The following is a 144,179-nucleotide window of genomic DNA, read 5'->3' as shown; positions in this document are numbered from 1 at the left end:
AAATGAAGCCAGCACGTAAAAGTTTTTCAACTTCTACTTTAATGGCATTGGCTTTCTTCGGATGGACAGGTTGAAGTCGTTGTCGTACTGGTTTGACATCTGGATACATCTTGATTTCGTGTTCAACAATTCTCGAGTCAATGAATGGCACTTCTTCATATGACCAGGCAAAGACATCTCTGAATTCGTGAAAGAGAGCGCAGTAAACCTCTAGCTCTGATGGAGAACAAGATTTGCCAACGTGAATATTTTCTACAACATTAGGTTTGGTCAAAATATTAATGGTGATAGTTTCTTCAATGTTGGATAGATTTCGCTCGGAATCTACTGTATTTATAGTATTTAATAAAAAATCAAAAACTAAAGGATGATTGAGGTCACTTGAATAATCTTCATTGTCATCTCGAAGGTGGGAACGATGGTGGTAATCTTCCCGCGGAGTCTCTCCTATCATCACTGATTGGATGATTCCTTCGTCTGTAGAATGTATACGAGCCCAAGGATCGAAAGAGGTACCATATTCTAGAGACCTATCTATCCAAACATTCGTTGAGTGTTGATTCAGGTTTTCCATCCAAGCCCAGAAAATTGATTGCTATAGAGATTCGATGGGGCTTGGCGGCAACGCCTCGCGATGATCCTCACTATCAAAATGGTCGGAATTCTTCTTAAGTTCAGATGATGTAGAAGAGATCATATGACAGGTTTCCACTGTGGCCACTTCCGCAAGACCATATGGAGGCAAGAGGGAAAAAGTACCCATTAAGGAAGGGTATTTTAGGAGACCTACACTGAAACTTTGAAGCAATTGTGAACTTCCATGGATCAATGGAATGCTACCAGTAGCTTGTGAACTGTTAGGAAAAAAGGCTAGTTGGTTAATGATTGTAATTCCACCTTGGAAGGGAAATGCAATCTTTTTTAATTATGTAGGCACAACGGCAGCCATAACATAAATCCAGGGTCTTCCCAGTAAGATATTGTAATCAAGATTTCCATCAATGACCTCGACTTCAATCTCTACTGTCTTGCCCCCCAGTTCGACTTGCAAGTTAATTAAAATCCCATATGGAGTGTATGTTCTTCCAGCGAACGCTTTTAATGTTGTCGATGATCGTGACAAGGGTGGTGAACCAAGAGTTTTCCAGCAACTCATTGACATAATATAGGTAGATGCCCCCTCATCGATGATGGTTCAATGAACATTTTTATTGAGGGATTTTACTTATATAAGGAAAGCGAGTTGGGCTGGTAACTAAGGTGTATATCCTTTATGATTAAAGGCCACCAAATAGGAATCTGCTAGATCAATCCCACCTATTGCTGATAACAAAGCCTGTTTTTGGGAGGGACAATTTTTCAATGCCTCAAGTGTCGACATAGCAGATGGCGATTGATCCAAATCCTCTACTATATTATAATTCTGAGTAGCTCAAGCATGAGGATTAAATGTTGATTTATGTACGACTCCCTTTGGCAGCTTTATAGTTAATTAAAGAATAATGGGTGGAACAACTTCTGGCGAAGTCGTTGTCAAACCACTAGGTTGATCAGTGGCCTAGTTGTTTGACGATGGTGGATTCTCATAATCTTTATTCCTTGTCGATATTAAAGCATCATTTTTCTTGTTTGAGATGGATAGCATAAGCACTTGGGATGTGGAAGCATGATCAATAGCAACCAAATTAGTTTAAGGGTTTGGAAATGGATCAGTCAACACCGCTGAGGTATTCAAAGCCTTCAAAAGTTTTGAAATCTCAGATCGATGTGGACAATCTCTCATATAATGTTCCTCATTACATATCAAACATGGAAAACGAGGAGGAGCTTTCTTTTGCCCAGTACGGTTCTCAGATGATTTTTTAGGAGTTGAATTTTCCTGTTTCTTCTTATTATTTTTCCCTTTCTTCTTGCCCCTGGCTGCTTTGGATTCTTGCCCTTGTCAGATGACACAACATTAATCTCCGAGGTAAGAGATTTGTCATTTGCATTCTGACTAGAAACCGCAAGAGCTTTACCAGATGGAGCCCTTGCATTTTGCGTGCTTGAGGCACCAATCATGCCGTCACTAGCATGAGAGTCCCTATTCGATTTAGGAGGAGGTGGAATGGAAAATTCTGGTCTAGGAGTGTCAGGAATTTTGTCGTAGAGTGTGCCAGACTGAGTATAAATCAAGTCTAAATATTGGGCACGAGTAATGATTTGCTCTTCAGTGACAACTCCTCCTTTCGCCACATCCTTAGTGATAGATGGAAATAAGGACTTAATAAACCACTCAGCTAAAAGCTGATCAGGAACATACATCTTTACCATTCAACGATGGCACTGCCACTCATGAATATGATCAGATATGTGAGTGGCTGTGGTCTGTTTACAGTTGGTAAGGAGTTCTATTCCTGTTTCGTACTTGATGGGTAACTGAAAGTGGGTTAGAAATGTAATGGCAAGGATGCTGAAGTTATCAAACGAAGCTCTAGGCAATTCAATATACCATTTCGCTGCTGGACCAGTGAGCGTTCTCTGAAAAAGGCGAAGCCTAATCAAATCATCATTCAGGGTGTTAGATGAGCACCACAAATGAAAAGTCATTACATGATTTGATGGATCTTCTCCTAGATTTCCATTGAATTTAGGAATATCAGAGGGAAGTTTATGAGGAATCGTTGGCCACCAAGGGGTGTATGCAATTGGATCATTCGTCAACCGGTTCAAGTCTGTTAATTCTAGAGTTGCTACAAAAGGCAATTGTTGCTTCAGGTTAGGTGAAGCATAACCAGGATAAGATGGAATTGCCTAAGTAGTGGGTCTTTGCATACCAACATAATGTATCTGATGCTGGTAACTTTGATAAGGTTTTTGGACATAACCAGTATAGTGTGGTTGTTGATAACCGTTTTGAAAATGCAGCTATCCATTACCTACAAAGCCTTGTTGTTATAGACATTTTTGGGCACTGCAACCCCAAGCATGAAATGTCCATAAACCAAGGGCTCCTAAGTCCCTAAAGGTGTTGTTCTAACCCCTAAAGGAACAAGGTCAACTAATTACAGCTTCTCCCAGAAGTTCTCCATGAAAAACTGCTCAGAACTAGTCAAAACAGGATCATTTCAGCTGCTCCATAGGAAAAGTGCGTTGCATCTCACCTAAACACACTATGTGGGTGCGTTGCATTTCAAAAAGCCCTTCTATGGGGTGCAATGGGCGAGAAGTGACAAATGGCAGTGTCATTCCGCGAGGTGGAGAGGCATGGAAACTTCCAGAAACTTCTCCTGTGACACTTGCCTCTCTGAATTCGACCAAGGATGAGTAAGAGATCATCAATCTCCAAGTGGAAGCAAGAACTATCAGAGGGAAAACACTAATCAAATCACAAGCTGACTCATCTCCCTTACAGATATCTATATATGGATCCCTCATCACAGAGATCCAGAGGCTAGAATTTTGCATCTTGTAAGGAATTGTTGTTGGTTTCTTGAGACAACATCATAGTGTTGGGTGATCTAAGCTTTGTATGAGGTGAATAAGGGCTTACTTGTTGAGAGGATGATGTTGGGTCAGAACAACTGGTTGTAACTCCCTTGGCTCTTTCTTGTTTATCAATAAAAGATATTCAAGTTTTCCTCCATACTCTTGTGTCATTTATGTTTGCTGGATTTGTCTGGTCAATTTACATCTGATCCTAGATTGTTTATGATTATAGATCCATGTTCTTGCATAGTGCTATGCTACTATGATCTTACAGGTACTCTGTGAAGTTGGGCGTGCAAGGGAACAAGTAGCGAAAGACTATCAAGAGAGATAGGAATTGAACCAGGAGATTAGCGCAAGACAGAGGTTGGTCTTCTTTGTTCTTCTCTCATCTATACTTCATAAAGGAAAAATGAAAGTAGCTTCACTTTGTTTGTTTCTAAGGTAGCTATCACACCTTAGTGGGATAAGTAGTTCTGTGTAGAAACTTTTCCCTGTAACAAAATGGTGACTCCACTAGGGACGAATTAGTTTGTTTGTTTATCTTCCTTGTTGTCTATTTTATAAACTTATAGACAGAGCCTGAAGTTGAGCCAGGTAGCTTTTGAACTGCATTTGCTATGCAAATGCAAAGTAGATAAATGTCGCTTCATTCAATCTCTGGGATTTGTTTATAAATTAAACAATTGATTTACAAACTCTCTGATTGCCCTTTGTGATAGCTCTTAGATCCTCCTTAGATCTACCCCTGATTGTTGCATTACTGATTACCATTTTCTCGGCCAAAACCCATGAAATGAACTACAAACCGTGACCCGGAACCCAAGCAAAGTCTCGTCTCTGGCCCAGTGTAGGTACTGTTCTGTGAATCTGAAATTCAGCACACTTCCCGAGTGTAGCAGGTGCGCTGCATTTCAAATTCCCTGTGTTACAGGTGCGCTGATCAGACTAGGCATTGTTCAGTTTTGGTTTCCGTGATTCATTCTTTCCAGTTCTATTCATCAATTTTGCTGCCTGTGATCAGTATATCTCTGTTTGAAACCCCTTTTTCTTGCTGTTATTCCGCCTCCTTTGTACAAAAGGACTCTAAATGTTTTTGTGTGTTTGTTGAGTCATTTTCAGTTCTCCTTTGCAAAAGTAACATAATCGTACTATTGTCCTTTGATTTGAAAGCGTCGCAAGTGTCGTCTTCAGGCATAGGAAAGAGTTTGAAGGCTGTAGATAGTCGATTATCCTGTTACTATTGTATTTGGTCTGAATTTGTAATTTTTCTAGTGTCGAAAGCAAGTATTCATTTCCAAATCATAAAGTGTTGTGATTGCCTCCATTTTTTGATTTCGAAAATAAACTTGTTGATAATTGTCGCTTGAAAAGTAATTCAGATTTGTGCATTAGCTTTCTTTTCTCCATTCACATACTAAGAAAGCTGAAAACAAATACATACATGTGCATTTGCATTTAGACTGTTTGATTGGTTTGATTTAGGAAGTGCATTTAGAGTGTGCTCTTTGCTCTTTGTGAAAGAATACTGTCTCTCTTTCCTTAGTAGCTAGGATTTTCATTGCACAAAGAAGATAAAAGGCTATTTATCATCTTAGATTGCATTTTAGGAATTACACATCTACATCTCACAGTGAACCTAAAAGGAAAACTTCATAAACAAGATCAACTATAAAATAAATTCAATGAATCTAACAACGCTTTGGAACCTAACGCACAACATTTAGAAGTCTAGGCTAGAGATGTATTCCGGCGTCGTAAAGCCTGGTAACTGTTGTTCTCACTGATGGTTGGGTGATTCCTCCACTTTGAGACGATAAGTGCTAGTACGGACTTGTGCTCCCACGTACCGTCGAGTATATTTTGGGAGACCACAATAGGCTTAATCCTTTATCCATAGGAATCCGTGTCTGCCGCCCTATCGGTTGCAATGCACTGAACACAGCATTCGGGAAGATTGAATGCCGCACCGTAAAAATTATTCTACAATTTTGCGATTGGTTTGGTAATCCCTCTACATAGATTTCCAGAGTAGTCCCTTTTGTTCCTTTTTAGACTCCTTAATGGAAAAGGTCCATCTGAGCACTTGTCACTTCAGGCTCATTAAAAATTGAAGGCGACTAGAGTCATCTCTTGTTTTTTCTCGACTCTTAAAAAATGAAAAAACAAGTTGTGTCAAAGCGTCTAAAATTCATCTAATTCGGAAACATACATCCCCTTTATTTTTAGTTGATCGAGTAACCCGCAATCGTGGAAGAAAGTCAATTGAAACCCCGTCGTTCGCAGAGGCTTACGAGTCAATCGTCTTTGTCTCTGGAATCGAAGCTAGTACGGACAAAGCGAACTCGTTTAACCGGTTCCAAATCTCTTGTTAAAGTTAGAACAAGTTTTCCAACAACATCAGAGATTCCGGTTACTCCAAACATTTCTGGTATCCTTGCCTTTACAGAAGAAGTCCAGCAACCATAGAAGGACAGTAGTATTGATCCTAGTTTGAGGGTAAACACTTGTATCATTGAACCAGTTCCATCTACAACCGGTTCAGAGAGTGTTGCTCCCCAAACATCTGTCGCTGCAAATTCCATACCTTCTTCGGCACCAGAAATATTCTACGGACCTGACGGTCTACCCCTTCCACCTAGTCTCATTGCTATAGAAGAGATTGTGGAAGATCCTCCATCTAGTACTCCATCACAATTTGGAGTCAGGATCACTCTGTGTCCTTCTTCATCAAAAGTTAGTCTACTGCCAGCGGAAGGTCCTGTAGAATCGCTAGGTAATCTTTTGGATAGACTAGAAATGTCTGAACAACCGTCAACATCTAGGACTGTGTCGTCTGACACAGCGACGAAAGAACTTCCTGCTATCACTCCAACAATGTTTGCCGGTATACCATCTATCCCAACTAGCTCTCAATCGATAGAAGGAGCCCACTCAGGGGTCATTTTGACGGTATGGTATGTTCCTGTTTGTTCATCTGGGATAATATCCGGAAACTCTTATGTTGAGTCTCAACAAATTGATCCATTTGGAGGTCAATTTGGGCAGTCTAGCCCTCAAGGGCAAACCATTCCCTTAAGTACCGGATTACCACCGTATGGGGGGTAGTATGCCCTTTCATTTTCCCCTCCGGGAGGACAGCCATACGAGAGTTCACAACAAAATTCAGGTTATGATGGAATTACTTCAAGCGGTTGGGTATCGATACTACCTCAACAACCAAGAGTTGTATATTCAATGCAACAATGCTTACCTATGTCAAGTATACCAACTATGCCAGCTATTGTGATGGTGTCGCAAGTTCAAGCGCTGCCTGTTGTATGCCAACCTCAGGTTTCTCAGGTTGTAATGCAACAGCCCCTTGACCCTGCAACTCAACCACAACCGCCGACTGGTGGAATGACACAGGTTCAAACGGGTACAATCACCCCTCATCTTGGTCAAACAGTTAGTATCGAGCAACAGCACATGGCTTCACAACCATGGCTAGTGCAATACCAACAACCGCAGTTCCAACAAGTATACTAAGGTTCTGAACAACAAATCTTTGCGAATAGTGGGCAACCGTATATTCAAAACGGTCAAAATCAACCATTTTACAATGGTCATGCCCACCAACCTTACCAAAGTTACCAGCATCAAATGTATTATGCTGGTATGCAAAGACCAACTGCTCAGGCAATACCATCTTATCCTGGGTATGCTTCACCTAACCTGAATCAACAGTTACCCTTCGTGGCAACTTTAGAGTTACCTGATTTAAATCGGTTAACAAACGATCCAATCGCTTACGCCCCTTGGTGGCCACCGATTCCACATAAACTTCCATCAAATATTCCTAAATTTAATGGAAATCCGGGTGAAGATCCGTCGAATCATGTGATGACCTTTCATCTGTGGTGTTCATCAAACACTTTAAACGATGATTCGATCAGGCTTCGCCTTTTTCAGAGGACGTTAACTGGTCCAACAGCAAAATGGTATATGAAATTGCCTAGAGCTTCATTCGACAACTTCAGTACCCTAGCCACAACCTTTTTATCCCATTTTCAGTTACCGATAAGGTACGAAACGGGAACAAAACTTCTTACCAACTTCAAACAAATGACGGCCACTCACATATCTGATCATATACATGAGTGGCGACGTCATCGTAGAATGGTGAAAACATATGTTCCCGATCAGCTCTTAGCTGAATGGTTTATCAAGTCATTACTGCCTTCCATCACGGAAGATGTGGCAAAAGGGGGGGTCGTCACCGAAGAGCAGGTTATCGCTCGTGCATAATATTTGGATTTGATTTACACTCAGTCCGACACGCTCTACGATAAAATACCTGACGCTCCTAGACTAGAATTCTCAGTTCCTCCTCCTCCTAAATCAAACAATGACTCTCATGCCGGCGATGGCGTGATTGGTGCAATAGACGTGAAATCGACAAAGGCTACATCTAAAAAGGCCCGTAAGATTTCCGGTCAAAATGCAAATGAGGAACTTCTTGCCTCGGAAATAAATTCCGTATCGACAGATAAAGGCAAAGAAACCAAGCAACCAAGGGGCAAGAAGAAAGGCAAAGGGAAGAAGAAGAAACAGGGAGAATCGTCACCTGAAAAATCTTCTGCAAACCCTCCTGGAAATAGGAAACCAAAAAATCCATGCTTTATATGCGATGAGGATCATTGGACCGCAGATTGTCCACAGCTGAGCTTAAGAAATTCTTCAAGAATTCAAAAACCTCGGCAGTATTAACTGATCCGTTTCCAAATCCAGGGACAAATCTGGTTGACAGTGGAAATGCTTCCCCGTCTCAAGTGCTAATGTTGTCGGTTTCCAAACAGCAAAATGATGCTTTGATATCAACAAGAAACAAAGATTATGGGAATCCACAGCTGTCGAACAACAAGGATAAAGATCAACCTAGTAGTTCGACAACAACTTCGACAGAAGTTGCGCCACCCATCATTCCCGAGTTGACAATAAAACCGCCAAAGGGAGTAGTACACAAGTCGACGTTTAATCCCCGCGCTAGAGCGGCACAACATTATAATATAGTGGAAGATTTGGCCCAATCGCCATCCGCTATGTCGACTCTTGAGGTACTACAAAATTGCCCATCCCAAAAGTAGGCTTTATTATCAGCCATTGGTGGGATAGACCCAAAGGATTCCAATCTTGTATCCTTCGATCATAAAGGATACGATCCTCAGTTACCAACTCAACTAGCTTTCCTCGTTCAAGTGAAAGCCCTCAACAAAACTGTTCATCGAACAATTATTGATGAGGGGGCATCTACATGTATTATGTCGATGAGTTGCTAGAAAACTTTAGGATCTCCAACCTTGTCGCGATCTTCGACGACATTAAAAGCATTTGACGGATGAACATATACCCCATATGGTATTCTAAGTAACTTGAAGGTTGAACTAGGAGGGAAAACAGTAGAAATAGATGTTGAGGTAATCGACGAAAATCTCGATTACAACATCCTACTGGGAAGACCATGGATATATGCCATGGCTGCTGTTGTGTCGACCTATTTTAGGAAGACTGCATTTCCCTTTCAAGGAGGGATTACAATCGTCGATCAACAAAACTTCCTCCCCAATGGTTCTCAAGTTACGGGAAGAATTCCAATGATCCATGGAAGCCCCCATTCGCTTCAAAATATCGGAGTAGGCCTACTAAAAGATCCTATATTAATGGGAAATTTCGCTGTTCCACCTACAATATGATATCTTCTAAAAAGATCTCAGAAAATGATATCGACATGGATCATGCGCAGGTTTTGCCTCCAAGCCCAAAAGAAATATTGTAGCAATCAATGTTCCTAGCATGGGAGGCAAACCCAAATCAACGCTCATCAAGAGTTTGTATAGATAGGTCTAAGGAATATGGTACCCCTTCAGACCCTTGGTCACGAGTGCATGTCACCGACGAAGGAATTGTTCAATCAATGGTAATTGAAGGGGAACCATGGGATGATTACCACCATCGTTCCCTTCTTCTGGATTGTGAAGAAAATACTCCTGATGACCTTTATCATCCTTCAGTTTTTGATTTCCTATCAAATACTGTAAACACGGTGGATTCCGAGCGAAACTTGTCCAACATTGAAAAGACTATCGCCATAAATATCTCGACCAAAACAGATGTTGTAGAGAATATTTATGTTGGCAAATGTTGTTCTCCTTCAGAACTGGAAATATATAACGCTCTTTTTCACGAATTCAGAGATGTCTTTGCTTGGTCATACAGCGAAATGCCAGGCATTGACTCGAGTATCGTTGAACACGAAATCAAGATGTATCCAGATGTCAAACCAGTACGAAAATGGCTATGGCAGGTGCACCCCGAGAAAGCCGTTGCCATTAAGGCAGAAGTTGAAAACTTCTCCATGCTGGTTTCATTTACCTGGTTCCTCTAACCGATTGGGTATCGAATATTGTCCCTGTTATGAAAAAACAAGGAACAATTAGAGTGTGTGTCGATTATAGGGATGTAAATCAAGCTTGTCCAAAAGACAACTACCCTACACCCTTCATCGACCAGATAATTGATGAATGCGCCGGATGTGAAATCTTTTCATTTATGGATGGATTCTCTGGGTATAATCAAATAAATATCCGCCCACAGGACCAGTCAAAGACTGCATTTATTTGTCCGTGGGGCACATTCGCATATCGAAAATTACCCTTTGGTTTAAAGAACGCAGGGGCAACATTTCAAAGGGCAATGAATTATGCCTTCCATGACATCAAAAACATCATTCAACCATACCTCGACGACCTTCTGGCTCATTCGCGAAAGCAGACTGATCATCCGCAGCATTTAAGAGCGATATTTCTACGTTGCCGACACTACAAGATACGACTCAACCCACACAAATGTGTATTTTGTGTTAGTTCTGGTTGTTCACTTGGCTTTGTAGTCTCGAAAGACGGGATTCATCTCAACCCATGTAAGGTTCAGGCAATCATAAATTTGCCTCCACCTTTAAATTTTCTTTAGATTCGGAAACTCCAAGGGAAAGCAAACTTTCTGAGGAGATTCATTCCAAATTACGCCGAACTTGCTAAAGGTTATACGCGTCTTTTGAAAAAAGAAGTACCCGTTGTCTGGGATCAGGTTGCACAAGCTTCCTTTGATGCTTTAAAAGAATCCCTAATGAAAGCATCATTAATGTATGCTCCTGATTATCAAAAATACTTTAACCTGTATCTGTAGCGGATACAACCATCGCAATGGTTATAGTTCAAGAAGACAACGGAATTGAACATCCTATATATTATTTAAGTAAGAACTTAAATGATACAGAAAGCAAATATTCTTATGTTGAAAAGCTAGCGCTCGCAGCTGTTCAAGCGATACAGAGATTTCGACACTATGTCCTCTTTCGAAAAACTACCATCCTGTCAGATTGCAACCCCATGACTTATATATTGTCATGACAGTTGCTAGGGGGCAAATATTCAAAATGGATAGCAATTCTACAAGAGTTTGATCTGGAATTTGTAAAATCCAAGTCAAAGAAAGCTCTGGTTTTCGCGGAATTATTATACGATCTCCCATCGTCGTCCAACGATGAAACATCCGAAGAAACAATCGTGGACGAAAATTTGTTTCTGATGTCTTCAAGCAATCTGTGGTATGGGGATATAATCATTTATCTCCAAACCCAAAAATATAGGCCAAATAATTCTCGCTCCGAACAAAAACATATTCGATACCAAGCAAAAGACTACATGATCGTCGGTGATACACTTTACCGTCGTGGTATCAGTACAGTTATGAGAAGATGCCTCACTCATGAGGAGGCCGAAAAAGTCCTGAATGATTGCCATTCAGGCGCGTGTGGGGGGCATCAATCCGGTTATGCTACAGCAAATTTTTTTTTACGAGCAGGATACTTCTAGCCAACAATGTTCAAAGATTGCATAACTGCAGTCAGAAGTTGCCATGCTTGTCAACGTTTCGATAGCAAAACCAGAAGACCACCCACACCTCTGCAGCCAATAGTTGCTGTCGGTCCATTCACCAAATGGGGCATCGATTTCATGACATGTAACCCCACCTCGACTGGGGGGCATGGGTATATCATAGTCGCAGTTGACTATTTTACCAAATGGGCCGAGGCGATGCCTACATTAGATAATACTGGTGAAACAGTTGCCCTCTTCTTTTTCAATCATGTAGTCGCCAGATTCGGCGTCCCACAAGCTATAGTCACAGATGATGGATCACATTTTTGCAATCACATGATGGTCGAATTAGCTCCCAAACTAGGGTTGTCTCACGACAGCTCTACTCCATATTACCCGCAAGCCAACGGACAAGTTGAAGCAATCAACAAAGTCTTGAAGCACATGCTGCAAAGGATGATTGGAGTTCACAAAAGAAGTTGGCACCTAATCCTGTACTTAGCCTTGTGGGCTTACCAAACATCGGTAAGGAATGCGACCGGGTTTACACCTTTCCAACTGGTATATGGCCTGGAGGCAGTCTTACCAATATAGTGTGAAATCTCGTCCCTCAAACTCGCAATTGACCTTCTCCCCGGAACTTCAGAAGAGGAGGCTCATTTCTTGGAACTAATCCAATTGGATGAAACCCGTTGTGATGCCGCTTTGGCTAACGAAGCCCATAAGAAACGAGTCAAGGCGCAGTTTGACAAGAATGTCAAACCCCGTGTCTTCTCAGAAGGTGACTTGGTCTTGCTTTATGACCAAGAATCCGATAAATTGGTGGCAGGTAAATTCAAGTCTTTATGGATGGGCCCCTATATTGTTAAGCGAGTGTTAGCAAAAGGAGCCTACGAGTTAATGGATTATGACGGGATTCCACTGGCACAACCTCGTAATGGGTTGTACCTCAAGCGTTACTATGCGTGATTCAATATAGTAACCTTTATGCTTTTGTTATGTTTTTGTTTTCGCTAAAGTATTTTTTTTGGTCAAGTAATCCACTTTTTACATTTATTGCAGAAGTCGAACCTATTGGAGTCATGTGTTGGATATGCCGACGGAGCGAGTCGTAGTTCACGGAACCTATCTTCCGCGGCCAGGGCCATTTTTGATCCAAGCGGCGAGTTAGTAAGTTTCAGAGGGGTATGTATTGGTCGATCAACGAATAACATCGCTAAATATAGTGCGTTGATAGAACTTCTCTTTGATGCCATCACACATGGTATACGCTGACTGATTGTCAGGCTAGACTCACAACTCGTCATACTACAACTCATTGGTATCTACTCTGTCCGAAATCCAGCTATTTATCGCATGTTCCTAAGGGTTAAGATTTTGGAAAGACAATTTGATTTTATTCAATATCAACATATTTCCAGAAACTTAAACATATTAACTGATTCATTGGCAAATTATGTGTTAGACAGACATTTGCAACATTTATAAAAAGAATCATTCTATCAATATTTGCGTTTGGATCATGTAACTTAACCAAAATAAAACTTCGAAAATAAAAAATATATATATAACTATTTGTGGTTTACACATAATGTTCTGTAACCAAGACAAAATTGGTCAAATGACCAAAAAATAAAAACGCTAGGGGGCACCCTAGTCTAATGATGCTCGTGATAGCAAGTCACAGCCTGTGCGATCATGCGTAAGAGCCGAGTCCATCGTCTCGGCACACCAGTAGTATGCCACTGCAACCTCAAAGGCAGCTCGTCAGTCCTCACATCTGGAATACTGAGAGTGAGGCCCTCGACCTGGTCCTGTAATGCTGCGAGAGTCTCGGCCACATTGAGGTCGCAAAGGATAGCCCTTCCAACAACCTCTCCTGCTGGGGCGGCAGCTGGCACTCTCAGGCATACTACTGGCCGAACAGGACCAACATCTGCATGAACACATGAGTTTGATTAAGTCTTGACAAAATAAAGCACAAGGACATTATAAAAGAAAAACGATAAACAGGAATATGGTCAAAGAATTTACTAATAGCACCCCACTGTTCGCCATCCGCAATATTAAATCTGGGTCACCCCGGAAGTCCATACCAGCATATGGATACTCGGAATAAACCATCTCCTGACGATCGAACCACCTGAAGAAGGTATCAGAAAAGGAAATCTGATATTGACCAGCATGCCTAGACATATGGTCGACCCATCTCTGCATACGTGGTTCAGTCGGTGAAGGTAAATCGAGTGCAATATACTGCGGCTGCATCAGTGGTATCCTTTCCAAGGCAAAGGCGGTCAAAATAGAACCATACCCAAAGTTCTTCAACCTACCACTCTTCACCTTGGTCAACTGTTCTTTCATCACAAGAAGTACTGCGTCGCACCAGTTGAACACCTTCGGTTGGAGACATTCCAAGGCATAGTGCATATAAGATCGGTTGGCTACATGAAGAGCCGCACCACTAGCCATCCTACCAAAAGTGAACAGAATAGTCCTAAGGGACCTGTCAGTGACATCACGGATGATGATCTTGCCATCTTTACTCGGCTGAGATCCCTCTCTGCAATATCGGCGAACATAATCTCTCACAGATTCACCTCCTGAGGCCGAACCTAATAAAGAGATGGGGGCACCCTGCCTCGACAAGCCAGTCAAGAAATAGATGTCCACTACAGTCAAGGGGATGGATTTGCCTCTAATCTGGAACACCTGGTTGGTAGGATCCCAAGCATCGAGCAAATACTGCAGCAAGTTGATCTGTTGTCTCATGCTAGAAATGCGGAAAAACTTCAGCAAGCCACAGTTCCGCAGTGCGTTTACTGTAACCGGATCATGTAAAGCAAGCATGTCCTCTTCTTCATGCTCACGTTCTCACCATGTAATAGTCATCTTGCTCCAAATATCTCTGAAAACAAACAAGAGAAGAGTTAGATCCTGATTTTGGTAAGAAACAGGAAAAATTTCCATCAAAAACTGTGCATAAAATTCCTTCTTTGTGCCCATCACACCTACAGTAGTGCTCTGGGTGCATTGCATGTCAAATGGCCAATAGACAGGCCAACATTCAACGCACCTTTCAATACACAAAGGGTGCGCTGAAGACAGGGCGAGTTTTTCAAACCCCAGAGGCTCAGAAAAACTAGGAATCAAGCTCAGAATGCAAAATGGAAAGCATGAAATGAAAGAGCTCAAGTTTAGCTCCTACCTGGTCCAGACGGCACCGAGAATCGTCCACAGAATCTCCCGAAATCAGCTGATGAAAATCAAGGGGGGAAAGCACCTCCAAAGCTCCAACAAACCAAAGTTCAAATGAAATGGTAGAATGAGAGGTAAAAGCACTTTTACATTACTTTTTACGTAGTTCCAAGTAAAATATTAGTGTTCTAACTCATTTTCAAACATATATTGTTCATTTCTGACTAGTTTGATGATGCAATTGAAAATACAGTACAATCTTTGAAAGAACAAAGCTATTTATGGTAAAGTCAAGAAGTGACCATTGTATCGAGAAGTTTTAGTGCATAGTTCAAGCTCGTTAAAAAATAAAAATAAGCCATGAGCAAATGTTTCCCCCCGCGTTTAAGCTCATTAAAAAATGAACTATTTCCCGGTAAATAACCATCGTGAATGTAGTACTTCAGCCTTTAAAAGCCTTGGTCATGTTCTCATCATCACCTCCACTCTGTATTGGTCGATCATTCACCTCCATTTGATTGTTTACCCCTTTTGAGGAACAGCTACGAAGAGTGATCTCACTAGCCATCCTTGTAACACTGTCGTGATTGGAACATTCCAAACCTTACCTGGAATCAGCTGCTACCCAATTCTATCACTCGTTCCTCAAAAGACGAGTCTCCTTTAAGCTCTTTTCAACTGACTCGTAAAATATGAAAAGACTGCCGAGCCATTGGCCTCTCCAGCTCGTTAAAGGGACTGGAAGTGCTACCCCTCCTCTAAATTTTAATCTTTTTGGACCCGAGGGATTATTACACAAAAAGATCGAGCGCTTGTTTTGTTCGGCTCGTTAAAAATATCGAAAATTCATCCCTTCTGTATTGTTTTATACCTTTTTGGAATTAAGGGATTAGATGACGAAAAAGTAATTTTGGAGTTTCCTTTACGTTCCTTTTCAGACTCTGTAAAATTGAAAAGGACCGAGTTATCTTTGTCGTTAAACTCGTTAAAACTTAATAGCGACAAACTTGTCCATAGCAGACAAGAACGAGTTTCACTATCGCTAGGCTCGTTAAAACATAGCGATGGGTTTGCCCGAAGGGCAAATTATAGAACAAGCATATGTTATCCTCCTCAAGCTTGACAAAAATAAAGAGGTACTGGTCAGCAATGACTGGGGAAAATTGGGAAGAAAACTTGAAGAAACTTTGTTGGTAGAAAGTCGCTCTTGAACATGACACTTTCACTCCACATCCAAGTCGGGTTGGGTTGTTTCATTCACCAGTCACATCGCCATGGTCCCATCACACCATCCACATTTGGGGTAATGCTACCAATCCATCATGTCAGTGTCGCCAATATGTTCAAGAGAAGTCATTCAGAGAATTCACCTGTGTCTCACCCGCTAAAATACATTCATACTCCATTCTTTCATGACCGCCACCCTGAACTGTATGTCATCAGATCGTTTTCACCTCCATTAAAATCATTTGCTCCATTCCGTGTCATTGATGTGGGATTCATTAAGGCCCTCCTGTGACAGATCGCTTCTTGTCTACATCAGCTCATTATCCAAGAAGTCGATCTAGGAACACCCCGTTCAGTACTTTGAAGCTTGCATGCCTCAATGGCAAGTTTCTCACTTCCGGCGACAAGTTTACATCAATGGCCTTCGACCGAAAGATTTTGCATGGTGTTCGACGCCAAGTCCTTTATTCACACCACGTGAATTGTACTGCAGTACCTTGAGGGTCATTATCATTATCGGTGATTCCTCTCGCGCCTGTTAACAACTTACATCATTGGCTGGTAATCAGGCGATGTCTTTCCATGTTCGACTCCAGAACATCTCTCACATGGATAGACATGTACTTCGAGTGAAGATCGAACGAGATTGAAGACCCCGGATCTAGTTTCATCCATCCAGGCTGCGATATATATTCAGGGAAATAAAGACATTGAATGTACATCATTGCTGCATAGATAAGCATCCAATCAAAGGGATGATGGCTCTACCAAAATCATCAATCTACACTTAGACGATTGTCTGTCCTATGTACATGAAATTGAATTTATAAAGCTGAGCATGGGAATGCCTGCCTCGGCTAGATCATGAAAATATTATGAAGATAATGTATTTTATTGTATCTTATTATAGGCCTCCTCCCAGCTTGAAAGAACTTCGGATCCTCATAATAAAGCATTTCACCCGACATCAAAAGATTAACAACCTCATGCTTTAGGGGGCAACTGTTATAGACATTTTTGGGCACTACAACCCCAAGCATAAAATTTCCATAAACCAAGGGCTCCTAAGTCCCTAAAGGTGTTTTTCTAACCCCTAAAGGAACAAGGTCAACTGATTACAGCTTCTCCCATAAGTTCTCCATGAAAAACTGCTCAGAACTGGTCAAAACAAGATCATTTCAGCTGCTCCGTAGGCAAAGTGCTTTGCATCTCACCTAAACACACTGTGTGGGTGTGTTGTATTTCAAAAATCCCTTCTATGGGGTGCGATGGCCGAGAAGTGACAAATGGCAGTGTCATTCCGCGAGGTGGAGAGGCATGGAAACTTCCAGAAACTTATCCTGTGACACTTGCCTCTCTGAATTCGACCAAGGATGAGTAAGAGATCATCAATCTCCAAGTGGAAGCAAGAACTATTAGAGGGAAGAAACTAACCAAATCACAAGCTGACTTATCTCCCTTACAGATATCTATATATGGATCCGTCATCCCAGAGATACAGAGGCTGGAATTTTGCATATTGTAAGGAATTGTTGTTAGTTTCTTGAGACAACATTAGATTGTTGGGTGATCTAAGCTTTTTCTGAGGTGAAGAGGGGCTTCCTTGCTGAGGGGATGATGCTAGGTCAGAACAACTGGTTGTAACTCCCTTGGCTCTTTCTTGTTTATCAATAAAAGCTATTCAAGTTTTCCTCCATACTCTTGTGTCATTTATGTTTGCTGCATTTGTATGGTCAATTTACATCTGATCCTAGATTGTTTATGATTATAGATCCATGTTCTTGTATAGTTCTATGCTACTATGATCTTATAGGTACTATGTGAAGCTGGGCGTGCAAGCGAACAAGTAGCGAAAGACTATCAAGAGAGAGAGGAATCGAACCAGGAGATTAGCGCAAGACAGAGGTTGGTCTTCTTTGTTCTTCTCTCATCTATACTTCATAAAGGAAAAACAAAAGTAGCTTTACTTTGTTTGTTTCTAAGGTAGCTTTCACACCTTAGTGGGATAAGCAGTTCTGTGTAGACACTTTTCCTTGTAACACTTGTTGCTTAGGTCCTCAGTAGGCTTCATATTGACCAAATCCAGTTTGAGCTTGTAAACCAAGCCCAAACTAAGGTTGGGTTTGTTGGAATTGTGGTTGTTGGTATTGTACCAGCCATGGTTGTTGGACCATTTGTTGTTGCCCAATACTAGAAGATTGACCAAGATGCGAATTGAAAATACCCATTTGTGCCTGAGTCGTTCCAGATAAGGAAGCACTAACTTGAGGTTGCGATTGAGCTATAAGTGGTTGTTGTATCACAACCTAAGAGACTTGAGGTTGAGACACAACAGGTAGTGCTTGTACTTGCGACACAACCATAATAGTAGGTGTAGTGGGAATATTCGACATAGGTTGGATCGGTTGCATTAAATATACAACCCTTGGTTGTTGTGGTAGTATTGGTATCCAACCACTAGATGTAATTCCAATTTGACCTGAATTTTGTTGGAAACTCTCATATGGTTGTTCCCAGTAGGAAACAGTGAAAAGGCATACTGCCCTCCATATGGCGGAAATCCAGTGTTTAAAGGATATACCGGTCTTTGAAAACTGGTCTACCCAAATTGATACTGGCATGTAGGATCAAATTGCTGAGTTTCAACATAAGAAATACTAGATGGGAATTTGAATGAATAAATAGGAGCAGACCATGTTGCCAAAGCAGCCTCTGAGTGGACTCCAGCTAGTGATTGATAACTAGCCGGAACAGATGGTATACCAACAAACATTGTAGGAATGGCAGCAGGAAGTTCTGTTGTAGCTATATCAGATGACACACTCCTAGATGTTGATGGTTGCTTAGACATGTTTAGTCTATCCAAAATATTTCCTAGCGATTCGACAGGAACTTGCGATGAAGGATGATTAAAAGAACCAAACTCAGGAGTAGAAGGATACAAATGAATCCTAGTTCCAAAATGTAACAGGGTACTAGATGGAGGATCCTTTGCTATCTCCTCTATAGCAATCAGACCAGGTGGAAGAGGTAGACCGTCAGGTCCATAAAATATTTTTGGAGCTGAAGAAGGTATAGCTTCTACGGTGATAGATACTAGAGGGGTGATGCCTTCTGAATTCTAAAACTCAACTTCCAGATGTTCAGGTAAGTGAAATTCAGTCTCAAAGGGAGGTTCTTGAACAACTACTGGTTCAAATGTAGCCTTGGTTTGAACTGAGATGGGTTTTGGATCAACTCTAGATGGAGTTGTTTCAGGTATAGAAGTGTCTACTGTTACACTAGGATCAATTCTAATGTCTTCTTGTAACTGTGGAACTTCTTCTCTAAAGGCATATGTACCAGAAATGGTCGGAGTAACTGTAGTCTCTGACAATGTTGAAACAAAAGTTTCAAATAAACCAAATGAATTGGACTCATTTAAACGAGACCGCTTTGTCTGTACTGGCTTTGTTTCCAAAGTCAAAGATGGTTGAATCGCTAGTCTCCGCAAATGACGGGGTTTTGATTGACTTTATTCCACGATTGCGGATCACTTGATCGACTCAAAATTAAGGGGAAAAATGATGTTATTCTGAATTCAATTAATTTTATTGACGCTTTGACACAACTTTGCTTTTTCAATTTTTAAGAGTCTAGAAAAAGCTAAAGATGACTCTAGTCTCCTTCGATTTTTAATGAGCTTGAAGTGACAAGTGCTCAGATGGACCTTTTCTTTTAAAGAGTCGAAAAGGAATGAAAGTGACTACTCTAGAGAATCTAGACAGAGGGATTACCGAACCAATCGCAAAACTACAATATACACCTTGGTGATAAATTAAAGAGAAATTACCAAGGACTTATGTACGACAATCAACCTTCCCGAGTGCTGTGTTCAATGCATTGCGATCAATAAGGCAGTAGACTCAACTTCCTATGGATAAAGGATATAAGCCTATTGTGGTCTCCCAATATATACGCGACGGTACGGGGAGCACAAGTCCATGCTAGCACTTGTCATATCAAGGAGGAGGAATCACCCAACCTTCAATGAAAATGATAGTTACTAATTTTAACGACGTTGGAACACGTCTCTAGCCTAGACCTCTAGATTTGCTGTGTTAGGTTCCAAAGCGTTGTTAGGTTCATTGAAATTTATTTTAAATTTGATCTTGTTTAAAGTTTGCCTTTCAATGGTTCACCGCGTGATGTTGATTTTGAAATTCCTAAAATGCAATCTACAATGATAAACAATCTTTGTTTATTTTGAGCAATGAAAATCCTAGCTACTAGGGAAAGAAGATCACAATTCTTTCAAACAAAGAGCAAAGAGCACACACTAGTGCATTTTCCTAAATCGTTTTTCGCACACAAACTAAATGAAAATGCAAATGCATGTATTTTTTTTCGTTCTCCTTAATGTAAAAATGCCAAAAAGGAAAACTAAATGTAGCAAAGATTTGAAATAGTTTACTGAAAGCGACATTTTCGACAATTTATGTTTCAAAAGAGAAAGGATGACTAAACGACACTTTTCAATTTTGAATAAAAAATGCTTTTGACACTTCGAATAACAACAAATCAAACCAAATACATAACAAAAAGTAAAACCAACTATCTAGGGAAGGAAGAATCCACGACACTTCTCTTTTCGACACAAAACGACAATTACGACACTTTTGTATCAAAGCGACAGATCGATTTAAAAAAAAAATTCGACAAAGGATTGTAAATGATGAACAAATACAAAAAACATTCACTAATCCTAATATAATGGAGGATGATCTATGTGATGCGAGTAGGCTTCAGTATTGAGGCACTGGTCATAAGTAGCAAAACACCTAAACAAAACTGAAAACAAGGTCAAAAACCCCTAATTTCTAGAACGGAAATAGGTTCAATCAGTCATCGCACCTGGGCTTCACAGTAGCAGGGATGCATCAAAATTTACACACTTAAGAGGTGTGATGCATACTGGGTTACAATGAAAGATAGTGCGATGGGCCAGGGAGGGTAACTGAAGTCGGTTTTGGCTCAGATGTGTAGTTGTTTTCAATGAGTTAGGCTGAGCTATGATGAATAGTAAAGAGCAAAGTATAGAGGAATGAATTGAGAGGTTACTGAGCTACCAAAAGGGCATCTAGAATGCTTGTAAGTCCAATGTTTAATCCATAAAATAAACCAAAGATTGACTAAAGAAGCATTCATCTACTATGCAATTGCAGAGCAAAAGTAGTTCGAAGGCTACCTGGCTGAATTCAGGCTCTGCCTATAGTTTATAAAACAAACAATAAAAACATACAAACATCTATTCGTTCCCCAACAGAGTCACCATGTTCTTTCTGGGAAAACTAGTGTCTTTTCAAACGACTAGCCCTCTAGGTTTGGGAGCTACCCTAGAAACAATAGTTTAAAGCAATTCAACGATTTCTTCTATGTATAATAGATAAGAGAAAGATAATGGAACCAACCTGGGACTTCCACTTAATCCTTTGCTTGATCTCTCTCCCCCTTGACAGAGCTTGCAACTCCTCCCCGTACTTAACCTGCTTGGAGAGTACCTATAGAAACACAGTAACAAAGAACCATCAAAGCATCTTGATCTATTATAACATAAACATTACAGAATCAGATATATAATGAACATACAATAGCATTCACAAATGATAACATTCATAATTGCACAATCATATGGAAGAAAACTTGAAGAACTTTATTAAATAGAAGGGAGAATTACAACCCAGTTGTCTGATCCAGCATCATCCTCCCAACATCAATCCCTCTTCACCTCATGAAATAGCAAGATCACACCAACAATACAATGCTCCTTCCTCAATTACAAACTATCAACACTTCCTTGCAATTCACAATATTCCAACCTCTGGATCTCTTAGATGAGGGATCCATTTATAGATGTGTGCAAGGGTGTGAGTCATCTCTAGGTTTTTGATTAGTGTCATTCCACTTGTTACAATTGGTTCCACTTGGAGATTTCTTGGATCTCTTACTCATCCCTGGGTGAATTCAGAGAGGCAAGTGTCATAGGAAAAGTTTCTAGAAGATTCTATGAGAAACCACCTAGCAAACTATTTTGGACATTTGTCCATCCTCGCCCATCGCACCCTATAGAAGGCCTAATCAGTATGCATCGCACCTGCGCAGTGTAACACTCAGTATGCATCACACCTTGCTAGTGGAGCAGTTAGTATGGTTCAGTTTGGGCCATTTCTGGATGGTTTCTTAGGTGGAACTTTTGGTGAATGATGTAATCAGATGACCATGTTCTTTTAGGGTATGAAACAACTCTTTTAGGGGTTGATGAGCCCTAGTTTATCAACATATAGGTTTGGGGTTGAAGTGCCAAAATATGTCTATAACAGAGAGCCACCATTTGTGCATCTTCGTGAGCGGAATCATAGGCCTATTGTAGAGCGCTCGCCTCATCTTCTATGCGCTGTATGGCAGGGTCCTCCTGGAGGGATGTAAGTATACCAATAGACTGATCGAAGAGCCCCGAATACTCATGGATAACGCACCTTATTGCTTCCATCCCTGCTTGAATTTCTGTGCAGCATTGTTCACGATCCACCAATGGTTGTTGTGCCTAGAGTTTGAGCTCTGCTATTTGTCGAGTAAGCTCCCCTTGGGCTTTCGCGGCCACTTCTTGGGCCGTGCGAGCTCCTGCAGCCATGTGTTGAACCTTGGTAATAGTTGGAAGGTCCATGGGGATAGCTGATGCCAGAACCATGCTGCAGGCTTCTGTTACGGCTTGTTTGACGTCCCGATAACGTTCGACCAAGGTAGCATGCTGAAGATTTACCTGCTCTAACTCATCTTTCTGCTTCATTAAAGTGTGAAGGGTGTGAATTTCCCTAGCCTGGAGTTCATTAGTGAGTTCGTCCTGCAGTTGGTAGAGTAACCCACCGTGTAGGGCAGCCAGATTTAACTCCCAACTACAGTCGTCACCGGTGCCTTTTGGTGTGGCCGCATGCACCATCTGCTCAGCTGCGGTTGTATTGTCAACAAGGTGGACTCTGCTCAGAGAGCTCACCTGTATTGCTTCCAATTGCATCCTGATCTCCCCCAACACAATTGTTTGTTCTGCAATGAGAGCGGGCAAGTCATTGGTAGTGGTAGGACTCGCTGTGAATTCTTTCTCCAAAGCCTTCGCTATTTTGGACTTTTTCCGGGCAGTTGGTGAGTCTTGTGTGCATGATCGCTTGACCTGGGCCACATGGTCCTGCGTCTCTATTTCCTAGTCTGACTCCAATACCTGCTCTGCCATGATCTCTTCTATTGGCCGGTACTTAGATGCTTCTTTCTATGAGGCCAGCTGTTGTTCCCGTCATGCCTTTTCTACCAGGTGCATGAGCCACTATTGTCGATCCTTCTTTCGCTGATGCACGGCAAGTTGGTCGAGGATGACCTTATCTGGGGCATGCCATTCGAGTGGCCATGCTACCAAAACTGCGTAGATCACCTCATCTGTTGCCATGAATGGGAGTGTGACCCAGGATTGTTCTGGATCCTTCCACGCTCGGATGTACAAGTGATGCATGTCATCTTTAAACTCGGCAGTGCTCTAGAAATTATTCTAGATTGTGGGAGACATTCGTAGTCGTCGAGCAATATTTGTCCTTATCTTTCCTTCCATAGAAGTCCAAAATGCTTGAATTGCAGAAACCCTTGTCGCATCTCTTGTACCACATAGCGCCATATACCGCACTGCCTCATGGAGGTCATCTGTGATGCTGGGGAACTGTTTGTCCTGCGATAGTTCACCTGTAACCAAGAGAATTGATAAAAGAAACATGCATAGTGAAATGTCTTACCTTTGTCCTATGCTTCTTCATAGTTGGTCAGGAACTCATTGCACAAGAACTATGCCCAATTGAACTGAACCCCCTGGGCACACTGTCTAACCAGCACAATGACATAAGCAGGTACTTCATCTGTGCGACATTTCCTCATGAGTTTACAAGTGAGGAGCTGGGTAGCCACTCAGATGGCTTGGTTGTTGATTTTGGCTACGGCATATCCGCACTTACCTTTCTCCAGCTGATATCATGGTTTTGTTGTTTCAGCGAGTCCTACCTCACTCTCGGTTCCTATGATGCCAGCGGGATCATTTCCTTTCAATGGTAGGTGCGTTATTCGGTGAATTGGTTCAGCTATGATCGGGATCGACTCTTCCAACCATAGGAATCCATCATGTACCAAATAGAGGAGTTGCCGAATTACAAATGTTGTAATCGTCACACGGTGGTAGTGAGGCAACCATTTGAGGTTGAGGATGCCTGCCTTCTCCACACCTAGGAGCCATACCCATGGCAATAACATGTCTTCTACTAGTTCAGGGAACTTATCATGGTCAGCCAGATCCCAATCTTCAAACTTAAGGCTCGGGACACGCCCCAATGGCAAACCTTCGAACCTTATATCATCAGGAAGAAGCAGGGCCTAAAGCTCAGCCTTCACGACATCCAAGTCCTTGGGTACCTTGGTTGACCCTTGCCATGGAGAAAGATATGGAGGTAACGATGGGAGTTGGAATGCATCTACCTCTTCCTCAGCCTGTGCGTCTATCTGGTCAAGCAACTCTTGGAGAGCATCGTCATCCTCGTCGGTTTCGGTGGAAATGACTTTGCCCTTGTCGACTGCGGATTGCTTGGTGAACCGTGGTGAGGCTCGAACTGCTCCCGTCTTTTTCTTAGTCTTTTTCTTTCGCGGTGTTCATGGGGATTTTAGAACCCCTAGTGCTCAACCCCTGCCCTCTGGCTCCTCCGGATTCAGCTGCATTTCTTCCATGAATCATGCTCATGTTCTGGCCATGGGATTCATGGGTCATGTCGGAGCTGACTGCTTGCTACTTTGCTCTGATGTATAGTGCCAATACGTCCATGCCATGCCCCAATCATAAAATAAAGTCAAGATTTTGAATGACTTTCTTCCCTCCTTTTCTAGCGTAGGGCTACCGTCTCGTCGGTAGATCTTAGCGGATCCGATTTGGAACCTTTGCCTTAAAGGTCCACCGCCCACTCCTTTCTGCCATACCGTAACGTCCTGGTCATGAATAGTGGTGCTAACAGTCATCTATTGACTGGTCCGTGTGGTAGCACAATTTCGAGGATGTGGCTGCAATCGGGAGGGAAGTGTTTCACCAGACTGGCTTCATGTAGACTTGTTTATAGTCCCACGCCTTCTTTCAATTGCTCGGGGCACTGAGACTGTAGTGTTGACCACTAGTTAGGTTTTTGCACTGCGGATGCATTGCCATAACATCCCTGCCAACCTGGGCTGTGAGTACCATTCGGCCACATGAGGGGCCATTTTTCTGCTGAGGATGTGTGCGCAACCCTGATAGCAGGGTCACAGCTCGATCATTCTTAGCAATATGCCTAAGTGGTCCGACTCACCTTATGTGACTGTCATGGTGTGGCATTCTGCTGAATCTGTTTCCGCATATCGTTCTTTGGTCTGTCAATTGTTCCCAAAGTGTGTTGTCAATGTGGGGCCTGCAACTACCCAGCTTCTGCTGAGATCTTTTCCATTGCTTACTCTAGAATCATTGAGTCCAAGGTATTTGTAACTTCCAAGAAGTTTGTGACATTGGATGGCTGCGATGTGCTTCCCCTTAAGTCCCTGTGGACGTTGTCATTGGCTACTGGTGACCAAAGTCACTTCAGACTGCTTCCCTTAGTTTTTTTGACCACTTGTGTCGGTGCCTGTCCGCAACCCCCACGCTTTTTCCTTTACTTAGTTATGACTACCGTTTTTGCTGAAACCAAGGTCGTTTGGGATGCTATCGTAGATATTACCAGCACACCTAGTTTTGATTTCACTGAGGCAACCGATTCTTCAGCTTTCTCCACAAACATCTCTACGGATCCTGTCACAACTATCCTGTTGCAATTTAATGTGGTTACTTCATGCAAGCAGTTTTGCCGTTGTTCAAACTCTTCATCTGAATCCAACGTGCACGAGCTATCATGATCCCATGAGAGTCGACCGTCCACTGTTGAATTCACCCTGTCTCGATCTCGTGCTGTGAGCTGATAGATATATTCTAATTCCCATCATTTTCGTTGTCGCACATAGGTTCAGTGTAACATTTTCCTCCAGCTGGATCCAATGCAATTACTACTCGAAGAGAGTTCTTTTCAGAGATTATTTTTCGTTTCTTAAGATTGATGATTCCATTCATGTTTGTTGCCAAATCTATCCCCAGTAATGCTGGATATGGGTTACTGTCATCCACGATTTCAATGACTTCAAAATCTATTTGCGTGCAAGTGTCGTCGATGTCCACGGTAACCCCTTGCAACCTTCCCATAGGTAGAATCTTTTGCTAGCTGTCCATTCGTAATTGGATCAGGGACCATTACAGCGTAGGCTTGTCCATGCATTCCCATGTTTGTTTTGGTAGGACATTTGTGTTAGACCCCAAATCTAACATGACTTGGTCCATCTCATAGTCGCTAATCTAGACAGTTAGTTGCATCTCCCAACCAGTAAGTAAAACATGTTTGCCAAATTTGCTGATCAGGAGCGGTTCGTCTGCCCCATCACATTTATTTATTAATTCTTGTAACCCTCTCACCACATTAGCATCCCTTAGAAGCTTCATACAGGTTTTTAAGAAGGTAGTTATCAAAGACCTGTCCTATTCCAGTTTCGATTGCCCTTCACTACCCGAAGTCGATGCTTCTGCAAAATTTTTCTTAGCCTGCAAAAATATTTCCTTTTCTTGCATCGAATCAAATTCTGGTTGTTTTGTGGGAGCCTTACGAACCCACGTATCCTCTTCTGGCTTCTTCCCCTATAGTTGTGCCACTTTTGAGCATCATGTTTATGTTGGGGTCTTCATTGCGTGGTTCAGCCTTCATCATTTGGACATTCTAGGTGGGGCTGGCTGGGAGCACTCCCTTTCTTCATAGCTGACCGATCAGCATAAGGCAATCGACTGCATCGTGATCAAATTGGTAGCATGACAGACAACAATATTTAGTTGGATTCGTACAATCCTGAGCATAATGTCCTTGACCACCACAATTATAAAAGATCAACTGTCTGCGGCCCCATCTAGGCCCCCATTCTCCACGCCCCTATCCACATATCATGAATCCCCTGCATGCGAATGGTGCAGCCGGTTCCTGCCCATGTGTCTCTCTCTACATCCTATATGTAGGTGGTTGATCCATCAACATGCGGCAATCCCTTTCCTCATGACCCATCATTCTGCAGAAGTTGTAAAATAAGTGTTGAGGAGGTTGTCGTAAGCTCAGAAATAGGTGGCAACTGTTTGTGGCATGATTTCCTCCTACCTGGAAAATTGTGCACCAGAGCCCAAGTGGAGCACTTGACCCTACTTGTACCTCCACTTTTAATGGCATTGGGACTCCTTCCGCCAGATGGTTCGAGAAAACCGGACAATGGTCTTTGTCGTGTGCTTGGCTCTTAATACAGCCTACCTCTAGTTGTACCTTTGGTCGAGACGCTCTTCCTTGCTTTAAGCTTTGCACTTCCAGACTCAAGTTTTGAATTTGCACGTGGATTTGTTGAACTCCGAACCCTGGATCTAGTCTTGGGGTCGCGTGTAACCTCATTTCTATTTCTGGTGCCTCGGCTTGGGTTGAGATCTTATGTTGTGACAAAGCCATCCTCAGGTGGGGTGTTAATGATGCCACAAACCACACCTAAGCCTGCCCATCTGTCAAAATCATGTTAGCTTCACGAATAGTACTCTTTAACCTTTGGTTCATATCCCACAAAGTTTCACCAGGCAACATTGCTATCTCCTTGAACCCAATGACTGACTGGGCTTTAGACTTTGGTTGGCCAAACTCTTTATTAAGCGTGTCCTGGATTGCCACTATTCCCTCATTCGGGTGGTTGGTTGAGTATTTTATGTACCATGTCAGCGCATGGTCCTGTAGTGCACTAACCAGCGTGGCGTTTTTAATGTTTTCATCTGTTATGCCTTGCGCATCCCATACGAATTTTATCACAAACCAAAACCAACTTGGCTCTTTATTCCCTACACCCTAAAATGTCAGTAACTTGACTGCGGTCGCCATCCCAACATTTAGTGGTGGAGATGGTGGAGGTGGTGTTGGTGTGTATGGACTCGATGTGGGTGAAGTGGGTGGCACTGTAGATGGAGGTGGTATCAGTGGGAAACATTCTTTAATCAACTGAATTGCACTTCCTGTTGAGAACCTGGCGAGATCCTCCTTGTCTTCCTACGAGATAGAAATCAGAGGGTTGTTCTCTACTTCTCCTGCTCTTCAATAACCCTTTCCGCTCCACATTACCCCAAACATCAATATAAGCATAGGATCTATTTTTTGCACAACAACATATTAATCCAAGTTTTCACTAATTTGATGCACCTACCCTGTGGTCCTTGGAGAAATTACCTTTCTGCCCCGCTATAACTTACGATTGTATCTATCAAGAATTTAGTGATAAACCCCCCTATGATCCGATCTACCCAGTGATCCACCGCGTGTGCAAGTCTATCTTTGGTGGCTTTCAGCCTGCGCACCAGTTCTGGAGTCCACACTATCAGCTGGTCTAATCTGCACCTCCCCACGCTATCAACTAACTTCGCGATCCACTCGTACAATTCTATTGGAAATGTTACGAAGAAGATCTCATGTATATTCGTGAATATATAGCGATCCAACCACTATCCCTCCAATACTCGTGAGTTTCTGTTTTCCTAAACCACGAACTCGTGAAGCTTCAAATCCCACCAATATTCAAGCTATTTCTTTGCAGGATTCCAGTGTTCCCACATTAGACACTCCTTAGGCAAATCCCAGTCCCGGAAATGGAACCATTTGTTGGCTTATATGGGCCTAACCCAGGTTTGGAAGAGTTATTTAGCCAAACAAATCCTGCAACTACCGGCCCTTTCGGAAACAGCCCGCAGAGCATGGACTGAGGTCTCACCCAAGGTAGCAGGGGAGGGTGTTGGAACTAGGTTTCTGCACCCTAGGGATGTCTTGGTGTGGTCTAGGAGGTTCACGCACTGGTTTACAGCTCCGCGCTATTCAGTACTCGCACCGATCCAGAGTGATTATATTTTTCTTATTACTGCATTGTTCTACTTTTATGATTCAGAGCTATTCAACAGGGTCTTTAAGCAAACATTTAACCAACATAATCAATTCATGCACAAAATGAACCCAAATTCGCATATACTTATCACATTTGCATTAACCAGATATAGAAAGGTAAACCATAAAGACAGATGAGCGATAACACATAATTTCCAGAAGCAAACTTATCTTTATTATTATTCTCCACCAATACATCTAGATCTACCTTGCGCACTCAGCAACAGGGGTCCGTACACACAACTGCAGTCTTTCTAGGCCTCTGCGCACACAGCTGCAAAGCCTATACCTACTACCCAACCCTCGAATCGGACTTACAGACGCTTTCAGACTATTTTTTTCTTCAAGAACCCATTATATTTCATCCTTCAAAATAACTACTATTCCCTCATAGAGCCACGCTCTATTTATACCCTTCCCTGGCCCGCAATCCTTGCACGGGCTGACTCTATTTATCTTTCTTTACATTTTTTTTGGGTGGACTACCCTTTGACTCGACCTATTATAATTCGCGCTCCACACTTTCAGCAGAGTCTTTTCCCTAACTTTACCAAAAATGTCTAGCTTCGCGCCCTCTAACCGTTGCATGGGGCTTTCACTACCCAACAACAGGACTTCCCAAAGGTAAAATTGAGCAAGTTGACACATGCAAAGGTTGTACCTTGGGAAAGTACACCAAGTCTTCCTTTCATGATTGAGACAGTTGAGCAGTGGCTATCATAGAGCGAGTTCATACTAATTTGTGTGGACCATTCTCGACAACATCCACAGTGAAACAAAGGTATTATGTGATTTTCATTGATGACTATTCTTGTAAATGCTGGATTTATTTCATGTAGAAGAAGGACCAAACTTTCACAAAGTTTTATAAGTTCAAAACTTTGGTCGAGAAAGAGTTAGGGAAGGAGATCAAGGCCTTGAGAAGTGATAATGGTGGAGAATATGTCTCTCAAGAGTTTAAGGACTTTTGTGCAGTGGAAGGAATTAAACGAGAGTTGACAGCACCTCATAACCCACAGCAGAATGGGGTGGCTGAGAGGAAGAATAGAAATATTGTAGGGGTAGCACAGGCAATGCTGCATGACCAAGGCCTACCACTTCACTTGTGGGTTGAGGCATGCAACACAACGGTCTATTTGCATAATAGAAGCCTGCATCGCATACTTGGGATGAAGACACTAGAGGAAGCTTTCTCCGGTAAGAGACCAGATGTGGGTCACTTCAGGATCTTTGGCTCATCGGTATATTGCCATGTGACAAAGGATGCATTAAAGAAGCTTGAGCCGACATCAGAGTTGGGCATATTTGTGGGGTACACTGATACACCTCACAATTATCGGGTGTACTTGCCTACCAGCTGGAGGACAGTGGTTCACAAATATCTCAAGTTTGATGAGTAGAAGGCCATGTGAGTTTCCCTTGAGAGGGAGCTCCAACTACAAGTTGTGGAGGAGCCGTTGGTTCCTAAGGAGGAGGAGCCTCGGACTAATGCGGAGCAACCGCATGCAGAGGTTCCAGGAGTGGAGACATCCACTCAAGCAGAGTCTTTCAGAGATGGATGGAAGCACACAAAAGAAACTGACAGATTGTAGGAGGATGCGAGAGAGAATGTGGGAGCACCATCTTCTCAGCGCAGACAGAGGAGGTCACCTGAGAGGTACACTGGATACATGGCCCTTGCTGGGGAATGTGTTGAGACCGAGCCATCTTCCTCTGAGGAAGCAATGCAACAGCCAATCTTGGTTGATGCTATGGTGGAGGAGTATGACTCCATAGTTCATAACAGTGTTTGGGACATGGTTCTGAGACTAGATAACAAGTCAATTGTGAGTTCCCATTAGCTTTACAAGGTAAAGCAAGCTGCTGATGGTAGTGTGGAGAAGCATAAGGAAAGATTTTTTACCCGTGGCTTTTCACGGGTTGAGGGGATTGACTATGATGAGACTTTTGCTCCTATCACAAGGTACTCATCTATCATATCTATGTTGGCACTATCATCAAAGATGGGTTGGAAGATCCATCAGATGGATGTGAACACTGCATTCCTCAATGGCTAGATTGAGGAAGATGTGTACATAGAGCAGTCGAAGGTTTTGAGACCTTCGATCATGAGTCGCATGTGTGCCTACTCAAGAGAGCATTGTATGTGATGAAGCAAGCACCTCATACTTGGTACACTAGGATAGAAAACTACTTCACTGGGTTAGGCTTCACAAAGAGTGAAGCGGATGTGAACTTGTACCACATTGTGGTAAAATGTAAGTTGTTGATCATCATACTTTATGTTGATGATCTCATATTGACTGGTGATGATCAGTTGATCGTGTCTTGCAAGGAGGACCTTGAAAGAGAATTCAAGATGAAAGACATGGATCTCATGCATTACTTCCTTGGCATGTAAGTGTGGCAGAAGGATGGGGAGTTGTTTGTGTCTCAGGGCAAGTATGCCAACGAGATACTCAGGAGATTCCACATGGAGAAATGCAAGCCCATGTAGACTCCTTTAGTAGGTAACTGGAGGAAGGAGGTTGCTACTTCAAGACAAGTGTAGAGGCTATTGTGTATAGGCAGCTTGTGGGTTCACTGATGTACTTAATGAACACATGACCAGATTTATGCTATGCGGTGAACCAACTGAGTCAAGTGATGGTTCATCCTACCAAGATTTTTTGGAAGGCAGCAAAGCATGTATTGAGATACCTCAAGGGCACATCTCAATATGGATTATGGTACAGATGGACAGAGGGAGTGAAGCTATAGGGCTTCACTGATGCAGATTGGAAAGGGAGTCCATCAGATCGGAAGAGCACATCAAGAGGGATTTTCAACCTTGGTCAGCGCCAGTTTCTTGGTACAACAGGAAACATAGGTTGGTTACACTCAGCTTGACAGAGGCAGAATACATGGTTGCAAGTTAGGTAGCATGTGAGGCCATCTGGATGTGGAAAATCCTAGTTGGTTTATTTGATCAGAGGATGGATCCAATGGTGATCTATTGTGATAATCAGAGTTGTATCAAACTCTCTGAGAATCTAGTATTTCATGATAGGTTCAAGCACATCGACATCCGATATCATCATCTTAGAGACTGTGTAGTGAGGAGGATCATGTTGCTACAGTATATTTTGATAGAGGAGAAAGATGCTGACATTTTGACAAGGGCATTGTCAAAGTGTAAATTCGAGTTCCATAAAGACAGGATCGGGGTGGCAGATAATCCCTTTCTTGTTGAAAGGGAGTGTTGAAATATGGCAACAAGAATATTCCAATTTAATTTTTCCTTGAATTAAATTGTGAATTAAAATCGAATATAGTCTTAACAACTACTTGGAAATAATTAATTAATTAATTTTAAATTAATTAGTTGGAGAAATTCAAGTTAGAAGTCTTTCTGAAGTCATGAAAGAGTTATCCCATAAATTAAGGAGATAAGATTGAGTTATATTTGAGTTGTAATTAGTTAACTCAGTTTACTAAGTTAAGTCCAGTTAAATTAGTTCTGAACTATTTGAGGAACAAATAGTGAGTTAATAGTCAGTTGATGCATTAATGCACTCAGCTAGTGCTACTCCAGTTAACTGAAGATTCTCTCATCAGAAACTCATGCATGTTTATTCTGAGAAAGAACTAGTTGAGATTAATGTTCAAGGATAGTGTACTATTAGTTACATGTGTTTTCTCATGGAGAAAACTCATGCATGCAATCAAGGATTCATCCTTGAGGATTGCACAGTTTTGAAGGCTTATTTTTCGACTTGGTAATAGGCTAATCATCCACAAGGAAAAACGCAAGGAAATAGGAGGGAGGGTAGAGAGGAAGGCTAGAGAGAAGCCAAGATTGCTTGTGAGCATCTGTGAGGATTGTACTGAGATCTGGCTAGCTGTGAGAGCTAAGGCTTTGTATAATTCCTATGTATTTCCACCATGTGATAATACAATAGTGTGGGGTTTTTATCTGAGACTTTCACCAAAGTATTTTCATGTGTATTGTGTCGTTGATTCTTCTTCTTCTGGTTATAATGTTCAGCTCGATCTTTAAGCTTCTGTAAATTGATAGTAGAAGTAGGTTATAGTATTCTACTTTGATAGATATTGCATTATCGGGTTAACCTATCACAGATTTTCTACAATAGGATGATTTCAATCAAATCCTAAGGAAACTCATCTCCAAATAGTTAAGAGAATATGCAAATATTTGCAAGGAACTCAAGACTTTGGTCTATGGTATCCCAAAAACGTGGAATTCGCACTCCATGCTTACATAGATGCAGATTGGGCAGGTAATGTTGATGATCGTAAAAGTACTAATGGAGGAGCATTTTATTTGGGACCTAGCTTAGTTCTTAGTTAAGAAACAAATTTCTATCAATTTATCTAATGTTGAGGCAGAATATGTATATGTTGCATCTTGTTGTACTCAACTTCTATGGATGATCCAAATGTTGCAATATATTCAAGTCATTTTTCCTCAACTTGTACCTATTCTCTATGACAACACCAGTGCCATAAGTATCTCTAAAAATATTGTCATGAACTCAAAAATAAAACACATTCAAATCAAATATAGTTTTCTAAGAGAATAGGTGCTTGAACAAAACGTAAAATTGGAATATGTCCCTTCAAAGGAACAGTTGCAAACTTATTTACAAAGCCACTTCCTCTCGATTCCTCTTAATATGTGAGACAAAAATTAGGAATTATTTCTGCTTCTTCACTCTACTAATTGTCCTAATAGTCATGTCATGTGCAGGGGGAGTTATGGCTATGTTGAAGCCTCTGAATGTCTTTGCCTCAACATCGGGGAAACCACCTGGTAAGGAACTTGAATATCGTTCCTTTTCCGTTTGGGATAGCGGTTCTGACTGGGGATATAGGGACCAATTTCTCGTTCAAATATATAATGGATTTTTGGGTGTGATTTAGATGGGGTGAAAATTATTTGATAGAATAAATATGAATGAAAATAAATAAATCTATATCTATCTATCTGATTCCCAGGATATAACTAACTTTGCATATGTGATTTCATAAATATTTCTTTAAAAATGAAATACAATATAGATAATCAAACATTTAAAAGAATTAAAACAAATTAAAGATAATTAAATTGATTAAATAGTTAATCAATTTACTTATTAAGCACATATCACATAAAAATTATACCATTTTATACATACAACTAAAGATAACAATACCATTCTGCAGTAGTTAAATAATGCTTAATCGAGTTGTGTTATTTCATATAATAAAACAGTGATAAAATTTAACTGATTTTCAAAAATAGAACATATAATTAATGAAAGATAATAGTACCACATATATCAATCCTCTTTTTATGAAAGAAGACAATCTTTGGCCCAACATTTCTATTAAAATTATTAAAGAAATACAGTAGTGCAAGTTCCTTGAGTCTTCTTACAAATATTCTGAACCCCTTCTTTAAAAACATGAGAAGGCATTTATAAATAAAAGTCATACTATGAAAACATAAAATGCAAATTTTGTTGAGGAGGTTGAAACAAACACTCCTCGAAAAAAGGAACAAAAAGATAAAAATAACTTTCATTTTAACAAGACACTAAAGATGAAAAGTTGATTGTTCTCCCATTTGTTCTCACAACCTATCAAAAGCTTCCATCAGCTTCAATTATGGGGGATGAGCTGGCTTCATCCACATCTGTCCAACAAACAAGGCATCTGAAAGAGGTGGGAGCATGTACTCAATTGCATTAACAAGGCTGTGAAGAACTAACCATTGTCCATAGGGTTTTACCAAAAACTGTTGATGATATTCAAGATTTAACTTAGATAATTTCTTGATGTTATCTTCTTTTTCTTTTGATTTTTTATGCCAATACTCTATGAGTTATTGAGTATCTAGCAAGCATTATCCTAGGCACCCAATAATAAGATTAACATGTGTAAGAGTTTCTTTAGCAATTTTGGTAATCTGGCCTGCTAGGTCTCTTGATATGTAAATTGCTTCCTTAGTCTGCTTCATTCTAATATCCAAATCCATACAAACAAGATCTTTGTGGGAGATTTTCTTTTACTCCATCTAAACTGTCCTGCCAAGTGATGAAATCAAAGATCTTGTTGTTTATATCTTCATAGTATGTTCTTAATTCAAACATTTGATCAGTCAATGAGTCATTTTTTTGTAGAGGTCAACGATGATCTTTAACTTCTTACAGAAGTTCACTTGTTGTTGTGCTAGGAGAGCATTGATCTCTCCAGCTTCTTTTTTGAATCCTTCAATATCTGTGTCCTTCTGAATCTAACTTATTCTAAGTTGAAGATGGTCAATCTATGCATTTTGGCTTTTAATGTTAGCTTCATTTTGAAATTTTAATTGATCAAACTCAGTTTGTAATTTTCACAACTTGCATTACCATTCTTGCTCCATATCATGTCTTGAATTCAGTATTGTTTGTTCTAATTAGAACATTTTTTCATCCTTTTGTTTAACTAGTTGTTGAACTTTAGTGGCTCTGAAGATGGTGGTCATAGCATAGACTCCTACATATTGTGAAAGCTTAGCTAAATCAACAGATGATTTAGCTTGATAATTTTTCCATACTACATCTAATGGAAATCTTCCAGGAAGAAGTTCCTGCAAATGTTCCATTCCTCTTTTCTTCTTTTACCGACTCACAAAAACATGGAGTTCAGGACTGTAAAATATTTAAAGAGACAGAATCTCTTCTACTTTGAGGACAATTTCGGAGGTGGGGATTCGGATAACTTCTTTATCCATTTTTTTACTTAATGACTCCGTTACAGGAGGCTTTTCCTTACTGTTCTCAGGAGTCTTTTTTATCTCCATTGTGACTAAATCCTAGACTTCTTTCTCCCGTGCATTATCTAGTTCTTTATTGAACTAATCCTAGACTTTATCGAGCTCACTAATCTTCTATTTGTTTCTTTGTGAGTGCAGTAGTGGGTGTCTTTTTCGTTTCTTTTGAAGATGATGGTAAAGACTTTCCTGTAGGCAATTTTGACTATAAAGCAATTAGGCATTTAGAAGGTAGTTTCTGTAGATTTTTATTTCTATACACTTGAAATAAGACAAAATCATCAGGACCCAGCCAAATTTGTGCTAAATGTTCCACCTGTCTATATGACTCACTTGTTTCAAATAAATCATCAAAATCGTCAGGTTCATGAACAAATGGCCTTATTTTTAACCTAAGTAGTGAAATTATGAATGACCTTTTTGGGGTCATACTGTCTGGGAGGAATAGTCGGGAGATGCATGCTTTTGATTTGCTTGATTTCTAGGATAGCATGATTGTAGTTATCAAGAGAATATACTCCACATTGAATAGGAAATGGTGTCCAAATAAATTTTTTGGAGTCCTTCAAATCTTTAGTTATACCATGACCTATGGTATGATAGGAAACTTCCTGGGCCAAAATCTTATTGGGAACATAAATAGGAAGAACATGTGGGGCCCGTAGGAGTCCAAAAAATCTAACATAAGTGAAATTTTCTTCAGTAAACCAACTACCAATAGCAGTGAAGCCTATTGTAGCTTCTTGAGACAATCTGGGTGGGTTTCAATAAAAAATGGCTTTTTATAAAGGCAGCATGACCTTATTGCAAATTCTATAAAAATGAGGTTGGTACTTGAATTCCCATAAAATATCATGATAAATGTGAATTGGTGTGGGGTATTGGAGTGTCCATTTCCATCCCATTGAAGGAAGATCAAAATAAAAACAAATGGAATCCATAATATAGGCTCTCATATAAAAAGTCAGTACGATTCTTTCTGAGACACTATGCTTTTGCCTATATTTTAATATTTTGGATGCAATATTATTGGACAAGATAGTAGCCCAACACATTACTTCAAAGTTAGAAGTGGCTTGAATCAGAGGAGCCCATTTAATTGTAAATTTTTGTGTGTTTATAGAATCGAAAAATCTACATATTAGTGGGCTCCAGTATTGCAGCAATGATGCTGCAACTCCTAGGACTCCCTTCTTTACTTTTATCAACCCAGTAGTTCGTAACAAACTTGGATGTGACGGTGTTGTATGCACGAGTACTAGCTCTTACTGCAGGCTGTCACTTGATCAGCTGGCACAAGTTTGCTAGGAGCTCAAGCCAAGTTCTATGAGTTCTCAAAAGAATCTTTTAATCGTGATGGAAGAAAGCTAATCCCAAAAGGGATATTCTACTTGCAAAAAGAGGATGAACGCTGAAAGGAAATGCAAACCCTAGCAAACCCTAGTTTTACCCATTAACCCTACCATTGCAAGAAAAAGAGATGGAACTACTGAAATGGATGCCATGGACTACTTTAAAGATGAAATGCATGTACTTAAGCTATTTCTGAAGGAAAATGTGGAAAAACCATCTTTTTGTACTTTTGAGCAATTTTATGTAGAATTATTATGGTTGTGCTTTAACTTATTTGACTGTGCAGATGTTTGGTGGCGAAAGGAGATGGATTTGGCTATTGCAGATGGAGAGGACCTAAGGAGTCCCTAGCACACTTCTAGAGAATTCCATGGTGACCAAATCTCAAAAAATTGCTCGCATGAACTTGTACAGGAAGTCTGCAGGGGATCTACAGGAAGTTCTACAGGAGCAGGCTGAAAGTGATTTTTGAAGGTTTGGAGGAGGAAAAATGGTGGGAAAAAGAAAATGAAGGATGGATAAAGATATTAAGGGGTCTAGGACCTTGTAAATGAAGCTCAGGAGTGAAGAATATGGTCGGAGTTGTTCAAACGTGAAGGAAGCAATTTTGCACAAAAACGTAGAAATTAGGGTTGTTTAAGAAAGTGTGGCTGAATGAGTATTGAAAACCTTGAGAAAGGGACTGGAAGAGGTTGTATGATGGAGGAAGGATAGGCTAGAGTTTCTTACAAGTTCTCTGCACACTTCTATTCAAAACTGACCCAAGCAAAAACTATGAAAACAGAGTTTTACTTATTTTTGACCTAATTCTGACCTAGAAAACAGAAAAGTGCTGAAAATAACTTGATGGACATGAAGTTATGCAAGAAAGCTATGGAAACTGAGCAAGAATAGATTTAACCATGGAAACACAACTGATATCAACTTTTCCAAGTCAAAATCTAACACCAACAATTGCATTGGAAAGAAAAAACAGTGTTTTTGTGGCAACAAGAGTGCCTTGGTCTCAATTCATGGTCCCAAGGAGGGAGAAAGGAGATCAAGGACTGCTTGGTAGCCTTTTTGTGGATATTTTCTATTACCAAAATATTAAATCAACCTGAAGCAAGAACAATTATCTTCATCATCAAAAACAACCTAAGTAACAAAGCAAGATTTAACCTAAATAACAGAAATTATTCTATGAATGTAAGAAAAACACATATAAATACAAGAAGGAGGTACGAGGCACTTGGGTTGGGCCCAACCCCAAGAGCTATAGCCCCCTTAGCAATATCAGTTCTAGTTCAAGGATGAATTCATCTTCATTGATAAAAAAAATAATAGTCATGTCACAAAACTATTTATAGAAAGAGCTCGAAAATGAGCTGAATGAGAGCTGCACTAAAGTGAAAAAATACATTGTTCAATAGCTAACCTACTGAGGCCTGAGGCCTTCTTATTTATACAATTTTAGGACCCCAATAGTCCTCCTAAACTTTAGGAACTCGGTTGCCAAAACTTGCAGATAACAGCCACTTCACTAGACCTGCTCGGTTGCCCCTTGAAATCATCTCTGGTGGGCTGTTGAACTCTGAGCTGTTGGTGGAGAACTTGAGGAAGGGGTCATTTAGTGCAGGAGACACCCCTCCTATAAATCCTCAGCCTTGTTTCTTTGAATTTGGCTGCCAATCTACTCATAAATTTCTGATCTTTGTCCAAAAATGTCCAAAAATATGCAATAAGCATGTATTAGACTTTGTGGTAAAATGACTATCCCCATTCACTCAATTAACATAAATATATTTAAAAGCATGCATAAAAATATGGATAATGGTGGATTAAATGAGAATAATAGGCAAAATGAGCCCATATAGTTACCCATTTTTGGGGCTCATCATCACCCCCCTGCTGAATGGGTTGCTCATCCTCTGAGCAACTAATCCAGCTCTTCATCCTTGATGGCCTTAACTACTTCCCTGACATCCCATGATTCTAAGGTGATGTCCTCTTCTCTGTCATGAAAACCTACCTTTCTGTCTACTTCCTCCAATTTCTTGTGTTCTTCTTCTTCCTTGACCCCTTCCAGTAGTCCTAAGAGTAGTGGAGGACTGAACTTTAGGCCAATCCAGTTGGCCTTCAGGTTTTGCATTGACTGTTTATAAAGAGGCACTCTTGCCAAAGCCTCCCTCATTCTGGTTGGGGAGTGATACTCCCTGATCTTCAAGCTATAGGATAGTGTATTCCATCTCCTCATACAATCATGAAGACAATCATCACCAAATAATCTTTCCATGTCCTCAAAATGGGCGATGGCTTGCGCTTGTTTTTCGACATAATCTGGGAGAACTTGAGAGTTGTTGGCAAGGTGTTGATGAGCATATACTAGGGCTAAGGGGTCTTCTGGTTTTTCCCTGACTATCAGGGGCTCATTCAGTTCTTTGGCCATGATTTGTTGAACTTCCACTGCCCTTTTTTCCTCATGGCTCATCCAGGAAGCCATAGCCATGAGTTGTGCATCTCCCAATGTAGCATTGGGGTCCCAAAAGTTCATGCTAGGGAGTGCCATATTATGTAAATAAAACTCTGCTAATTTAGCCTTGTCCTCAGCCAGACTAGTGTCACACAGATGCATAAATTGACCATAATGTTGGAAAGGGATTGTGCCCCTTTGGGCCAATGTTTCGATTTGAAACTGAAGCCATTGGTATTTAAGTTACAATGCATAAGATTTGGCCAGTTGTCTACATTGCAAGGCTTCCATTGCCCAGCTGACCATGCAAGCCATCTGGGCTTCTCTTTCCTGCAACTGCTATTTCAGCATCAGTATTTCAGCTGCTGCTTGAGACTCCCTCTCTTGCTGCTGCTTTATCAATATTTCTATATTAGGTTGTGTCTCTTCCCTTGGCTGCTATTCTTGTGCTATTTCTTGTCCTGCTAGGGGACCTTCCTGTAGTTGTTGCTCTTCAGAAACTTGTGTCATGTCTGTCTTTTGAGTTTGTTGTTGTTGTAACTGCTTTTTCAGCAGTGCATTTTCCTCCTACAGCTGGGCTCTTTTACTGCTCTCAGTGTGTCTCACCATTGCCAACTCTCTTCTTAATTCTTTCAGCTGTTCTTCCAGGTGGCCTATGTCTGCAACTCCCTTGGATTTAGCAATTCTCATCCAAGTGTGAGTCCTAACCCTTTCCTATTCCAATGCAAAGAAAAGTGGTACAACAAACTTCTGTGGGATGATCTTCCCACTTTCTAACAAGTTGTAATATGAGCCCAAACTAGGCTGAGGGCTTGGTTCAGGTATCTCCTCAGTCTTGTCTTCTTCTTGTGATTGTTTTGCTACCTCCTCTTCCAATTTTTCAGTCTCCTTTAGCTTGGACAACGTTTCCTGTAGAGAAGTCTTAGCTTCTTGTAGAACTATTTTGGTGTCCAGCAGTCTGATTTTCTCCTTCCAGGTGGAAGTTTTTGGACTTCCTCTCTCATAAGTGATAGATATTTTGGAGGGGTAATCCTCCTTCTTTTCAGCAGGTGTATCTGTGATTATGATAGGTTCCTTTGGTGGAGGCTGGGGCTTTCCCACCTTTATCTTGGGGCTCATTCTAGATTTAAAATACATTGAGGTTTCCCTTTTTCTTTTTCCTTTTTGTTTTGTTGGAGTGCTTAATGCAGCTAGCACAGCTGCTGCTTCTTTTGCCAATATCTCAGGGGATGTTTCTTCCTACTGCTCCCCTTCATCTTCTGTTGTATTTTCCGTGCTTGCTATTTCTGTTTGTGTTTCTGCTGTTTCTGGAAATGGCTTCTCTTTTTCTTTCTGGGTTCCTATCTTGCTTGTGGCAGTCCCCTTCCAGAATTTCTTAGGCTTTTTCTTCTCACTTCCCGTTCTTTTCCTTTTCTCTGTATTTGGGGTGGTTTTCTTTTCTATTGTGGGTTTTTCAAGTTTCTCTTCTGCTTCCTGTTCCTCCTCTATTTCTTGCTCTTCCACTGTCTGCATGTGTGGTGTCTCTTCATGCCCTTCTTCCTCAATTTCCTCTTCCTCTTCCTGACTGCCAGAGGGGCTGATATCCTCAACCAAAGTTTTGATATCATCATCTCTGGACATATTTTTGAAAATGTCCCAAGCTATGGGAATGGTATAGGTATGTAAGGCATCTTCTACCAATAGTTTGATGAGCCCATGGTGGGCCAACTGGTCTGGGATTCCTGCATTTAGCTTGGTACTACATTCTATTAGAGACTGGAGGAGGAAATATGGGAGACTCAGCTTTTTAACTGGAGGCAGATCTATTCCATACCTCAATTCATGTAGTAACCTGAAGTGATAACCATACACAATGCTGAACCTTCCCTCACAAGTGATATACTTCATTATCTAGTAACTAACTTCATTCCATGGAGGAGGCAAGCTTGTCCTCCTGACCCCATTTTTATCCTCTACAGGATCCTCCCCCGGTTGAAAAAATGTCTTCTTGGCCACCTGTCCCAGTGAGTTTTCCTTCTTACTCTAGGGGAGCCTAGGAGGGAGGCATGTAATTTGACTGATCAAATCAAGGGTGAGTTCTAGGGACAGACCCCGAATGCTGACTATGGCATGAGTTTTTGAATGGGGTTTTAGGGCCATCAGAAATTCTTCAGTTACCTCATCATCATATCCATGTATTCTATCGAAGAGAATAATCCAATATTCCCTGGTGAAAAGGGCCACCACCTCAGGGTGCTCATGTAATTGGTTGGAGTCCAAGGGCTCCTTCCTCATAAATCCTCCTGGCATGGTGTTGGGTGCTTCTTTTTTTGCGTTTTAACCTGGAAATGCTCAGGTGGAAAAATTAATCAACACTGAAACAGAGGATAGCTAAATTCTGTCTTTTTCTAAGATCAAAGAAGGAATTCCCCGTGTGCTTCTCCTTACAACATCAAATTGCAATAATTCCCCTGTTTTTAAACTACTGTTATCTTGAATTTGACTTTCTGTTTTTGAAAAGAAAATATTTTTTTTTACAAGACAGAGGATAAGGACATCGGTTCTTTTTTAGCAAGTAGATAGATATGCAAATTCATTTCTTCTTTTCACACACACAGGATGGCCTCTACTGTTGCATGTATTTTCCTTATAGGAGAATTTGAAAATGTATGAGGAGATTTCAGATGCAAAGAAGAAAATAAAAATGGTGTAGATTCAGGAAAAATACACAAGTAGACTTCCACTTTCTTTTTTTCAGTATGCAAGCAAACTCGCTCTCTTTTTTCAATCTAATGCCATGTTTAATTCACCACCCTACTCAAACAAGTCATATGAAGAGAGGTTTTCCCAATCCATCCTTGTTTTGAGCTTGAATTTTGACGACAATCCTGGGTTTTCCTTCTGCAGAGCTGTTCTCTGCCTTTCCTGTAGAAATCTCTCGGCTCCTGTAGAATGAAACAGTGCTCCTGTAGAGCCTGATAAGTGGGAGGGTTTAAAAAACTGGAGGAGGACGACTGGTTAGTTTCTCTGGAAGTGGGTGGTGTGTACTCTAGTTAAGAATGTCATGAATGCAAAGTGGACAAAGGGTGGTGAAGGCCTCAACTCAGTTGTCTTTTAACTGTTGGCGTGATTCATGGTGAGGAGATGAGGTGGCCAGATGGGTACGTTATCCCCATCCGGACCGTTGGTCCTACGTCATGGTCATAATTTTTCTGTATTCTGACTAACCGCCATCACCTCCCTTACTACTGTTATCCACCACCACCACTACCAGTCCCGACTGTTTTCTCCTGAATGGACATACCACACGTGCTGGCTGCGTATCTGATCAACAGTTTTGAATTTGACGGGGCTCGTTTGAATTCCACGAGGATGTGTAACTGAACGAGGGTGGCTAGTTAACTGGCCACCGATTCCATTCAATCGTAACCATTCCCATAGTCATGCAGCCTTGAAATATGATTCATGTAATTGAGGAATAGGTTTAGGCACTTACCTACTCATTCGCAGCCATGTTATGCATATTTCAGATTTTGGAAACCATTTCTTCACTGTTGTGGCTACTTGCTCTCTGCATACTTGGCCTTGAGCTTTTGCTGATGTTCTCATGTTCAAACAAAGCTCCTTGCATGTTTCATATGCCTTACTTTTTTGACCCTGTCTTTTGAGTATGCTTTTTAGGGGGATCAATTGCAATAGGAATCCTATAGGATTTCCTATAGCTTCTTCTCCTTCTGAAACTCAAGCTAGTATCTAAGTAGGGATACAAATGCTGACGAGGGTCTTGGGTGACAAGGAATCATAGATGGAAGGTATCAGGTAGGGTGAGTGAAAAGGCTGTTGCTTTGATTTGTCATAAAAAAAATTGTTTGCAGCATGACGGAAACAAAATTTCTGTGTGTGACTGTGCAGGGACAGAAAAATGAGTGCAATGAACATGTACAGAGATGGGAATGTGATATAGGGTGATGGATGGAGGTAGGGAGGTCCATAGGCCTCATAGACATATTTCCAACCTTCAGGTCCTCCTCTAAGATTGATTTTGGCCTTTTTGTAGCTTATACAAGATCCTCCTATAGAAGATACAGAGTTTCCTGTAGGATGCAAGATTTCAGACCAAATGAGACCAAAACTTGGGAAAGGGTAGCGGTGATGGAGGAATGGACTGTGAGGGATGCATGCAGCTTGGTCATGTCCTTTGTCTTTGTCTTGTGTGATCCTCCCAAAACCTACAATGACCTTCCTGCAACCTGCAATTTATTCAAAAGAAATTAGGTTCATTTTTTCTTCTTTTTTTTGAGACAGCAGGGGCGCCTCCGGGAGGTTTTCACCCTCACTGCCTGCCCTGGGCGCCTCCAAGAGGTTATCACCCAGGGAGCTTTTATTTCATTTTTTATTTATTTATTTTATTTTATTTTTCTGCTCAAGGTGTGGGTGGAGTGGAGACAGGGACCTGCTACACTACCAGCACTGATTTACCCAGAGTTTCAATGAACTCCTGCTTAGAAAGGGGCTTCTTGTAGATTTTCAATCAATGCCCATTGACGAGCATGGGGATGGCTTCGTCATCAATGATTTGGATAAGGACTGAACCATTGTCATTACATTTTTCTACTGTGTATGGTCCCAAACATCTGGTTCTCAGCTTGCCCTTGAAATCCTTGTACCTTGAGTCATATAGCAGCGCCCAATCTCCCAGCTAAAATTGTTTCTCTCTGAGGTGTCAGTCATGCCATATTTTTCTTTGAAGTTGGAATACCTTTGAGTGGAGAAGGGCCTGCATTCTTTGTTCATCTAATACATTTAGCTGAAGCAATCTTTATTTTTGTGCATGGTTGAGGTCTAGGTCCAGTTGAGCTGCCAGCCTTAATGTGCTATATTCAAATTCTATGTACAACAAAGCCTTCTTCCCGTAGACCAGCTCATAGGGTGTGAAACCTGTGGTAGTCTTCCAAGTAGTGTTATAGGCCCAAGTGGCCTCAACCAATCAGTCTGCCCAATCTTTTCTGTTGCTGCTCACTACCTTAGTCAAAATCTCTTCCAAAGCTCTGTTAGTGACTTCCACCTGTCCATTTGCTTGGGGGTGATAAGGGGTGGAAGTTTTGTGCTTAATCTTGTGGTGTGTCAGTAGGTCTTCAACTAAATTGGAGGTAAACTGACTCCCTTGATCTGTAACTAACTCTCTTGGGTAGCCAAACTTGTAGAAGATATTTTCCCTTAAAAACTTAGCTACTTTTTCCTCTGTTGCTGCTTTGATTGCCTTTGTTTCTGCCCACTTTGTCAGGTAGTCTGTGCACATAATGATGTAATACTTCTGTTTTGAAGGAAGGTTGATAGGACCCACAAAGTCCATGCCCCACTTCTTAAGTGGCTCGAAAGTCACTTGAGGTTGCAGGGGCATCTTATCCCTTGGAGTCGGTTTCCCCATCCTTTGACATCGGTCACATTGGCTGATGTATCTTCTAACATCTTGATGAAGAGTGGGCCAATAGTAACCTACCTACAAAATCTTGAAAGTAGTCCTCTTTGCTGCAAAGTGGCCCCCACAAGGTCCATCATGACAGGTTAAGAGGATGTCAAAGACTTCCTCCTCCCTGACACATCGCCTCAAAATCTGATCTGGGCCAAGTTTGAATAGGTTGCCCCCAATCCAAGTGAATGGGGCACTTTTCCTCACAATCTTACTCTTCTCTTTTGAGGATAGGTGTGGCGGAAACTGTGCTGAAACCAAGTAATTTGTTATATCAGCAAACCATGGAGAGAGTACTGAAATAGCAAATAAGTGTTCATCTGGCATTTGATCATCCACCATTCCTTCTTCACCTACAGGCAGATCTAGTCTAGACAGAAAATCAACAACAACATTTTCCTTACCAAGCTTATCAACAATAGTCAAATCAAATTGCTGCAACAAAAGTAACCATCTAATGATACGAGCATTTACATTTGGTTTATTCATCAAATACTTAATTGCAGCATGGTCAGTGTGTATGAATGTTTGATAACCAGTGATGTAGTGTCTGAACTTGTTTAGGGAATGGACTACAGCTAGGAGCTCTTTTTCGGTTACTGTGTAGTTTAATTCTTCCTTGGACAGGTTTTTACTGACAAAGTATATGGCATATGGTAGCTTCTCTTCAACTTGTCCTAGGGCTTCTCCTATAGCTTTGTTCGAGGCATCTATGTGAATGTGGAAAATAGGGCCCAGTTTAGACCTCTCAAGATTGGGACAGTTACCAACTTACCTTTCAAAGCATCCAGGGCCTCTTGACAGTTTTCAGTCCATATGAACTCAACATCTTTCCCCAAAATAACAAAAAATAGAGAGGCTAGCTTGCTAAAATCCTTAACGAATCTTATATAATACCCTACTAAGCCTAGAAAACTTGGAACATCTCTTACCTTTTGAGGAGGTGGGACCCTTTGGATGATAGCAATCTTGTTGGGATCCACCTGTAATCCTTGCTGAGAAATTGTATGATCTAGCACGATCCCTTCAGTCATTAGGAATTCACATTTTTCAGGGCTGAGGGATAGGTTCATTTCAATACACTTGGCTAAAACTTTTCCCAGGTTAGTCAATGCTTCTTGAAAGTTGGAACCATAAGGGGTAAAGTCATCCATATAGATTTCCACTGAATCATGAACCAGATTAGCAAATATGCTCAGTACTGCCCTGTAGAAAGTTGCAGGAGCATTACACAACCCAAAGGGAAGGACCTGGTAGGCAAAGGTACCCCATGGACAAGTGAAAGTGGTATTATATTAGTCTTCTGGGCTGATTTGGATCTAGTTGTACCCGCTAAACCCATTTAAGAAAGATAAAAACTTCTTCCCTGCCAGGTCATCTAACACTTGATATATGAAAGGAAAAGGGAAATGGTCCTTCTTGGTGGCTTTGTTCAGTTCTCGGTAATCTACACAAATTCTCCACTTCCCATTTTTCTTTGGCACTAGCACCAAAGGAGAAACCCATTCACTATCAGAGATGGGGTAGATGAATCCTGCATCCAGCAACTTTTGCAGTTCTTCTTTGACAATTTCCTTGAGGGCTGGATTCATCCTCCTTTGAGGCAGCCTAACCGGCTTACAATCTTCCTTGATGTAAATGTGATGAGTACAGATAGAAGGGTGGACTCCCTTCATCTCCTTATAGTTCCAAGCAAAAGCATCCAAGTGGTTCTTCAATAAGCTACACAGCTCTTGCTCCTGAGAGGTGGATAGGGCTAAGTTGATCCTCAGGGTTCTTTTTGGGCCAAATTATGCATTCTTAACTCGAAGAGGGGTCGGATCAGCCACACAGAGATCAACTAAAGCATTGGCTTGGGTTTCTTCCACCAACTCTTCCAATGTCAACTCATTGGGGGGCAGATTTTGAATCAAATCTTCAATAAGATCATCCTCAATTTGTGGACCCCCATGGTAGTTTCTACTGTACACACTGGTGTGGAGTAGACTTTCATCCTCATCTTCTTCTTCCAGCCAGAGGGGTAAATCATGTTACAGTAGAGGTTGGGCAAGAGGATAGAGGACTAGCTGCTTGGACATATGCCCATTCTTGATTATCATGTTCCCAGCTTGGCAGCTGATGTAGGCATCTGCAGTAGCTAGCCAAGGTCTTCCCAGGATGAGAGGATACCCAGTGAGCTTTTCCTTTGGTTGGAGAACCAAGAAATCAGTGGGGTACTCCCAGGAATCAATAGAGACCATGACATCTTCCACAATCCCCTCGGGGGTCACGGTGGAGCAGTCTGCTAACTGTAGTACTGTCGAGGTATTTCTTAGGGAGCCCTGAAGGTTGAGCTTAAGAATAGTGTCCCTGGTCATCACATTAATGGCAGCCCCTAGATTGATCAATGTATGGGGGATTATGGTGCCACTGATGTGGACATCGACTACTGGACTCCCAGGGTCTAGATATTTCAGAAAAATTACCTACCCCAACATCAAATTGGATAGTTGTCATATGACATTGATAGTTAGGGCATCTCTCCTTCGCCTGCCTGGGTGTTTAAAGAAATTCTCCTTGATCATCTTGTTGTATATGGGCACATCCTTTATGGCTTGGAGAAGGGGTTCTTTTACACATAACTATTTTAGTTCTCCCATAAGTTCAGTTTCTTCTGGGGTTGGTTGTGTGGTTCCAGTTAGTCTCTCAGGAAAGGGTGGAATGACTTTTGGTTCACTTTCCTGTTTCTCTTCTTCATCCTCCTTAGGAGGTTGGCTGTCTGGGAGGACCTTCCCAGATCGTAGGTTGATCTCCTAAATCTCCACAGCATAGGTAGGGCATGTTTTTTCTCCAGTATATACCTTTTGGGCCTATTTGTTATTGGGGTTCGGGTTTGGTTGAGCAGGTATTTGGGGTTGTCTTGGAGGAGCAGGAGGTAATGGTTGTGGTTGAGCAGGTGGTGGAGGCAAAAGAATGAGAGGAGAGTTGTATTGGGGCCTCCACCCCTGATGAGGTGCATTCCACTGAGGTTGTGGCTGAACATGAGAATGAAACGAATGAGCGGTAGGTTGAGTATGGTATTGAGATGGATATGACCAAGGAGGGGGTGTGGACCAGGAAGGATGAGCAGGGGGGCCCCAAGAAGGTATGTGAGTGGTTTGATTGGGGTTGTAATAAGTCTGAGATGTCCCTTGCATTCCCTACTGGTAAGTTCTAGGTCCATGTGGCCTCCTTTGGTTCATGAAGTAGAGTGGTTTAGTAGCTCCTTCAGCCCCTTGGTACATAGCTTTAAATTCGGGTAAGGATGGGCACTGATTTGTAGGGTGGTCTGCTTCACAGACAAAGCACACTTCTACAGAGTGTAATGGACATTCGTTCCTAGGGTGATTTCTAGTGAATTTGGAACAAAAGATGGCCAAAGCCCTCTCAGCTTCCTCTTGCTTTTGTTGGATTCGAAAGGTATCCATTTGCACAGAAATGGCTTGTCTCATCTCACTTTTGAGGTCTTCCATCTGATTTTAAAACTTGTTTTTGGATAAGGGGGTACTGGCTAAAATTTGACTTCCCTTACCTCTTTTTCTAGCTACCCTAGAATGGTTTCTAAACATAGTCTTTATGTCATCATAAGGTAACTAGTAGATGTCTCCCCCAACTAGCAAATGGAGGGTGTCTAGAAGGTCTTCAGGTATTCCTCGGAGTAGAACTAGCTTCAGAGATTCGGGGTCAAGTGTGCACATATCCCTTTTATAACTGAGCTGGAACCTCTCTTCATAGTCTTCTAAAGATTCATCACTTCCCATGGTCATCCGAAAGATTTCTCCCTTTGTTTCCTTTGACCTACAGTAATCCTGGTATTTGTTGTTAAAGGTCTGTTGCATCTGAGCCCAAGTTGTGATACTGTTTCCAGGTAACCCCATGAACCAGCGTAGTGCTGCATCCTTGAGGGTAGAGGGAAAGAGTTTCAACTTTTGCTCATCTTCTGCATAGTCATAGGTTCGACAAAGGTCAACAAACTCAAACAAGAAGGTATTAGAGTCTTCAGTGGTAAATCCATGGAAGTGAGGTAAGGCTGAGGGACTTATGTTTTTCATCTTTGTGTCCCCATTGGTCTCTCAGATGGGAAAGGTGCCTTCTATTCTCTCCTCATTTCCTATACTATCTCTGTGTTCAGCCATGGTCTTAGGAGGAATGTTTTCTTGTGCTTCTTCTGTTATAGGATCTTCGTATATCTCTGGAGGTTTACCTATAGGTTCTTCTAGATCACTACCACCAAAGAAGAGAGAAGGGTGACTTAGTGATGTGTTGGGGGTGTTGGGTAGGAATTTTCCTGAATTGTCTCTATTCCTACGAGGCATGAAAGAGAATCTCTTTTTTTAGGCTTTTTGTGGTTCTTTTTCTGCTCGTACCTGCAAAATTGAAATTGAATGAACAAAAAATTGCAAATAACTACAATAAACCTTGTTGAAATGAAAAATGTAGAATTGAAATGAAAGCGGGAAATGACTAATCTATGTTGCTGAAATGAAATTGTAGAATTGAAATGCTAATATATGCTTGCAGAATTGAAATGCTAATCTATGTTGCAGAATTGAAATGCTAAGATACGCTTGCAAAATTGAAATTGTAGAATTGAAATGCTAAGCTACGTTTGCAGAATTTAAGTGAAAGTAGGAAATGTCTAGTCTACGCTTGTTGAAATGAAATGAAAGCAAGAAATGTCTAATCTACTCTTGCTGAAATAAACTACTTAGCAAAATGTTGCAGTAGAAAATAGAAGAAAATCAGTAATCACAAATACTCTAATATTTCCCTGGCAATGGTGCCAAAATGATGGTGGGCTCCAGTATTGCAGCAATGATGCCGCAACTCCCGGGACTCCCTTCTTTACTTTTATCAACCCGGTAGTTCATAACAAACTTGGAAGCGACAGTGTTGTATGCACAAGTACTAGCTCTTACTGCAGGCTGTCACTTGATCAACTGGCACAAGTTTGGTAGGAGCTCAAGCCAACTTCTATGAGTTCTCAAAAGAAGATTTTAATTGTGATGGAAGAAAGCTAATATCAAAAGGGCTATTCTACATGCAGAAAGAGGATGAAAGCTGAAAGGAAACGCAAACCCTAGCAAACCCTAGTTTTACCCATTAACCCTACCTTTGCAAGAAAAAGAGATGAAACTACTGAAATGGATGCCATGGACTACTGTCAAGATGAAATGCATGTACTTAAGCTATTTCTGAAGGAAAATGTGGAAGAACCATCTTTTTGTACTTTTGAGCAATTTTATGCAGAATTATTATGGTCGTGATTTAACTTATTTGACTGTGCAGATGTTTGGTGGCAAAAGGAGATGGATTTGGTTGTTACAGATGATGGGGAAGGTGTGTAGAGGACCTAAGGAGTCCCTAGCACCCTTCTGGATAATTCCATGGTGATTAGATCTCGAAAAATTTCTCACATAAACTTCTACAGGAAGTCTACGGGGGATCTACAGGAAGTTCTACAGGAGCAGGCCAAAAGTGATTTTTGAAAGTTTGGAGGAAAAATGGTGGGAAAAAGAAAATTAAGGATGGATAGAGATTTTAAGGGGTCTAGACCTTGCAAATGAAGCTTAGGAGTGAAGAACATGGTTGGAGTTGTTCAAAGGTGAAGGAAGTGATTTTGCACAAAAACGTAGAAATTAGGGTTGTTTGAGAAGGTGTGGCTGAATGAGTATTGAAAACCTTGAGAAAAGGACTGGAATAGGTTGTATGATGGAGGAAGGATAGGATGGAGTGTCTTACAGGTGATCTGCACACTTCTATTCAAAACTAACCCAAGCAAAAACTATGAAAACAGAGTTTTACTTATTTTTGACCTAATTCTGACCTAGAAAACAGAAAAGTGCTGAAAAGAACTTGATGGACAGGAAGTTATGCAAGAAAGCTATGGAAGCTAAGAAAGAACAGATCTAAGCATGGAAACACAACTGATATCAACTTTTCCAACTCAAAATCTAACACCAGCAATTGCATTGGAAAGCAAAAACAATGTTTTTGTGGCAGCAAGAGTGCCTTGGTCTCAATTCATGGTCCCAAGGAGGGAGAAAGGAGATCAAGGACTACTTAGTAGCCTTTTTGTGGATCTTTTCTGTTACCAAAATATCAAATCAACCTGAAGCAAGAACAACTATCTTAATCATCAAAAACAACCTAAGTAACAAAGCAAGATTTAACCTAAATAACATAAATTATTCTATGAATGCAAGAAAAACACATATAAATACAAGAAGGAGGTACTAGGAACTTGGGTTGGGCCCAACCTCAAGAGGCATAGCCCCCTTAGCAATATCAGTTCTGGTTCAAGGCTGAATTCATCTTCATTGATCAAAAAATAATAGTCATGTCACAAAACTATTTACAGAAAGAGCTCGAAAATGAGTTGAATGCAGAGCTGCACTAAAGTGCAAAAATAAACTGTTCAATAGCTAACCTACTGAGGCCTGAGGCCTTCTTATTTATACAAGTTGAGGACCCCAACAGTCCTCCTAAACTTTAGGAACTTGGCTGCCAAAACTTGCAGATAACAGCCACTTCACTAGACCTGCTCGGCTGCCCCTTGAAATCATCTTTGGTGGGTTGTTGAACTCCGAGATGTTGGTGGAGAACTTGAGGAAGGGGTAATTTAGTGCAGGATACACCCCTCCTATAAATCCTCAGCCTTGTTTCTTTGAATTTGGCTGCCAATCTGCTCATAAATGCCTGATCTTGGTCCAAAAATGTCCAAAAATCTGCAATAAGCACGTATTAGACCTTGTGGTAAAATGACTATCCCCATTCACTCAATTAACATAAATATATTCAGAAACGTGCATAAAACTATGGAGAATGGTGGATTAAATGAGAATAATAAGAAAAATGAGCCCATATAGTTACCCATTTCTGGGGCTCATCACATATCATAGCAACATCATAACAAAATGGACCGGCAAGAGAAGCTAAAGAATACATACTCTTACTCTCATGTTTGTGCTTCCTTGGGTCTTGTCTCCATTTTCTAATGGGATTTGATTCTAATTTGTTCTTATCTGCAAATTTTTTGAAAAATTTCTTTTCGTAAATCATCTGAGGGTATGACAAATGATACATCCTTTTCAAATGTTCATCTCTGAAGGATCCTACTATCATTTTCATTGACATCAAGAATGTCATGTCTTCAATATTCACATTATCAATCATACATTTAATCATATCTACATAGGGCAGGATTTTAGGTTATGCATCAATTCGATGAAGAAAGGAATTAGCGACATCTGAGAATTTGGCCTCGAATGATGATGAGGCTTCAGTTTTTTCTTCTTTAATAGCTACTACTCTAGGGTATTCTTCTTTAAATAGATTATACAATGATTCCCAAGAGGAAGTACTAGAGTCCAACGTGCATGTGGTGTTTGTGAATAACGTAGCCATATCTGTTGTCTCTGGTTTGAATTGAGTTGCTTCTAATTGAACAAACGACCCTTTTCCTCATTTTCTTGTTGGAAATAATACTGAGAGGGGGGGTGAATCAGTATTATCAAGTTCTTTTAATAAATCTTCCTTATTTATACTTTGAATTATTTTTGCATTTCAGTACCATAAAATAATGAGAATGAACAAGAAAAACAGATAGTCACACCAAAGAACACCAGATATAAGGTGGAAACCCAATGTGGCTGAAAACCACCTACTGCAATATGTCTCTATCTTCTTTCAAATTAGAAACTCCTTTTACAATGATTTTGTACTGGTGCAGTCCTTTACCAGTACGCAGGCTGCAACCTGCAGAGAGCTACAACTGTCTCTCGTTTTCCAGTCTCTCCTGGAAGGGAGCTACAACCCCCTACTTCTTTTCTTTCAAGGACCACTTTTCATAAATTTTCAAACTGGATCCATAAACATCAAGAGATCATCTAGTACAAGTAAATCACCCAGTCAACTGCAGTAACCAGATCAATAGTAACAGTAAACTAAACCCAGAACACCTTATCAACAGAAAAATTCAGCCAACAAAATTCTTAAGACAGATACGCAGTTTTCCTTTATTTGGTATGCGTAGCTACGCATTTCACCTTCTGCTCCCCTGTGTATACCCGCAGAGAGCCTTCTGCTGCACCGCGTACCCACACACTATTTCTTCAATCACGCCGTGTACTGCTACTGTAGCCACGCACCCACAGATGCTATCGCGCCGCGTACTGCTACTGTAGCCACGCACCCACAGATGCTATCGCGCTGCGTACCTACGCACCTGCGACTTCTGAAGGGCCGTGTACTTTCACTGTGCCTACGCACCTGAACGTCTGTCGCGCTGCGTACCCACGCGCTGCGCCTTCTTCTGCTCTGCGTACCCACGCACTGCTCCTTCTTCTGCTCTGCGTACCCACGCACTGCTCCTTCTTTTGCTCTGCGTACCCACGCACTTGCACCGTTAATCACCTGCGTACCTCTGATTAGGGCTGATTTGGCAGTCCCCCAGTGTGCCACAGATAGTTAGATGCCCAGATCTGATCATGCACCCGAGAGATCACGCTTCATAGATTCACTTTCAACTTCACTTTTATATAGATCAAGCTTTTAAATCGATAACCCAATATTTCAGATCTTAAGATATTCAATTTGCAAAAGATACATTAGCCAAGTGATCTCCTTCCCTATTTATAGTCAAGCCCTTATTCACACCATGGGACAAAACCATCAATAACCAATACAAGGGATCCAAACCGGGGCTAAATTGATCCCATACCACGGGTCAAAACCATAGAATCAAGAATGGCGGGCTAAATACCACGAGCCAAACATAAGAAACCCCACGTGAGCGCGCTTCTCTGCCTTGAAGTGAGTGAACTGGGGGTACGCACCTCATGAACGGGTGACCTGCGTGTATGAACGCACTTCCTGGCCGGTGTACCTGCGGGTACGCACCTTTTGAACCATTCACCTTCGTACCACTTAATTTCCAACATTTTGAGAGCCTGATCAGAGCATTGCCACTTGAGGGTGTTGCCATCAAGTACAACATCTGTAACATAGAGCCATACCAGAATTATAATGCCAACAATCTCCCCCTTTGGACTTGATGGCAACCTCAAGATCCTCAACGTCATTCTCCCCCTTTGACATCAAGGGCAAAGGGTTATGCTCCCCCTAAGAACATGCTCCCCCTGACTATAAACCAGATCTGCAAAGGAAAACCATAATCCACCAAACACCATAAATGATCATGAAAGAGATAGAGACATATTGCAGCAATATTCAGACCAACATCCATGATCTCCTTCTGTACTTCCTCCATAATGCCAACAATGCATTATATGCTCCCCCTGAACCTGTGCCATTCGATCTTCGATCAATCCGCAACCCAGCACATGTACGCATATACCCCAGATGAGTCTTGCGTACAACCAACCATCAGAAGAGATTCAACAACAAGATGATGCATCAACAACCCCCATCTTTTGCCTGAGGTATTCAAAGGTCTCCCTGGGCAATGGTTTGGTAAGTATATCAGCAACTTGTTCCTTAGAAGGAACATACTCCAACTTGACCTTTTGTTCAAGTACTTGTTCCCGGAGAAAATGATACTTGATCGGTATGTGCTTGGTCTTTGAATGCATGACTGGGTTCTTTGAAATGCTGATTGCACTTGAATTATCACATAAGATGGAGATGGGTGGTATACAAGTGATTTGAAAATCCTGCAGGTTCTGCATCATCCAAAGGAGTTGAGTGCAGCAAGATGCAACAGTAACATATTCCACTTCAGCTGTAGATAAGGCAATCGAACTCTATTTCTTGCTGAACCAAGATACTAATCTGGAACCCATAAAGAATGCACCACCACTTGTGCTCTTCCTGTCATCCACGCTTCCGGCCCAATCTGCATTTGTATAAGCATGAAGTGTGAGATCTGTATCTCTAGGATACCATAAGCCATAGTTTTGAGTTCCTTGAAGATATTTGAAGATTCTCTTTACTGCCTGAAGATGAGTTTCCTTTGGATTTGCCTGAAATCTTCCAACTATTCCTACTGCATGCATTATGTCTGGTCGGGTACCTGTCAAATAAAGTAGACTTCCAATCATAGATCTGTAGGTTGGTTGATGCACTGCTGCTGATTCATCATTTGCACTGAGGCTACATCCTATGACCATGGGTGTACATACTGGTTTTGCATCTTCCATGCCATATTTCTTCAAAATCTGCTTGAGATACTTGGTTTGAGACAAAAAGATCCCTCCTTCTTTTTGTTGGATTTGCAAACCAAGAAAATATGTCAGTTCTCCCAGCAAGGACATTTCGAATTCTTTTTGCATTACCAAGGAAAAGCTTTGACTCATAGCTTCTTCATTGCTGCCAAAAATAATGTCATCTACATACACAACCAGTATTAGCAATTTGTCGTTTTCAACTTTTATATAAATATTGCTATCTGCTGATCCTTTTGAAAAACCTTGTTGATGAAGATATTTGTCCAAACGATAGTACCAAGCCCTTGGAGCTTGTTTGAGACCATAGAGAGCCTTTTTCAATCTGCATACAAGATTTGGATCATTTCCAAGAATGAAACCATCTGGCTGCTCAATGTATACTTCTTCTTCCAAGTCTCCATTCAGAAAGGTTGATTTCACGTCCATTTGAAATAATTTGAAATTTTGAAAGCTTGAGAGAGCAAGGAACATTTGGATGGCCTCAAGTCTTGCAACAGGAGCAAAATTTTCTTCAAAATCTATTCCTTCTTGCTGCACATACCCTTTACAAACAAGTCTGGCCTTGTTTCTAATTACTTCTCCATTTTCATTCAATTTATTTTTGAAGACCCATTTTGTCCCTATAACATTCTTATCCTTTGGTCTAGGAACCAACTCCCAAGTGTTGTTCTTTTCGATCTGCTCAAGTTCTTCATCCATTGCTTTGACCCAACATTCATCTTTGCATGCCTCTTTCACATTTTGTGGTTCAGTGGAAGAGAGTAATGCCAAATAGCTCGAAGCTTCTGCAATTGTTCTTCTTGTTTGTACACCTGCTTCTTTCTCCCCAAAAATCCGAGACTTTGGATGATTCTTCTGAACATATCTGGATGGAGTCTTCTCTTCTATCCTTATCTGCTCCTCTGGTTCTTCTTGAGGTTCTTCTTCTTCAACATTCTGTCTTTGAGGGTAGTCTTCATCTTCTTCAATATCTTCATGATTTACTTGCCTAGGAATGTATCCCTTCTCATCAACCACTACATCAATGCTGTCAACAATTCTTCCAAGTCTTTTATTGTAGCACTTGTATGCTTTGATGTGTGGAGAATAACCAAGAAGAATGCCTTCATCTACTCTAGGTTCAAGTTTGCCAAGTTGCTCATCAGTATTCTTAATATAGCATTTGCTCCCAAAGATTTTGAAGTGTTTTACCGAAGGAGTCTCACCATACCAGAGCTCATGAGGGGTTTGAGTGTTGTTCACCCGGACATTTGTTTTGTTGAGAATAACAACCGCAGCATATGCAGCTTCACCCCAGAAAGTTGCGGGAGTTCCAGACTCATCAAGCATAGCACGAGCCATTTGTTGGACTGTTCTGTTCATTCTTTCCACCACTCCATTTTGCTGAGGAGTTCTAGCTGTAGAGAATTCTCTTCTCATCCCATGTTCTTCACAGAAATCGAAAAATTCATTTGAGGTAAACTCCCCACCTCTGTCGGATCTGAGGCACTTAATTTTGTATCCTGACTCATTTTCAACCAAGGCTTTAAAGGATTTGAATTTTTCGAATGCTTCATCTTTGTGCTTCATAAGTCCTAACCAGACAAACCTGGAGAAATAGTCAATGAATAATATCAAGTATTCTTCTCCTCGAGGTGTCCTTTTCCTGAATGGACCACATGTATCTGTATGTACTAGCTCAAGAGGCATGCTAGATGATCCTTCCTTCTCCGGAAAGTTAGTTCTGGTTTGCTTTCCAAACTGACATGATTTGCATATGGTGTTGTCTGGAATTTTGATATCTGGAAGACCACGAACTGCCTGATATTTGCATGCTTTCCTTATTTGTGAAAAGCTTAGATGCCCCAACCTACGGTGCCATAACCAGTGTTCATCATCCTTGCTTAGATAGCATTGTTTTTGTCTTTCTTCAAATATGTATAGATTATTTGGAGTTCTTTCACCTTTGATCACTGTTTTACCTGTATCAAGATCACGAACAAGACATCCATTTGATCTAAATATCACCTCGGTTCCTTGATCACACATCTGGCTGACACTCAGAAGATTATGCTTCAATCCATCAACATACAAAACATTTCCAGCTTTGACCTTTTGTTTTAACTGAGTAGTGCCTTTTCCTTTTATAGCTGCAGGAGTATCATTTCCAAAAGAAACTTTCTTTCCCTTTTCTAAAGCAGAATATGATTCAAGTTTTTCTTTATCACCTGTCATATGCTTCGAACATCCACTATTAATGTACCATAGATTTTCCTTTCCCTCTGCATAAAAGGCTATCCCACATCTTTCTGTTTGTGGTTCCTTTATTCTCCATGTTTTGGTGCTTGAGGCTTGTTCCTTTGTCTGCTGAAACCTGCTCCTGCATTCAGAATCTTCATGACCAAAGCTATTGCAAATAGAACATTCAACTTCATTTTCAAGAGCCGAAAAGTTTTTATAGGTCCTTTTTGTAATCCCGGTCATATTTCTTTGTTTTTGAGCTTCTCTAGTCATGATTGTTTTATATGCAACACATTGAGTTGCTTTGTGACCAAAGTTATGGCAAGAGAAGCATTGTCCATTGAAGAAACTTCTACGGTTATCAAATCTTCCGGCCAAATGATTGTAATTTCTATTGTCATTCATTCTTGAAGCAAATTGAGAGGATTTTACCTGTGGCTGGTTGTAGCTTTTGTTCATCCTTAAGACGGATTGCCCCTGGTTTACCTGATAGTCTTTGTTTGTTCTTGATGTAGTTTGTCCCTGCTTTACCTGGTGATCTCCATTGTGCTTTTGCTCATTCCTTCTTGCTGCATCAAGATAACTCTTTGAGGTGGATGCTTGAGAAGTTTCTCCATTATACCCCAGACCTGTCTTGTTTAGTGGAGAACGCTGTACATTGATGATCTCATCCAGAGTTTCAGATCCTTTGACAAACTTAAGATTAATAGCCTTTGTTTTCTCAATCTCTTTTCTAAGACCAACAATTTTTCCTTCTAACTTTTCAAGATATTTTTCTTTTTCATCAATTTGAAGTTGTAGAGTATCAATGATCATATTCTTTTCTTCTATACATGTCTTGAGTCGAGTAATTTCTTCATGAAAGCTATCCACATCTATAGCATCCATGTAATCATCATCTTCAAATGCCATTAAAAGCTTATAGTCATTACCTCGTTCATCTTCATCACTATTTGATAAACCATCACTATCTTCATGAGTGTAGTAGCTTTTCTTATTTGCATTCTGTTTCTTGCTCCATCTAGCAGGTTCCTTTCCTTTGTCAATCTTATCCTTATGAGGACATTTCGCAGCATAATGAACTACTCTTCCACAAGAAAAACATTTAAAAGGTAACTTACCTCTAAACCTTCCAGTACCCCATTGAAGATTTCTGACAAAATTTGATTCTTCTTCTTCTTCTGGCGCGTGACTTGCTTCATAGTAGTCTCCTTTGCCTGAAGCCTTGAAGGCAACTTCTCTCTTGTCTGATGGACCTCCCTTTCTCATTTCATAAGCCGTTAGAATTCCGTGCAGCGGAGACATAGTAAGAGTTCGTAGATTTTCCTTTTCTTCTATTGCAGACACTTTAGATTCAAACTTGGGGGACAATGATCTTAGAACTTTTTCAACCACAATAGCCTCTTTTATTTCTTCACCTAAGTTTTTCATGCAATTAACAATCTCGTCTACCCGAAGGAAATAGTTAGCCACACTTTCATCATTATACATTCTGAGATTCTCATACTGAATCCTGAGGGTTTGAAGTTTAGCACGCTTTACCTGTTCATCTCCTTCGTAGCTCAAGGCAATCTTGTCCCATATTTCTTTTGCGGATTTATATTGCATAACCTTCACGAATTCTGTTTGAGATAAGCATCCCAGCAGAGTATTGACTGCTTTAGCATTTGTTTCATATTTCTTCTTTTCGGCCGTATATGTAGGAGTAGCTGAAGGAAAAGTTTAGCCTGTATCTATGATATCCCAAACTTCTGTACCAAGAGATTGAAGATAGGTAGTAACTCTTACCTTCCAATAATTGAAGTTTGTCCCATCAAAAATTGGTGGCCTGATTGATGCTTCCCTCTCGTAGTTGCTCATGATGAATGATCTTCCTTCAAGCGATCAAGCTTCTCTGAAGGACCTGCTCTGATACCAATTGTTGGAAATAATACTGAGAGGGGGGGGTGAATCAGTATTATCAAGTTCTTTTAATAAATATTCCTTATTTATACTTTGAATTATTTTTGCATGTTAGTACCATAAAATAATGAGCATGAACAAGAAAAACAGATAGTCACACCAAAGAACACCAGATATAAGGTGGAAACCCAATGTGGGTGAAAACCACCTGCTGCAATATGTCTCTATCTTCTTTCAAATTAGAAACTCCTTTTACAATGATTTTGTACTGGTGCAGTCCTTTACCAATACGCAGGCTGCAACCTGCAGAGAGCTACAACTCTCTCTCGTTTTCCAGTCTCTCCTGGAAGGGAGCTACAACCCCCTAATTCTTTTCTTTCAAGGACCACTTTTCATAAATTTTCAAACTGGATCCATAAACATCAAGAGATCATCTAGTACAAGTAAATCACCCAGTCAACTGCAGTAACCAGATCAATAGTAACAGTAAACTAAACCCAGAAAACCTTATCAACAGAAAAATTCAGCCAACAAAAGTCTTAAGACAGATACGCAGTTTTCCTTTATCTGGTATGCGTAGCTACGCATTTCACCTTCTGCTCCCCTGCGTATACCCGCAGATAGCCTTCTGCTGCACCGCGTACCCACGCACTGTTTCTTCAATCACGCCGTGTACTGCTACTATAGCCACACAACCACAGATGCTATCGCGCCGCGTACTGCTACTGTAACCACGCACCCACAGATGCTATCGCGTTGCGTACCTACGCACCTGTGGCTTCTGAAGGGCCACGTATTTTCACTGTGCCTACGCACCTGAACCTCTGTCGCATTGCGTACCCATGCACTGTGCCTTCTTCTGCTCTGCATACCCACGCACTGCTCCTTCTTCTGCTCTACGTACCCACGCACTGCTCCTTCTTCTGCTCTGCGTACCAACGCACTTGCACCGTTAATCACCTGCGTACCTCTGATTAGGGCTGATTTGGCAGTCCCCCAGTGTGCCACAGATAGTCAGATGCCTAGATCTGATCATGCGCCCGAGAGATCACGCTTCATAGATTCACTTTCAACTTCACTTTTATATAGATCAAGCTTTTAAACCGATAACCCAATATTTCAGATCTTAAGATATTCAATTTGCAAAAGATACATTAGCCAAGTGATATCCTTCCCTATTTATAGTCAAGCCCTTATTCACACCATGGGTCAAAACCATCAATAACCAATACAAGGGATCCAAACCGGGGCTAAATTGATCCTATACCACAGGCCAAAACCATAGAATCAAGAACGGCGGGCTAAATACCACGGGCCAAACATAAGAAACCCCACGTGAGCGCGCTTCTCTGCCTTGAAGTGAGTGAACTGGGGGTACGCACCTCATGAACGGGTGACCTGCATGTATGAACGCACTTCCTAGCCGGCGTACCTGTGCGTACGCACCTTTTGAACCATTCACCTGCGTACCACTTAATTTCCAACATTTTGAGAGCCTGATCAGAGCATTGCCACTTGAGGGTGTTGCCATCAAGTACAACATCTGTAACATAGAGCCATACCAGAATCATAATGCCAACATTTCTTACTTTCGAAATTTCAATGGAATGTTGTTAATTAGTATTTGCTTGCATAAAGGAAATATAGAGGAATGTTTTAGATCTCTAAGGAAGAAAGGACATGCGAGACAAATACATACATTTCAAATAACAACTCGCTAATTAAATCAATTTCATAAACCGAGGAAAATTAAAACATTAGATTTGAAATTTAATGAGAATCTAAGTTCACACAGATCTTTATTAAGTGGTGTTGAGTCAGAAATTTTGCATCGCAAATATTTTGTGTAAATATTTTAGTTAGAGTGATGTTGCAATCTGTGATGTGCGATTTGTGTTATGTTATCGCATACATACATCGAAGATTAGGCAACATTTGTTTATATCACAATTGTAACATAGAGATGAGTGATATTAATAAAGAGCCAATAGATATGTGTGTCTTGAGATCTGTGCTCAGCCAAATGATGTGTCATTGTAGGCGGTTCAACAAGGTTTTTATGTGTGGGAGTGAACTTTTTCTTTGTTTTTTTTCGTTTTTTTAAGGGAAGGTTTATTTTTCAAAGGAGATCATGTATCACAATGTTTATTTAAAGGATATTATCATGACTACTAATCATTTTGCGATTTTATTTTAAAATAAAACCTTAGTTATTCAACTAGGACTTAAACCTAAAAGATAACTGAACATGACATATTTTGAAGTTTTTTCTCTTTTTTAGAATTTTTTGGAATATAAACCTAAAGAAAAATTTTAAAAGTGTCCCCATTATTTAAATAGAACACTTAAATAATAGGGGATTTTTAGGTACCACAACAATTATTGGAAAATCATTGTGTTGACGGTGCTGGACCTGCCAACATTCAAGGGATCACCCCAGTATGAAGTCCCAACAAGAACTCACATTGTTTGGTGTGGGAGTCTCATCTAGTATGATGGCCTGGTTGCCATTTTCTTAAAGATTTGCCTCAGCTCTTGCTTGTCATCACAAGAGAGTGGTCTACTTTTTCTTCGAGTAGTGAGGTTAGCATGCCTGGTGATTTCTAGTGTTACTTGTGTCAATGGTTCTTTCACTGTAGAGCGAGAGGGTGGGAGTGATTCCAAAGTCGGATGGGAGGAAGCCCAAAATTTGTTAGAAACACACAACACAACACGACGTACAAAACTTCCATAAGATTTGTTGGCTTGGTGGGCCCTGACCCAGGTTCAAATTTAGTCAACTAAGCAAATCCCTACACTACTGGCCCTGTCAGCATCAGCCTGCGGAGCGTGGACCAAAGTCTCACCTGAAGCAATATGGGGGGATGCAGGAACCAAGTTTCCACACCTTGAGATGGTCGTGATGTCGATATATACTTCCTGATCCTACCTTCATGTAGATCGATAAGCCTTTAGGGCTTATTGATGTTCCTTCTCTTCCATCCTTCAATACCTCCGTGAAGGTACCTGGCTGATCTTCGTGCAACCCTAACCAAAGGTCCAGGAACTTACGTGCCTCTGTAGCTACGTTATTGTATAAGTTCCCAAGTTATCTTAAGTGTTTACTTACTCTATCATTCATTTACGATTATCTTCATGTAAACCTATATTCTTGCTTGCATTCAATTAACAGACATAATCAAATACATTCATGCATCAAATAAGCATTATAATGTAAACCCAAATCGTAACATAATATAATAAGATGCATTAAACGGAGACAAAATCCACAGTGATTGTAGAATACTTCTCTTTATTGATATCTCAAGTTCAGTATAGACTCTATTCACCCTATGCACACAGCTGCAGGGGTCCATGCAATCAGTTGCGGACTTCCACCCTAGGCCTCTGCGCACTCTGTTGCAGAGCCTCTACCTACACTAAGACCTGAGAACACTTAGAACTTCTTACACACAAACTCTTCTTACTGCCCAACAAACATGAGACTTTACAAAACAAGGGTTGACAACACTTTACGACTCTTGACATCTTCGCACTCTATGACCACAAAATGAGGATAATTTACATATTTATTACAAAATTTGGGCTTTCCACCCCAAAACATGGGATTTTAGCCCCAAAACTAACTCTTGGGAGAACCCGTTCCCAACAGCCCCCCAACACAAACATAGTGACTCGCCCTCGAGACACACGGTGGGCATAGAGATCTTGGCATGAAGACTCCCCAGCTCGACCTGTACGACTACTACCTCAGCTGTGCATTGTGCAGTCGCTTGTTTTATCTCCTCGACCAACTGCTCTGTCATTGGCCCTGCACTATCAGCCTGAAGCTTCTGCTGAGTCTCCTACAGACTATCTAGCTTGCCTTCAATGGAGGCCATGATCAAGTAGGCCTTGTCCAACCAAGGCTTCAAGCATGCCTTCAGCATTGCTTCTTTGTGCTAAGATGCATATACCTGTTCCTTCAATGCCTTGGCCTCCTATAGTGTCACGAGTCTCTATGTGATGGTGACAGTACGCGATGTCCCTTTTACCTCGTCATAGCACTGATGCAGCTCTCACACCTCTGTTTCCAGCCTCTACATAGTAGGGTCTTCTTGTAGGATGATTAATACTTTGAATGACTACTCGAAAAGTGTTGTGCAGTCTGCCACTGCACATTATATTGCCATTATTTCCTCTGTTACAGTAGTTGCGTGCTACTCCTTGACTTTCAATGGAGTCGAAGGCTAGGCCTTCAACTACAACTATGCAATTTGGAGGTTTAGCTCCAGCTAAACCTTTGCCAACTATGTGCGGGCATCATGCACCCCCGTAGCGAGTTTGTAAACATGCACATCTACTGACTCATCCTTAGGAATGTCTAACTCAGAGACCATTTGACATGCTTCCTCCATGACCTAGACTATACGCTTGTTCTTATCAGTCACATCATTTGCAGTGGTGATGGAAGAATATATTTGTACATCCGACTGAGCATTGTTAATCTTCTGCTCATTGATCACTTGCAAAGAGTGTTGTTCATGGGCCCCCAGTTTTGTAATCACCCCATCCTGCAGCAGGTGGAGCGCATCACTAGGAAGCACTTTCAAGTTAAGCCTACTCCCTTGAGGGCACTGACAGCAGGCCTGTCAACTTCGGTCTCTATTGTCAGTGCTCCATCTGGTAGCACTATGGCTAGGGAGTCCCTCGCGTGCAGCATCCTGGCGGCTTCTGAAGTACCAATGGCCAAACTAGTGGATGTTGCGCCAGTCTGTGATGCCCAGATTTGTAGCTCTCACAGATCTGCCTAAATGGCCCCTAAACGCCTGTTGCTGCTACTGCTCAAACTACTGCATCCATTCCAGAGTGGCATCCTGCATTTTATCTCCAATGTCATTCAAATCCCCCTCTGTTAGGGTGATCAGATCCACAGACGTCTTGTTGGCCTTGGACTTTTTCCATGGCCCTACCTTTTCTTGTCCCCTTAGATGCTTGATACAGAATGGAGGCATATGCGAGTCCACTCCTCCCTGCTTTATCTGATCGTCCTCTTCTTCGTCTGCCTCTGGGGAGGGCAACTTCTCTTTGTTAGAGTCGTGCTCCTCTCCTCCTGCCTGTCTACCTGTCTCTTGCATAGCAGCATGGTCAGCCTCCTTTCTCCTTGTCTCAACCAACTGCTCCATCTTGAGCTTGGCCTCCTCCTTTTTGCATTGCACGGCTGTCTTGCTAGATCCCGCAGTCAAGTCCGAGGTAGTGTGCCATTCTACCGGCCAGCTATCAATGACTGCTTGAATCACATCATCCCTCACTAAGTAGGGCAAGTCATCCCATTTTTGCTCAGGGTCCTTCTGCACCCTAATTGATACATGGTGGAAGTCAGCCTTGAATTCCACGTACTCCTGCAGTTTATCAAAGATAGTAGGCAACAACCATGGCTTGCAGTTGATGGCCATGTGCATGTTCATCTCCATCAAGATCCAAAATATATTGTTGTCCTTGATCCACTGAGGATCCTTAGTTGCCCATAGTGAAGCATACTTCATGGCCTTAGGTAGGTCCAGTGCGACTGAGGGAAATTCGAGTAGCTCCCAAGCTACCAGCACGATGGACAACAAGAGCCACACATAGTGGAAGGTCTTTCTAAGATCCTGCGCCTTGTGGCAGTTCACGAGGAACTCACCGTAGAGGTAGTGCACCCAATTAAACTGAAACCCCTCCGCGCATTGGGCCGCTAGAGCCACAAAAGGTGCCAGTACTTCATTGGAGCAACACTTCCGCATGAACTTCCCTACCAAAATCTATGTGGCCACTTTGACCGTAGGGTCAAAAATACTTGTAATAGCATAGCCATGCGGCTTCTTTACTAATCCAAACTTCTTTTTCATGGCCTCCACGAGGGTCTGCTCCTTCGCCTTTCCACCAAACATCATGGCCGGATTCTCCCTTATATATGGTAGCCGTGTGATCCTATGGATCAACATATCAGTGATGGGTATCATCTCCTCCAACCACAGACACCCATCATGTACCAAGCACAATAGTTGCTTGATTACCAGCAAGGTAATGGGTGTGCGATTGTAATGCGACACCCATAGCAGGTTGAGCAGGCCTATCTTATCCACACCTTTGAGCTATTTCTGCAGTTCCAATGCAGTCATCCCGGTGGTCTTATGGAAAATCCGGTGCATTAGTTGGTTTGTCGCCAAGTGAGGGAATCGCTTGGTGTCAACTAAGTCATAATCCTCCAATTTCAACAGTGGAGTCTGCCCCAAGCACGGTCCTTCAAAAACAATCTGGTCCGGCAACAGAGGTGCATACAAGGTGACCTTGTTCTCTTTAATGTCCTTATGCACCTTGGTCTTTCCCCAGTGTGGAGGGACATACTCAAGCAATTTAGTAATGGGGTCAGACCCCTTAACTTCAACGTCCTCCATTTCCACCCCAAGATCCTCATCGTCCATTGTGATATCCTCAATTTCTTCCTCCTCTGGTTCTAGGTTAATTGTTTTGCCCTTTTGTTGTGTGGTGGTCTTATCCTTCAGCAGGTTTCTCTCAGGGGACTCGTGCACCAGCTATGGTGTCACTACCTGCTTGCCTTTCTTTCTTTTCACACTCTCCTGGGTCAGGGTAGGCCTTGGTCTAGGTGACTGTAGTGACTTGGGGACTTCAACTGGTATCTCTGCAACCTCTGGAGAAACTCCCTCTGCTTCCATAGCAACCTTTGGTGCATCCCCTTCATCTGTCATTACTTCCCTAATATCTATGGTTTCTATCAGTGTCGATATGATGTTATTCAATAGTTCTCATGTCTCCTTTGGTAATTGCTCAAACGTCAAACTCGCTATCAGAGCTTCAAACAATTCATGGTTCATATGCGCTTGAGAGCACAATAACTCAATGCTCAAAATGCCAAGTGTTCTTCGTTGGGTAGCCACATGTAATTTATAGGCCATTTTGAATTCAAATTGAATCGTTCCCCCCAAAATTGGTTCATTAATGCTAGATTGGTGGCAGATTTTAAAGATCTCGCCCATAAATTTTGTCTTAAATGCCAACCCCCCCGCTCCATTTAGTCATTTTTTCGTTGTCAAATCATGAACAGTGACTTTAATGGTCACTTTTCGGCTGAACTGCATGATTTTTTCCTGGGTAGCCTAGCCTTCTATGCACTTGTGTGGTCTATGTGACATCTCCTCATTCCGCACAGTTTCCTCATCGCACAGTTCCCCAGCCCAGGCAGTGTATTTTATAGTCCCACGCCTCCTTTTAGCTGCCTGGAGTGCTAAGACTGTGATATATTCATATAGTCACCTAGCCCAATCACGAGTGTATAGCTTCAATCATCTACCATTCACCTTTCCTGGGAAGGGATCCCCATTTAACTTAACCAACAGAACTGTTACACCATCAGTAATCTCTTTGATGACATAGGGCCCCAGCCAATGCATCCTAAATTTCCTTAGGAATTTATCAAACTTTCTTTCATATAACAAAACCAGATCACTTACCTTTAAGTTGCGTAGTTTAATGTGCCGATCATGCCATGCCTTTTCGTGCTCCTTTTGAACATGTTAATGAAATCTAGCTAGAAACCGGTCCTCCTCAACCTCTTCTAGCTGCACAAGCCTCTCTTCCAAGGCTCCATGGTCTGCCATTCCTGTGAGTGCCACTATGCACAGACTAGGTACAATGTATTCCATTGGCATCACAACTTCTATGCCATACATGAGTCTGAAAGGTGTTTTCCCAGTCAAATTCTTGCAAGTTGTTCTGTAGGCCCATAGCACCGCTGGTACGCGCACATCCTAGTCACTTCTCTGAGCATTGTAGACCTTTGTTAGTTTGTTCTCTAGTATCTTATTGAATGCTTCCACCATCCCATTGGCCTGCAGGTGATAAGGCGTGCTCTTCTGATGATACATCTGAAATTCTTCTGTCAACGCATGGCTAATTAGTTACTAAAAAAATGACAAAAATTTGCATATAAACGACTATTTTTTGGTCAGTGACCAATAGTAGCTAATTTACAGTATCTTATAACGCGACCAACTTTTAGTCATTTTTAGCTTAGTCATTAATTGGTTGTCTCAATTTTGTTGTCTAGTAGTATATTTGGTCATTTATTTGGTCATTAATGTGGTCATTAATTTAGTTATTGATTTGGTCATTAATTGCCACAATTAATGACCAAATATACAACAAAATATATTACTAAATGATCACCCGATAAAACCAATTAATGACCAAAAAAATATGACCAAGATGTTGGTCATGTTATAAGATACTGTAAATTAGCTACTAATAGTCATATATATGCAAATTTTAGTCATCGTTCAAAACCAATTAATGACCAAAGAAATATGACTAAATTTTGGTTATGTTATAAGATACTATAAATTAGCTACTAATAATCATATATATGCAAAATTTAGTCGTCATTTGTAATCACTAATTTATCATTTGCAGTAGTCATTTACTTTTTTTGGTAGTTTCATACTCATTATATAAATGACTACTTTATTCATTTCATTTACTTACATTAACAATCATTATAAGCAACTAATTTAGTCATATATTCATTTTATTTGTGTTCATCATTAATAAACATAAATTACTAATTTAGTAGTTTTAGATTGATTTTATGTGTTTATTATTAATCAACATAAATTAATTAGTATGATTTTGCAACTAAATTAAAAAAAATGTCATACAATGTACATGTTCATCTAATATGAAAACGCAAAGTTACATATGTTAATTACAATACTAAGTAATATCAAGTGCAACTATAAATAATTTCAACCACATAAATTATATTATATAAAATTTCAAGTATTACAATATGAGTTTCCAACTTAATATTGGTTGGAGTACAATTTACACATGAATATTGTTTCGTAACTTCAAAACATTATCATTATGTTGCAAAGTCATTGTAGGTGAATTCACCAACTCTGAAGATTTGACCATCAATCTCTATGTGTGTGTCTTATGCGAGATATTGTCTTTACAGGTACCACTAGACCAACTCTCTTCTCTCTCTCTTTAATTTGCATTTTGTCGCTCTAGTGCTATTGTTCTCCTCTTTCTTCAATCCCTGCTTCTTACCATCAATATTGAGTTCTTTTTCTGAAAGAAAAAAAGAAGATACAATGCAGAGTATAAGACATGAAAGTTGATGAACACTAGAATATAAACTAAAATAGACTATCAAGGATTTATACGATATATACCTCAACATCAGTTATATTGTTAATTTCATTTTTCTCCATAAAAGAAAGAAACTCGGACAATTTTTCTTCAGTTGGGCAATAGTGGCTGCTATGTGGCCAAACAACCTGTATAAACAAAGAAAATAAAATGTCACCATAGAATAAATTTTGTACTTACTATGTTCTGAGTGTACAACATTTGTTGATGAAATGTTATCTTCAACTAAAGTAATAAATGAAAATAGACGCACACATTTCTATCCCAATATTTTGAATTCCCATGCTTATGGTACACTGCAATTTTGATTTTATCCAACATAATCAAACATAACAAAGCTAGAAATTTATACTAAGAATTTTTCATGCTCCACTTTTGTAGTTGTATTGTTTCCTTTAGTTATCTTTAAGTAGTAACACTCCAACCATAAAATTGGTCAATAGAAATCTAATGGGTGGAGCAAAGTATTGCTAACACAAGATTACAACAAGAAACTAAAAAAAAATAAGACAAGACTTTGAAAATTGTGATACTAACCAGGAATATAGCTTCAATATAGTAACTTTCAATTGTCAGCATACTGTTCTAGGTTAAAATGAATCCAATTCCCAAAAGCCAACAAATTATGTATGCCCCTTGTTTTCCCTATAAATAATTGAGCAAGATTACCACATGCAATTTCCATTTAGAATCTCTGAAATGATTCAATAGATATTCAAAGAAAACTTAATGTTACTCATTCATTTTTCTCTGATGTAGACAAAATTGAATATTCTAACCTATTTTTGAGTTGGAGAGTTATGTAATTCATCATGTCCAAAATCATTGCTTATTGTCATCACTATTTTTTTTAATGATCAAACAACATGCCTATATTTGATCAGAAAATTTTATAATTTAAAGCTAAATTTCCTTCCAGTTTATGACATTCAAACAAATCGAAATCTATTTCTTTTAACAAGTCACTATTGTAATATACTACTAAACAGAAAGCTATGCAATGAAGTTATTAGTGGTGGAATACTAATAAATCACAAATAAAGGCAAGAAATAACACCAATATGTCTTAGGCATGCCAATTCTTTATCCTCTTGGTTGGAAATATTACTTCATGAAAACAACATATTTGACAAAGAGAACTTTTCTAAAACTAACCAACGCCAGTGTGTCCAACAACATTGACATTTCTATTGGCATGCCCTCAAAATGTGTGGAAGTATCAAACAAGTGTAGTGCACTTCCCTATACACACTCCTCTTTCTTCATGTGTCTTCGTAGGAAGCCCTCAAGTTTGATACTCTTGCAAGTATTGCTACAAAGTTCTATCTCTAAAGGCACTCAAATTTCAAATAGATGAATGTATTGTATCTTGGTTCTAAATGATAGGCATGGTGATGGAAGCATAAGCTAATCCTAAACTCAATTATATGTCTCTATGAAATAGCATTACGGAAATTATTTCTATAAAGCTTTAGGTCCAACTCAACAAGGACAAAGAAACAAGGTTTGACTTAAAATCAGGCAAGACTTAAGAGTTAATTCAAGAAATTTGGTCGAAATAAAATAACTTGGACAAAAATTTTGTTTTTTAACTATCAAGTTTTACCCAATTCTTGCCCAAGCCCAAGTCAAATCCTGAGAGAGTTCTACTCAAGTCTGAGTTAGACCCTGAATTATGTCCAAGTTAAGATTCGACTCCATCTGATTTGCTCAGATTTAGATCCTAGATGATTCATACTAGCCAAGTTAACTCAGCTGAGTCTGGTAACTATGGCTACAAGTATCTTTACCAGTTAAGGTAACAATGGCCCAAATGTGATATGAAAAATAAATACAATGTGATGAATCATTTCTTATGATTTAGGAATGATACATTTCAGATGATGGAAATGATATGTTGTCATGTATGGATAGGGTTGACAAGGATATGGTGAAATGTTCAAAGGCTCCAGGCTATCACAAATAATGGTACTGTAATTCAAGACCATAACATAACCATATCACAAGTAAATAAGAACATAACAATATCACAAGTAATTATCAACATAAGAAAATATTTCTACCTTTCTGATTTTCTAACAGAAAGAACAAGTTTTTATATCATGTCAAGCCCACTAGAATTGTCTTCATAAAAAGATCATTATGGTTGTGGTGAACATTTGTTCTATGGATCCCAAAATGATTGGGCACAAGATGGATCATAAACATCCCATCCCACCAATGGTATTTCTAGCCACAAGGCACTGTTAGTTGTTTGGTGGCAACCATTAGCTATTTGAAAAATATTGGGCCTCTACAAAGAGCTTCATTATCAAGAATTAGATTCGTATTAGACAACAAAATGATAATTCCACCAATAAAGGGAATTTAAACAAATACACATAGTAGAAATTAAAAAAAAAAAATCCAAAATTATATTAGCGTAGTTGTGCAATTTAATTGGTTTGGAGTCTAATAAAGTTATTTTCCCAAGGACAATCATAGTTGAGTGAACATACACTGACTAGCAAACCTTGAAGTAACTAAGAACAGAGACACCCTTCACAAGCCCATGGTGTTGCACAAGAATGGCAAATGCAATATGCTAAAATATTTTTTGAAGGTGTGCATTGTAATAGTAAGATATTGAATGACATCAAATAAGATTTGATGTGTCGTGTAATAGTAATATATTGAATGAAATCCAACAAGATTCTACAATGTTATTGTTGATGTCATTGATCTACAAAAGTTATCCATGTAGCCATAATGCATTTCTCAAGCATTTGGCTAGTATGGAAGGCATACATACTTGTGTTTAAGCAAACAAAGTTAACGTTCATTTGTAATTTCATGCTTATCAGGCACCCACATTCTCACCATGGCTTTGGAGATCCACCCATAAATATATCCTAATGGCAGTTAAAACTCAATAAAAAGTAACTATAGCGGTCAACAAGGTCTTGGTATGATGATAAAGAGGGTGTGTTTCATACCCTAACTGAGGTACAAAATCTCATATCCCTTTGCCTCATGGGCCATCTCGCCCATCCAAGAAAGTCATCATGCCTATGTATGCAAGTCTTGTTGGATGGGACTAGGTGCAAGCCCTTGGCATATCTAGTAAGAAGACTCCCCATCTGTGGCTGCTTAACTAAGAGATTCTTTCAAAGGTGTTAAACCAACTATATTTCATCATAATATTCCCATACTAGAAAAGGACATGCTTGTAACAAAGTTCAATTACCCAAATAAATAGAAATAGTTTAGTCTTTATAGTTGTACAAAAAGATCCCAATTAGCTGGAAAAATCCAGATAATCCATATGTGTTGTGATACAAAATCAACCCAACTATCTAAAGCCCATGCAGTCTCGATCCACTATGATTTTCCCTGTTTAAAACAAAAGTAAGAAGGGAACACTAAAATCTCACCATGGAGATTGTTGAAAGGACTGTGAAGAATGACCTTGGGAATAAAGAGAAGGAAGTTGAACTTTTGATTGACTAGGCTTCATGAACTTAGTCTAATGTTGATGGTTTAGTGTTTGAAACTATTGATGTTGAAGGATTGGTGCAGATGGAGGTAGAGGTGGCAGATTTTGCATAGAAGGCCATACATATTGTGTCATAGGAGACAGAGAAGAAAGTCCTTGTGAATTCATTCTTTGGCACTCATATTGGAGGTCATACCCTTTGAAGTGGTTGGGAGAGCTTGCTCTCACTTGATTAGTGTGGATAATAGAAATCCGTTGATGTCCAATTGTGTGTTCCTTCTATTCTTGTTATTATTATGCACTATCGATCTTAACAAGTAGTATCAAAGCAACAATTTGAGTCATGTGAAATCATTTTGTTTTGTTTTTTGCAGATTATCTTGCGGTAGAATTTATCCTTGCTTGGAAGCCATATTGTAGTCACACCAAATGCCATTAGAAGTGTAGTTGTGTCACCATTTCCGAAATGGGTTATAATTGCAATTCTAAGCCATACTGAGGAAGTTACGACCATTTTAAGTTGTAGCCTCAAAACCGTAACCAAAAAAATGAGATCAGTTGATTATCATATTATGGCATGACTTTAGTCTTTCTTTTTGTTTAGGAGCCTGATTGCAATCACACCAGTGTTATCCAAAGAAACGTTTTGATGTCATTTTCAGATTGGGGTCATAATAGCAATTTTAAGTAATATTGAGGAAGATATACCCTTAAAAAGTCAACTTTCTAGCTCTACAAGTTTTGGCTGTGAAAACTGGAAACTTTTCTCATGGCTTGATTTTCTCTCTACTTGTGAACCAAATTGAGGTCATTCCAATGCCACTTGAAGCAAAGCATTAATGTCATTTCTAATTTGGGTTCATTGTAGTTATTCTAAGCAATATTAAAAGAGTTGCAACCACTTTATGTTGTTCCATTCAACCACAAAATCCTAGTGGAAAAAGGAGATCCATTGAATATCAATATATTATTCCCCCTCATTGATGAATATTTGGATTTATGGGAAACCTACATGGAAGGAGTCCCTGAACAAAGATTCTACAACCTATGAAGAGTGTAATCAAAAGTGCTTAATATAACTTGAAGAAATGTTGAAGGAGAACCATGATCACTCAAGCATTGAAGTCATTCAAAATGAAAAACTACTTGTCATTCACCCCATTACACAAAGTACATAAAGCATGTATTCTAAATTTTAGTGATTGTGAGACAACAAATTTGAACTTTTTAAGTTAAGTTCAATAAAGGAATGGCATGAGAAAAAACTACTTCCAATTCCACCTGTTATCATTTGAAGCTTTTGAAAAACAGAATTAGAGAACATCCTTGTTGACATGAGCTTGAAAACCACTTAACATGGTCAAAACCCACTTCACCAGCATTACGGTTACAATGGAAGAAATAAATGAAGGGTAAGTGCACTTTGAAAAATAAAGTTGTGTTTTACTTAGTGACTAAGTAATAGGACACCTCCAAACTAGCCTCATATCTTGTATCCTAGTGTTGAACACCAATACGTGAGGATACATGTCTGACACGTTTGGCACATGTCCTCTTCATAGGACACCAACCAAACACATGTCTAACACATGCCCTAAACAAAAAGGAACAGAATGAAAAATATAATATAGACAGTCATGGGAAAGAAGGAAATCACTTCATATCCTTCAGTGACAGGGAAAATTTTAAGAACCCCCCAAAATTTACATGTATAATAAATGGGCGAATATCCATGGTATATAGGAAAAATGGAAGGCAATTTTATCAATAATATGATATGTATATATAATTTTTTGGCGAATATCTCACCAGGCATGGCGAATATTTTACTCAATTATAAAATCTTGTGTTTATTGAATACACAAATGAAATCATTGCAGTTCTTTAAATATCTTTTGAAATCAAAATTACCGAAATTACATATCGATAACCTAGTGGGTGTAGGATAAAATTCACCCGTGCCATTCACAGAAAGCATGAGAAAAAACCTAATACTATATATAAAACGAAGAAAAATTCAAACTCATCACTTCTAAGGACCTCGTAACCACCCTGCCAATACACAAGTATGTTCCTGTTTGCGATTAGAAAAATTACCCAAATTACAATCTGTTTACTCCAACATATGTTGGAAAGTTATAGAAGGATGACTAGTGCAATCAATCCATTCCTTTTAGCCCTGGATTTGTTTCAGTTTAAAACAGAAGTATACAAATATACTTGTCCAATGTCTATGCTTTAACCATTCACCTTAAGATGATTTTACAATATAATTTCCTAAGTCTACTTAATATCTTCATTATCGTAAAAACCAACCTATATCCATCTTAACTCCACATCTACCACTCTTAGGGGGATGAAATCTATTTATCCCTGCACTTGGTAGACCCAGAATTAAGATGGATCTAAGATGATAGAATTTCCCCTTTAAATAGTCTATGCTCACATGAATACCATGGTATTACCATGGGTCAATACCATGGGTTATCATAAACTTGGAGCTTAAAAATTACTATTAGTAATTTATAAAAATTAATAAAATTAATAGTTGATTTTTATTTTATTTTTTATTTTAACCAAGCTAAAATGTTTAACATACATTAAATTACAACATCCATTTTTACTCTTAATCGGATCAAATATTTTTTCACTCTATGCTAGTTTGCATATCACGATATTTGATACCTCTCGGGGGTTAGTAGATCCAGAGTAAATATGGATTTTTATGATCCATAGGTTTCACCTAAAAATAACGCATTTATTTGTTACCTCTCGGGGGTTAGTAGATCCAGAGTAAATATGGATTTTTATGATCCATAGGTTTCACCTAAAAATAACGCATTTTTTGAGTGTTCGTAAATATAAGGTGAATTATGGAGTAAATATAAAAAAATGTTTTATTTGTGTGACTTATGGAGTAAATATAAAAAATGTTTGATTTATTTACCATACCTCTCATTTATTTATATTTTTATTAATTTACCATAGCTCTTTTATAAATATGGTATTTGGGCCTTTGGCCCATAGGATTCAATTAAATAAAACCTATTCTTGAAAATGGGCGAATGGAAGGTTGTAACTCCTAATTTCAAGGGCTAAATTTACCTTTTTTACCCTCTCCCTTAAAATAAGGTGGGCTATTTGAGGTGATTTGTAAAAATGTACTATGATACAAAATATTCGCCCACTAAAAATTTAAAACCCCTTAATTTTGCCAAAGGGTGAACATTGGCCCCTAAAAAATTATCTATGTTCAGTGAGATTCCTGATATTCCCAAGAAAGAAACTCAAAGAGGTAGGAAGGTCAATAGAAACACACTGAACTATTATCAGCCTCAAGACTATCTTGGAGTCTCCCAAGTACCCTAGAATGAGAAACCACTTGCCCAATTGATTAGCTAAAGACAGAGAAGTAGGGTAGGTGCAATCTGACATCTCATAATGCAAATAAAAGCTTGGAAAATTGAAGGAATGATCTGAAATCACCCGTAAATGACCTCAGGGAATTAATGAAGGTATTACAAACTCATGTGTTGGGGGTGTGCCTATGTTATTTTATGCAACAGATTGATAAGATTGCGAAATACATAGACACTGAACAGTAAGAGAACACAGTGAGCAAACACATAAAACACAACAATTTTAATAAGGAGTTCACACAATCCTCCTGGGCTACGTCTCTTGGTCCAACCTTCAGTGGTGGCCTTTCTATTGTGTCTTAAAAGCAGATTTTTTACAATGATGAGCTCAATTTGAGTCTCACCTAATAGATGATTGTCATTAGGATTGTACTTGGATCCCCCAAGTCTCTAGAGTACACAGACTCTCCTTACTAAATCTCGACCTCAACTGGTCTCAGTGGTATGAGTCTGCTTTGGTACTCAATACCTGACAGGTATACACAGAAGAGTTGCTTGAACATCTCAAGCCTTCTCTGGAGTTCACAGACTCTCAGACTCTCTCTGTTTCTGTCTGCCTGATGCTGCCTCTGCTCTACAGGTCAACTTAGCTTCTCTATTCTCTGCAAATTTTTCTTCTCTCACTTTCTGCCTTCTCTTTTTCTGCTCGCTTATTTCCCCCTTTACTCTCTATCTATTTGTGGCTTAAAGCCAATATGTTCCCTGACTGCTTGTTTCCTCTTCCTGGCTCTTTGGATCTCCTGCCTCTGTCTGCTTGAATTCCCCTGCTCTATGTCATGATCAGGGTGTAACGCTTCACAGAGAGGTGGCCACCTGTTTCCTCACAAACCAAGTGTCAGTTCTCTCTGAACGGTCATTATTTCCATTGCTCCAAGATTGCCCGCAAAACTGATTGCTCTACTGACTCATCGGTCATGTCAGACCTCAAATCTCATATGACTCAACCTATTTCCCCATTGAATTCGGTCATCCATCGGATCATTCCTCCGCCATTGATCTGGAGCCTCCAGATCCTACAGTCTCCATCCATATCGAGTGGGTAAGTAGCATGACTTTTACTCGCTCGATGTGAGTGGTTTTCTCTCTCATCCACTGGACGCATGTCACCCAGTGTATGGCATCATGCAGGACTCGGTCAAACCTGCTTACTGCTTGAGGCCCTTCTGATATCCTTCCTTTTTTAGCATAGGACCCGCCTTCTGACGGAATCGGTGATTTCCATACAGTTTTATGCTTTCCTCATGACCAAGTGCTTGGGGCTTTCCTTCACTGAGGGGGACCCCCTGCGATACGTGATTAGTTCTTTAGCGTTAATCGTGTATTAGAAACTGCCTCTGTTTTTGGATTTGACCTCCCGTTTGTCAATTTGTTCCAGCGCACGGTCACCATGGGCCAACGGTTTGCACGCTTTGACCGAGGGTCCTCGTTTTTCATGATAACCACAAATTGCCATTTTTTAGAGGTTATTTCTGATAAGCTCGACATCCATAAGACTTTGAAGTTTGACATAATTTGAAACAGTCATGAAAACTTAGAGAATGTTTAAGGATCCAATTTGGATCATGGCCTTCCCATTGAAAAAGATTTTGGACCACCAAAAGTTGGTTTTCAAGCATCGAATAAGTGAGGGTAAAGTTGTCTCACTTGTCCAATCTCTATCCATTTTACACTGCTTGGCTTTGAACCCTTGATTCCAATCTTGAGGTACTCAACATCTCCCTTGCGTGTCGTCCTCACCTTACTGTCTATAATTGTGTCTTCCTACAATTCATTGAGATATTCAAGTAACAGATCATCAATAGAAGGCAATTGACTCTGCTCTTTGGGATCTTCAATTAATGAAGGTTCAAATAGTCTCAAGCTATCTGCATTAACGATTGAGTAGATGTGCATGTAAGCTAGTAAATCAAGGAAAAATCATTCTCACCAATTTTCTCAAGTATCTTGAAAGGTCCATACCTTATTGGCTTTAGCTTTTTACCGTCACCTTACATTATGTCTTTGCTGATGTACAACCAGACTTGATCACCAACTTGGAAACTGTGCTCCATCTAATGCTTCTCATGAATTGCCTTGTACTTGGCTTGGCTCTTTTCTAGCCGTTCCTGTATTTCCTGGTGAATATTTTGGATTTGTTCAATGAACTTGGTTTCCTTGTTCACATCACTGTGTCCATCAACTGTTATGTCTTTACCAAAGACAAAATCCAAGGGAGACCTTGGTGTGAAACCAAAACAGGTCTCAAAAGGAGATCTCTGTGTGGAAGAATGTTTTACTCGGTTATAAGCATGCTGCACATAACACAAATGTTCATCCCAAAGTTTGGGATGCTTGTTGCAATAGCCTCTGAGCAACTAGATCACTGTCCTGTTGACCACTTCTGTCTGGCCATCTGTACATGGATGAAAGGTTGTGCTTTTCTTCAGTTTGGTGTCCATCAGGTCCCACAGACTTGACCAAAACTTCCCAACAAACCGGGAATCTTGATCAGATACAATGGAAGTGGGTAATCCAAAATGAGCCCATACATGCTTAAAGAACAACTTTGAGGTTTGTTCAGCTGTAATCTATTTATTACAAGGTATCAATATACACATTTTTCTAAACCTATCCACAACAACATATAAATAGCCATGACTTTTCGTAGATTTAGGCAGTCCTCCAACAAAGTCCATGGAAACATTGTTAGGTCCCTATAATACTAGTGATTACCCCATTACTATTGTATTTGTATCCTTTATTAACATTGTTGTGCCCCTATTGTCCCCATATTTTTATTACTGTGCCCCATAGAATCCCTCTATTGTTATTTTTGTGGCTTTATATTATTATTGTTAGGTCGGCTGGGTTATATTGTGACTCCTTAGACTCCTATATATAGAAAGGAGGTTTTTTCATTTGAATCATCCAAGAGTTGTTCATTTGTGTAATGTAAAGGAGGTTGCCCCCTCGAAGAGGATGAATTCTAAGGCATTGATCTCCCTTTATATCTTTTTGTGAGCTAGTTTCATACCATTTGGTATTAGAGATTTGGATTCTAGGGTTTCGCTGCTCCAAATAGGCCATCGTGGAATTTTCGCTATAAATTTATTTCTGCAATGTTTCAGAAGCAAAAAAAAAATACCCATTTGAGACGAAATTGCACTGAACCTCGAGTCTGAATTTCAGAGCTTTTCACGCTATAGTTACGGAGATATGATCTGAGGAAGTTGGTCTTTTTGCAGACTCCTGAATTACATTCCAAACAGGTGACCTGGGGAAAATCGTCATAACTTTCTCTCTGAGCATCAGATTGAAATTTTGTAATAAGGTACAGAAATAGGATGAAGTGTAGTTTCTTGTATATATTTTTTTAGTGCTAAAGGTTGAAACAGTGACACGTGGCACTTCATACAAGTTCACTCTTCTGGAAAGGTCTATAATTAGGTCATCTTGGGAGATTGTGAATAAATCTTTCTTGGAGAATCCAATTTGGATCAGACTGGTGGCATTGGAAAGAGGATGTAGAGGGCTACCATAGATCACAATTTCAGAACTGGATGATCCAAAATTACAGAGATACGTCAGATTAAATATCAAGGTCCTACAAAGTGAAAAAAGGTGTGTAGTTTTTTTTTTAATTTTTGCATAAGCTTGGTTTGAAAAATTAGTTTGAAGGAATTCAAAGGGAATAGTAAAGCATTATTATCGGTAATTGATGCCCCGAGGAAATAAAATGCAAACACCTAGTAAGCAACCTAAAAGCTCTAGCATGACTCATGAATAAGAGGAAGAAATGCAACATGATATATCAAAATTACGAGACCAAGTGCAACAAGTGTCACTTGCACAAAAAGTAACAGAATCTAAGATGAAAGATGTAGAAGCTAAGATGGATGGTTTAAAGAAAGGTGTAGAAGCTAAGATGGATTTTTTAAAGAAAGGTGTAAAAGCTAAGATGTATGTCATGGAAGCTAAGATGAATTGCATGGATGCTAAAATGGATGGCATGGATGATAATATGGAAGAATTGAGGATAAATATGAATACGTTGCTACAAGAAATGGTCACTAATGGTGAAAGGGTAGTAAAGGAAACTCATGATGAGAACAAAAGAAATGTTAATCATGATTCCATAGACTCTAATGTTGGATTGAAAACCCACCATATTCCAAAAATCGAAATGAGGAAGTTTGATGGAAAGGACCCTGCAACATGGATGTTACAGATGGAGCAATTTTTCGATCTCAATAATGTGCAAAACACACAAAAGGTAAGTATTGCAACTTTATATTTGGAACCAAATCAGTTTGTATGGTATCAATGGCTTTGCTCTCATAAACAAATTATCACTTGGGCAATTTTTACAAAAGAATTGACAGCACATTATGAGGATACAAAAAGCAACACTTTTCTTAGCCAATTGATAAGTCTCAAACAAAAGGGTTCAATAATGGAGAACATTGAGGAGTTCCAAAATTTGAACATAAGGGTAAAAAATATTCCAGAGGAGCATAGGATTGATGTGTTCATAGGGACTTTAAAGGATAATATCCAACATGATGTTCGCCTTTGGGAACCTGATTCATTAGAGAAGGCATTCAGGTTAGCAAGAAAAATGGAAAGCAAAATTATGGCAACCAGGAAGCGTACCAGTCACAACTATAAAGATGGCAGTGTTGTTACCCCTAGCCTTCCACAACCTATAAGGTTGACACCACAACAATTGGAAGAAAAAAGAGCAAAAGGGATTTGTTATAGTTGTGATAGCAAATACACTAAAGGTCATAAGTTTGCTGAGAAAATATTGTTTTACATAGATTGTGAAGAGGAAGAAGAAAAGGAGCAAGAAAGGTCAAAGGAAGAGAATATACTCCAGGAACAAAGCTTAGATAAAGAAGAAATGAATTCGACCATATCTTGTAATGCATTGGCTAGAATTACAACTCCTCAAACCATCAAGATAGAAGGACAAATCAAGAAGAAAAAGGTAATAGTGTTGATTGATTCAGGAAGTACCCACAATCTTATTCATTGTAAGGTAGCAAAAGAATTGAATTGCTTCCTATATCCAACACCAGAGTGTCAAGTGATGGTTGCAAATGGAGGAACGATAAATTGCTCTGGAAAGTGCCATAATATCAAGCTATCCATGGGAGAATATGTATTGACTAGCCCAATGCTTTCCATTCCAATGGGAGGTGCTGATGTTGTACTAGGAGTCCAATGGCTACAATCCTTGGGTACAATAGCTTTTAATTTTCAAGAAATTTTCATGATTTTTTTTGCAGAAGGAAAGGAAGTTGAATGAATGGGTATTGTAGGGAAACCATGAAAGATAATCAGCTCTAACAGTATGACAAAGCTTCTAAAAAAGGAACAAAGAGGTGTAATTGCTCAATTATGTTCGATAGATGTTTCCACATCAGAATCATCTATTTCTCCAGATCTCCAAAAAATCTTGGACAATCATTCCAAGGTATTTGAGACTCCCAAAGGTCTCCCACCTATTCGTGATCATGATCATGCTATTCATCTGATTCCAGGAAGCATTCCTCCAAAAATCAGGGCATACAGATATCCTTATTCCCAAAAGAGTGAAATTGAACGTATGGTTGCAGAAATGCTAGAGGCTGGTATAATTCAACCTAGTCAAAGTTCTTTCTCTGCTCTAGTAGTATTGGTGCACAAGAAGGATGGATCATGGCGCATGTGTCCGGATTATAGGGAGCTCAACAAGCTCACCATTAAAGATAAGTTTCCCATTCCTATCATTGATGAATTACTGGATGAATTGCATGGATCGATTTACTTCACCAAGTTGGATCTTCGTTTAGGATATCATCAAATCAGAATGAAGACTGAAGACATTCTAAAAACAACATTTAGAAGTCATGAGGGTCATTATGAATTTTTGGTCATGCCTTTTGGCCTTACCAATACACCTTCTATATTTCAAGTTTTAATGAATTCCATTTCCAAACCCACCCTTAGAAAATTTGTGTTAGTATTTTTTGATGATATAATAATCTACAGCAAGTCTTGGAAGGATCATGTTGAACATGTTGACAGGGTACTACAACTATTCGAGGAGAAACAATTATATGCAAAAAGATCCAAATGTTTCTTTGGAGTACAAGAGGTGGAATATCTGGGTCATATTGTATCTCATGAAGGAGTTAAGGTAGACCCTAGAAAAATTAAAGCCATTAAGGAATGGAAAATCCCCACATCCATAAAGCATCTGCGAGGATTTCTTGGGTTGACAAGGTATTATCACAAGTTTGTTAAGAATTATGGGAGAATAGCAGCTCTTCTAACAACATTATTGAAGAAAGATGCATTTTCATGGACTCCAGAAGTAACAAAGGCCTTCGAACATCTTAAAGATGCAATGTGCCAAGCACCAGTCTTAGCTACACCGGACTTCACAAAAACCTTTATTTTGGAATGTGATGCTTTAGGAAATGGAATTTGTGCTATTTTAATGCAAGATGAAAGACCCATTACTTTTGAAAGTCATCCAATCAAGGGAAAGTTTTTACACAAAGCCATTTATGAGAAGGAAATGTTGGCAATACTACATGCACTTAAGAAATGGCGACCCTACCTAATGGGAAGACACTTCAAGGTAAAAATGGATCATGATAGCCTTAAATAATTTTTAGAACAAAGATTATCCTCTGAAGAGAAACAAAAGTGGGTCACAAAGATGTTGGGTTATGACTATGAAATCATCTACAAAAAAGGGAAGCAAAATGTGGTGGTAGATGCACTCTCAAGAGAGGATGAGGATGTGGAAGAATTGTTGTGCCATTTCTATTATCCAACCAGATTGGATAAACGAAGCAAGGGAGGAATGGAAGAATGATGAAGAAGTATGGGCACTTATTCGAAAGTTACAACAATATTCCAGTACATCTGATACATTTAGTTGGCAAAATGATTCGTTATGGTACAAAGATCGCTTATACCTCTGTAAGAATTCACAACTCCAACAAAAGATTCTTATGGAATTGCACACTTCTGTTATAGACATTTTTGTGCCTTACAGCATAGAGCATGAAATGTCAATAATCTAAGGGATCCAAAGTCCCTAAACAAGTTGTTCTTACCCTTAGAGGAACAAGGTCAGCAAACCACAGCACTGCAAGTCAGTTCTCCACTGAAAAACACTCAAAAACAGGTCAGTTTTGGATCATTGCAGCTGCTCCACTAGGCATCTGCGCTGCATAGCAGGTACAACAAAGGCTACCTGCGTTGCATAGCAAGTAGAACAAAGGCTACCTGCGTTGGGCGTACTTGGACATGTGGAGGAATCTTTTTCTCAAAGTGCCAGTGCCCAGGAAGCTTCTAAAAAGACACTTGATGATAAGATTCGCCTAATGATGAGTTAAGAGCTTCTAAAACTCCAAGTGGAAGACAGAAACTCCAAGTGAAGAACTGAAGAACAACTGGAGTTGAAGAGGACAACAAGTCACACATCAAGCTGACTTATCTTCACTCCAAAACTCTATATAAGGATCTCATCCCATGGGATCTGAAGAGGCCGGAATTTAGTGCAAAGAATTGCTGTTGGTTTACAGTTGTGAGCATTGGGTGATTGCTTGAGGGAGGTGAAGAAGAGATTTCTCTCCGTCGAGAAGGTGATGCTGGATTGGACCTCTCATGGTTGTATCACCGCCTGAACCTTACTTCCATATATTAATAAAGCTTTTGAGGTTCTTCTATTCGCATGTGCTTCAATGGTGTATTGTCTTACTTGCATCTTTGATTTATGCTAATCCTTGAATCGATTATGAATGCATGCTTCTTGTAGTTTCCTTTCTTCGTCTTGTTTGCAGGATCTCGTGTAGCTGGGCCCGTGAAAAGACTTGGAGCTAGGAGCAAGCGACAATCAAAGGAGATTGGATCGACCATTTGCGCAAGACATCGGTAAGTGGATCTCTTCCTTTTATCTCTTGCATGTCATAAAGAAGAAACTTTAGATAGCTTTGCTTTCAGCTGTTGCTAAGGAACTGTCACCCTTAGAGTGGGTTAGGGTCATTCCGAGTTGGATACTTTCCCCCACAACAGACTGGTGACTCCGCTGGGGAGCGTGTCTTGTTGGTAGCTTGTGTTTCTTGCTATTCATTTCTTAAACAAGAGTACCGAATCGAACTGCATGCGAGTCCTTCGAATGCAAAGTAGAGGGCAGCTACTCTAGCCCAGTGCTGGGCCTGTTTATGATTCGAAGAGCAGATCCACAAGGACTCTTTTTAGCTCTTTGTGATAGTGTTCATCCTCCTTTAATCATCCTCTAGTGTATACTTGACTGACAGCCTCTGATTTGGCCAAAAACCGCTCATTTTTTAGCAAACTGTGACCTGGAATCTGAGAGAGACGTGACTTGTCTCATCAGTGCAGCTGCCACAAAGGCTACCTACACTGCAACGCAGGTCCCGAAGGGGCTACCTGCGCTGCATCTCAGATTGACAGTGCAGCACCTGCGCTGATCCAGTTTTGCCTTGTGCAACTGGGATTCCCCACTGTCTGTTGCCCAGTTTTCAGTATTGTTTTTGCAGCCTGTTGTCAACCTGTATACCCAGCTGAAACCACTTCTCTTTGCCTTCATTCTGCCTCAGTTGTATGAAGAAACCGTGATTGTTCTTATTGTATTTCTTGCTGTCATTCACAGTTTCCCATAGCGAAAGTGAACTAGTCTTGCTATGACCTCTTGAATCTAGACCTGTGAGAAAGTGTCGTTGTGATTCTAAGAGTTAGTTTATTGCTGTTCATAGCTTCTTGAGCATTTGCTTTCGTTATATGGTTCGAATTTTAGTATTTCTTGTGTTGAAACGAGTGAATCTTAAGGTGTTCTTTTGATTGTTGGACAAACACTTGTTGCGTTCGCTTGAAATTGAATTCGAAATTATACAACAGCTTTCTTTTTGTAATACATCAACATTAAGGAAGAAGAAAAGAAATACTTGCATTGTGCATGTGCATTTTGACAGTTTGCATGTCGATTTAGGAAAAGTGCATCAGTGTGTGCTCTATGATCTATTTGAAAAGATGATGTTTTTCTTTTCCTTCAGTAGTTAAGGTTTTCATAAGTTGAAAGAATTGAAAAAGCTTGCTTATCATTCTTAGACTGCATTTAGGAGTTGTATCATACATCACGTGGTGATCCGTAAAGGCAAACTGCTAAGCAAGATCAACCTAAAAAGAACTGAATTTATCTAACAACGCTTTGAAACATAACGAAACACAGTAGAGGTCTAGGTAGAGACGTGAACCGGCGTCGTTAAACATAGTGACTGTTGATCTCTACGAAGGTGGGTGATTCCTCCTGAGGGACGATAGCACTAATACGGACTTGTGCCCCCGCGTACCGTCGCGTATATTGGGGGACCCCTATAGGAACAAAGCCTTTATCCATAGGAAGCCGTGTCGGCCGCCCTACTGATCGCGATGCAGTGAACACAGCATTCACGAAGATCGACCACTCGTACCGTAAAACGTATTCTGTGGTTTCGCGAAAGGTTTGGCACACCCTTGCCTAGAACTCCAGAGTAGTTTCTTTTGGCCTTTTTCAAACTCTATAACTGAAAAAGTCCATCCGAGCATTTGTCACTTCGGGCTCGTTAATACATCGAAGGAGACTAGAGTCATCTTTAGCTTTTTCTTGACTCTTAAAACATGAAAAAGCAAGTTGTGTCTTAAAAAGCGTCGTCATATAAAATTCATTCTAAACGGAACATAATCACCCCTAATTCCCACGTTGATCTTAAGGTTGAGAACATGGAACACACCAATCAAGGGATTCCACAGCATGGGACCCCTAGCCCTTTCTCCTCTTGGGGAGAAGTTGGTGCGCCCCACATGGCCACATTGTCGCTTCCAGGACTGACAATTGGCCTGCCAATTTGGCTATTCTCAACCGCTGTAGTTCAGACCACCACGGTTCCTGAATAGTCGATTCAACAGTTAGACCAGTCTAGAGCTACCCTCCAGCCTTCCACTTCTTGTGAGCCTTCCTCTGATCCTTCTTCTTCGAAAGGTCAAGCCGCCAAAAGCGGAGCTCCCATAGAAAAGAAGAAGGAAAAGAAGAAGAAAGAAAAGAAGCAAAAGGAGCCAAAGGCGCCTGGGGGCAAGCAAAAGGCATCTAACGAAAACCCACACACAGCACGGACCGGGCCCAAATCGCCATGTGTCATATGTAGAGGAGACCACCTCCACCGTGATTGTCCTAGTATTCCCCGGATACTAGGGGACTGGTCCCCTCGTTTGCACGATTCGGAAGCGTCAACCTCTGACAACCAGGTTGAATGCTTACCGTCGACCAACGAAAGTGAAGGTCGCAGATGACGAAGAGGGATGAGATTCCCCTGCGAACTGTGTGAAGGCGATCACACCCTTCGCCGTTGTCCCTTTTTAGACGAGGCAAAGAGAGTTTTGGAAGATCAACCGGTGGCACCGGTGCTACTTCCTCCTGGATATCGAAAACTCGCGCCAGGTCCTTCGTTGGTCGAAAATACAACTGTCTTGCTCAGAGGGCCAGCTAAAGTGTCAGTCACTGAAAGTGAACCTACTGAATCCGGACCGGACGAAAGTCCAAAGGTCGAAATGGCAGTTGACCCGGTTCTCCCTTCAGAAGTTTCATCTTCAAACACCACAGTCACTGAGGATTCATCTTCAGTTGACATCCTCGCCGAAGAGAATAAGGATGACACCGTCCATATTCTTTTCGTCAACTCCGATTCTGATGAGCATCTGGGCAAAGCGCCCACTCCTTTATCGCAGGAAGGAGCATCGTCAGGATCATATCCGGCCGTATATTCGGTCCCACCACCAAGCAACCTAGTTGTGTCCTTTGATTGGAACCAACTAGGCAGACCCCGGTTACTAGCCAGTATACCATTTAGAATTATAGTCCAAATATACAAAATGGTGATGGCTGGAACTATCATTGATGAAGGGGCATCTGTGAGTATCCTGTCCTCTATTTCTTGGAAAGCACTGGGTTGCCCGGCGCTTTCGCCCGAGACAAGGCGTCTCTCGGGTTTTGACAGGGGAACCAGTCGACCATTAGGGATTCTACCTAATGTACCTATTACCTTGAAGGGGAAGGCCGTCAAGATGAATTTGATGGTCGTCCAAGGACCCTTGGATTATAACCTACTCCTTGGACGAGACTACATATATTGCATGGAAGCAATAGTCTCCTCACTCTTTCGAATAATGTGTTTTCCACACGAAGGAAGAATGGTCAAGCTCGTAGACCAACTTTCATTTCCGGGATCACGCATCGCGAATAGTCACATACCTATCCTCAATGGTCTTTTCGATCAAGAAAGGTCTCTTCCCCCGGTTCTTCTTCCTGATGAATGCGAGTGATTCGGGAAAGGAACGCAGGAGCCCAGGGGGCATGCATCCTGGTCTGCTCTGGAGGCAGAAAAAACCTTGGGTGTAAAGTAGAATTTCCGCGGGAGAATATGACTAGTCCGTACCCCGTCCCCTCCTTCTTCTTCGTAAAACAGAAGAGCCGAGAAGAGCTCTCATGCGGAAGAAGGGGCTGTTAGGAATGGGGTTGTTCTGGAAAAAGATTCTTTTGTTAAAGTTATGTGGGAGGACGGGGGCCCGTTACTCACCTTTGTCTAAATAAGTAGGCTCTGCCAAAGAAGGGGATCCGTTTGCGGCGGCAAGTAGTAACCATCTTTGGATAAAAGGCAAGCCTCACCCATTAAAACAAATGTTTTAGAGGATAAGTAGGGGCAGCCTCCAAAGTAAGAGATTCTATTGCTGCAACAAATTGTAACCATCTTTGTGTATCCTAATGATAGACATCGCCGAAGAAAGAGTTTCCTTTGCGCCAGCAAATAAAACCAATCTTTGGGTAACCTGAAAGAGGTAAGCCTCCCTCAAACCCACCAATGTTTTGTCTACTGAGAAGTGTTCTTCTCTTGTCGCAAAGATCAGTTAAAAACTGGGCTGACGAGAAGAGAAGTACCGCGTAAGACCCGCTAAAAATAACGAGAAGACAAGTATCGTTAACATTAGGACTGACAAGACGACAAGTAGATGAGAACACCCAAAGAAAAACAGAAGTGGAGGAGAGGAGGGGAAACCTTGAAATTATACTTTATACCTGGGGGCATGCAAACCTCTTGGAATGCAAGCACGGGCGGCTATTTTGTTTTTAGTTTTTTAGGTCCTCCCTTTAAACCTGTAGGTCTAACCCGTTAAACTCGTAGGATTAGCCAATACCCAGCTTGCATAAAAAGAGGGTATGGGGCAAAGCGTAGGAAGATGAAGCTCTTTAAAAAATAGGAATCTTCCATGAGACCTTACTACTTTATGACTGGTAAAAACGAGCAGTTTTGGCAAAGTTCATGCTCGTTAAAAAATAAACGCAAAACCGAGCAGTTTTCGCAAGGGTTCATGCTCGTTAAAAAATAAACGCAAAACCGAGCAGTTTTCGCAAGGGTTCATGCTCGTTAAAAAATAAACACACATGTGAGCAGGCTTCCCCCCCAGTGTTCAAGCTCATTCAGAAAAAATGAACCGGTAAATAACCATTTGAGACCGTAAATTCATTAGCCATAAAAGCCTTGGTCGTGTTTGTGCACCGTCACCTCCACTTTTCCTTTGGCCGATCATTCACATCCACTTGATTGTTTACCTATTTTGAGGAACAGCTGCGAACAGTGATCCCATTTAGCCATCCTTGTAATACTGCCGTGATTGGAAAATTCCAACCTGTACCTGGAATCTGCTGCTATCCCTGTTTATCACTCGTTCCTCAGAATACGAGTCTTCTTTGAGCTCTTTTCACTGACTCGTAAAAAATGAAAAGTTTGCCGAGTTTTGGCCTTCCAGCTCGTTAAAAGGACCGGAAGAGCTATCCCTCCTCTAGATTTTAATCTTTTTGGACCTGAGGGATTATTGCACAAAAAGATCGAGCGCTTGTCTGGTTCGGCTCGATAAAGATATCGAACATTCATCCCTTCTGTATTGTTTTATACTTTTTCGGACTTAAGGGATTAGATGACGAAAAAGGACCCCTGGAGTCTACTTTATGTACCCTTTTCAGACTCTCTAAAAATGAAAAGGACCGAGTTGTCTTTGTCGCTGGGCTCGTTAAAAATGTTAGATAGCGACAAACTTGTCTTTAGACAAGAACGAGTTTCCCTATCGCTAGGCTCATTAAAACATAGTGATGGGCTTGCCCGAAGGGCAGGTTATAGATCAAGCATATGTTATCCTCCTCAAGCTTGACAAAAATAAAGAGGTACTGGTCAGAAATGACTGGGGAAAAATTAGGAAGAACCTCAAAGCTTAATGGTAGCAAGTTGCTCTTGAACATGACACTTTTGGCCTCCGTAAATATCGGGTTGGGTTATTATCATTCACCGGTCCCTTCACCATGGTCTCGCCATACCATCCATACATGGGGTAATGCTACCGATCCATCACATCAGTGTCGTTATATGTTCAAGAGATGTCATTCAGAAAGTGTCAACCGAGTCCCATCCACTACCATACATCATCTTTCATCCTTCCATGACCGCCACCCTGAATCATATTTCACAGATCGTTTTCACCATCATCACTAGCTCCGTTCCGTGTCACTGATGTGGGATTCATTAAGGCCCTCCTTTGACGGATCACTTCTTGTCGACATCAGCTCATTATCCAAGAAGTTGATCTAGGAACACCCCCTCAGTACTTTGAAGCTTGCATGTCTCAATGGCAAGTTTCTCACTTCCGGTGATAGGTATACATTAATGACCTTCGACCGGGAAACTTTGCGTGGTGTTCGATGTCAGATCCTATATTCACGCCACGTGAATTGTGCTACAGTACCTTGAGGGTCATCATCATTATCGGTGATTCCTCTCGCGCTTGTTAACAGTTTACATTATTGACTGGTAATCAAGCGATGTCTTTCCATGTTCGACTCCAAGAAATTCTCACATGGATCGACTTGTACTTAGTGTGAAGATCGGAAGTTTGAAGACCCCGGATCTAGTTTCATCCATCCGGGCTGCGATATATATTCAGGAGATAAAAACATAGACATGTGCAGCAGATGATCATCCTACTAAAAGGATGATAATTAAAAGCAGAGAATTATCAGTCTACTATCAGACGATCGTCTGTTTATGTACAGCAAATGTATTTATAAAGCTGAGCATGGGAAATGCCCGCATCAGCTAGATCATGAAAAGAAAGTATGAAAAGATAATGTATTGTATTGTATTTTGTTACAGGTCACCTCCCGGCGATTGAATGAACTTCGGATCCTCCTAATAAAGCATTTCACCCGATAAACGACCTCATACTTTAGGGGGCAACTGTTATAGACATTTTTGTGCCTTACAGCATAGAGCATGAAATGTCAATAATCTAAGGGATCCAAAGTCCCTAAACAAGTTGTTCTTACCCTTAGAGGAACAAGGTCAGCAAACCACAGCACTGCAAGTCAGTTCTCCACTGAAAAACACTCAAAAACAGGTCAGTTTTGGATCATTGCAGCTGCTCCACTAGGCATCTGCGCTGCATAGCAGGTACAACAAAGGCTACCTGCGTTGCATAGCAAGTAGAACAAAGGCTACCTGCGTTGGGCGTACTTGGACATGTGGAGGAATCTTTTTCTCAAAGTGCCAGTGCCCAGGAAGCTTCTAAAAAGACACTTGATGATAAGATTCGCCTAATGATGAGTTAAGAGCTTCTAAAACTCCAAGTGGAAGACAGAAACTCCAAGTGAAGAACTGAAGAACAACTGGAGTTGAAGAGGACAACAAGTCACACATCAAGCTGACTTATCTTCACTCCAAAACTCTATATAAGGATCTCATCCCATGGGATCTTAAGAGGCCGGAATTTAGTGCAAAGAATTGCTGTTGGTTTACAGTTGTGAGCATTGGGTGATTGCTTGAGGGAGGTGAAGAAGAGATTTCTCTCCGTCGGGAAGGTGATGCTGGATTGGACCTCTCATGGTTGTATCACCGCCTGAACCTTACTTCCATATATTAATAAAGCTTTTGAGGTTCTTCTATTCGCATGTGTTTCAATGGTGTATTGTCTTACTTGCGTCTTTGATTTATGCTAATCCTTGAATCGATTATGAATGCATGCTTCTTGTAGTTTCCTTTCTTCGTCTTGTTTGCAGGATCTCGTGTAGCTGGGCCCGTGAAAAGACTTGGAGCTGGGAGCAAGCGGCAATCAAAGGAGATTGGATCGACCATTTGCGCAAGACATCGGTAAGTGGATCTCTTCCTTTTATCTCTTGCATGTCATAAAGAAGAAACTTTAGATAGCTTTGCTTTCAGCTGTTGCTAAGGAACTGTCACCCTTAGAGTGGGTTAGGGTCATTCCAAGTTGGATACTTTCCCCCACAACAACTTCTCCCTTAGGAAGGCACTCAGGATTTTTAAAAACTTCCCACAGGGTTAAGAAGAAATTTTTTTGGGATGGCCTGAAAATGGATATTCAAAAGTTTATGGCGGAATGTTTGGTTTGCCAACAAAATAAAGTTGAAACAATTAAGACCCCGGATCTATTACAACCTTTATCCATTCCAAGCCAACGTTGGGAGGAGGTTTCAATGGATTTTATCACAAGTTTACCCAAGTCTGAGGGAAAGAGTGTCATCATGGTGGTAGTTGACAGACTTGCCAAGTATGCACACTTTTGTGCATTATCACAACCATTTAAAGCCAGTACAGTTTCTATTGCATTTATGGAAACAATTCAAAAGCTACATGGAAACCCAAAGATTATTATAAGTGACAGAGATCCCATTTTCACTAGAAATTTTTGGACAAAATTATTTTCTTATCTCGGTACTCAGTTAGCTCATAGCTCATCTTATCCTCAATCTGATGGGAAAACTGAGATAGTAAACAAATGTTTGGAAGGATATCTTCGTTGCTTTGTATCTGATAAACAGACACAATGGGTCAAATGGTTGCCTCTAGCTGAAAGGTGGTATAACACTTCCTTCCATACAACAACAAAAATGACCCCATTTATGGCACTTTATGGATATCAGCCACCATCCATAAAATCATATTTAAGAGAAAATTCTAAGGTTCAAGCAGTGGAACATCACATCGAACATCAACAACAGGTCCTCCAACTCTTAAAGGATAACCTCATGATGACACAGAATAGAATGAAACAACAGGCAGATCAACATCACAGCAAAATAAGTTTTGATGTAGGTGATTGGGTATTCCTACGGCTACAACCATATAAACAAATGTCCCTTAAGCAAGCTAAGAAGGATAATAAATTATCACCAAAGTATTATGGTCCATACAAGGTGTTACAAAATATTGGTACTATGGCATACAAATTGGAGCTTCCTACAGCGTCTCGAGTGCACCTAGTTTTCCATGTTTCATGTTTAAATAAGGTTATAGGTGACAAGCTCCCAATTCAAACAATATTGCTAGAACTTGGCGAGGAAGGAAAAAGTATATTGGAACCGGAAGCAATCACAGAAACAAGAACTCGATAGCTATGAAATCGATCAATTTGGGAGTATCTCATCAAGTGGAAGAACTTATCCACTGAAGATTCCACATGGGAGGATGAGAATTTTATACAGAAGCATCCAAAACTACTCAAGCATTGAGGATAACACTTTTTTGAAGGAGAGGGGCATGTTAGGTCCCTATAATACTAGTGATTACCCCATTACTATTGTAGTTGTATCCCTTATTAATGTTGTTGTGCCCATATTGTCCCCATATTTTTATTATTGTGCCCCATAGAATCCCTCTATTGTTATTTTTGTGGCTTTATATTATTATTGTTAGGTCGGCTGGGTTATATTGTGACTCCTTAGACTCCTATATATAGAAAGGAGGTTTTGTCATTTGAATCATCCAAGAATTGTTCATTTGTGTAATGTAAAGGAGGTTGCCCCTCGAAGAGGCTGAATTCTAAGGCGTTGATCTCTCTTTTCTATCTTTTTGTGAGCTGGTTTCATAACAAACACTTTCCCAAGGATGAGAAGGAACTGGTAGTGGAGTGTACAAGCCTAGTTTTCTATTGCTGGGCTTGTTTTTAGCACACATGGTACACCCTCTTACATATCTAGAAACCATCTCAATCATTTTTGGGCAATAACAAAATCTTTGCAGCTGTGCAACCATTTTACTTACCCCAAAGTGACCTGATATTAGAGAAGTGTGTGCTTCTCAAATTATCTTTACTCTTTCAGTTTGTGGAATGCATAGCTTCCCAAAATGATACAAGATTTGGTCCTTAATATGATAATCCAATTCTTCTACTCATTTGCCTAGACTTAAAGTTGCATATACATCTTTAAAATCTATATCGTGAGAATATTTTTCAATGTAGCTCTTATGCAATACTGAATTATGCTTAAGTATAGTAGATGCATTTATAATTGGTCTACATAACATATCTGCAACTTTATTGTGTATGCCCTTTTTATATCTGATGACTAAATGAAACTGTTGTAGAAAACCCATCCATCTATAGTGTCTTGATTGATGCAACTTAGTTTAGGAGTGTAGATATTGAAGTGGTTGATGATCAGTATGTATAACTCTCTTTGCCCATTAAGTAATGTTTCCACTTTTTCACACTTTGTACTAATGCATACAATTCTTTATCATATGTGGGATAGTTAACTACTGCAGAATTAAATGTATCAGAATGATAACATATGGGTTTACCGTGTTGTATCAACACTGCTCCCATGGCATAGTCACTGGCATCCGTTTGAATCTCAAATGGTCTTTGAAGATCAGGCAGTGCTAGTACTGTTGTTGTACTAATCTTTTCTTTCAAGGTGTCGAAGGCTTTTTGTTGTTTTCCTCCCCACTGAAACACCTTATTCAATCCTGTTAAAGCATGTAAGGGAGCTGCAATTAAGGAAAAGTTAGAAATAAACTTTCTCCAATATTGTGTTGCTCCTAAGAAGCTTCTAACTTCTGTAGCAGATTTGGGTTTAGGCCAGTTTACAATGACTGCAACCTTAGAGGGATCTATCTTCAATTCACCACCCCCTACTTTATGTCCCAAATAATTCAAATATGTTTTTCCAAATTCACATTTTGAGAATTTAACATAAAGTTTTTCTCTTTTCAAAACATCTAGTGTCTGATTAACATGATTTAAATGTTCTTCCCACGTTTTACTAAATATGAGAATGTCATCCAAATATACAATAACAAAATCATCAAGAAAAGGTATGAGTACATCATTCATTACTTTCATGAAAGTAGCAGGAGCATTAGTTAAGCCAAAAGGCATAACCAACCACTCATTCAATCCATGCTTTGTTTTGAAAGCAACCTTCCATGCATCTTTCTCTGCAACTCTGACCTAATGATATCCACTATACAAGTCTAACTTGGAAAAATAAACAGCTTCTTTCAATTGATCTAACAGATCGTCTATACAAGGAAGAGGATAACGATTTTTGATCGTTATCTTATTCAGTGCTCGGTAATCAATGCACATTCTCCATGAGCCATCTTTATTTTTCACTATAATGATTGGAGACCCACATGGTGATGTGCTAGGTCTAATGAACCCCTTCTCGAGCAACTCCTACACCTGCTTCTTGATTTCTGCATTCTCTAAAGTGAACAACCTATACATTTCGATGTTAGGCAATGGAGCATCTTGCTACAAATTAATATCATGCAAATATCATGCACTATTTCCTTTTTGGGTGGCAAACCTTTAGGTTCTTGAAACAATATATCATATTCTGAAACAACCTTTTCTAAAATAGCTTGCTGTTTAGCATCATAGCCTTCAAATACATTGGTTTTATCAAGTTTCTTTTCCTTTACAACCATCAGTAAAAATTGTTTGCGTGAATTTGCAGTTCATTTCATCTGCCCTGAGTTTATGAGAGTATAATTATTCTTGAGCTTATGAGCCATTACAATATATTTGATTCCATCTTTAATGAGTAGATACTTGTTCTCAGCTTTATAGAAAATAACTTTTCTATCATACAAGTAGGGACTTCCTAAAACAATTCCACATATATCCAAAGGAGCTATATCTAACTCAACCTCATCTACAAACACTGACCGAAAATAAAACTTAAGTTTACATTGTCTAGTCACTTACAGTTGTGCTTTATCACATAACCAACCTAATGGATATGGCTTCTTGTGAGGTGTAGTCAGTAATCCCAACTTCTTTACAATTGCTTCATAAATTAAATTTTCTTGTGAGCCACTATCAAACAAAGTATCAAGCTTTTGATGATTGGAAATAACTCGAATATGAAAAAGCTCATGTCTTTTCCTCTCATTTTCTTCATTATTAGTAGATTGTGTAGAATTACTAGTAGATGCTTCAGAATTTTTACCTTCCTGTGGCTGCAATGGTTGTTTCATCTTCTGATTCTGACCCCAAATCTTTCTGAATAGCTACAACAACCTTCTTCTTCTTTCCCTCAAACTTCTTAGATCTTAGCTCTAGATGCAGAATCCAACAGTGCTCATCATCATGCCCATCCTTATTACAGTGACTGCATGAAGACTTGCTTTTCTGTGCACTCTCTTTCCATTTCTGTTTTCTTTTCTCCTTATTCTTGCTTGTAGTGGGTTTGGATGATCCCCCAACTTCTGGGTTCCCATTCTTTCCTCTAGCTTCGAGATGCGTAGCTTGAACAAATACCTCATCTATACTAGTGGGATTAAACATGAGGATAGTGTGCCTCATGTAGCTATGTAGACCACCTATGTACTTCAACAGAGTCTCAGGTGAGTCTAAAGAAATTCCTAGAATCAAACCTATTTTCCTAAATTCTTGGGTGTAACCTTGTATGCTTTTCCCTTTCAATTGGTGAAGAGTTTACTATCTCACCATGGCTTGCTGCATGTAAGCTAGTGGATAGAACTGCTTTTTGATTGCAGAAACAAATTCACTCTAGATAGAAAGAATCTTACCATGTTTCTTCATGTCAGCTTGTGTCCTTCCTTCCCACCATACCAAGGCAGTGCCTCCAAGGTGTAGGCTGGCCAGCTAAATCTTGCTCTTGTCTGAGTCAATTCTCTGCACTCTGTAATAAACATAAATCTATCTGATCCAATTATCCAACTTTTCTACATTCCACTCTCCATCATATATTGTTAAATCAAATTTAACATCTAATTTAATCAAAGATGTCTTCTTTTTATGTTCAGGTCTATTAGGAGGTGTGAGAAAGTTTTCTTCTTTCCCTTTGCCTTTTGAGTGGTCATGGAGGAGAGATTCTTCTTCTCCTTTATCTTGTTTGGAGCCTAATGAATCTTCATCTTTATGTTTCCTAAAGTCCTTATACATTTCCTCTACCATGAACCTCATGGCCAAGAAACTATCTATAAATTGGGGGTCTAGTCCCAAGGGACTTTCTTCTGACATTTTCTTCTTGGGATAGACTCTTCCAATTTCCGGGTTAGTTTCAACCAACTCTCCTTCTCCAAATTTAAGCTTTTATCTAGTTAGCATTCAACAATAAAATCCATCACAAGCTTGTCTAACCTTAACAACCATGCTCTGATACGACTTCATCTGAAATCACCTGTAAATGACCTCAGGGAATTAATGAAGGTATTACAGACTCATGTGCTGGGGGTGTGCCTATGTTATTTTAAGCAAAAAATCGATAAGATTGTGAAATACACAGACACTAAATAGTAAGAGAACATAGTAAGAAAACACATAAAACACAAGTTTAATAAGGAGTTCACCGAATCCTCTTGGGCTACGTCTCCTGGTCCAGCCTTCAGTGGTGGCCTTTCTATTGTGTCTTAAAAGCAGAGTTTTTACAATGATGAGCTCAATTTGAGTCTCACCTAACAGATAATGGTCAGTAGGATTGTACTTGGATCCCCCAAGTCTCTAGAGTACACAGACTCCTTACTGAATCTCGACCTCAACTGGTCTCAGTGGTATGAGTCCACTTTGGTACTCAATACCTAACAGGTATACACAGAAGAGTTTCTTGAACCTCTCAAGACTTCTCTGGAGTTCACAAACTCTCGGAATCTCTCTATTTCTGTCTGCTCGATGTTGCCTTTGCTCTGTAGGTCAGCTCAACTTCTCTTTTCTCAACAAATTTTGTTTCTCTCACTTTCTGCCTTCTCTTTTTTTGCTAGCTTTTTCTGCCCCCTTTACTCTCTATCTTTTCATGGCTTAAAGCCAATCTGTTCCCTGACTACTCATTTCCTCTTCCCGGCTCTTTAGATCTCCTACCTCTGTCTGCTTGAATTCCCCTGCTCTGCATCATCATCAGGGTGTAACGCTTCACAGAGAGGTGGCCACTTGTTTCCTCACGAACCGAGTGTCAGTTCTCTTTGAATGGTCATTATTTCCATTGCTCCAAGATTTCCCGTGAAACTAATTCCTCTGCCGACTCATCGGTCATGCCAGACCTCAAATCTCATATGTATCAGCCTATTTCCCCATCCAATCCAGTCATCCATCAGATCATTTTGCCGCCGTTGATATGGAGCCTCTAGATCCTACGATCTCCGTCCATATCGGGCGGGTAAGTAGCATGACTTTTACCCGTCCAATGTGAGTGGTTTTCTCTCTCATTCATCGAACACATGTCACCCAGTGTATGGCATTGTGCTGGACTCAGTCGAACCCGCTTAGCGCTTGAAGCCCTTTCGATATCTTGTCGGTTTTAGCGCGGGACCCACCTTCTGACAGAATTGATGATTTCCATACGGTTTTATGCTTTCCTCATGACAGAGTGCTCGGGGCTTTCCTTCACTAAGGGGGATGCCCTATGATACGATATTAGCACTTTAGCACTAATAGCATATCATAAATTGCCTCTATTTTCGGATTTGACCTCCCATTTGTCAATTTGTGCCAGTGCATGGTCACCATGGGCCAACGGTCTGCGTGCTTTGACCGAGGGTCCTCATTGTTTCATGCTAACCACAAATTTCCATTGTTTAAAGGTTATTTCTGATAAGCTCGACATCCATAAGACTTTGAAGTTTGACATAATTTGAAACAATCATGAAAACTTAGAGAATGTTTAAGGATCCAATTTGGATCAACGAAACTAATACAATGTTATCCAAGTCAATGGGGTACTTGAAGGAGAAGGTGAGGGAAGTAGAAATCGTGCAGAACATCAACCTCCATTCACAAGGTGAGTAGCAAAAAAATTGGATAGCTGCAACAAAGGAGAAATTGAGCTATTGAGGAGTTGAACCAACCCCTGATATACCAGATTAGTGAGATCAAAGAGGGTCATTATAACCCCCCACATAATAGAGAGAGCAGAGTGAGTAGCATATGGAAAAGCCACCAACCAAGAAATCATGATTTCTAATCATCATACAAAGAAATAAACCAAACATTTCTGACATCTAAGTTGTTTTCTATCTTAGCAAATGTTGGGATTTTGTATAAGACTATGCCTTCAATTTGTCTATATCTTCATCTACAGGAATGATAGTCAAGTAGAAATGAGTTATGATTCCCATATTGTAGTTCACAGTAAGTTGCAGGCATGAGGAATATTTATTACAAACCGAGATAGCAGATGGATTCATTTGGGAATTCAAGAAGGGGTTTTTCTATATAGAATTACCCTGGTATAATGAGAGTAGAACTCATAAATTGATGGTGTTGGTATCATAGAGAAAAAGGTAATGAAAGGGATTAGGTGAGTATCATAACCATTTTGAATCAGTTGAAATCTTCATGTATATGAAATGGGCACAAGAGCCTGAAGCAAAGACTTAATGTGGAGAAGAGCATGATTTCAAAGCTAGGAATTATGAGATGAAATACTAGCATACAAAAAGAGAAACCTCTATATTAGAAGGATGAGAGGAAAACCTTTAAAGGATGCCTAGTGTTCCAATTAGACATATGTGTCTTGGAAATGTGAGATGGACTCAGAGAGGATAGTCAATTTGTGATCTCTGCAATAAATTTTTAAGTATAGAACTTGAATGTCATGAAGTATAATGTCCCTATGAGCTATGTTGGAGAAGTTGTGGTTCGAGACTTGATTAGCTTTTTCTTTTGATGTTTGTTGATCATAGCAATGTATATGAAAAAAATCATCATCCAATAGATGTGCGTTGGAGGGAAAATTGCCTTGTATATAATTTAATGCCAGGAAGGAGATTGATGTTGAAAATGCATTGAATGGGTTGAAATCCATTGCAAAATATGTATAGGAATGCGTTGGCATTTTACAATTCCATTATTAAATTGATTTTCTGGAAAGTGTGGCATCTTGTGCTCTCACTGGACATTTCACCTGATGATTTTGATAACTCCAATTGTTGTTGGAATTTTGAAATAAAAAATGTGTGCAAATACTTAGAACCTCATTATTTGTGAATTGTGCAAGGGTTGCACTGAGTTCCAAAGGAGAGGGCATAATTCCTTTTTGGAAATGGGTATGGTATGGGAATTACCTCTGGATATAAATATTTCTGAGGTAAGATGAATTAATATTTTATTTCCTTGGTTCAAACTGGAATACATTTGTTTGTATGAAGACATGGACTTCACGATGTGCCCATAAGGTGGTCTTCTAGATAAAGACACTATGGAAAAGGAACAAAATTGTGGCAACATGGTTGCATTGGGAATGCATGAAAGAGAATATTTGTGTGAGATGTGAAAACACCCATTTTGAGTGTATTGGAGGGAACAAAGTGCAAAGTGGAATATCAAGGAAGGTAAATATGTATAAATGATTGAATGCTAGCAGTTTGAAAAGCTTGCTAGCATTTTGGGTGGCATCACGATGGCATCACTTCCTCTTGTATTTGAGTTGCAAGCTCTCATGTTGGTGCCAAAACAAGTACTGTGTCCCATCTGAATGTTGTACAATGGCATTGAAGATGAATAAATGCAAGTAAAAGATAACCTAATGTTTTCCCATAACCTATTTTGGCAATGGCTACTATGTCCTGATTTTGCATAGAAATAGGCCTTGATTGTGCCTGTATTGGAGTGGGGGAGGAGAATCCTGCATTTTGTAGCTCAAAAACCCAACATTTGAAATAATATTAGAAAGTTTGTATCACAAATTAGCCTGTATACTCTAAATGCAATCCCATCAATCATTCTATCCAAAAACATCACAAAATTGAACATATCAATAACAAAGAAGAAGCATTTCCAATGCGCATGGTTTCTTGTTGAAGCAACTGTGACAAAAGCATTGGGATTATTCACAAAATATATGGTTGGCCCAAAAACATTGGCAGTCATGAACCCGTCCTGTGACTTGAAATCCACCCTCAGACAATGATCCCCCAACAAACAAGCCCCAACTACATGAAGGCCAAGTAGGAGAGAAAGGAGCAATGTTTCTATTGTATAGCAGTAAAACCTACAACATATGCTCCTCTCTAGAGAAAATATCATACCTGCAACAAGTACAAGGGATAACAAACAAGTGATTTTGGCACTAAACACATCATGGATTGTAACTTGTTATCCCAGTTAACAAGTAACTGGGATGTCAATCACATAAAAATAGAGTTGCTAATAATAATTGCAGAAACCAAGATAAATAATACTCAGCTATAGGAGAGAAGAGACACAATTAACCTACAAATTTCTCAAATACAATCAAAAGCATGAGAAAGTAGACACTCTTACCTCTCGAAGAATCTCTTATGCCAAAGCCTGGGTTTTGGTCAAATATGTGGTAAGACTCCATAAATTGCGAGCGCGAAGTGTGAAATGTACATTGAGTCATAGGGTTGTCTGCCCTAAGTAATGTAATGTAAGGTAATTTCATGTCGGCCTACCCATGGTCCGCGGACTATGGGATTGTATAAATAAAGCGAGGCTCTAAGTTGTAAAGAAAACTGGAGATAGATGAGCATGGATGAAGTCTAGAAGATAGCGGATAGAGAAGAAGTCTAAGTGTCTTGGGTCGTAGTAGTAGGAAGAGGCTCTGTAGCTGAGTGCGCAGAGGCCTAGTAGAGTCTGCAGCTGAGTGTGCAGACCCCTGCAGCTGAGTGCGCAGGGCAAAGATGAGTCTGTAATCCAAGAAGAAGAATAATAAAGAGAAGTTTGACTCCAAGTACTGTGTATCTATTTTTGTATGATTTTATATACATTTATAATGTTCTAGTTATTGCACGCACTTATATGATTACTATGCACTGTTAATTATAATTGGGCTCATGCAGATAAGTTAAGTAATTGAATAATATCAGGTTAATAGTAAATAACTTGTTTAATAACACAAATCGTGCCTCGATCAGGGTTGTGCAGAGGCATCATTGCGGGCTGCTAGGTACTAATAGGTGCGCGTAGTGTCAAACCGCGGACCACCAAAAAACCATCAGACATCTCTAGGGTGTGGAAACCTAGTTCTAGCACCCTCCCATACTACATCGGGTGAGACCTCAGTGCATGCTCCATGGACTATTGCCGAAATGGCCAGGAGAACCGATATTTGTTTGGCTAAATCACCTTTGAACCTGGGTCAGGTCCATACAAGCCAACAAATGGTTCTGTTTCCAGGACCGGGATCTGCGTAAGGTATGTCTGATGTCATGTCACTGGAATCCAACAAAGAAAGAAATTGAAGGGTGGTCGGGCAAGAAGATTCACGAGTTCGTGGTGCAGGAAAATAGGAATCCGCAAGTATCTAAGGAATAGTGGTTGGAGCACTACTTATATATGAAAATCCAATAAATTTTCTTTGCATCCTTTCCTTCTGAGTTGTATGAGTGGATCGCAAAGCTAGTAGACAACTAGGGAAGGTGTAAGCTTGACAAACCAATCGTGTGGACTTCAGAATTAGTGCATAGATTAGAAGCACCATGAGATAAGATCACGCAAGCTATGGACCATTGGCTCGACCAAATTATAGAAGGATTTATCACTAAGTTCGTGGTAGATACAACCATCAACTACAATGAGGTGGAGTGATGCTTCCTCAAAGGACTGCGAGGTAAGTATATTAAATCTTTTAACACTTGGATTAAGATGTTATTGTGTGAAAAGAAGGTTATGTGAATAAATTAATGTTTAGGACTACACGAAGTGGGAAGATCTAGAGAAGTAGAGGTAGTGAAGAATTAGAAACCAATCCCTTAATTTCACCCTCACGGGAAAGTGAGGAAGAGTTAACAAAGGTTTCTCCAAGAAGCGCGGTCCATCTGATAAGGAAGTGAATTCCGCACTTACACCCTCCACCTACATTGCCACCCGTCTCACCCTCCGCACCTCCATATCCACCCACCCCACTTCTACCACCACTGCAATACAGTATGGCAAGTGCGATTAAACTACCTGTATTCAGAGCAGTAGGGAATGAAGATCCGGACCAATTCCGGTTCATGGTAAGGGCAGTATGGGAAGAAAAAGGCATCGTGGATGACAATATCAAGAAGGCTACACTGGTAAGCACGTTGTAGGATCATGTGCTAACATGGTACATCAAGCATTCTAATGACCATCCAAAGACAGGAATCATAGAAATCCAAACCACGCTGAACAGGGAATTTACCAAGCCAAAATCGGAGACACATTCAATTATCAGGTTTAAGGAGATCGCGATGCTCCTGAGCGAGACCCCTTGGGATCTAGACCAAATACTGAAGGGTATGATCTGCGAATCCAATATGACTTTAACAGATGGACAACATCATGCATGGTTTGTAGCGTCATTAACACCACATTTAAGGACGACGCTATCACAACAAAAAGTTTCCACCCATGCTGTAGCTTTGGAGATGGCATTGAGACTGCATGAGACCCCTATACAAGACCCTGGTCTGGGAGTCCAACAAATCCACGCGCAATTACAAAATCTATGTCTGGAGATGCAAAGTTTGAAATAGGACACGACACCTCGGCCAGAGGCACGCAAGGAGGTATGGTGCATAAAATGCAAAGGCCAATGGCATGACAAGGACCATTATCTAGTGTTCATGAATTAATTGGAGGGAGGAGGGCCGATGCCATTAATACCTAAGGCACAAGTAGGGCCAAGAACGATGCCTGCACTATGGTCCATGATCTGTCAGATAGGAGGAAAACACACTACGAATAATTGTCATCTATTATAGAAGTATAAGCAGATAACCCAACAATTGTTTTGTAATTTCTGTAGGCTGGTAGACCATGATGAACGTACGTGCAAAAGATACAAACTAATGATGGATCAGACTCCTACCTACAAGGTGCAAACCAAAACGCGAGCCCTCGACCCAAATGCAGGAATGGCGCGCTCTAGATTTCACGGGCGCAGAAAAGGTCGAGGTGGAATGGGACTAGGAAGGGGTCGCAGACAACTAATTTGTTATAATTGTGGAGGGCCAGGGCACTATGCCCATGATTGTACAAACCCAACAAGGACATCATGTTTGTACTATACACAGTTTGATCATGAGGTAGAAGACTACCCTACATTGATAGCGAGATTGTGAAAAAAGGGGTACTTCAGCCCCCTTCGACTCAGAATTTGCAGATGATGAGGTCTGAGCCGTGCGAAGAAGACCTGAATGTAAACATGATGCTCAAGAGTGGTATGACCACTAGCGATGATAAAGGTAAGCAATCAGAAGAAAGTGTGTGGGTTCACAAGGTTCCTACAAAGGAACTCGAATTTGATTTAGAACACACGAAGGAGACATTCATGGAAGCTAAGAAGAGCTTCATGGAGGCCTCCACTTCAGGTAGTAAGGATCAACTAGAACCAAGGATGGATCCTTCAATGCTCACTACCTTTCTGGAGACATGCATGAAACTGCTACATGACAGAAAGGTAGTAAAAGGACTACATGAACTTATCACTAAGTGCGCAGGGTCAGGAGAACGCACGTGATCTGAAAACTTAGAAAGCATGCATTGCACACAGGAAGGGAAATGAGGTTGACTGCACAAATAGGTGAGTATGAAATGGATCAGGTAATCTTGGATCTCATATTGGACATGAATGTACTGCCAGAAAAAACATGGGAATGCATGGGTGGACTCGAGCTACAATGGTCTCCTATTTAGTTGCGAATGGTGAACCAACAGAAGATCTTTCCCATGGGAAGATTGCAAGGGGTAACGGTGGATATTGAAGGTGTAAGCACGCAGGCGGATTTTGAAGTGATAGAGATTGTCGATGACAACAATCCCTATCCTGCGCTACTAGGAATAGACTAGGCCACCGATATGAATGGAGTCATAAATCTGAAGAAGCACAAAATGATTTTTGAGAAAAAGTCACTACGCGTAGTAGTACCATTAGATCTAGCCGAAGGAGCACGATACACTGAACCAGTGCGCGACGATGATAGTGATGACGATCTCAATTGCATCTACAAGATAACTGCATGAGAACAAGATTGGGTTAATCTGACTATAGATGGAAGGATTTCGTGGGAGCATGAAAGCTCCTGCACTTCCTATTTAGACGAAGAAGTAGAGCGATGGTAGAATTGGCTGCACGAAGTAACAATGCTTAATTGCAACATGATGGTTAGATCAATGCATTGTGTGACAACAGAGGTAAGGGATCTGCCTACATATGATGGGTTGATAGTGGTGGATGAATTCCTAAACAAATTTGAAAACATAATACCAGAATAGCAGTGGTTCGATGCTCTGAATTGGGCACTACACGCAATACCCACAAGGTGGTCGGGTAGGCATCAGGGAAGTTTTAAGGACTAGCATAGATGTAAGAGGATGATGTGCCTATGATTTGGAAAACCCCAACTAAGGATGAGAGTAAGTCACCAGGGACAGAACAACTTGCGCACCCACCTTTCCTAATAGGTATGAACATATGCCATGCAGCCCGCACAAGGGCACACCACTCCCCAAATAGAGAATCGAAAAAAAACGTAGTAGCAGGAAAGGCGAAGCACGCCAAGGACTATCCATGGAGAAGCATTCGATAGGGTGTGCAAAGTGTTAAACAGGGTTCACTAGGTGAGACGCACTAATTGGGATCTGCGCGTACCAGCGGTTCGATGGGATGAGTTCCTCTACAAAGAAATTTAACAAATTAGTTATCTATGACCCCTTCCTGTCCCCATTACAATTGTGGAGGGGATCCAGTTCAACTGGGCCGAGTTCCTCTACGAAGAATTTTTGCTCAACTGCAAGGAGGCCCAGGAGCAGGGTGAGACCTTCCACTATGCGTGGTTTCTCTTGTCCATCTTGCTGGTAGCGGGAGAACTATCAGAGGATAGTCAGTACCCGAGCATTGAGTGTGACATACTAGAGGCCGTGAAGTATGCGTCGCTCTAGGCTACTAAGGACATGAAGAAGATTTGCGATACAAATATCTTCTGGGTGCTTATGGAATCGAAAAATCCAAATGTGGATTAATAGGAGGCCGCACTTGTCCCCCACAGTGCACAACAGTCTGCGAAGCTTTGCAGACTTCAAGGTGGACATACACAATATTTACATCAGGGCACGAAAGGATTCGACATAGCAGTGGACAAATCTCCCATTCATAGCCACTGATAACACGATCTTTACAGTGTTAGAGTCATGGCCTCCCAAGTGGCACACCCTGAATTTGGCAGAGTTGGATAAGATAAAAATGTAGAAAAGGAAGGAATATTCCAAGCAGCACGTCACCCAACTAGCCGAGAAGAGGTGCAACAAAAAAGTGGCAACCGAGGTCAGGGCATCCCGTGAAGTGACACAGGTAATCGTGGAGTAAAAGAAGGTAGCCAAAGCAGTAGCAACACAGACAGTAGAGGCCAAAACAATGAAGGTAGAGGAGGGTTAAGCAGTGTCTATAGGACAGGAGGCAGAGGACACAGACCTTGCAGAAGAGAGCATGGACCCAAGAACCACCTCAACCCAACTCAAATGGTCATGCATCATTGAAAGATCGGGTCCAAGAAAAAAGGTCAAGGCCTCGAAGCTGGCCATCGACCCAATCACCTTAACTAAAGGTGACCTCCATGACATCGGTAATATAGTTCACGATGTCACTAGTGAAGCGCTCCAAGACTTCATGACGGAGTAGCAGAATGTGTTGGGGGCCCTCAAGTTGCACCTAAAGGAGTTAAAGGTGTGGCACCCTCAGGAAGGTATCCTGTCTACCCATGTCACAGCGGGCACTTCAACAATAGAACAGATGTTGTGGAAAGGATGGACAACACAATAGTGTTGCCAGAAGGAGCATTGGTATCAGTAGATGCGTTGGACTGAATGATGGTTAGCATGATGAAAGGCCTTGGCCTTAATCTAGCTACACTTCCCCGAGAAACTCTCTGTCAGCTATAGGATGGAATAACAGTAGAGATGCGCACTAGGGAGAGCCGTGCGATCCAGGTTCTGAGCAAGCAGAATATTAATATAGAACAGCTTAGCTTGCAGTGCAATGAGATGTTGCCGCAGAACAAACAGTTACGATAGATGGTAGATGACGCTTGCTGACACGTCCCAGAGATGGCTATCATAGTAGATCTACCAGTAGAAGTGTGGATTCACGGTCTAGCAAGTGGAGTCTATGATGCTAGAGAAGAGACAACAAAGGTGCAGCTAGAGCTAAATCTCCAGATTTTCAAACTGTAGTTGAAGGCACAACCTTCCACTCCCCCAGAGGTCAGAGAGCAGCACACCAACACTATTGCAATAGGGATGGAAGAGATTGGAGGTGCAATGCGCGACTGTACCACCATTTTGGAGCAAGCACTTGACGTCCTCACGACGTTGCAGGAGGACCCCAACATTCAATAGCTAGAGATAGAGGCACATGAACTCCAGCAACAATATGACAACATTAGAGGGACTGCACAGACGGCTTGCAAAGATGCAGCAAGCCAAAGCATTAAAAGAGCAAGTGGATGTGATGCACCATAAGGAAGTCGTTCTCAAAGTGCGCATCCAGCCATGGATTGACGAAGCCTTCATAATCACAGCAGATATCAAAGGAAAGCTCACACAGATTTAGGGAATGCAGGTATAGATGTAGCAGAGCACACAGAAAATAGAGGGCTTAGAAGACAGAATGCAGCAGGTACAATAGGCAGCAGCTCAGTGCGTTGCTGACATTTAGGCTGTTCAGGACGAGTTGGAGGGACTTCGCGCCAATAGAGTGACTCGAGGGCGAGTCACGATGTTTGTGTTGGGGGTTTATTGGGCATGGAATCCCCCCACAACATTTTTTGGGGCTCAAAGCCCAGGTTTTGGTCAAATATGTGGTAAGACTCCACGAATTGCACGCGTGAAGCACGAAATGTACATTGAGTCATAGGGTTGTCTGCCTTAGGTAATGTAATGTAAGGTAATGTCATGTCGGCCTACCCATGGTCCACAGACCATGGGATTGTATAAATAGAGTGAGGCTCTAAGTTGTAAAGAAAATTGGAGATAGAGGAGCATGGATGAAGTCTAGAAGATAGCGGATAGAGAAGAAGTCTAAGTGTCTTGGGTCATAGTAGTAGGAAGAGGCTCTGCAGCTGAGTGCGCAGAGGCCTAGTAGAGTCCACAGCTGAGTGCGCGGACCGCTGTAGCTGAGTGCGCAAGGTGAAGTTAAGTCTGTAACCCAAGAAGAACAATAATAAAGAGAAGTTTGACTCAAAGTACTGTGTATCTATTTTTGTATGATTTTCTATGAATTTATATTGTTTTGGTTATCGCATGCACTTATATGATTACTTCACACTGTTAAGTATAATTGGGCTCATATAGCTAAGTTAAATAATTGAATAATATCGAGTTAATAGTAAAGAAGTTGGGTAATAACATGGATTGTGCCTCGCAAAGGGTTGCGTGAAGGCAGCATTGTGGGCTGCTAGGTATTGATAGGTGCATGTAGCAGTGTGTGCGCAAGGTCAAACCGGGGACCACCGAAAAACCATCAAACATCTCCAGGGTGTAGAAACCTAGTTCTAGCACCCTCCCATACTACTTCGAGTTAGACCTCAGTCCGCGCTCCGTGGACTATTGCCGAAAGGGCTAGTAGTACTGGGATTTTCTTAGCTAAATCACCTCTGAACCTGAGTCAGGCCCATACAAACCAATGGAAATCCAGTCTAGTTAATCTGTGATGGCACCCTATATTGGGTTATACACAATCCACTATACCCAAAAAATATTCTAGACAGGGGAACACGATCCTAATTTCGATATGGATGAATGATCCAGGTATAAATTACTACGAATCATGTGTATCAGCTTCTTCAAAGCAGCAGCCCAAAGAAAAAGTCATCCTCAAGTCCCAAGTTCAGTAACCCCACTCCTAAACAAGCGTCGGACAATAGTATATGCACGATCTTCACCATATGAAAGTAGAATCCTGGCCACATAAAGAAGGTAAACAGATAAATATGATCATACAAGCTGATCAGGGCCTCAACATACAAACGTGTAGAAAAAACATTAACCTTTTAGCTGTACATAATACTACAAAATTTTCGACCCTGAAAAGAAAGTCACACCATAAACTTTCTCAAGAATGACATTTCACAGAGGTAATCCCTATCTTGTGTCAGAGTTAGCAAAATATGAACAGAAAATTTGTACAAACCCTTCTACTTTACAACACTTCTAATGTTAGACAAACCCACTTTTGTTTCAATTTCATTTCTAATTCTGAAAACATCTATGAGCATTTGAAATGATGCATTCTAAAGCTTCCTATGGAAGGAAATCCTATACTCATGAGTGAGGGATCTGAGGGATCTCTGGTCTTTAAGGTCAGCTTGGTCTGCAAGTCACCTGTTGTTTCTTTTGTTGTTGTTTTAGCTTTTGTTTCCATTTCCATTGTTGTCGTTCTTTTCGGTATTGTTGCTGTTGCTGCCACTGCTATTGCTATTTCTTGTTTACATAGTTCCTTCATCTCATTTTCTTCCATGGGGGATTGTGAGATAGGTTTTGATAATGTTGGCATGGGTAATTGTTTGTAGTTCTATTCATTTTGAGATGGATTTGAATCATCTTCATTCTTATCGTTTATAGGCCCCCTGTACATAACTTCCTTTGTCAACGTCAGTTCTGTTTTCTCAACAGTAGGAGTAGATGAAATATCTTTGTTCGATGTTTTATTGGGTGATGTTTGGAAAGAAATCACCCTTTTACAACGTGGAATTGATGAACGCACTCATCTGCTCTCAGGTGTATTGCACTCTGACAAGAACTGGTACTCGGCAATGGTGAACTCCTCAGAATATGCACCAATCACCTCATGTTCGGGCAATCCACTATCTTTAGGAGTATTACACTCTGAAAGGCATTGGGATTGATCAATAGTATACTACTTATAATATTTTTCATTGGCCTTCTTGTCATTGCCCATGGGTGTCTTACCCTCAGAAGAGCATTGAGATTCATAAATGGTACTTTGCTTGGAATAAATTCCTATCCTAATCTTATTTTTGGAGATTCCACCAACCTTGGGTGAATTTCTCTTTGAAAAGCATAAGAATTCATCAATACCACACCTCTTAGAATAAATTCTATTCATTTTCTTTTTGTTGGGCAGTGAGGAATGCATAAGAACACTATCATTAGATACATAGCTTTCTGAACCACAAACTGATTGATCCATCTCGGGAAAAATCATAGTTTTGGCATTCCCTGATAAGGATTTTTTCCTTTCATTACTCAATTGCATTCTCTTTTTCGTTATGCCTGGAGTTTTGAATTCTGCATCCACTGACTTACCTCGAATGCGACTACAGGCTGTGGCATTCATATATCTGGGCAAGCCCACGGACCCTTGTGCTACATTCCCTAATTCAATATTGTATGTCATCTATGTTTCTTGACTAGCTTGACTATCTATTGTTTCCTTGTACCCTAAGGATGGATCACTCTTTGCAAGATGTTTCTTCTTTTCTCTCAGAAGAAACTCAATGATTTGAATATTGTTTCTTGCACATTGGCAGTCATCTTCAAGGCATCTTATTTGTTGCATCAATTCAAAATGGTTTGCTTTTGTCTGAACTTTGACTTCTTGCATGGCACAATAAGAATAAGCATGGTACTCGTTCCCTCAAAAATTGGAATCAGTTCTATGATAAATTTCTATTACTAGGCATTCTATGACCACTAGACAAAGACAAAGAAAAGTGTTCATTGCATATATGTAGCACACCCAAGATAAGGAAGAGGGAAATAAACAAAGACAAAGAAGAGTGTGCATTGCATATATGTAACACACCCAAGACAAGAAAGAGAGAACTTAACAAATGGTTTTTATTCTAAAAGCAACATAAAGCTATCTATTGTATCACAAGTCCACTGATTGTACCTCACAAGAGTCATATATAAACTAATTTCACTCAATAAAATATGCATGCAACAATATCAAAGACAAGAAAGAGAGAACTAGACAAAGACTAGTGTGAATTTCATATATGTAGCATAACCAAAGGCCAAGACAAGGAAGAGAGAACTAGACAACTGGATTTTATTTTAAAAGCAACATAAATCTGGCTGTTGTATCACAGGTCCACTGATTGTACCTCACAAGAGTCATATATAAACTAACACCACTCAAGAAAATATGCATGAGGCATTGGTTGTATACAACGCTCTTCGGATAATAAACCTTTTCATAGAACATGCCTGTTAAATACCTAAATAGAATGAACATGAGGCTTCCTTCTTTTTTCCCTTTACAAGAGACCTAGACAAGGTTTGGGCATAAGGATTTACATAAGATAGTTCTCGTCCAAGGTGAACCCCCCTTGCTCTAGTTGCAAAACTCAAAGAACAAATCATCTCACTTAAATCATCTGCCTTAGGACTAATATGGACAAGCATCAACGTTTTTGAGTCTTCTCCTGCATTTTTTCAAAAGAACATGTTTTAGAATCTCAAATTAATGAAATAAGACACCATAAGTCCATGTGTAGTAGAACCGAGAAAACCAACCTTCACAGCATACAAAGAGAACAAATGGAAAAAAGGAAAGTGAATTGGTTACCTATTGAGTCTCTTAGGATTTGCGTAAGTTTTTTGTTCCTGCACATGTAAAACTTTATATAAGTAATCACTCTGTAAAATCAAACTGCAAAATGTATCAGATGTAGCGAACAGACATGAAACCAAGTACTCCTTTTGAGCTTGCAATCAGCAAATCAAGATTTTGTTTGTTTTTTTACACTATAAAGACCACTAGATTTTCTCACCTCAGCAATGCAGAATACCATTACAATATGAAATTCTCGAGTATGAATGCAGATCTCCATAGGAATTTTATCCATGCATCCCTCCCAACACGAGTAAATATATTAAATTAAATTACTATTTCAAAATAGACAAAAAAGTGTTGATTAATATTAGGAAATATGAAATTACATTCCACAATCAAGGAAGCTTTCTACAAGCTCCAAACACTAAATTTGGTAGCACAAGCAAGCTACCAAACTCAATCCAACAATAATTCACAAAATTTATCACCACCTCCTCAGTTGGAGTATTCCTTACAATGGAACCCTTTTTAACCACTAAAAGTGGCACATAACAAACTATGACTAACTAATTCTAATTCAATAATACATTTTCGTGTGCAAAAATTTGTGGATGGGGGGGGGGTTAAGTCTAAACTAGCCTAATCACTAACATTACAAGTATTGTGGTTTTTAATACTGACTAAACTAAATAGTGTTGCCAGTAACTACAACATTTCCTTAATTTCAACAAAATGCCTGATCACTTAACTAAACTAAACACTGCACTCTGACGGCAGTACTTTTAGCAAATTTTCCTTAATCTCAACAAAATTGGAATGTTACACACAAAAAATAAATGGGTACACTCTATAAACCTCAAGAAATTATTATACATGTTGCCCTATTCCTCGAGTGCCAAAAAATTAGCTCTATTTTTTCCATTTCATGGGCTCTTTGTAGCCTTTATATGTAGTATGCCTTCTTTTTACAGATCTCATAGGAACGTATTGACTGAAAGGGATCCACATCTTAGAATATGAAAAATGTAGAATCCCGAGTCCCTGACCGATGTGACAAACATACTTTGGAAGCTTCACATGAAACTAGTTGCACCAAGGGGTGCATTCTACAGCCCAAGTGGAGAGATGTGTAATGTCTGTGTGTAACACTTACGTTGTTGACCTTTTCTATTGGAAGGAAAACAAAAAATTTAATGCTTTAATGTTCATTTATGGTATAATAATAATATATTGAAAGAGGAGATTGTTTTAAACCAACCTAGATGTTTCCTAACCACAGATCTAACAAACACCAAGAGACATCAAAGACCTCTAGGTGGAAACCTTTCCTCAAGTATTTGCACTCTAAAAAAGTTTTGCACCTCAAGGGATTTTATCCATCTTAGCACTTGATAGATCCAAGGTAAATATGCACCTAGGCTGGTTAAGGACTCAAGAGTATTTACCTATAAGGAATGTGAGCTTGCTTATTCTGTAATGTACTAACCACATCACCAAGAGCTGAGAGGGACATATTTATTGCCTTCCCTTCCTCCATAGTCTGACCTGTGGCCTGTGTCTTTTGAAAACATTCACTTCCACCAAGATCTACAATCCAAAGCTTGCTGGTATCTCTATATCTTTCTGGAGCACCTAGGCAACCGATAGCAATCTTGATTAAACTATAGACAGCAGAAGAATTACCTAGATGAATGAATGCAGCTAAATCCCATGTTTATTGCAGGTGTAGATGATAACAGCAATTAGCTCCACCCTTTACTTTGTGGGGGGGCTTATCTTCTTTGGTCCACCCTTTTGCTAGATATGCTTTAGGGTTACTATTTTAGATTTAGATTTAGGACTCATTTCCATTTTATTGTTGCTTTTGTTGTTAGATGCATTATGCACTCCCTTTGTAGTTACTAGTGTATGTAGTAGTCTCCACTCCCATTAAGCCATTTTTGGTCATTCATGGACATTAATAGAGCTTAAAATTCAATTTATAATTATATTCACTGTACAATTCCAATATTTTCAATCAAAAGAGGTGCATACCAATGTGATCTACTAGATGACTCATTGGCATTGGTCCAAGCTGTAGATCGAGCTCTGCTATCTTTGCTATACAATTTTCTTGCTTGGCTGAAATTGGTCATGATCACTTCCCTTAGGTTCTCAATCTCAACTGTACCCTTTGCATCCATTTGGATAGAAAGAATGAATAGCAAGAAGAAAAACAGTCTGATTGCATTACAACTCCATACACATTTAACTTTTGAAGAAGGATACCATGCTGTGAGTGTAAAATATCATTTTGGAAAAATGGTCTACTAACTTTGTTGATTGAGAGGTAAGTAAATCCCTCAAGTGTCCCATGTATAGTTCTAGCATGCTAAATGATAATGTGAAGCTAACAGTCTTGTCCAGAGAGGCCTGATGAAATAGTTCTTGTATCATATGGGGAACAATCCCAGGACAATCTGGCATGCCTTCCTGCAAAATTTGACAAGAATCAAATAGCTAATAGCCTAATTGTATCCACCTAGTGGTTAAGAAACAATACCATCATTATAAATGGCTCAATGAGAAGTCAAAAATAGAAAACACCGACCATAGTAAAAAATTTCCAGTCCCTGTCTGTCCATAGGCAAAAATGCATACATTGTGTCCATCCAAAGTTGATCTAATAATTGGCTCCACTTCTGTAAAGATTTCATCTGTAGAATCACAAGACACATTTTTTAATATAGTGTACTGCTTAGATATATTTATGACAAAAAAGTGAAGCTTTTGTTAAATAGTAACCTACAGTATAATTGCAAAATATAGTGTTTTTTGTGCACCTTGTGAAGCACCATGAAGGAGAACCTTGTCAAAGTTGTATTCTTTAGTTTTCCCTCCAGCTAATTTTATGACCACTTTGTCTAGATCAGGAACTACAAGAGGCCCAGGTATTGCCTGCTTCTCACTAAAGAGGAAAGGCCTCACTTGACAAAAAACACGAATGTTTCATGCATAATTCAAAATGTGTGATTTCAAGCATGAAAATCATGGATCAACTTTGAAACCATCTATGCCATCAAGAGCATCTTGCTAAGTATATTAAGTTCACAAGGCTAATTGAAGGTATAAAGGATTTTTAATGACTTTCATAAGGTGAATGAAAAAAATATGCAGAAGGGCATATGACTGGTATGGTTCTCAATTCAAGTCAGGAAACATGAATGGGTCAAATGTGCATAAAGAAAGTTACATGGGTTGTGTTTCAAAAGTGACTTTGCAGCAACACTTGCAAAGTTTTCATGGTATACAAAACTTGTAATTGGAGGTTGCTTGATGCCATAGCAGAATTCAAACAAAGACTTTCTGAATGTGGTCACAAATGTTCTATGTGCTTAGATAGTTTGTTCCGAAGTAGAGAATGATAATTTCCATATCAAACCAAAAATGAAAGGTCTATAGGATACACTTATATTATAGAAAAAATCATTCTTCAACACACAAGTAAAAGTTTGATAGAAAAGCCCAAAGGAATAAAAAAGACATCAGATTGGAAATGGTGTATATAAAGGCAAGTGACCTATCAAGCACCTGAAAAGAAATAAGGTGTAAACACTTAAAATTTCACTTGAATCAATATAAAGGGTTGCTATTAATGTGTTCTGGGGTACTTTCAACCACAGCATGGAAATACTACTCTCTTGAAGCCTAAATTTTGGTGTGATATGTTGTAATGAAGTAGGAAATTGCAACAAAGCCTTTCCACAATGAAGAATGCTTGGATCGGATGCAAACTCAAGCCTCCTCGGGGATATCAAAAGTCTATCTAAACTATGAAGCCAATGCTCTGTACTTATTTCAGATTTTGTAGGAGCAAGGTCAGACACTTCTATTTGTATTGTTCAAAAGGGTCGCTTAGGTTATATATATATATATATATATATATATATATATATATATATATATATATATATATATATATATATACTTGTGTAGCAACCACTTAAAGGAGTAAGGGCTGACTTGTTTGAGCCAACCTACAAGCTGTATTGAAACATCTTTCATGGAGGACCAATTTATAATGTGTTTTGAATCAGTTATTCTATATGGAGCCGACCCACGTCATTGCAACAATTAGGTGTTGACCTCTGTTTTGGGTGAGTTATAGATATGAGAAGTAGAGCTAAAGCATGTTTGGGAGTATTGTTGGCAGATTTGTATGTTGAGCATTCACCTTAGAAGATTGTTCCCATATTGGTGGACACATGGAGGCCTCATGTACATGATAAGAAGAGTTGTTCCACCTCTTGAAAGTTAGATGTGTCCACTCTGAAGCCCTTGTGCTCATTTTTTAGGAGGGTTTGGGATCATTCTTGACAGGATTGGAGGAGAAGACCCACCACTAAGGGTGGATAGTTTACTTTGGAGCCCATTCTTTTACTTTGGATGACACCTAGGGAGTTTACTGGCTGATTTGTAGAGGAGAAGCACCTTTGAAGGGCCTTTGGAAGCTGGATGCTGCACCAAAACCATTTTTCCCCTCATTTGTTGGAGATGGGTCACTTTTTTGGGCCTACTACCTCTCGTGTAAGCATGGGTACATATGAACACTTCGCAATATTTATCACCATTATTGTAAGCCCAAGGTCATGTTACCCCTCTTTCAGCAGGGGTACTCCAAAAAAAATTGGACACACCATATAAGCCCAAAGAATGTGCCTTATAGCGTTGTAAAGTCATGTGGGTGTGTGTTATTTTGTTAAAGTGACTCTAAGGTCCCCATTGGTGTGGATTTTCATGGCTACTTTCAATTTTGTTTTATTCATGGTATGTCTAGATTTGTGGCATTGTTGACTTCCCCTTGGTGGGCAGTAACTCCCTACCTTGATGGGTATCACTGCAATATTTATTTTCAAATTTATTTTAATTTCCCAAAAAGTATTATATGAAATTTCTTCAAGAAAAGAACATAATAATTCTGGCAAGAATTTGAGTGATTTAAATTTTAAAATCAATAATTGCAAATTTTATAGACAAATTATATTGTAAAAATCAACTCTTTGTTGAAGCAACACCATCACTATAAACACATAAACATGTTCAACTTTCAGAGGCCCCAAATCAAAATGATCAGATTTTCTATAGATACAACCTATCTTATTCAAAACTAATTACCTATGAACTTTGGGGTGGCTTGTTACAAGATGGATTTTCTGATGGTATTATTGGAATTTTGGTTGTTCCTCTTATCTACTTGTCTTCCCATGCTTTGTTAAATATAGGGTTGCTTTAACTCAAGGCTCCAACACTGGGGATAGGTGCACCTCTACCAAGCTGCAGCATGTTCAATAACCTTTACATCAATGAAATATAGAGTTGTTCCTTGGAGAGAGTTATTGCTTTATGAAATCTTATGTTAATGCCATGAACCTTGTAACAAATATTCATAGTGCTCAATCAATTTTCTTCAGCCAAGAATCTTCCTAACCAAATGCTAATGGATTCCTCTCGCTTGTCAGATAATACGCAACAATATCTTAATGTTTTCCTAGAAGTATAGGTAATAAATATCCATATTACAGATTCTGATGCAAAATTAGGCCCTACTAGTACCTAACTTAAGAAGGCTTCACAAAGACCTATATTGTCTCACAGAAGGTGCAAAATCATTGGAATTTTTAGAATAATGAGTTTGAACAATAGATGGTGAGAAATGTCCTTAGTCAACCTAAAATCTTTAATTTCAAATGTTACAGATGGAAGGGCCTTTATTTTAATCAACCTATGCCATTAATAATTTCTCATTGTAGACTTGGTTCATAAGTACCTAAGCATTGTATTCATCGCTTGTAGGACACTGACAAATTTTGCATGCCCATTCTCCACAAAGCATGTAATTTCATGGCTTGATTTCTAAAATCTACATGAAAGTAATAGCATACCTTGGTCCTAGACACACAAATTGGGAGTAATATTTATAAAAGAATTAAATATAATAAATTATTCTGTTTAGATAGGATATCTATCAATCCAAGATCATGGCTATTCAAACCACAAGCAAAAAATAATGCCCTTTTCCAGTGTTATTGACCACTTTATCTAGTGACTAATTAGAAAACTTCCAAAAACTTGGCTTATTTCTACATTTGGAACCATTAACTTAACAGGTATTCTAACATTATAAATTATGGTTTAAATTTGAATTATGTCAGCTTTGACTAAAATAAATTTACAAGAAGGAAAAACTATGAAATACTTATAGTTTCATTGGTTTGTATGTTTCCACCCTATGACTCTTGCCCAGTTGTTGAAGGTGGTAACATGCACTCTGCTCTAGGTTTGTTCCCAAATATTTGGCATATGATACCCTCATCTTTCTTGTTTGACTGTTCTTCATGGCTAGGCTTTGCACCTCTAACAACACAGGCACCCTCAAAATAAGATGTGTAACCAGTACCTTATTTAGTATTCTAGTTCCCAAACTTTGGAACATGTGTTGGCCGCTATTGTAAACAAATACAAGAAAAACACCCTGAAAATGTCAATTTATAAAAACATACAAGAAAACATCCATATATGTCAAAGTTCACAAAAGAGAGGGGAACTCTAAAATCCCTTGCCTTCACCTTTTGGGGTACCATTGTTGTTTGTTTGTTGTAATCCTTCATGTTCCATGATGTACTTATTTGATCTATGAAGTATATATGCAACATTTCTCAACAAAAAACAAGAGAGGGAGACCTTCTATGTGACAAAAGAATACTTCAAACTATGTCAATGGGATTAGGAGGACAACATTTGACAATAGAAATAAGGAGTGCCTAGAGCATCTATCAACTAGTTCTAAAATCTAAGAATAATGAAAGAAGATTAGATAATAAAATAGAAAAGGAAGGGAACCCAAAAGAGTATCCCTAGAAAGTGGAATTGATAATAGATAATACTTGAGAGAGAAAATCCTCCAAGTCATGATTAGTCCTCTCGAAAGAAAAGACTATGGAGGTGAGGAAGAGCAACATCCTTACTAGCATTTGAAACAAAGAGGAGCCATCACCATCCACCACCATAAATTTTTCAATGTTGACACAGTTACCCCTTGGTTTGTGCAAGAAATCACAGGGCTAATTGAAGGTATAAATGATTTTTAATGACTTTCATAAGGTGAATGAAATAAATATGAAAAAGGGAATATGATTGTTATGGTTCTCAATTCAAGTCAAGAAGCATGAATGGGTCAAATATGCATAAAGAAAGTTACATGGTTTGCATTTCAAAAGTGACTTTGCAACAACACTTGGAGTTTTCATGGTAGACAAAACTTATAATTGGAGGCAGTTTGAAACTTTGATGCCATAGTAGAATTCAAACAAAGACTTTCTAAATGTGGTCACAAATGTTCTATGTGCTTGGATCATTTTTTCCGAAGTAGAGAATGATAATGTCCATATCAAACCAAAAATGAAAGGTCTACAAGATACTCTTATATTACAGAAAAAAGCATTCTTCAGCACACAAGTCAAAGTTTGATAGAAAAGCCCAAAGGAATTAAAAAACATCAGATTGGAAATGGTGTATATAAAGGCAAGTGACCTATCAAGCACCTGAAAATAAATAATGAGTAAACACTTGAAATTTCACTTGAATCAGTATAAACTTGATGGAGAAGGACATCTACAAATGGTATCCCAGCAATTAGGAAACAAAAGTTGGGAAGTGGAGTCCCTATGGGGCCTTGGTAAAGACTGCATCTGCCATTCTTCAAAAATAAGGAACAACACAGGGCATTTACTGGAATGGAATATGGATGATTGCAAGAGCCCTAGCTTATGTACAACCTTGGTATGAAAATTTTGATCCAGCATTCACATCTAGATTCTACACATAAATATCCTCTCGAGCATATTTCTGAGATAGAACTCATTGATCAAAGGATAAGAAAAGTTCCATCCTATGAATATGTTTGTGGATTTTCTCCAAAAGGCTTATAGCATGAACAATATTTATTTGTAAGTAGGTTTCCTTTTTATCTATCCTTGGATTATTTCAGTGTGGCTTCAGGGTGGTCCAACACCTTCAAGAGCTTTATGGAGAACATGAGCATCAAAGCTTGCAGTGCGTGCAAGTCTGGTTAAAGCTATATGCAGCTCCTTCACAGTGTTTAGTTGAAATGGAACCATGGTTGTCAAAATAGGACAAACCTCTCCAAGCATTGATTCACTCTCAGTTGTTAAAGTAGAATTATCCGTTACAAGTCTAAGGTTTGATGAAGTTGCATGAATGAAGCTTAGGTTTTAGTTTTTGAATTGAATGAAATATCTCACATCTCTCATTATAGATTCATAGAGTGGATTTCGATGGTTGTGCTATAGGAAACATCATATCTTCCCCACAATCACCAAATAAGTAGGATAATGAACTTTTGAGTAGCATTTGTGAGATGTTCTTGGTCTTCGGCTTAGTGATGCATATATGAAAATCAAAATTGCCATTATGTATAATTTTCTTAGTGAATGAAGATGAGGGAATGGTGAAGGAACTAGTATGATTAGTGGATCTACATGAACTCTATTCATAAGAAAAAGTTGTTGAGGAATCAATAGAGGAAGATTGGTTTTATTGGCTACTTTCTTCTAGCCATGCCCTGTTTCTTGATCCCTTGTGTTCTAATATTTTTATATCTGTCAGTGATGTTAGATGATCGATGTATGATGATTGATGTTTGTCACTGTCCTCTGTTTTTTCATGGGTTCTCAGTCAACAAAATTGGCTTGCTATGAGGGCAACCTTATCAACATGAAAGAATAATTGAGCCTCCTTTGACATGCAAAAAGGAAAGCATATTTCACTGCACCTTTGACTATGAATTCTAGTTTTGTCCATCAAACTCTTCATATGTGAATTTATCATACTTCTCTACAATGAAAAGGATCATCTTTGAGCAGGTAAACACAATGCTTACACAATTATTCCTCTGATACTGCAAATGATATTTTATGTACCTTAATGGTGCTTCTCCGTTTGCTTCCATGGGTTCCTTTAATGAGGGAAATCATGCCACCTATTTAACCAACTACCATTTTGATTGATATATTTATGCCCTTCAAATCTAGAGCTACAGATTTTATGCCTTGAAACTCTTCTCATAAAAAATTCAATCCAAAATATGGCAGCTTTAACAGTAAGAATTAGAGACTCTTTTCCTCTGTTCCAAATATGGGAGGAATTAGGGGACTTGGATTTTGAACTATTGCCCTATAGTCACCTTGAATGTGAGTGAACTTGTCCATAATGATCTTATGCCCGGTCACATATTGGGAAACAAAGCACACTCCCACAACATTCTCCTTCAAGTCCCTGCTCAAGCAAGCATTAACGAGTAAAACTACTAGACCTTTTTCCTCCTCTGAGCCATGTCTTTTTAGCTCAATTTGAACATTTTGCTTTTCAACTCCTTGCAAAGCCAAATGTAGCATCATTCTGAGCTAAGGTTTCCTTGACGAGATTGATTAGAGGCTCCCTTAGGACCTCTTCCACTGACAACCCTCTAAGTTCGGTAGCTTTTCTATTCCATCCATTTACTACTCCATAAGCAACGACTGCCAAGATTGGATTCGTTGCTATTTCAATCAGTCTCACCATCTCATTTGTCACTACATTCAATTCATCCATTTCCTAAAGTTTCAAATCAGTGAGTTGCCTATTTATCGAGATATTTCTGCTACTGTCATCAATTTCTTTGCAGGAACCTTATAGTATTAATTATAATGAATGGATGGCATCCATCTCAACATCCCCCCAAGGCAAACTCCTCATTATTACCATTTCAAGGAATGCATCAAACGAAGATCGTGGATGCATTTTCTTACCATCATCTCTCTCCTACAGGTCATGTTTGGCACCTCCCCATTTGATTTCTTTTGTAGTATGGGATCTGAACCAAAACAAAATTCTTTTGAATTAATTCTCATCACGGAAATTCCACAAACTACATTCCCTAATCATCTTGCTCCAATATAGCCTACATAAACAAGACTATATGTGCTCAAATTGGTGGATTCCATGTGATGCTCAGATAGTCATGCAACAATATCTTGGATCTGAGCCTCAGTAGGAGTTACCCCCAGAAGCCAAAAGTTTTCTTCATAGTAAAGGGCAACACCATCACATCTGACAAGATCCATGATGTTGGGCTTCTGAGTGACAATTCCCAAGGGTGTATTGCGAAGCATCATGTCACAGAGCAATGTCGAGTGCGTAGAATTCACTTTTCTCTCATCTGAGTAGCCAATTCAACTTCCTTGTTTAGTTGAATTCTAAAAACTTGCATTAAGGACTCACAGGTATACCTCAAAGGAAATGGAACATAGCATGGACAAGTGTGATGACAAACCACCAGTCCCCAAAGCCTTCTTCCTTTCTGCTGCATCTGCCCCTTGCTACCTCTTCCAATTCCTTCTCATCGATTACTACAACCATTACTAGAGATGCTATAGAACCCATGTTGGCCATGTATTGAGCATGGAAACCATGAGGTGCTATCAATGTAGATCCACAAAAACTTAGGTCTCTAGGAAATCTCTTGTCGTGAATCATTGTTACAGGTTGTGCATAGCAATCAAAAATCATTCTTACTTTGTTCCTCATAAACAAAAATCTTGAAACTTGAAGGACATCAGTTGGAGGGTAGTGAAGACCCAAATAAGGTTCTAAATCATATCTTCTAATCTCGGATATCACCTCACCATGATCATCATCATGAAATTTATATGCCATAACACAAACATAGCCTATAAGGTCACACACCTCTTGTACAATCATGTCACACAATAGCCCAATATTTCCACTAGAGATCGATTTGCAACCGTGATATTTCCTTTTGCAGCAAGCTTATAGGATTGTAATGCTCTCATTGCAGAGGTGGAAACATCTGAAGTCCCAATAGGCTCAAAATCTATCACCAACGCCACATCAATTCTATGGAGTATAGCATAGAAGGGCTTACTGGAACTCTTGGAATGGACCAAAATAGGATTTAGAAGATTGAGTTCTTCAAACTTGGTAGCCTTCTACAATGACATGGTGCTCGAAGGAGTGAACAAGGTCCTTGCATCACTGCCAATACAAAGAATTTGCTGGTCCTCCATGCTGGGAACTGCATGAGTTGACACTTGAAACATATCTGGGGGATTTTAATTCTAAGCAATCACTTCAAAAGTCTTATCATTCACTACAACCATGCACCCAAATGGCTGAAGTAGCTTTCTCATTTGTATTTGCTGCAGATATCCACTAACTGCAACTGATGGAATAATCTCTAAATCCTTGTTATCTGTTCTGGAGTTGCAACTTTCAACACCTTGAATTTTAGGCTAGGCATCCCAACATCAAGAAATTTAAGAACTTGTCTCAATCCCGTATCTCCCACATCTACATCATAGTTTTTCTTTGTGTCAATATCCAAGTCTTCAGTAGCTTTAAGTGATACTGAAAAGGAAGCATCTACAGATTTTCCATTCCGCTGCAAGTAGACCACCTGCTCCTTGTATTTCTGATTTTTGTTAAGAAAATTTCAAACATAGGAATGCCTGGAGCTCCTGCAGCTTTAAACACCAACAAAATTTTCCCATATAAACATTTTTTAACAAAAAATTATATGTGATAACATGACCATATGTGTGAGAGAGAAGGTGCCAAGGGCTGGCCTCAGTCCAAGACTTGCAGAGTAAGAAAGCATGGCTTTGGGTTCACAATGTTGGCCTTCTTCCCCGCATATACCCTTTGACGCTAGATGAAAATGAACACAAGGACTATGGAGCCCCTCCTATAGAATAGATCTCAAATCTGGCGGGCAGGCTAAGCCGAAAGTGGCATGGACCCTCATCCTTCCAAATGTGCCCTTTCCTTCTCCTTCTTCCCCATGGACAAACCTTTCAAATGGAGGGAAATAAACAATTTTGATATTTTGACAAACCTTTGAAATGGAGGGAAATAAACCATTTTAATATTTGAAAGAAACAAATCCATGAAACCTTAATGAAATTTAAATGAAATGTTCTTCTTTATCAAGGCAATTAAATTCCATTAATTTTTTTCTTTTAATGGGAGGTATTTTTTATTATAAATAATTATTAATTTATGAAAAAATTTAGGTTTTTGTGTCACTAAATATCAATTGAGGGGGTTTTGGTTGATTTATCAAAAGTGAATTATGGTGATATCAAAACAAGTTTTGTGTGGTTAAAAAGTGAAGAAAAGTACTAATGTCATGGTAATGATCAATCATCATTTCCAATTAAATGTTTGGTTTAATAAGGATAATTAATTTATAGAGATTTTTTATGGTGTTTAATAGAGGGAGTCAACATGGGAAAGGTAATACTTTGGCTCTCACATGTTTTAGAAAATTGATATCTCTTTGTCCATAAACATTAGGGGTGGAAAAATAGCATAGCTTCTAGAGCTAAGTTTGTTCCAACTTAGTTATATCTTGAATCACAAATTGGTGTTGACCTCATGGAATATATGATAGAAATTTGGTGGCTTGTAGGGTAGTATTGTCATAAAATAAGAAGGGTAGACATCAAAATAAGCTTTGTGTGGTCAAAAAGTATAGTGAAGTAGTAATGTCATAGGATTAATGATCATTTCCAATGAAATGTTTGTTTTAGTAAGGATAACTAATCTATGGAGATTTTCCATGATGTTCAATAGAGGGAGTCAACATGGGAAAGGTGATAGTTTGGCTCCCACATGCTTTATAAATTGATCTCTTTGTCTATAAACATTAGAGGCAGAAAAAAAATCCTAGGCTCTAGAGCTAAGTTTGTTCCAAATTAGCTATATCTTGAACCACAAATTTTTGTTGACCTCATGGATATGATAGAAATTTGGTGGCTTGTAGGGTAGTCTCGTCATGAAATAATGTTGTCACTTATTATCTAGTCATATATTTTAATCCTAGACTAAATTAGTCATTTAAGTTAGTCACTTATTAGCTAGTCATATATTTTATCCCTAGACTAAATTAGTCATTTAAGTTAGTCATTTTTAGTTTGGTCACTTAAAATTGCTCAAATTTAGTAGTAATTTACTTGAAATAATTGCGGTGACTAACTTTTTTAGTCACCTAGTCATTAATTTCATCATTTTCTACTAGTGAAACTTCGCTACTGTCGTGCTTGTAGATTCCTTCACAGGTTGTGCCTCCACCCACCTGGTCAAGTATTCAGTCGCGGTGATGATATGTCGTGCACCTATCTTCTTTCCCAGAGGCTGAATTGGGCCTACAAATTTGATCGCCCATTTCTTTAATGGTTGTAACATCACCTACGACATCAAAGGTAGTTCATCCCTCCGCAATGGCCTGCTAGTCCTTTGACATGCGTCACAGGCCCTACAATATGCTTTTGCATCCTTATGTAGAGTTGGCCACCATAGTCTAGCACGCAAAACCTTCTGTGTTGCTTCTTTTCCTGCATAATATCCTCCTATAGCTCCTCCATGAGCCTCCATGAGGATGTTGCTTTGCTCAAAGTCAGGTACATAACGTCACAATATTTCAGCTGACCCCATTTTGTACAAGTGTCCTGAAATGAAATAGAAGTCCGTTGCATGCATTACTAACTCCTTCTTTTGTTGGCTTCTATACCCTTCTGGAGTAGTCCTTGTTGTCAGGGAATGTATGATATCTTCAAATTGACTGTCTGTGACGCGCACTGCAAAGAGCTGCACATTAGGTAGTCCTTCCTCCAAATTAGTGGGCTCTTCTCCTGTTTCAATGCGCGACAGATGATCTGGTCCCACGTTCAGTCATCCAGGCTTCACAATAACTTCAAAATCATACTCCTGGAACAATAACAACCATCTACAAATCTTCCCCCCCAACATAGGCTTATTGACTACGTATTTCAACAGAGAATGATCTGTATACATCTTAAAATATCCACCCATCAAATAGTGCCTGAACTTTTGGAGTGCGTATACCATGGCTAGTCCTTTCTCATGAATGCTATAGGATGTTCCAACTCCCCCTCGCCCGCCTGTGTCAGCATGACCCCCAGCGCAATACAAGAGGCGTCCACATGCACATGAAATTCCTTCTTCCAGTCTGAGAAGACTAGGATTGGTGTGGTGATAATTTTCTCTTTTAGCACATCCAAGCTCTTCTAGAATTCATCACTCCAACAAAATGTAACATCCTTTTTCAACAATTTCTCCATGGGCGCAGTGATCTAGGCATAACTCTTCGTGAACTTCCTATAGTATCCAGTATGCACCAGGGTTGTGTGTAACTGTTTCACATTCCTTGGTGCCTCCAAGTTGATTATCACTATGATCTTCATGGGGTCTACCATCAATCCTTGTCTGCATACCACATGACCCAACAGGATCCCGAAAGGAACACAAAATAGAAACTTCTTTAGATTGAGCATGATATGGTATCTCCGACATGTATCTAACATCAAGTGCAGACTTACCACATGATGCTTGACCAATCCAAACATTGTCCAATCATTAAAGTATACCTCGAGAAACTTATGAATGACGTCTTTGAATGCTGCAATGACTATGCACAAAAAGATTGATGGTGCATTCTTCAACCCAAAAGGCATTACAATCTACTGAAAACATCCCCACTCAGTCACGAAGGTCGTCTTGCTTCTATCCTCAGGCACGATTTTGATATGATGGTACCTAGAGAACCCATCAATGAAAGAGTATGCTTCTTGGCCACCTACATTACCCAGGACCTCGTCAGTGAACGGGGTCGGGAAGGGATCATGCAAACAAGCATCATTCAGCTTCCAGAGATCCATGCATATCCTTATTTCTTCTTTCTGTTTCTTTTCTTGAACCACTATTGGGCTTACCCAATCGAATTCTTCCATTGGTTCAATAATTCCTTCCGCGAGCATCTTATCTAACTCAGCATGAACCATTTCTTTATACTTAGGATTAAGGTGATAAGGTCTTTGTTTTACGGGCTTTCCGTCCAGTTTCAGGGTGATCTACATGACACCCAGATCTCCTATTATCCCTTCTAAATTAGAAAACTTCGTGGGGAACAAATCCTGATATTCACGAAGGAGCTTAGCGACCCTATCTACTGTCACATCATCCCAATAGCCCCCAATATTTGCAAATTTTTGTTCCGCATCTGTACCAATGTTGACCTACCTGGTTTTTAGTAGTGCGGTTATGTCAGGATCCTCTATCTATGGACCTTCAACCTCGCGGTGACCTTCAGTTTCTGGGATATTAATTTTTGGGGATCCTTGTCTTCTTCTTCAATGGTCACATTATAGTATTCTAGAGCATGGCTCATTTGGGTAGTCCAATTAGGTTGGATCAAGTCCAAAGGATCTTGCAGTATCCTAAAGGTTTCTACTTTAACCTCATGAAGCGTTGTGTCAATATAGTCAAACCCATCCTCAAATTTGAACGTCATCAAAAACCCCTAGTGCAAGATGTCCCACTCTTTAGTGCCATGACGAAGGTCGGTTTCCAAGTACCAATTCATTGGTATGATGCCCAGAGTATGACAAAAAAAATGCACCCATTTAGGCTGAGGCTCTCCTCCATAAGCCTTAGTCCATTTGGCCAGGTGATCATGTGGGTCATCCCTTCCATCATGCTTATCTGTCATCTATACTTTTGGCTACTCAAAACGTATTCTCATCATCCTCTTATTGTCGCACCAATCACCGAAACTATCCTTGTGTGTACCCCACCATCTTGCAAGCGTAGTGCACGGTACCTAGTCCAAGGCCCAGAAGCGATGTTTCTCCAACAATTCTCTTTAAAATGCATCCAAAAATCAATCAAAATTAGTTAGCCCATCATAATGAGGCAAATCCCTAACTTCGGATAACACACAGCACAACGAATTGGTCATCATATTACAATGTAGCATAGATACTTCATGCAGTTGGTTCTGCCAATGCTCCAATTCTTCATCCGAATCTGACATGCAGGAGATTTCGCGATCCCATGTAATACGTCCATCCACTATCAGATTCACCCAACCCTGGTCTCACACCGTTATCTTGTAAATCTGGTCCAAATCGTCATCACTTTCATAATCTCAAACTGGTTCTGTATAGCGCGGTCCCTCCACAGGATCCAGTAGCACCACTACGTTGATTGACCTGTTTTCAAATATCATTTTCTCTTATTTAGGTTGATTACCCCATTCATGTCAGTGGCCTAATTGATTCCAAGGAGCAGAGTGTAGGGATTGCTATCATCCACAGTCTCTATTACCTCAAAATCTGCCAGTGTGCTTACACCCTAAATGTCAACTATGAACCCTTGCAACCTCCCCATTGGGATAATTTTTTGTTGATTTGCCATTCTTAACTGTATCAGAGACCACTAGAGCACAGGTATCCCCATTCTTTCCCAATCCTATTTTGGAAAACTATTCGTGTCAGACCCCAGATCCAGGATAACTTGGTCCATCTCGTATTCCCCTATCTGTGCGGTGAGTCTCATTTCCTGCCCGGTCCTTGCCTTATGCTTTCCAAGCTTTCGTAACATGCACGGTTCACCAGTAGCACCATCCTTACCAGCGCACCGATTGATAGTTCCTGTAGGCCCTTCACATCCTTATTGCCATGGAGCAGCGTCATGCAGTTCTCCAAGAATGTGGTAATCATGGATGGGTCCATTTCTTCAGATAGTTTCTCCTGTAGAGGCATCAGCGAAGCTTTTCTTTACTTCCATAAATGTTTCTTCTGCATGCTCTAGATCAAACCCAATCTCCTTTTTAGGTGGTTTACGAACCCATTCACCTTCTACAAGTTGCTTGCCTTTATCATCCCCCGTCATAGTTCTACTTCACAGCATAATGTTTACCTTAGGATCTTCCTCGCGGGGCTCAGTCCTCATCATCTGGAGGTTCTGTGTTGGCTATGGAGGCTGCACCCCCTTTTCACGAATCTTAGCTAATAATATTGGGCAATCCTCAGTTGCATGGTCAAACTGAGTACAATAGCAGCATGACAATTGCATCGGATTCAGACAGTCCCTCACGTAGTGTCCTGGGCCTCCGAAATTGTAACAAATAAGCTTCCCTCAACTTCTCCCAAGCCCTCCTCCACCTCAGCCTCAACCGTGCCCCTGATACTCACCTCACGTTCCCCTAATGCCTTAGTTTGGAGGAACGATTTTTTTCTACACCCTGTATGCAGGTGTCATGTCCATCATCAATTCCTAACTTCGACAATTGCACTCATCATTGCCTACTGATTGATAGAAATTGCAAAAGAGTTGTTGCGGTGTCTGCATAAATTTCTGCAGCAAATGGCAATTGTCGGTAGCATGTTTCCCAGCCACCTAGCATATAGCGCACCATAGCATAGACCTTGCACTTGGCCCTACCGTGGCCTCCGGTCATAGAGGCATTCGTACTCTTAATGCAACATAGTTCGTGAAGACTAGGCAGTGATCCTTGTCATGCCCCTTACCCTTGCATTTTATGCACCAAACTTCTTCGCGTGCCTCTAGTCGAGTTGTTCTGTCCTGCTTCAGACTTTGCATTTCGAGACAAAGGTTTTGCAACTGCGCATGAATCTGTTGAACCTCCAGATTCAGATCTTGCATCGGTGTTTCATGTAGTCTCATTGTAATCTCCAAGGATTTTTCCTGAGTTGTAATCTTCTATTGTGATAGTGCAACCCTCAGGTGAGGCAAGAACGAAGCCACAAACCATTCATGGTGTTACCCATTCATTAAATTCATATTAGCTTCATGTATTTTACTCTTCAATCTCTGATCCAGCTCCCAAGGGGTTTCACCTAGTTTCATTGCAATTTCCTTGAATCCCACAATCGACTGCACTTCAGACTTAGGCCTACTGAATTATTTATTCAGTGCAGTCTGGATCTCTACCAGCGTAGCTGCCTGTTTATCATTAGATTACTTAATGTACTAGTTTAGCACACAATCCTGCAAAGCACTAACCAACGTCGCCTTCTTCATGTGATCATTTGTGATGCCCTAAGCTTACCATATAGCCTTTATGACAAACCAAAATTTGTTCGGGCCCTCATTCCCTATGCCCTTGAATACAGGTAGTTTTACAGAGTTTTCCATATTGGACAATGGAGGTGGTAGTGGTGTGGGTGATGGGGTGAGTAGTGGAGGTGAGGATAGAGGCAGTGTATATGGATGGGATGAGGGTGGAGGTAGTGTAGGTATTCGCGGGAACCCTTGTCTTATCAACTGACTAGCACTCAGGGGAGAAGTCTGCGGTGCTCCTTCGTCGTCACTTAAAGGAGGTCCGATCAACAGGCTATACTCAGGACCTTTTCTTCCTCCATCCCTAAAAAGCTTTCCGCTTCACGTAGCTCCAAACATTAAGGTAACCGCATAACCTAATGTTCACACAAGAGCATCTTAATCCAAGTATTCAACGATTTTAAATACTTACCTCGCGGTCCTTTAAAGAAGTGATGCTCTGCTTTGTTGTAACTGACAAAGGTATAGACTACAAACTCTGTCACAAATCCTCCTATGATGTGGTAGAGCCAATGGTTGACAATGCGCACGATATTATCTTCAGAAGCTTCCAACCTCCTTACTAGCTCTGGTGTCCAAACAATTGGCTTGTCAAGCCTCCACCTTCCTTGGTCATCTTCCAACTTTGCAATTCACTCGTATAACTCAACCAGGAAGGAACAAAAGAAGATTTCATGTAATTCTGTGTACAGGTATCTGTCCAACCATTGTTCTTTCGTTAATTGTGGATTCTTGTTTTCTTGCGCCACAAATTCGTGGATCTTTCTATCCAACCAGGTTTCGATTTATTTCTTAGTTGGATTCCAATGATACGACATCACACATCTCTCTTGTAGATCCTGATCCCGATAACAAAACCATTTTTTGGCTTGATGGTCCCTAACCCAAGTTCAGCATTAGTCAACCAAGATAATCCCTACACTACTGGCCCTTTCAGCATCAACCCGCAGAGCGCAGACCCAAGTGCCACCAGAAGTAGTATGGGGGGATGCAGGAACCAAGTTTTCGCACCCTGAGATGGTCATGATGTCAATCTATACTTCTTGATCCTGCCTTCGTGTAGATCGATAAGCCTTTAGGTCTTATTGATGTTCCTTCTCTTCTGTCCTTCAGTACCTCTGCGAAGGTACCTGACTGATCTTCACGTAGCCCTAGCCAAAGGTCCAGGAACTTATGCGCCTTTGTAGCTACGTTACTATATAAGTTCCCAAGTTATCTTAAGTGTTTACTTACTCTATCATGCATTTACAGTTATCTTCACGTAAACCTATATTCTTGCTTACGTTCAATGAATAGACATAATCAAATACATTCGCGCATCAAATAAGAATTATAATGTAAACCCAAATCACAACATAATATAATCAGATGCATTGAACGGAGACAAAATACACAGTGATTGCAGAATACTTCTCTTTATTGATATCTCAAGTTCAGTATAGAATCTATTCGCCCTGCGCACACAGCTGCAGGGGTCTGCGCACTCAGCTGCGGACTTCCACCCTAGGCCTCTGCGCGCTTAGTTGCAAAGCCTCTACCTACGCTAATACCTGAGAACACTTAGAACTTCTTACCCGCAAACTCTTCTTACTACCTTAGACTCTTCTAAGACTTCCTTTTTATACAATCCCATGGTGAAATTTACCCTTGTGGCTATTTGACTACCCTCATGACTATTTGACTTCCATGACCTCTCGAATTTACATGACCCTTCATATGCCAAGTGGGTCTCTTGGAATTCCACGTTACATTACATTGATTGACAATATGGCCCATAGTAGAGATGTGGATGACATGACTCATGAAAAGACTCGACATGACAATGATGGTACATTTGTGCTTCTACTAGTGTGCATGTCGAGCTACAGTGTTGTTGGGTAATGGATGTCCTCATGGTGTGTCATAGCTTCACCTCTGCAAGGAAAATTTCACGGAGTCTTCAATGGTCATTGGGTTCACTTGATGTTGTATTTGCACATTTCTCCTAAATTTTATGTTTGCATGCTTAACAGGTTCATCCGTTTGCAAAATGTGCATGTTCATCCCTCTGTCCATGTGTAAACACATCTTTGCATGTTCGTCCATCTGTCCGTTTGTGATCAAATCTTTGCACGATCGTCTGTTCGTGAGAACATCTCTTCGCATGCATCATTTGTTAGTTCATTAGTGAAAATTTACTTCTGCATGTACTCTCTTTGTTCATCCCATCTGTTGTTGTGCCATGTTTGTTTGTGTACCTGTATCTACAGTCACTCATGACAAGATGACATCAAATCCATAAACCTCCTAGTCTACCATGATGCATGATCGTTTTGGATGCAAGTGACCGGGAGAGGAGACAAGGTTGTGAGGTGTGAACTGGGATGGAGGCTTTGGGCACTACTATTGAAAACTGCACAAAAGTCACTGGGTGATGGAGATGGGCAATCCAGATTGATAGTGACTGCTTGAGGGGTCTGGCTCAGCTGGAGGAAAAAATTGCGTAGTTTTTTAGAGGAGCAGTATAGTCTACAGGAAGGTTGGGTCGGAAAAATTTGCACAATTTTTGGAAGGAGCGGGCAGCAAGATCCTAGCATCCAAAACTATGCAATTCTTAGAGGGAACCGACAGTTAGCTGTTCAAGCTTAGCAGCAAAAATTGTGCAATTCCTGGAGGGAACTAGTAGTTGGCTGCTGGGAGTTGCTGGCAGGAAAAACTGCATTGATTCTGGGAGGTTGGCCTGTTGGTCATGTCTGCATAGTTTTTGAGCTAAGCAGATTGCTGGGTAGCAGAGGGCTTGCTCATGAAAATTGCGCAGTTTTTCAGGTGAGCAGTTGGTTGGCTGATTGTAGGGCTGGCTAGAAAAATAGCATAATTTCTTGAGGGAGACAGGGATGGGCACTGGGTGTATGTCTGGCCTGTCTATGCAATTTTATCATTTAGGAGAGGAGGCAAGGTTTATAGCCTCTGTGAAATTTTTTAGGGGATTCAATCTAGGGTGACTGTCGGGTCAAACTCTCTGGTTGACTAGCATTGAGGTTGATTGATCATCTTGCGAGCAACGCAGCTTGAAATGGCTTGCTTGGTGCTTCTATGATGTTCTAGTGATAGTCCATGGCATGGTGAAGATCTGAATGTCAGAGGGGAATCTAGTCATCATAACTTCAACAAAATGACTAAGTGTGTGAGTGAGTGAATTGGTGCATACGCATACTTGCAAGCACACACTTACATGACATGATGATGAGATGACTCAGACCATCCAGACACAAATGCTCAACGTGGCTGATCAACAATGTGAGAGACAAGTGCGATGCTTGTGATTTATCATTAGATGGCCATGATGACGCTTGTGCGACATTGTATATGACACTGTGTGTGAGCACGACAGATGTTTACATAGCGAACACAACATGTACACACGAAGCAAAGACTTTGTGTATGACCAAAACATGGTCACAAGCATAACATTTACATCAACATGCAAAAGTTATCTATCGAATGAACAAGCAACGTGGGTACAAAGACTCACATGAGCTTGTGGGTTGAACTTGAGTGTGTGTAGACATCAAGAAAAACTCTCAAAGGAGGCTCCAAAATTGGATGCGGCCCAACATTTTGGAGGGTTTTGCAGCCACTACAACACTTGGCGACACACTGGTAGAACTCCAACTTCTCTATTTTGGTTCATTAACAACACAAGGCCTTGGAATTTTAGGGAGTATTGAATCAATGTGTGGGTTTCTTCGGCTTCCCCACTTACCCCATGGACAGACATGGTTAATCCTTTGCCAACTCAGTCAAACACAACAAAAGTTCAACTTGATCACAGTGTTTTGAAATCGGGAAGGGTAGTTCAGCTCGTGAGTTGGATATTTTTCAGAGTATAAGTTTTCATCTTTGGTGTTGCTCCGGTGCCAGTAGGCTTAGACAGTACCCTGGCAAAGTCACGCGGGAACACATGCATTGCTCCACTACAAACGAGCTTGGTCAATACCCCGGTGGAGTTGCATGCTTCACCTCTCTGTGCAAGAAGCCTTTCACTTAATTCACCTTTGTATTTTTAAGAGAACCGTGCATAAGCACTTATTTATTTTTGGGGCGGAAGTGGGATCCTGACTTATTGAGAGAAAAAGAGTTTGTTCCTTCAGAGAAGCATATAAGACCTCTGACATAGGTTTTCTAGTTTATATTCCCCCTTCTCCATTTCTACTAGTTGGATGAGCTTGAACACATAAAGCAGAGGGCTGAGTGTAGGCATGGGGCTTCCCAGTGTGAACATAGGTTCATGGTTGGACCAAAATTCCCCGAGCAGATGGCTCATATTTTCCTTCAATACGTCGTCGGTCGAAGGTTATAACCAATCATAGTGAAGACAGACATAAGACTGGCCAAGTGTTGTAGTGTCACTAGTATCTTCATATATTAGCCACATACTCATTCAAAATCCAAAACTCAGTCGATGGCAAGACTTATTTCTGGAAATAAAAATAGTAAGGTATTAAGCAACTCAAACAGAATGAAAACAACAAGTAGTAAACAAACTATGTACATGGCATGGGGCATGGCCCAGCCTACTAGAAGTAGTGATTCATATCTTGACCGTTGAAAGGAAGGTTGTCAATCCTCCCGTCAAGTGATTATAGATGATATGTGTGTGGGCCAAGCTTCTCATGGGCTATGTACGGACCAATCCACAGGAACTAGAACTTCGTATGCTTCCCTTTGTCTTCATGGGACTTATCCCATTTCAGAACCAAGTCACCAACATCGAAGTTAGATTTCCCTGTAGACTTCTTATCAAACCATCTCTTGATAAGGTTCCGGTGGAGTGTGAATTTTTATTTTTCTTTCATCCTTTCTTTCTAAATCTTGTGGAGTGTATCCATCATATGTTTAACTAGATGACAAGGCTTGCCTTGTGATTCTTGGGACAACTGAAGTGCAGGCAAGTAGACATTGGGTGGAAGGATGGCTTCCTTACCATAGACCAGGAAGTATGGTGAGGTATTTAGAGAGGGTGTGGGTGTTACACGGTTAGCCCATACTGCATTCGTCAGGGCAGTATGCCAGTTGCGCTACTCAGAGAAAACGGTCTTTTTGATTATGCAGATGAGGTTTTTGTTTGTGGATTTTGTGAGGTCATTTCCCTGTGGGTAGTAGTTAGATGAGTGTTTCAACACAATACCATTTTTTAATGCAAAATCATAGAGTTTCAAAGATGAAAAGTATGTTTCATTATAAAAAAAAGTGATAACAAAATGCTGAAGCATGAGATGATGTTCTGTTGGAGGAAGTTGATGACCTCCCAGCCGTTCACTTGTTTGAGCGAAACTGCTTTAGTCCACTTTGTGAAGTAATTAGTTTTTGTTAGAATGTAGTGGTGTTGTTTGGACGAATTTGGGAAAATCTCCCCAATGATGTCCAGGCCCATCGTTGGAATGGTTCGGTCACTACAAAAGGGTGCAGCGGGGTTGCTGACCTTTGTATTTTGTCAGCACATCGTTGATGGACCAGGCACTTACGGGCATAAGCATGTGCATCCTTGAATAAAGTGGGCTAGTAGAAACCGGCTCACATAACTCTGTGTGCAGTGGTGTTCACTACAAAGTGACCCCCAGCGGGTCCATCATGCAGATCCTATAACACCTTCTATGATTCATGTGTTTTCGAGCACCTGAGAAAAACTCAGTTGTTGTGCTTCTTGCAAAATACTTCATGCATTGATTGATATGTTAAATCTTTGAGGCACAATTCCCTCTTCTGTCTGATGGAAAAATGAGAGGGTCTGGTGCCATGCTCAAGGTACTAGTGCACATCTACATACCAAGAGGTTTCATTTTCAGTGGGTGTTGCTTGCCTTATGTCATACATCTCAACTTCCTGCTCTGAGTCAGCGAGCTCTTCTTCACTCTTTGGTGTGTGTATTGCTTCAACTGCAAGTCTACAGAGCCCATGTCCTTTGATCATGTGAACTGACTTGATTTCAAGATCATACTCTCGCAAGCATGTCATCCAGTTCGCACACCGTTCACCCAGTTCTTGTTGTACAAGTAGTGTGTGGACTGCTGGGTGAGGGACGTAGACTATTCCATGGTTCTTCAACAAGTAGGGCCTAAAGTGTTTCACCACCTTGTAAAATTCATATGCTTTGTTATCACCTGGATTGAACCTCAGGATGAAGGAAGGCAATGCCAGGGTAACCACAAACCATGCTTAGCCAAGTAGCTAGCCCTACTAGGTCAAGGGAGGGCTCTCTTCGTAAGGATCTCAGCCAAGATGACTAGATCATGCAAAGGATTTTAGGCTAGGTATAGTAGCACAAAGTTTTGATTGGATTTTGAAGGGGTTTTGCTGGATCAGGAGGAGCTGGATAGTTTGGGGCTAGGGAATTAGGTCAAAATTGCAGGGTGCTCAATGGGGCAAGGTAGGCATAAGTTTTGGCACTCTAGGGCTTGATGGGTGAGATGTTTTAAGATTGGTGAGAGGTTAGGAAGAGCATGTTATTACCATGGATCCTTCCCAAACCGTAGAAAACATATAATGGTGAATATTTCCCCAAAGCAGCGCAATGATGTAATGAATTCTGCCTATCAACTTGAAAACATTCACTTAGAAGCAATGAAATTATTAACGAAATACACAAAACATACTAACATATGATCACAAGAGAAGAAACTATACTGAAACTCCATACCACATGGACCCCATAAAAATAGGTTCAATTCTTATTAATCTCCTGCTAAACTACTACAAAATGATGTACAATCAAGGTCTGAGCATCTAGTTGAGTCCAACCCTCTATAATAAGAAAGAAGAAGAAGATGTAGGCATTGTTTCAACCTCCTCCCATCCTCAGGGGTCGAATTCCTAAGATGAGGAGCTAATCTAACCAACACTGAACAAGAAACAGTAATATAGGCATCTTAACAACTTGCCTCTAAAAGTGAAAAACCAATTCATTTAAACTCAAATTGACTTTTAATGTAATGAATCTACCCTATACTACTAATTATCCATTATATTTACAAGCCAAGTGATCATTTACATCAGTAAAACATCCTCCATGAGAGAAAATCCATGAACACAATCAAAACATAGAAAAATAGCCATCCTGTGCAAAATTTGCGCTACGCGCAACGCCACTTTCAGGTCGTTTTTGGAGGCCTTCCCGGCATCCAAATTGAGCTCATGATAGCTCATTGGAAAGGTATTCAAGTATAATTTCCAAAACACCTCGAATTTTTTTATTGGAAGGTCATTTTACTACTCAAACGTTGATTCTCCCAACACTGCTTCTGTGTATCCAAAAAGTGGCAGAAAGGTCATTTTTAGGGTGTTGTTTTGACCTTTTGGTGGACCAGTTCTGCCCCAAAAACTTAGAAAATCCATAGGGTGCATGTACTCATCACTCTGAATCCAAAAATGCAAGCCATTTGTCCATTTGATTCCCCTAGGAAAAGCATAGCGCCAGTGGTGCTGCGTGTTGAGCCAGATTTTCTATGTGTGCAATTTCCAAAATTTGCAAAGAGAAAAATCTCCTCCAAACCTAACCAAAATTGGTGAGCAGAACCACCATCAAGCATCTTCATGGGCCAAGGAAGATTCAGCAAGAAACCTAATCCCATCCTCCCCTTTCTTTCCCTTTAGAGCCCGCCTTAGCCTAGCTTTCATCTTTTTGACCCTCATGTTGCAAATTTTGTTTCGGGTCCTATAATAGTTGGCCATGTGCCTGATCATCTAGGTTTCCCTATTAGCCTTCTGCAATAGATTCTCTAGGTGAAAATTGACTCTCTCAAGCCAAGTCTTTCTATCATCCTCAATTTCCTTCTCAATAGGAGTCAAAGGGACCGGTGCCTCCTTGTCACCTTGTCATTTTACCTTGAGAAGTTCTAGCTCCATGAAGACCTACTTGTCACTCAACTACTTGTTTTCTTGTTCCAAATATGTGATGACATACTTGGCTCTTTCTAAATTGTCCATCAATGCTTGGACTTGAGCCTCCTTTTCCCATATGATGATGTCCTTTATTATTTCTTTATCCTGAGCCTCTAAGTCAATTGTTTGAGTATGATGTTGCTCTGGTTCATCATGCTTTGTCAAATCAAATCTCTCCCTTCCCCCTCATCATCAAAAATTACCTCCAGCATCTTGTCTTTACATTTGTGCAACTGCTACACCTGTACCTATTGTGTTGATGAAGAAGGAAAAGCCCATTCGACATCCTGTGGAGCTAGCATTTGCCTATGAGTTGATGAAGAAGGCAAGGTCCCTTCCACATCCTATGGAGAAAACACTTGCCTATCAGCTGTAAAAAATCTCCTCGTGCCCCTCTGGTATGTCATGTAGGTCTCGGGCATGTTAGTAGCTTTAGTCTCTTTAGCTTTCTCAATGGTCTTCACCTGAGCACTACTAGAAGGTCCTCCTAATTCTTGAGACACTAGTGGAGGAATTTGAGGACCCCTGAAGATGTCATGAGCAATAAATGTCTCCTAGGAGATGTTGATGAGGTTTAGTTGATGAAGAAAAATCATCATGATCAGGGAATAATGATAGAGATTTCTCATCTACTGAGGGTATGACTTTTTCTGTACAAAGTGGGCCATCTTCTTAATATTCTTGAACAAGAAATAAGGGAGGTTTAACATCCTCAACCTGGTAAAATGCATGAGAAGCCTAATGTGATAGGTGTACATTCTCGAAAATCTACCCTCACAAGTGAAATATTTCATGATGATTTTCATGATGGGGGCATACTTGCCCTCAAGGAATCTGAAAGGAAAATGTCTTTTCACCTCATTTTTGTACCTGGGTTTGATATAAGGCTCATAATAATGTTCATCCAGGTCCTATGCCTTGTACCATTTCTCCCCTAAATTCGAAATCCTAGTTGCATCTTCAATTATGGAGGGAGAGACTGTGAATGCCACCCTAGCAAGAGTCACCCTGTTGTCCCGAAGGTTGGCTACAAAGAGCCTGGTGAGCTCAGGATGGTGTTGAACTCTCTCTACCTACTCATAGAACTCATAGCACCCTAGATGTCTGAAACAAGTGACATCTAACTGAGAGGCCTGCAATTCTTTGAGGTTTGATGGCTCTTCCCTAATAATTCTGCCTCTCTTGTGTGGTTTTCTATGATGTCAAGGTCTATCTGTTGGACTGTCACTGCCTGTGTTTTCCTCCTCCTCATAGTATCGGTATTCTATGTCCATGTTTGCAAGGTTTTAGGTTGTACACTCCAAGAAAAGGGATGAAGGTAATGTGTAAGAGTGATTTAGGAGTGAGGGAATGGGAGATGACCTTGTGAGGTATTTTGGTAGGCTAAAAAATGGAGGGAAGGATATGAATTATGAAAGTGAGGGAGAGGGGTTTTGGCCCTTTTTGAAATATAACTTGTGGAATGAAGGATGAGAGGGTATAGATGTTATGGAGTGATGTAGGGAAGGGGTTTAGGGTTTAGTAATAGGTGGTGGGCAAAATAGAGGGGATTAGGGTTTCTAGAATGTCATTGAGGGAGAAACTAGGGTTTCACATTTGTCATGGTAAATTCCTTCAAACACTTCAATTGAAACTTAATTGATGAGGTAGAGGGAGTGCACTTATGTTTTTGAGAGATGAGAGGGTTCTTTGGAAGTTTTTATGAAGTTTGGAGGCTTTCTGGTCTTTGTTGCTCAATGTGCGACACCAACTACAGACGTGTAGTGCCACCTCTCAACACGCAGCGTAGTGTAATTTTGCACTAATGAAACCTCCCAATGTGCAGTACCTAGCTCAGATGCGCAGTGTTGGGTCGTTAATATGCCATTATTATTATCACTTTTGAACACTTATTCCACCCATTTCTATTATTCTTTATCATATCATTTATTATAATTTATCATTTAAATCCATTTTATAAATGATTTATGCTCTTATAGATGAATATTATTTATTCTCTTTATTTCTAATAAATTGATGATTATGCATGATTTTATCAATGATAGTTTTAATAAATCAGTTATAACCTTATTTACCATTCTTAGCCTCCAAGATAATTTTCAGATTTAATATTTGATTTTTAAAAGCGCCAACTCAGAAATGCGCTGGAATAAGGAGTGACAGTTTTGCGGTTGAGATTCTGAGCAAATGGAGCAGAATCTAGAAAATCTGGAACATGGGTTTTGTCCAGAACGGGCCCAATTAACTTTCACAAAGAACGGTTTGCCCAAATTCGGCTTGTACTGAGAGAAACGCAGGGTTCTTTGAGCACGATTTTCTCAGATTTGTTGTTGCAGCCGTCCTCCAAATCTCAGCTGCAAAGCCAAATTCGTCTTGCTTTTGTTGAGAGATGAAAGGAAATATATTTTCTTGTTGATCAACTGGTTAGAATCAATCCAATTTTGTAAAAGAAATCATGTTGTACTTATCTTGATTGTAACTGCTCTCTGATCTCTCTTTATTTAAATCACAACAGAGATCAGAGAGGGGGGGGATTTCAGAGAAATTCGAATAATGGAAGAATGATAGAAAAATGATGAAGAATGATGGTGGATTATCCATGATAGGATAGGGATTGTTGCATGCTGTAATTCTCAAGCATTTGCTGTTGTAATGATTCCACAATTTGCTGATTAATACATGATTTGGGAGTTGATGTTCATTCTTTTCCTTCTGAAGTAACCCAGCAGCATCCGTTGGTGGCTAAGGGCCCAGCCTCTGGTGGAGTATGCTGCTGCTACTGTATATTATATTCTTTTGATTTCTGCGTGGTTTGCTTATCTTTATTGCTCGGTAATCTGACATGCTTTTTCATATGCTATTCCATGCTCTGCTACGATTAATTCATTAATGGTTTCTTCAGGAAATTTATGTAGTGACTCTGTATTGTATGAGTGAATCTTTTCAGAGTTGATTGCATGTTTCTGTTACAGAGCATTTGTACTGAATATTACTGTTGTTGGATTCATTTGAAATCCTGATTATTGGAATCCGAAAAGTGATATTATTCTATTTGGAAACATAGTCGTATTCACCTTAATTGTCAGATTACCATATTAGCGTGTCGTGTGTATGTATGGTTGATTCTTGCTAATTCATCAATGAGTGCTATTCCATAAAGTACATTCCATCCAATTTGCCTTAAGAAAGAAGATTGCTATTTTATTTCAGAATATGAGTTTAGTTCTGACTCGCAAGACTTAGTTTATTTGATTGTTGTTCTAGTTACTGCTTGCTGTTCCATTTCCTGTTTGCTATTCCATTTTACTTTCTGTCATTCCATTTACTTGCATTTGCTGCTTTGGTGTGAGAGAAGGTCTAAGGCTGTAGTGAGCCAGCAATTCGCTGCTTAGCTCCCAGACCTATGGTCCATGCTCTAATTTCCTTTCCATCAGTTTCTAGAGGGATGGGTTATCGCTTCCACACCTTTGACTGATAAGCTGCCTTGTTCTTTTAGAGCAATTTAGTCATAGTTTAGCATCTATTTACTCTTGTATTTTCTGAACGTTGTACTACTAAACATTACTCTTGAGTAAATAGCCGCCTCAGACTGAGTACACTCTTGAAATAAAAAGTCGTCCCTGGGTTGATAATTAATGTGAAGGTAATTAGGAGTTCAAAAGACACCTTTTTATCGCTCCACATTTTGGCGCCGTTGCCGGGGAGAGTGTAGCCATTTCTATAGAGTAGTGTGAATCTGATGAGTGCCTGCTAGGGAAGAGTTGGATCTTAAAAATGGAAGGTAAGAACCTGCGTACGGAGCATGTAAAAGCCCTGCTCCCCCGTCCGCTTTCCAGCAGGACTGTTAAAGAACCTAGGGTAGAAATAGATGTTTGAATTTTTGTGTGAATGATTAGGAAAAAGATAGAAATTTTTAAAAAATGAATCACATGTTCTCACGCAAGTGGTGATGTAAGCACCACCCATTTCACTAACCGATTGACAGGAACATTTGAAGAAGGAGCCTCGAAGAAACACATGAAGAACATCTTAAACTATGGTAAGAAATGGCTCAAGTTTCTACTTTTGAATTTCCTATCAAAGATCTAGGAGGAGTGACACAAATGCACATAATTCCCCCATCTTTACCAAATTTTCATGGTTTAGCAAATGAAGATCCAGATAAATTTTTATTTGAGTTCGAAATACTTTGTAGAGGATATGATTATTGTACTAATGATCAAAGATTGAAAGTGTTTCCTCTTACTCTAAAAGGAGCAGCTCTCCAATGGTTCATGAGCCTAGGTGGGAATTGCATCCAATCATGGGAGGACATGGAGAACATATTCTTGAAGAAGTACCAAGACTATTGCAAATCCAATGAAGATATTTTCGGTATGATACAAGGGGAAGATGAAATTTTGGAGGACTATGTAGATCGATTTCAATACAACCTTCAAAAATCAAAATATAAGCATTTGGAGAAAGAGATCTTAAAAACACTCCTTCTTAAAGGAATCAAAGATGAATGTTTAGAAATCTTAAATCTAATAGGAAAAGGTGATGTTTTTCAGTTATCATATGATGATGTTTGTGAGTTGTGCATAAGGTATTCAAGAGGAATCTCCAAGGCTGGTAAGAATTCTAGAGATGTTTGTTCTTTCTTTTCCAAATCTGCTACAAGAATGGGAGACATAAGAGCTGAAATCAATGTGTTATTTGAAAATTTTAAAGTTTATTTTATTAGCTCTCTAAATGAAAAATTGGATGTTTTGCAGGTTCATAAAAATCAAGAATTGGATGAAGGGTTTTACCCTCAGGACCGAAAGGAGCATCTCATAGATACTCACTCTTCCTTATCTAGGATGGAAGTAGCATATCAAAGAGGTAAGGAAGCTACAACAAGGTCAAAACCACGGAAATCATGGCCTACAGGTATGGTTCAAAACACTCCCTCTCCACTTTCTTACTTGCATAATCCATTATGGAATACTAATGTGTTAGGGCAGCCATGTCAATCTCAATATAACCACCAGCAATTTTCCCTACAAGCTTGGCATGGTTCACCTTATGATTGCATGACTACTCTCCCCCATCTTGTAGCACAAGCACATTCTCCATATTCTCCACCAGCTCTTCCACAATATCTTGCTTGCCCATCAAAACCATTCACACAACCCAATCAACCATATCATCAAAATGCTCCATTCCTTACACATTTTCCTGCTCAACTAATTCCACACCCTCACCATAATAAACCAGTACAACATACTTACAATGTTGAACTGGAAAATTTACCCACCCTTCCCACCCATTCTATCTCACATGTGTTATTAGAGAAAACCTACAATGAGATTCAGAATGTTTCAAATGCAAAAATTGTAGAAGCTATGGAAGAAAATGAGGTTTCTTTTACTATGCATCAACAAACCATTTTAAAAGCTCAAGAACTTCATGATATGATGGATATGGGAAATCAAGAAAATAAAGGATACATTGAAGATTGGTTTCACTCCATCATTTGTTTGCAACATCACTCCATGCTTCAACAATTTTTGATATCATTTTTTCAAGGGAAGATGGCTTCTCATACCCTAATTTTCATTAATATGCATTTTTCAAATTTGGGTATGTGTATACATGAAGCCTTATTTCGAAAATGGCTTCACTGGAAGTACTCATATACGTAGTCATATTCATTTTTCAAATCAAAATAGGTTGGTGTAGAAAATAAAATAAATAAGGGAATAAATAAATGCATTTTGTTTTTTCATGTAAAACTAGTGTTTTTTTGTTGCAACATGCTATTGAAATCAACATCGATGATAAATGTTTCAATTCATTTGTGTATGTAGATGATTTATAATAGAAATAAAAATTTTACAAACACTTATATTCATCTTTATCATCAATATGAAAAAATGGTTGAATATCATTTTTTTGGCTTGCGAGCTTGATGAGATTTCTGGAAAAACAATCGGGACAGTCATGTTTTGAGGGACCAAAAGTGAATATTTTTAAAACCTGTTTCTACCCTAGGTAGCCCTTGGTGTCTACTTTCTAATCCAATTTGAACCACTCAATTTGGATTTGAAACGAAAAAGTTAGAACCAAAACATTGACAGGGTGTCTAGCGGGCAGCTCAGAAACAAAGTTGTGACAGTCAGTTTTTGGAGGCCTAAATGACCATATTTTTAAAACCTGCTTCTATGGTAGATTCCCCTATGAATCTAGTTTACAATGCAATTGAAATCACTCATTTTTGATATCTTATGGGGAAGTTATGATCAAAATACTAACTGTATATCGTAAATCAGCACTCTTAAAACTCTGTCTTTCCGGTTGTTCCTTACAATATTTGACCTATCAATTATTCTTGTCTTCAAAACCTGTTTCTATTGGAGATAAATAAATGAATCTATTTTCATTTCCAATTTGAATCATTCTAATCCGACATCAAACGAAAAAGTTACGCTTGAAATATCAACTGTTGGTCTAAGCCGGGTAATCGACAATGACTCTATTATGCAGGTTGTCCTAACTAAAATTGACATATCATATCATTGAATTTTTAAAACCTGTTTCTATTGGAGATATACCTTTGAATTACCTCTCATTTAGCTTTGGAATCACTCAATTTGGACAAAAAAAACAAAGAAGTTGTGATTAAAACACTGCTGGTTAATATGGTCGACCACTGCTCTCCCGCAGGTGACAAATAAATTTTACTTTGTTATTTTCTCCATGGATTTGTTCTATAGAGTAACTACTTGTTAGTTTTTTTTGCATAATTCTTGGATTAGGGGAGCCGTGCACCTCTCTTTCTCCATGATTTAATGTTTTATTGCAGGTAGACACTCGTTTTTTTGCAGGTCCTAGGAGAAAAAGAACGTCAATTTATGGACAAGTGATTCTTGAAACAAATTTTAATAAAACAAAGGAATTTCATCCAAATCATTACCCAATAGATTCATAATAGAAGAAATGAAGAATTGATTTCGATTTGAAGATTCATGTCTTGTCACTACTACCAAAACATTTTTCAAAAAGATCATTTTTTTTTACATAATATCATAGCTGTTGTAACTTAATTTACATATTGTTTTTAAATAAAATGTTGTTTCTTTTCTAATTTCTCTTATATTTTGTGTTTCAGGTGTTGCTTCATTCAAAGTGTAACTCATCCTTAGCATGAATGTCGTGAACAGCTAATTTGTTTTTTGCATGCTTTCATTTTATGATTGTCTATTTTGTTGTTCCTTTTTCATGTCTTGCTGTTCCTTTTCGAAATGGAACAACACTTCTGGACTTTCACATTTTTGTTGTTCCTTTCCGAATGGAACAGCACTTCTGCACTTTCACATTTTGTTGTTCCTTTTCGAATGGAACAACACTTCTGCACTTTCACGTTTTGTTGTTCCTTTCCGAATGGAACATCACTTCTGCACTTTCACATTTTTACTGTTCCTTTCCGAATGGAACAGAACTTCTGCACTTTCACGTTTTGTTGTTCCTTTTCGGAATGGAACAACACTTCTGCACTTTCACATTTTTCTGTTCCTTTCTGAATGGAACAACACTTCTGCACTTTCACGTTTTGCTGTTCCTTTTCGAATGGAACAACACTTCTGCACTTTTCATTTTTGCTGTTCCTTTTCCAAAGGAACGGCACTTGCATTTTTGTTATTCCTTTTCCAAAGGAACGACACTTTTGATTTTTTCCAAAGGAACGGCACTTGCATTTTTGTTATTCCTTTTCCAAAGGAACGACACTTTTGATTTTTGCTGTTCCTTTTCCAAAGGAACGGCACCTGTGTTGTTGTTGTTCCTTTTCCAAAGGAACAACACCTTTGATTTTTGCTGTTCCTTTTCCAAAGGAACGACACTTGCGTTTTTGCTGTTCCTTTTCCAAAGGAATGACACTTTTAGTTTTTGCTGTTCCTTTTTCCAAAGGAACGACATTTCCATTTTCACGCTTTTTTGTGTGTATTTTTGTTTTTTTGGTGTGCATTTTCTTTGTTGTTCCCTACACGGAACACCACTTTTTGAGTGTTTT

At 40.0% G+C, this 144,179-nt stretch overlaps 2 pseudogenes; both read right to left on the bottom strand.

Moving 5' to 3' along the window:
• Positions 1-65,846: 65,846 nt before the first annotated feature.
• On the bottom strand, positions 65,847-113,215 carry LOC149159833 (kinesin-like protein KIN-14T; annotated as a pseudogene).
• Positions 113,216-119,391: 6,176 nt separating this feature from the next.
• LOC149159832 (phytochrome pseudogene) lies at positions 119,392-121,350 on the bottom strand (annotated as a pseudogene).
• Positions 121,351-144,179: the final 22,829 nt, after the last annotated feature.

Source organism: Pinus tabuliformis, chromosome 5_2 (genome assembly GCF_031772625.1).
Source record: "Pinus tabuliformis cultivar Carrire ecotype Pingquan chromosome 5_2, CPIR1, whole genome shotgun sequence".
In the NCBI taxonomy this organism is placed as follows: domain Eukaryota; kingdom Viridiplantae; phylum Streptophyta; class Pinopsida; order Pinales; family Pinaceae; genus Pinus; species Pinus tabuliformis.
This window is presented reverse-complemented; position numbering and strand designations above follow the sequence as displayed.